A 144179-nucleotide genomic window follows, 5' to 3' on the forward strand; every position below is an offset into this window, starting at 1 on the left:
CCCCTTTTGCCAGTGTCACTAAGCAATCGTTTTTCTGATCGTTGCATTAGTGTCACTGGTGTCGCTAGGTAGCTAGTTATTTTTTTTAGGTTCACCGCCAGGTTTTTATAGCGTTAGGTACCCCCATATACTACCTAATACAGATTTTAACCCCCTGATTGCCCCTAGAGTTAACCCTTTCACCAGCGATCACCGTATAAGTTTCACTGGTGACGCTGGTTAGCCAGTTAGTTATTTAGGTTCCCCGTCAGGTTTTTATATAGCGCCAGGAATCCCCATATTCTACCTAATAAAGATTTTAACCCCCTGAGTGCCCCTAGTTAACCCTTTCACCAGTGATCACCGTATAAGTGTTATGGGTGACTCTGGTTAGTTAGTTTGCTTTTTATAGCATCAGGGCACCCACCATTTATTACCCATTAAAGGTTTAACCCCCTGATCACCCGGTGGGTGATATCAATTAGGTTTTAGGATCAGGGTCTGCGTCGCCCCAGGCAGCGCTAGGTTAGTGCCAGTACCGTTAACACCCACGTGCAAAGCATACACCTCCCGTAGGGGTATAGTATCCGAACAGATCAATATCTGATCTGATCAGATCTATACTAGCGTCCCCAGCAGTTTAGGGTTCCAAAAAACGCATTGTTAGCGGGATCAGCCCAGATTCCTGCTAGCACCTGCGTTTTGCCCCTCCCCCAAGCCCACCCAAGTGCAGTATCGATCGATCACTGTCACTTACAAAACACTAAACACATAACTGCAGCGTTCGCAGAGTCAGGCCTGATCCCTGCGATCGCTAACAGGTTTTTTTTGGTAGCGTTTTATATTTAAATCCTTAAGGAGGTGCTTGGTTTTCGGGGTCCCGTACGCGGCTAGGCTTCAAAAAAGTCCCCCATATGTGGTATCCCCGTACTCGGGAGAAGCAGCAGAATTTATTTTGGGGTGTAATTTCACTTATGCCCATAGCATGTGTGAGCAATATATCATTTACTGACAACTTTGTGCAAAAAAAAAAGTTTGTAATATTCCCGCAACTTGTGGCAAAATATAAAATATTTCATGGACTCAACATGCCTCTCAGTAAATAGCTTGGGGTGCCTAATTTCCAAAATGGGGTCATTTGGGGGGGTTTTGTGCTATTTTGGCATTTATGGCCTTTGAAACTGTGATAGGTAGTGAGGAGTGAAATCAAAAATTTGCACCCTTATGCCGCGTACACACGATCGAATTGTATGCATACAATCCGGCGGACAATCCGGCGGACTTTCTACCGAACGGACTTGGCCACACACGGATACACAAACAGTCCGACGAAAGCTTGCGCGATGATGTACAGCACGTACGACGGGACTAGAAATAGGAAGTCCAAGACACAGCAAAGCACCCTTTGGGCTCCTTCTGCTGACTTTGCGTTAGTGGAAGTTTGGTTAGAGACGATTCGCGCTTTTCAGACTTCAGCTTAATTCGTCCGTTTTCTGCGGCGCAGTCTGCCTGTGAGGTTTGTATCTGTCTTTCGGTACGCGTGGATCAGTTGGTACCTGTTTCGAATTGGAATATTAATCATAGGATGAGGATGAATAAAGACATTTGTGATAACTCTGTGTGAATATAAGCAGCAAAGCAACTTCACTTTTCTCGCATTATGAAGTAGAAAAGAATGTGCTATATTAAAAAATCACAAAATTAGCAGCATGACGAATATGCTAGCTTCAATACGAACACTAGTTTTACAAGACAGAGCGCTTACGCCCTGTAAATCCTTTCTGGGCATGCGCCATTCTTAGTCCGTCGGACTAGCATACTGACGAACGTATTGTCCACTGAAACCAAAGTACGACGGGAAGATTGGTGTGCAAACCGACCTTCTTAGTACTCTGGACTTCACGCTGAAAAAGTCCGCTGAAGCCCACACACGAGCGGATTGTCCGGTGAAATGCGTTTCAACGGACTAAGTATGTCATACAATTCGATCGTGTGTATGCGGTATTAGAAATCCTGAAGGCAGTGATTGGTTTTCAGGGGTGCGTACGCAGCTAGACTCCCAAAAAGTCCCACATATGTGGTATCCCCGTACTCAGGAGAAGCAGCAGAATATATTTTGGGGTGCAATTCCACATATAACTATGGCATGTGTGAGCAATATATCATTTAGTGACAACTGTTTGTAAACTTTTTTTTTTTGTGTCATTATTCAATCACTTGGGACAAAAAAAAAAATTCAATGGGCTCAACATGCCCCTCGGCAATTTCCTTAGGGTGTCTACTTTCCAAAATGGGGTCATTTGTGGGGGGTTTGTACTGCCCTGCCATTTTAGCACCTCAAGAAATTAGATAGGCAGTCATAAATTAAAAGCTGTGTAAATTCCAGAAAATGTACTCTAGTTTGTAGACGCTATAACTTTTGCGCAAACCAATAAATATACGCTTATTGACATTTTTTTTACTAAAGACATGTGGCTGAATACATTTTGGCCTAAATGTATGACTAAAATTTAGTTTATTCGATTTTTCTTATAACAAAAAGTAGAAAATATTTTTTTTTTCAAAATTTGCTGTCTTTTTCCTTTTATATCATAAAAAATAAAAATCGCAGAGGCAATCAAATACCATCAAAAGAAAGCTCTATTTGTGGGAAGAAAAGGACGCAAATTTTGTTTGGGTACAACATTGCATGACCACGCAATTACCAGTTAAAGCAGTGCAGTGCGAAATTGTAAAAAGACCTCTGGTCCTTAGGCTGACAATTGGTCCGGGGCTTAAGTGGTTAAACCATGAATATGAATATATTGCTGCCAATGTAGCTGCCTTGCAGATTGTTTCAGACACTCAGCCTGCTGCCCCTCTCAAGGTTGAGGCCCTTCTAGCGAAGAGTGTCATGATTCTCCTGGCACAGCCAATCCTTTCAACTTGTAGGTCAAGGAGATGAGCTTCACCAACCAAGAGGCAATAATCTTGCTGGAACCCATAAAATCATTATTTGTTTCACCTGGAATGACAAACAGATGCTCCGACTTCCTGATGGCAGAAGTCACCTTGATTAAACACTTTAAAGCTTGGCCCACATCTGATGGGCTAATTTCTTGAGTACTCCCCAAAAGGAACGTAGGAAGGACAACCTCTTGTGTGATTTGGACTCTGAAGGTCAGTTCAGGCACAAAATTTGAGCATTGGCATGAGTACCACCCTGTCTGTGAGTACGCAAAAATGGGTTCTTTAAACCCCAAGGCCACCAATGCTGACTCTCTTCTGGCTGAAGTAATTGCCCCCAGTAAAGCAGTGAGAGGTACCACGGGGTGATTGAAGGCCTCTGATGCAATAACATCCAACAGCAATGGGAGATCCCATTTTGGAAACAATTCATGGGTTTCAACCAGCTTGTTGAAAAACAGTATAATTACATGTTGGATGCCCACTGTATGCCTGTGAAGGCAGAGATATCCGAAATGTGTGCCTATAGCATACTCGCGCATAAACCCAAATCAAGCCACGCCTGCAGACATTTCAGAACAGACTTCTGAAGAGTCTGGCGTAAAATCTTGATCAGTAATACTTCTGGGAATTTATGCCATATTCTACTATAGGCATGGTTAGCGCTGTCTTTTCTTTTTTTCGCAAGAGTATTCACAGTCTTCACAGTCTTCACAGAGCATTCAATTAGCCTCTGACTCTCTAGACCCAGACTATCAGCCTGAGCCAGTCGGATGCTGGATGAATGGGACTTGAGAGAAGATTTGATGGCCAGAGTGGGTCACATAAGGATGAGCAGAGGGATTATCACCAGAACTGTCACCTTCCCCCGCAACAGCCTCAGCTGGAAGCTGAGAATCAGAGGGAGCAGCAGAAAGGCATAAGCCATTTTGGAGATCCACTCTGTGGTCAGAACCTCCACCCTGATTTCTTGCAGGTTCTGGGCCCTGGAATAGAATTTCAGCAACTTGGTGTTGACTGGGAATGTGAGCTGGTCTACCTCTGGAAGAAACATACCAAGCTCTGTTAGTTCTCAAAAGACTCACAGTAGTCTGGACCATTCATTGTCATTCAGACTTGTCCTGGACAAAGAGTTTGCGTGAAGATTCTTCTGACCAGGCACATAGGCCAGATAGCTGTAGAAGATTGACTTGGGCAGATTCTAGAATCAGCGAAACCTCCTTCAGGAGGGAGAGACTAAGCCTTGTTTCCAGATGTAGGCCACATTCTTTGCGCTGTCCAACTTTACCAGGACAGGCTTACCCCAGATGAGGTGACTGATGGCTAAGAGCCTGAAATGCTGCTCTCAACTCCAGGACGTTGGACACCATCTTGGACCCTTGAAAAAGACCATTGACCCTGAGCCCATTGCTCTTGAAGTAGGGCTCCCCTACTACTTTTCTGGTGTCTGACTGCACCAACAGCCACTAGTTCATCGGAAGGGAATTTCATTGCAGATGCTTTTGTTTTTTCAACCACAAGTTTAGGCCACTGGTCCAGAAACCTGACTTGAATGAGAGCGAGAGTTAAACTGAGCCTACCAGAACTGCTGGAAAGAGGCAATTTTCTATGGCTCAATCTGAGACATGAAGGAAGAAATATCTCCAAATATGGCCTAAAATGCTTGCCTTAAGGGACCATGTGTGAATAACCAAAGCTGTACCTATGTCCACAGAGGAGCCACAAAGTGCCCATAAGGCATGTATGAGCAGCACATTCCAGTGGCAGCTGGTGAAGTTTTAGGATGGGGGGACGCCAGACCCCACCCTTCCTTTTTGACCCCTCCCACTTGGCGAAAACAGGTGTGGTTTCAGTGAAATAGTGGGCATGACTTAAAGGGGTGTAGCTCTAAGGGCCGTGGTTAGCACCTGAGATGAACGAGGGATTGAGGGAGAGGGAGGGAGAGAGAGAGAGATGGAGGGACAGTAGGCCCAGATCCAATACAACAATAGAAATATGTGTATTCCAGAAAGTTTAACACTAAATAAGATAATCCAAACACCTAGTGTTAATGCTTCAATCATCCCAGCACAATGGGTGTTATGGTGCCAGGATGATTGAAGCGCATTATTTCTGTTATAACATTGTAATACAAATTATAAAATATATTTACATATATATATATATATATATAGAATGTAAGCTCTACGAGCAGGGCCCTTCTGTACCTTTTGTATTGTACTGTAATTTTGTTTTCCCCCTTATACATTGTAAAGCGCTGCATAAACTGTTGACGCTATAGAAATCGATAATAATAATAATATAATAATAGCATTGACATCCTGCTGTGACAACATACTCCAATCTTTTAGAATGAGCACTTGATCCATCCAACATAAGGGAATTGTCAAGCTGTCCTCTGGAGGTACTTAAAATACTTCCAAAGCTTCACTTCTATTTAAAGGCATTTCACCAACCTTACCAATCTGGACAAAGGTCATCCCTATCTTCCTGTTCAGAAGAGACTGAAGAAGATTGATTGGCTTGAGAAGGCCCTGAATAGAAGACTGGATATTGCCAGAATAAATGGCCCTTGCAGAAGATGAATTTGGCAATTCCTTTAGAGTGTCTTGACCATATGCTTAATTGTGACAGCTTGGTCACCATCATCTTAATCACAGTCTGCCTGAACAAAGTAGGAATCACATGTTCATTCACGTCTTCTTGGGAAGAAGTGGACAAGGGTTCATTTGCCTGAGAAGGTTCTGAGCACTGGCATGAAGGGGTGCGGGAGTTGCCATAGCGACCCCATATTTAGCTCCAGGGGGTCCGTGGCTCCCTTTTCTCATTGTACACGCTGGATTTTTCAATTACAAAATCCTGGAAACATAATCCATGTCTGTTTCCACCTTGTGTCTCCCATGGCCCCAGTTGAGCTCTGTAATCCAGTCCAGAGCTTCTAGCTTGCCTTCTTCCCAGACTCCAGACCACACCCCTACCCTGCTCTCATTGGCTGAAGACGAGAAGCCTGAGTTAATTAGCAGCCCGAGAGAGGAGCTTCTGTAACCCAGGTAAGAGACACGCTGCTGTGCAGGAGAGTTCTCGCATCTAGGCACAGATTAGAACATGCACATTGACACTGCATCTGGCCTTCCAGCACAAACACAAAACAGACTCACAGACAGAAAAGTTTTATAATGTAAACGATCCTAACACCTCCTGAGAAGCCCCTCCCTCCACCAACCTGAAATGGGGACTGATGTTGAGAGGTACCCTTATGTGATAATGGGGGCTCTGATGTGAAATCTGGGCTCTGATGTGATGATGGGGACTCTAATGTGAAATGGGGACTCTGTCCATTGTTCTACTGACTGACAATATCTACTAAGGTGGGCTAAGTTTAGATTTTTGCAGCATCATTTGTTTTATTCTTTCTCTCAGACCCCTTTCACACTGAAGACAGTTTTCAGGCATTTTAGCTCTAAAAACTGAGTCTGTAAAGCTCCTTAAAACTGCCTCTCATGCCTCCCCAATGTGAAAGCCAGGGCTTTCACACTAAGGCGGTGTGCTTGTGGGATGGTGAAACAAAGCCCTACAGGCAGCATCTGTGGGGAAGTTTGGGAGCGCTGTATACATTGCTCCCAAACCGTGCACCTTGCTTTCAATGGGCAGTGCTTCTGAAGTGCCTGAAAAGCAATTTGAATGCGCCACAACACAGGCATTTGTAACTCCTTCTTGGGGATTAAAAATGTCCTGTTAGTGGCCAAAAAGCGCTGCTAAAACAGCAGTAAATAATGCTAAAACTAGCGGTGCTTTACCGCTAACGTGGAGCGGCCCCAGTGTGAAAGTAGCCTAAGTTTTCCTAATATTAAGTTTGACCTTGCTGGTTACTTTCTTCATAAGGATGCTGAACCCCCGGAGATCTTTGATAACTTTCATATTATTCAGCAGACATGTGCATTTCTTTTCGTTCCGAATCGAAATTCGGACGAATTTTCATTATTCGCACATTCGGATGCATCCGAATTACCGAATTACAATGTTACAAATTTGGTATGCAAACACAGTATAACTAGCACTACAACATATCCAAATTTGGGGTTGCTAGCACCAAGTGACCCCGAGTTACAGGGCCCCAAAGTCGGGTCGCAAAATGTCATTCTCTGCTGCAGAAAAGTGCTTGATATTTTGCGACCCGACTTTGGGGCCCCGTAACTCGGGGTCACTTGGAGCTAGAAACCCCAATTTGGATATGTTGTAGTGCTAGTTATACTGTGTGTGCATACCAAATTTGGGGTTCCTAGCTATAAGTGGCCCCGAGATACATGGCCCCAAAATCGGGTCGCAAAATGTCATTTTCTTCTGCAGAAAAGTAATATAAATGAAATAAGATGTGTGTGTTGCACTGGTACACTGCAAGTATGAGAAGTTGATGTGACAGATGTATATAAGTAACTAACCATCTTCTAAAATTTCTAATTCAAATAGAAAAGATTAGAAAAAAATATAATTTAATAGAATAAAATAGAATATACAACCATCTTCTGAAATTCAAATTTCAAATAGAATAAATTTTAATTTCGAATAGTATGAAGTCAACATTTTTAATTAATTAATTTTAAATTTGGATAGAAAATATTATAATAAAATAGAAAATAGACTAGAAAAATGATAGAACAGAACAGTATAGAATATATTATATTTTATTCTGTTCTGTTCTATTGTTTTTCTAGTCTATTCTTTTATATTCTTTTAAAATCTTTTCTATTAAAATCGAAATCATTATATACTTAATTAGAATTTCGGAAGATGGGGGTTTTATAATATATATATATATATATATATATATATATATATATATATATATATATATATATATATATATATATATATATATATATATATATTATATATATATATATATATATATTTTTTTTTTTTTTTTTCTTTCCGACATTCGAATTTTGTGTAGAATGAATTTGAATTTGAATAGAAAAGATTAGAACGGAAATAGAGAATAGACTAGAAAAACAATAGAACAGAATAGACTATAGATACTATCTATTTCATTTTTAATTTCTTTTGCAGATTACTATTTGTTTCCATAAGATCTCCTGCAGACTATTAGCATCTATTTACATGTTTTGCAGATCTCCTGCAGACTATTAGTATATATTTTGTTTTCTAACCAGATCTCCTGCAGACTATTAGCATCTATTTTTTTTAGCAGATCTCCTGTAGACTATTAACAGCCATTTAACTTCTTTTATTTTTGCAGATATCCTGCAGACTGTTAGAATCAATTTAATTTTTTTTTTTGGAGATTACTATTTATTTCCATCAGATTTCTTGCAGTATAATAACATATATTTCATTGTTTGCAGATCTCCTGCAGACTATTAGCATCTATATCTAAAGGAAATGGCTGTTCTAATGCAAAAAAATAAAAATAAAAATGAAATAGATGCTGATAGTCTGCAGGAGATCTGCAAAAAAATGAAATAGATGTTAATATACTGCAGGAGATCTGATGGAAATAAATAGTAATCTGCAAAAAAAGAAAAATGAAATTGATTCTAACAGTCTGATCTAGTGAAAAAACAAAATAGATACTAATAGTCTGCAGGAGATCTGCAAAAAATGAAATAGATACTAATAGTCGAACGTATGTTTGACTCGAACATTGGCTGTTCGATCGTTCAAAGATCAAACATTATAGGGCGTTCGTGACAAATTAGAACGGCGTGTCACGCCCTGCATTGCTGGCTGATGATTGGCCAAGCATGCACTATGACCCGCATGCTTCGGCCAATCACAGCGCCCTAAGCAAAGAGAGCCATTGGCCTTTGGCCAATTATGGCTCAGGGGGGTTAAGTCTACACCCCACACTATATAAGGCCGCCTGCACGTCGTAGTGTAGTATGTTGCTGCCGGAGAGAGAGATAGAGAGAGAGTGTAATTGAATTTACTTTGAGCAGGCAGTTTATTCAGTTAGCTAGATCTCACTGCAGACCATTTCTGCTGTACTGTTTCTAATCTACTTCAGGCAGGCAGTTGATTCAGTTAGCTGCACTGTATTTTGTGTGTGTGTGTGTGTGTGTGTGTGTGTGTGTGTGTATATATATCCCTGATTTGTGTGTGTGTGCGTGTATATATATATATATATATATATATATATATATATATATATACTGTATCTTGTGTAGCTAGATCTCACTGCAGGCCATTCCTGGTGTAAGTATTCAAATACACTTGCAGGCAGGCGATTCAGTGATCTGCAGTGCATTAAATATATATATACAGTTTCCAACATATATATATATCCACTGCATTGTATTCTAGCCAAGCCTATATGTGACTGCAGGTAGTTCCTGGTGTACGTTTTCAAATACACTTTCAGGCAGGCAAATGATTCAGTGATCTGCAGTGAATAAAATATATATTCTGTCTCCTGCATATATATCCACTGCATTCTATTCTAGCCAAGTCTATACCTGACTGCAGGTCATTCCTGATGTAATTTTTCTAGTAAACTTCAGGCGGCGTTTTGTTAATCCCATTATACAGCATGTCTGGAAGGCCACCAAGCAAAGGCAGAAACTCACAGGCCACTAAAAGAGGGCAAGCAGGTTCTGTGTCTACAGAAAACATTGCTGGTTGTGAATACGGTGCATCCTTAGCACGTGGCCGTGGAACATGCTTGTCCTTTTTTTCGGCAGCTGGCCGCGTTGAGCCACAACATGCAGAAGAGATGGTAGAGTGGATTACAAAGCCGTCCTTATCCTCAGTCACCCAGACTAAGAGAAGTTTGGCTGCCAATGCAGCTGCCAAAGTGGCCTATTCCATCAGCTCAATGGCATCAGTCACTCCTTCCCTAGCCTCACCATCATGTCCTGAGGAGTTCTCTGAACTGTTCGACCACAGTGTAGGGTACATGCTGCAGGAGGACGCGCAGCATTTTGAAGGCTCCGATGATGGTACCCAGGTTGAGCACGAAGGCAGTAACATGAGCCCAGAAAGAGGGGGTGCCCAAGAAGGACAAGAAACTGGCAGTCATGTTCCCCCAGCTGCAGCATACTGCCATTTTTTCTCCAGTGGCGAGGAGGGAGGGGATGATGAGATCACTGACTCTACGTGGGTGCCTGATAGAAGAGAGAAGGAGGAGGAGGCACATCTCCAATGAGACAGGATGCCCTTCAGGGGTCAGCTTAAGGACAGCCAACCAACTGTATCACGCTGCAGAGCTCTGCATGTGCAGGGCGCTTGTGACTCCATGCGTTTTTTCAAAAGTTCTTTGGTGTGGGATTTTTTTGAGACGTGTGCAGCAGATTTCACCATTGCGGTTTGCAACATATGCCTGAAGCATATCAAGTGTGGCCAAAACGGCAGCCACTTGGGCACCATATGCTTGACCAGACATATGTAAAGCTCCCATGCAGTCCATTGGCAACAGTACTTAAAAGACACACACCAAAGAACAAGGCAGACCTCTCCTTGCTCCTGATCACCTGCGATCTCCAACCCCACTATACCCTCAGTCCTCTCAGAGACCTGCACTGAGAGGAATGAATATGTCGAATTAGGTGTCCCAAGAATTTGCAGGCAATCTGCTAGCGGTACACCTAAATCCGATTGTAGCAGACAAATTTCCCTACCCCAGTTGCTAAACCGTCAAAAGAAATTCTGTCCCAGCCATCCACATACTCATCGGCTAGTTTGGCTAAATTGCTAGCAGTCCAACTGCTGCCTTTTCAGCTGGTAGACTCTGTCCCCTTTCAAGACTTTGTGGAATGTGCGGTACCTCAGTGGTAGGTTCCCAAACACCATTTTTTTTCTCGGAAGGCCTTCCGGCTCTCTACCGACATGTGGAAGGCAATGTCTTGGCTTCATTGGATAGGGCAGTCAGCGGTAAGGTGCATATTACTGCTGACTCATGGTCCAGCAGGCATGGACCTGGACGTTACATTTCTTTCACGGCACACAGGGTAACCCTGTTGGCAGCTGGGAAGGATGCAGGACAGGGTGCAGTAATGTTGGAGCTTGTTCCACTACCACGCCTCCAAAATTATGGTAGTGGTGATTCTGCCACACCTCTCTCCACCCAGGGGAGAGGGTTGTAAAAAAGAGGGGAGAAGAAGGACGGGAAAGTGGAGACAGAATGGGGGGTAAAGAAGAAGGCTATTATCACAATGCGGAGAACCTGTTAGACTAAGTTCACAATGAAACTCAAAGTACATATATCGCAGGGAAAAATGCAGGTGAAGTAGTCACAGCAATTACATAGTAATCCCTAAATAAATTGCCATGGGTTCGTTATCGGATCTTTGCCAAGATAGACAGAAAGAAAGAAAAAAAGAAGAAAAAGGGAACTCTGTGGTCAAAGGAGAATAGTTCAATGATCATTCAAGTCAAGAACACAGGTCTATTATCTCTCATTGAACAAGTCCTCCAGGATGCACCGTCCCCAGGGTGTGGATCCAATAGGCTTCATGTTGTAGCAGTTGACGGTCATGGTCACCACCTCTAATGGTCTGTTGGACATGTTCTATGACCATACCCCTTAGTTCATATGTTTGATGTCTGTGTTTGAAAAATGCGCAGCCACTGGTTTGTTATGGTCGATCTGTATATCCTCCTCTGTTTTAGACAGGACGAGTCTAATGTCACTCCTGTGTTTCTGAAACCTCCTTTTAAAAGGGCCGGTTGTTTTGCCAACATAGATGAGTGCACATGGGCATTTGAGGATGTAGACGCAGTAGTCGGTGTTACAGTTCAGGTACTCTTTTAATGCGATATCGGTTACCCCTATGTGGGTGCATAAAGTGTTGGCCATATATTAGGGAATTGCACACATTGCAATTGTGGCATTTGTAGCAGCCAGTCTTCTGGGAAATTCTCAGTATGGTTTTGGCATATTTATGTCTAGGATCAGCTTGTACGAGAAAGTCACAAAGTGTTTTGTTGCATCCATGTGCAATTGGGGCACCGTTTTAGGTTCATATGCGTTGCCAATGCGTTGTCAGCTTGTAGAATGTGAAGGTTTTTAGTCATGGTCTGTTTAATATGATCATACACACATTCAACCGCAAATCTGAACAGCGGTCAATCCAAAGGCCCGGAGGGCTTGGTGCAGTAGTCTTAATCGTGGTTAATGCATGGTCAAGAACTTCTGCAGGATACCCCCTTTCCTGAAACTTGTCATACATCTTGTTGAGCTTCTGTAGTTTGTCATCTTCGTCAGAACAGATCTGTGACACTCTCATGAACTGAGATATCGGCAGACTATTCAAAAGATTTTTGAGATATGTGCTTTGATAGTGTAGGAGTGTGTTTCTGTCAGTAGGTTTTGTAAAGAGAGATGTAACCAGAGAGCCTTGAGAGTTAAGCCCCATACACACTATCAGATTTTCTGCTGATTTTTTCCTTCAGGTTTACCAAAACCATGTAGTAGAAGGGCCTGCCCGATTGCATACACATTGAAACTCCTAAGGTTTGACCTCATATTATATGGTTTTGGTAAATCTGAAGGAAAAACTCAGCAGAAAAACTGATAGTGTGTATGGGGTTTTAGTGATCATTACATCCAAGAATGAAATGTTACATGGTGAAATTTCCGGTGTGAACACAACCCCTGTAAAGTTGCTATTCAGAAAGTCAACAAAGTCAAAGAATCAAGCGTCCTTATTGGGCCAGATAAGAGAAATGTCATCAATATACCTAAACCAACATTTGATGTGGTTTGTAAAGGCATCGGATGAATAAATGTAACATTCCTCAAGTAGGCTTGCAAAGAGGTTGGCAAAAGATGGGCCACTGAGCTCCCCATGGCTTTTCTCTCGGATCTGTGCCTACTTGGTGCCCTCAAATGTAAAATAGTTATTTGAGAGTACAAAATCGAGACATTCAATGATAAACTCTTTGGATATTGGTGTTGATTCCATATCAGTCAGAAAATGTCTAACAGCCTGCAATCCAGCATCATTGAGTATGCATGGGTACAGGGATCCTATATCCTAGTTGCAAGCTTCCATCCTTCACCAAAGTCTGTAAATGCATTAAGTTTCTCGAAAAAGTAATTTGTATTTCTTATATAGGCTGGTAACTTTTTTACCAAAGGTTGTAGGAGATGGTTGAGGAGTTGGGCCAGAGGTTGAGTGATCGACCCTGTACTAGATACAATGGGTCTAAATTTCAAAGGGTTTGTGCCTTTGTGAATTTTTGGTAGGCCATAAATGACTGGGCAGTGAGGGTGTTCATTGCATAGAAATTCTGCAGTATTGTTAGATAACCAACCGTTCAGTCTCCCAAGATTAATCAAGGAGTTTAATGCATTCCTAATACTAGGTACAGGGTTTTGTTTGAGTACAGCATAACTTGCTGTATCTGACAGCAAGGCAGAGGTACCTTTTTTGTAGTCAACGTAGTTCATGACCACTATAGCACCGTCTTTATCGGCGGGTTTGATGATTATGCTTTTATCATCTTTAAGTGTCCTTAGTGCGATAAACTCATCCGGGCTTAGGTTGGTGTTTGTTTTGTGGGAGACATTGTTGCGCACATCATGTTTAATTGTCTGTATAAAGCTATCAATAGAGTGGAAGTGTCCAGGAGGAAAAAAAATTCTTTTAAGTTTAAATGGTGTCACTGTTTTTGTAGGATCTTGTTGAAGCACCCAAATTTGAGAGCTCATCCAGGAATGTGTGCGATGGGAATATGAAGTATTACTAGGGGCTACGCAAGCAAAAAGATGTGCTTGAGTTGGTCTTCTTAGGGGACAGGAGTCACACTGGGGCAGAGATTCTGGCAGTTCTGCAGGGGCAGGTTCAGAGGTGATTGACGCCATGCCAGCTTCAGGCAGGAATGTTGGTTTGTGACAATGGCACCAACCTCCTCTCCGCCCTCCAACAGGGACACTTGACCCATGTTCCCTATTTGGCTCACATCCTTAATTTGGTGGTGCAGCAGTTCTTGTACAGGTACCCGGGCTTACAGGATCTCCTGAGGCAGGCCAGGAAAGTCTGCGGACATTTCCACTGGTTTATATAATGCTAGTGCTCTGCTGGCTGACCTTCAAAAAGAATGCAACCTGCTCTAGAACCGTCTCATCTGTGATATGCCCACCAGGTGGAACTGAACATTGGCAATGCTGCAGAGGCTGTGCATGCAGCAGAGAGCAATCAATGAGTAACTTTGCGAGTATAGCACCAGGACAGGGTCAGGGGAGCTTGGCTTTTTTTTGCCACGCCAGTGGCTAATGATCAAGGATGCATGCACTGTCTTGTCACCATTTGAGGAGGCCACAAGGAGGGTGAGCAGTGACAGTGTATGCATCAGTGATACTGTCCCTCTTGTCTTCCTGCTGGAGCACAGGCTGCATGGAATAATGGACAGGCCACTTGAGGCAGAACATAGGGAAGAAGAGGAGGACTTCCTTACCTCTCAAGGCCCCCTTTATCCAGACAGTATTCCTGCAGGCCCACCTATCTCACAGGAAGAGGAGGAGGAGGATTTGTGTCAGCGTGGAGGTGGAGCCTGGCACTTAGCATCCACAGCAGTCTTCAAGGGATTGTTTTCAGTCCCCAGAAATCCATGGACTTGTACCTGGCTGGGAGGAGGTGACTGCGGGTCATGTAGTCCTTAGTGACCCAGAGGACTCCAGACTGAATGCCTCAGCAAACCTACTCTGCATGGCCTCCCTGATCCTGCAAAGCCTGCAAACGGACCCTCAGATTTGTGGTATCAAGGAGAGAGATCAGTACTGGCTGGCAACCCTTCTTAATCCACGATACAAGGGTAAGGTTGTGGAACTTATCCAGCTTTCGCAGAGGGAGCAGAGGATGAAACATCTTCGGGAGGCCTTGTAGAAAGGTTTGTGCAATGCGTTTCCAGAGCCTGGGAGGTTACAATTTCCTGGTCATCCTGGATAACGTGTTGCTGAGGCTTCGGTCAGTCACAGAAGGAACAGTGGAGAAGGTGGCCATCTGACCGATGCATTCAGACAATTTTTTAGTCCACAGCCCCAAGGTCTGATCGGTTCCAGCAACCATCGCCAGTGTCTGATTTACATGGTGCAGGAATACCTTGGGGCAAGATCAAACTTGGAGACCTTTCCAATTGAAAATCCACTGGTCTTGAGGATGCATCACTGGCCAGAATTTGCACAGTATGCAATTGAGCTACTGGCCTGTCCTGCATCCAGTGTTCTATCTGAACGCACATTCAGTGCTGCTGGAGGATTTGTAACCAATCAGAGTGTGCCTGTCCACAGACTTGGTTGATCGGCTCACCTTCATAAAAATGAATTAGTCTTGGATCACCAGCTACCAAGCACCTGATGCTCATGTAACCGATTAATTTTTTTTATGAATGTGAGATCCCTTTAAGAGTGCATATGCTGATGCTGAGTGACTATCCTATTCTTCACCAATGTTCATGTTGATAGCTCCTAAGAACATTTTTGGTTCTAAACACCAGCGCCTAAAGCCCAATTTTTCTTCCCCGGTTTAACAGGGGCGTGTAATTACAATTTTTGATCTAATATTTCACAGTAGGGCCCATGTAACCCACCAAGAGTAACTGTGAAGGATTACAGTGTCGTGGCACCACCAAAGGCCCAATTTTTCTGCCCCTGTTCAACAGGGGCATGTAATTACAAGTCTTGATATAGTATTTCACAGCAGAGCCCGTTCCAGCGCCCACCAAGAGTAACTGTGAGGGTTTACAGTGTTGTGGCACCACCAACACCTAAGGCCCAAATTTCTGCAGCGTATATAGGGCAGGCCATATAGTATATACAGGCGGTCCCCTACTTTCAAACATCTGACTTATAAACGACTCCTACTTACAAACGGAGGGAGACAACAGGAAGTGAGAGGAAATCTACCCCTAGGAAGGGAAATTCTCGAATTCTCTCCTGTAATGTGGTGTACACTTGAGCGGAATATCCGACAGAAAAAGTCAGACGGGAGCTTTTCATCATATATTCTGATCATGTGTATGCCCCATCTGACATTTTATGTCGGAAATTCTGACAGACCTAGAAATAGAACATGTTCTAAATATTTCCGACGGAACCAATTCCTATCGGGAAAACAGCTTGTCTGTATGCTGTTCCGACATACCAAAAACGACGCATGCTCTGAGGCAAGAATGTGACGGAAGCGTTCATAATGTTCGTAATGGAGCTAGCACATTCCTCACGCAGCAAATTCTGTGATCTTTTAATGCAGCACATTCTTTTCTTCTTTTAATGTTAGAATAATTAAGTTGTTTTGCTGCTCATATTCACACAAACTTCTCACAAACTTAAGAGTTCTCACAAACTTATTTCTTGATTATTTGTCCTGATCTCATGAATAATCTTTTAGTTTTAGTTTTAGTTTTTTTAAAAGCCCAATCTCCATAATAATGTTTAGAATTAATTGTTATACTCTTCTTTTTTATTTTTTTTATTTCATCAAGATCTCCTTTTTTTGGATTATTGAAAAATAATTTTCTAGTGATCTCCATATATAATTTTATTTTTTTGTGTGTCAAGCTACCACAATAAGATAATTATCTTGTATTTTTTATTAACCTCAAGGAGGTTAGTGTCCCTTGTTAATTTGACATTGTCTTTTAGAAATGAACCTGCATACTTTTTTTGTATAAAAACACATATGCAAGTATTTTCAGAAAATAAAATCTCCATTTATTCTGGCTGATAACAAAATAAAGAGGAAGGGAACCCTGGAGAAAATTTTGGAATTTGCAAAGCCTTTTGGCCCCCAGGGCACACATCAAGTCTGTGGAAAATAAAATTGTTAGCTTGAGGAGTCCATATAATTTGGAGCACAATCTGGTCCAGGAATCCCAGAGATTGGGCCCAGCAGCAGACGACATATCTGTCCCCAGGCTGTGGTACTACACCAGCCTGCGTCTTCTGTCAGACCAGACTGAAGCCAGGTAATCACTTTCTTCTCTTCGCTGCAGCCTTCCCTCCACACTTCCCTACAGCCTTCCCTGCAGCCTTCTCTGCAGCCTTCTTTGGAGGTTGTGCCTCTGGTGGTAGACTTGTGACAGGAGGAGGTAGAGGAGGATGGGCAAGCTCATATATGTGGCTGTTCTCAGTCAGCTGGCCCCTCAACCCCTTCTAAAGGGCTTCACCAATAATTCCCTCACAGAGGAGGCATTGGCCCTCCTCTAATTTTAGCAATCTTGTGGCTAGATAGCAGCCATAGGCCTCTTCAGTATTGGGGGGCTTCTGAGGACATCACTTGCTTCCCTAATGAGGCCCAGTGCTGCCTGCTCCATCATCGTCCCCTTCCTGGGCCATTTTGTTGTAAGGCGGAGGGGAGGCACCTGGGATTGGATGAGGCTCCTACTGGGCATTGCCTCCACTTGGCTGACACTGGGTACGGTCTCCACCTGGCTGATACAGGGCAGGGCCTCCACCTGGCTGACACTGGGCACGGCCTCCTCCTGGCTGCCGCTTTCCAGACCCTCCTCCTGGCTGAGCTCATCCTGTGTATAAAAAAGGGATATAGTTTTAGTTTTTGCTTCATCAATTACACGCAATTTTCAGCTCATGACTTGCAAATTTAATGTTAATAAATAGAAATGACTATCATTCTGACCCCAGCACATTTCATTCTTGTCACAAACATTTCTGGCCACTACTGTCTATTGATATGTAAATCTCTTAATGTTCTGTTATATCTCTGTTTTAAATCATTAATTTGTTATCAATTATAAGATCTAGTTACCATCATTAATATTAGAACACTAAAAAAGGGGGGGAATTGGGGAACTTGGGACTTTGAGTGAAGCCATGGCTGGGTAAAGTCATGTGCCTACATCCCTATCATCTGGAAATAAAAGCTTCACCGTGGCAGGGGGCAGTGGTGGGGCAAAAAGGAAGAAAGTGGGACTTTAAATGAAGCTCAGGATGACAAAAATGAGTAAAATGGTGGAAAATAAGGATTTAATAATGCGTAAAAACAAGTTTACATACAGTTCATTCCATGTATACAAAAATGCACCCATAACATGGTGTCAATCTGCAACCTGGCAATAATTGATAATAACATATTTACAACCATTGATATTCAAAGTAAAATCAAAGGGACCATCATACTCATAGTTGGATACAAATGTTGGGATAATAGCATCTGCACTGTCAATAGGCTCAAAAACCCAAATATGTTAGAAGAAGTATAAATACATATCATGATGGTTGTGTAGCTCATACACCAGTAGCTTGACGCGTTTCGCAGCTTAAAACCGCTCTTCAGGAGCAGACATGTAAGATATCTGCAATAGGAAAATATTTGTAGGTAAGTATATTAAATCAGGGTGGGGGATGGATAAAGCCCCCCAAAAGCCGTATAAAACAAAAATGGCTTACAAATATGTGTGTGCTGGAAGGCAGGGCGCCAAGGACCTCAAGCCACCCCAGAGCATCAGTGTCGGGAGCCGAGAGGGCATGTATAGGGCGGCGATCATCACAGGCAGACGTCCGGGCGAGCTCCGAGCACCCCTAGTCTGAATGTGGGAATTGGTGAAGTGTAGTGAAAACAATAATTGAAAACCAAGAACAAAAAACAAACCACGACAAAAGAACGAAAACAATGTTGAAGGGTGAGTGTATGGGGTGTGAAACCAGTGAATAAGGGATAAATAAGTAAGAAAAGTGATGAATGAGAAAATGAGGAAATGAAGTCCAAACAGAAGTGACGGTGGGAGACCATGGTAAGAGGTCATCACGGAAACATTCAATGGATAAAGAATTGAGTGGAGATAGGGTGTAAGATGTACCTGTATTAGAGAGGAAAGGAATCAGTCCATAATTAATGTGAAACCAATGTGGTGTAGGGCTCAAAGGAACTCAGAGCACACCCGGACCACCGCCCATAAATACACGCCACCACAGCCATGCCCCCTACGCCACAACCACAGACAGGAAGGGGGCCGCGGGGACGCCGACGCCTGGACGTACATACGCCAGGCAGTCAGTGCCACCTCAGCCCCACCTACAGTCGGGAGAATGGATAGCGCTGAGCCGGAAGGACCATGCAATAAAGGCGCCGTACAACCGGCGCGCACATGTGACGTCGACACACAATGGCGGCAGACCCGCCCCCCCGAGCGTCAAATGCGGGCCGGCGGGGGGGGAAAAGCCCCAGTGTGCATCACGGCTCCCGCACCAATTGAACACGAGCAGCAAAAAAGCAGTGACTCCCAGACAACCAGTGCACACAATATTGGAAGTAACAGTATACAATGTTATACCATAAGGTAACAGCAGTAGTAATCGGTAAAGAAATTATACACTTAAAACAATTATGCAGATAGTCAGGGGAAAGCCAATATTGAGCCAGTAAGGCTGGGTGCAGAAATGACAGTTACAACGATAAAACCTTAGATGTCATCGAGAGCTTCTATCCCTGAATGAATACTAAAAAAGGGGGGGAATTGGGGAACTTGGGACTTTGAGTGAAGCCATGGCTGGGTAAAGTCATGTGCCTCCATCCCTATCATCTGGAAATAAAAGCTTCACCGCGGCAGAGGGCAGCGGTGGCACAAAAAGGAAGAAAGTGGGACTTTAAATGAAGCTCAGGATGACAAAAATGAGTAAAATGGTGGAAAATAAGGATTTAATAATGCATAAAAACAAGTTTACATACAGTTCATTCCATGTATACAAAAATTCACCCATAACATGGTATCAATCTGCAACCTGGCAATAATTGATAATAACATATTTACAACCATTGATATTCAAAGTAAAATCAAAGGGACCACCATAGTCATAGTTGGATACAAATGTTGGGATAATAGCATCTGCACTGTCAATAGGCTCAAAAACCCAAATATGTTAGAAGAAGTATAAATACATATCATGATGGTTGTGTAGCTCATACACCAGTAGCTCGATGTGTTTCGCAGCTTAAAACCGCTCTTCAGGAGCAGACATGTAAGATATCTGCAATAGGAAAATATTTGTAGGTAAGTATACTAAATCAGGGTGGGGGGATGGATAAAGCCCCCCAAAAGCCGTATAAAACAAAAATGGCTTACAAATATGTGTGGGCTGGAAGGCAGGGTGCCAAGGACCTCAAGCCACCCCAGAGCATCAGTGTCGGGAGCCGAGAGGGCATGTATAGGGCGGCGATCATCACAGGCAGACGTCCGGGCGAGCTCCGAGCACCCCTAGTGTGAATGTGGGAATTGGTGAAGTGTAGTGAAAACAATAATTGAAAACCAAGAACAAAAAACAAACCACGACAAAAGAACGAAAACAATGTTGAAGGGTGAGTGTATGGGGTGTGAAACCAGTGAATAAGGGATAAATGAGTAAGAAAAGTGATGAATGTGAAAGTGAGGAATTGAAGTCCAAACAGAAGTGACGGTGGGAGACCATGGTAAGAGGTCATCACCGAAACATTCAATGGATAAAGAATTGAGTGAAGATAGGGTGTAAGATGTACCTGTATTAGAGAGGAAAGGAATCAGTCCATAATTAATGTGAAACCAATGTGGTGTAGGGCTCAGAGGAACTCAGAACACACCCGGACCACCGCCCATAAATACACGCCGCCACAGCCACGCCCCCTATGCCACAACCACAGACATGAAGGGGGCTGCGGGGACGCCGACGCCTGGACGTACATACGCCAGGCAGTCGGCACCACCCCAGCCCCACCTACAGTCGGGAGAATGGATAGTGCTGAGCCGGAAGGACCACGCAATAAAGGCGCCGTACAACCGGCGCGCACATGTGACGTCGACACACGGTGGCGGCAGACCCGCCCCCCCGAGCGTCAAATGCGGGCGGGCGGGGGGAAAAGCCGCAGTTTGCGTCACGGCTCCCGCACCAATTGAACACGAGCAGCAAAAAAGCCGAGACTCCCAGACAACCAGTGCACACAATATTGGAAGTAACAGTATACAATGTTATACCATAAGGTAACCGCAGTAGTAATCGGTAAAGAAATTATACACTTAAAACAATTATGCAGATAGTCAGGGGAAAGCCAATATTGAGCCAGTAAGGCTGGGTGCAGAAATGACAGTTACAACGATAAAACCATAAATGTCATCGAGAGCTTCCATAACTGAATGAATACTAAAAAAGGAGGGGAATTGGGGAACTTGGGACTTTGAGTGAAGCCATGGCTGGGTAAAGTCATGTGCCTCCATCCCTATCATCTGGAAATAAAAGCTTCACCGCGGCAGAGGGCAGCAGTGGCGCAAAAAGGAAGAAAGTGGGACTTTAAATGAAGCTCAGGATGACAAAAATGAGTAAAATGGTGGAAAATAAGGATTTAATAATGCGTAAAAACAAGTTTACATACAGTTCATTCCATGTATACAAAAATGCACCCATAACATGGTGTCAATCTGCAACCTGGCAATAATTGATAATAACATATTTACAACCATTGATATTCAAAGTAAAATCAAAGGGACCACCATACTCATAGTTGGATACAAATGTTGGGATAATAGCATCTGCACTGTAGGTAAGTATACTAAATCAGGGTGGGGGGGATGGATACTTAATTACTCATTTATCCCTCATTCACTGGTTTCACACCCCATACACTCACCCTTCAACATTGTTTTCGTTCTTTTGTCGTGGTTTGTTTTTTGTTCTTGGTTTTCAATTATTGTTTTCACTACACTTCACCAATTCCCACATTCACACTAGGGGTGCTCGGAGCTCGCCCGGACATCTGCCTGTGATGATCGCCGCCCTATACATGCCCTCTCGGCTCCCGACACTGATGCTCTGGGGTGGCTTGAGGTCCTTGGCACCCTGCCTTCCAGCCCACACATATTTGTAAGCCATTTTTGTTTTATACGGCTTTTGGGGGGCTTTATCCATCCCCCCACCCTGATTTAGTATACTTACCTACAAATATTTTCCTATTGCAGATATCTTACATGTCTGCTCCTGAAGAGCGGTTTTAAGCCGCGAAACGCGTCGAGCTACTGGTGTATGAGCTACACAACCATCATGATATGTATTTATACTTCTTCTAACATATTTGGGTTTTTGAGCCTATTGACAGTGCAGATGCTATTATCCCACCATTTGTATCCAACTATGAGTATGGTGGTCCCTTTGATTTTACTTTGAATATCAATGGTTGTAAATAGGGATGAGCTTCGTTGTTTCGAGTCGAACGTACGTTCCACTCGAACATTGGCTGTTCGTCCGTTCGGCGAAATCCGAACACTTGGTCCGTTCGCGTCAAAATTCGCATGGCGCTCACGGCCCACAATGCACTGCGATGGTGCAGTGCATTGCTGGCTCATGATTGGCCAAGCATGCACTGTGACCCCGCATGCTTGGCCAATCGCAGCGCCAGCAGCGAGGAGAGCCATGATTGGCCACAGGCAGGATGCCTGTGGCCAATCATAGCTCAGGCTGTGTAGTGCACGCCCCACACTATATAAGGCCGCCATTAAGGCGGCCTCGTGTAGTGTGTTGGCATCTGAAGCAGTGGGTGTTCTGTGTACCTTCAACACAGTACACACCGATCGTTTTTGCCTGATTTCCTATCTTGCTGTTGTGTAGTGGTTATTGTCTGTGCCCTGACCGCAGTATACACCACTATATTCACCTCACCTATATAGCTAGTGATCTATCTTTAATAATAGAGCTTGCAGTCAGTAGTGTTAGGAGATAGTGCGTGCTGTCTGCGTGCTCTGTACCCAGTACATACCGCTATAATCCACCTACATAGCTGTTCTCTATTTGAGCCCAATTGCCATCTGCAGGAGTTATTGGAAGTTGTGTGTGCCTCCAGCACAGCACAGTATACATCTGTATATACCCCTTTATCTCTGCTGTTCTATAAAAAAGGCATCTGCAGCACAATATAAACTACCCAACTGCTGTTTTACCCAACTCCCTTCAGGCCATTACCATGTCTGGAAGGCCAGCAAGGAGACGCAGACAGGCGCGAGCCGATAAAAGAGGGCAAGCAGGCTCTGTGTCTAGAGACAACAGTGCTGGTCGTGGACGCGGTACATTGTCATCAGCACGTGGCCATGGGACATGCTTGTCCTTCTTTTCGGCAGCGGGACATGTTGAACCGCAACATGCCAACGACTTGGTAGAGTGGATGACCAAGCTCTCTTCATCCTCCTCATCCTCTCTCACCCAGTCTCAGGGTAGTCGCAAAGCAGCTGCCAACGCATCGTCTTCCCTCCTCTCAATGTCATCATCAGTGACTCCTTCCCTAGACCCACCACGTCCTCCTGAGGAGTCTCCTGAACTCTTTGAGCACAGTGTTGGGTACATGCTCCAGGAGGATGCCCAGTGTTTGGTGGGCTCTGATGATGACACTCAGCTAGAGGAAGGCAGTAGCGTGAGCGCAGAGAGAGGGGATGCTCAAGAAGGACAGCAATCTGGCAGTCATGTTCCACAAGCTGCAGCATACTGCCAGGTTTGCTACAGCGATGAAGAGGGAGGGGAGGATGAGGGCACTGACTCCACGTGGGTGCCTGGAAGGAGGGAGGAGGAGGAGGAGGAGGCACATGTCCAACGAGGCAGGATGCCCTCCGGGGGCCAGCTTAGGGGCAGCACACCGACTGAATCACACCGCAGAGCTCCGCCTGTGCAGAGCGCTGCCTCTGCGCGTTATTCTAAAAGTTCTTTGGTGTGGGCCTTTTTTGAGACGAGTGCATCAGATCGCACCGCTGCTATTTGCAACATATGTCTCAAGCGTATCTCACGTGGCCAAAACATCAGCCGCTTGGGCACCACATGCTTGACCAGACATATGTTTACCTGCCATGCAGCTCGTTGGCAAGCGTACCTCAAAGACCCACACCAAATAACAAAGCGGACCTCTCCTTGCTCCTCATCAGCTGGCATCTCCAACCCCACTAGACCTTCAGTCCTCTCTGAAACCTGCTCTGAGAGGAATGAAGGTGTAGAATTAGGTGTGTCACAGCCAAGTGCTTCCGGGAACTCTGCTAGCTGTACACCCACGTCCGATTATAGCAGGCAAATGTCCCTGCCCCAGCTGCTGGACCGGCGGAAGAAGTTTACTCCCAGCCATCCACATGCCCAGCGGTTGAACGCTAGCTTGGCTAAATTGCTAGCACTTCAACTGCTGCCTTTTCAGTTGGTAGACTCGGCCCCCTTCCGTGAGTTTGTACAATGTGCGGTTCCTCAGTGGCAGGTCCCCAAACGCCACTTTTTCTCACGGAAGGCGATTCCGGCTCTCTACCGGCATGTGGAAGGCAATGTCCTTGCCTCGCTGGACAGGGTGGTCAGCGGTAAGGTGCATATTACCGCTGACTCATGGTCCAGCAGGCATGGACAGGGACGTTACCTGTCTTTCACGGCCCATTGGGTCACTCTTCTGGCTGCTGGGAAGGATGCAGGACAAGGTGCAGTAGTGTTGGAGGTTGTTCCGCCACCACGCCTCCAAAATGCTACTATTGGTTGTGACACACCTCTCTCCTCCACCCCCTCCTCTTCTTCTTCCTCCATGACCTCTTCCAGTGCTCTGTCCTCAGAACCACGGAAGGCGATTCCGGCTCTCTACCGGCATGTGGAAGGCAATGTCCTTGCCTCGCTGGACAGGGTGGTCAGCGGTAAGGTGCATATTACCGCTGACTCATGGTCCAGCAGGCATTGACAGGGACGTTACCTGTCTTTCACGGCCCATTGGGTCACTCTTCTGGCTGCTGGGAAGGATGCAGGACAAGGTGCAGTAGTGTTGGAGGTTGTTCCGCCACCACGCCTCCAAAATGCTACTATTGGTTGTGACACACCTCTCTCCTCCACCCCCTCCTCTTCTTCTTCCTCCATGACCTCTTCCAGTGCTCTGTCCTCAGAACCAGCGGTGCTCCGTAGGCGTTCCAGGGGCTACGCAAGTACGCAGGCAAAACGATGCCATGCCGTGCTTGCGCTGGTTTGTTTGGGGGACAGGAGCCACACTGGGGAGGATGTTTTGTCAGCTCTGCAGGGGCAGGCCGAGAGGTGGTTGACGCCACGCCAGCTTAAGCCAGGAATGGTGGTTTGCGACAATGGCACCAACCTCCTCTCCACCCTCCGACAGGGACAACTGACCCATGTGCCCTGTGTAGCTCACGTCCTTAACCTGGTGGTGCAGCGGTTCTTGGGCAGGTACCCCGGCTTACAGGATGTCCTGAAGCAGGCCAGGAAAGTCTGTGTGCGTTTCCGCCGATCATTTAATGCCTGTTCTCGGCTGGCTGAGCTCCAAAAGGAGTTGAACCTGCCCAAGAACCGCCTTATATGTGACATGCCCACCAGATGGAACTCAACATTGGCCATGCTGCAGCGGCTGCACACGCAGCAGAGGGCCATCAATGAGTACCTGTGCGACTACGGCACCAGGACAGGGTCAGGGGAGCTTGGTTTTTTCTCACCACGCCAGTGGGGCATGATCAGGGATGCATGCACTGTCCTGTCACCGTTTGAGCAGGCCACAAGGATGATGAGCAGTGACAGTGCATGCATCAGTGACACTGTACCTCTTGTCCACCTCTTGGAGCATACGCTGCGTGGAATAATGGACAGGGCACTTGAGGCAGAACAGAGGCAGGAAGAGGAGGACTTCCTTGGCTCTCAAGGCCCCCTTTATCCAGACAGTGTTCCTGCTGTGCCACCCATCACACAGGAAGAGGATGAGGAGGAGGAAGAGGAGGAGGAGGATGATTGTGTCAGCATGGAGGTGGAGGCTGGCACTCAGCATCAGCAGCAGCAGTCTTGTAGGGACGATTTACAATCCCAAGAAACACGTGGACTTGTACGTGGCTGGGAGGAGGTAGCTGCGGATCATGTTGTCCTTAGTGACCCAGAGGACTCCGGACCGAATGCCTCAGCTAACCTACGCTGCATGGCCTCCCTGATCCTGCAAAGCCTGCGGAAGGATCCTCGTATTATTCGGATCAAGGAGAGGGACCATTACTGGCTGGCCACTCTCCTTGATCCACGGTACAAGGGTAAGGTTGCCGACCTTATCTTGCCATCGCAGAGGGAGCAGAGGATGAGACATCTCCGGGAGGCCTTGCAGAAAGGTCTGTGCAACGCGTTCCCAGAGATTGGGAGGTTACAAACTCCTGGTCCTGGACAACGTGTTGCTGAGGCATCGGTCAGAAGGAGCGGTGGAGAAGGTGGCCGTCTGACTGATGCTTTCAGACAATTTTTTAGTCCGCAGCCCCAAGGTATGATTGGTTCCAGCACCCATCGCCAGCGTCTGATTTACATGGTGCAGGAATACCTATGGGCAAGGTCAGACTTGGACACCTTTCCCACCGAAAATCCTCTGGCTTACTGGGTCTTGAGGATGGATCACTGGCCAGAGCTTGCACAGTATGCAATTGAGCTACTGGCCTGTCCTGCATCCAGCTTTCTTTCGGAACGCACCTTCAGTGCTGCTGGTGGCTTTGTTACCGATCCCAGGGTGCGCCTGTCCACCGAATCAGTTGATCGACTGACCTTCATCAAGATGAATCAGTCTTGGATCACCCACAGCTACCAAGCACCTGAAGCTGATGTAACCGAATAATTTTTTTTGAAATACCACATCCCTTCAAGACTGCCTATGCTGATGCTGAGTGACTGTCCTGTGAAAGCCCGGTATAAATCCAAGGGTGATCGGAGATTCGCTGTCCAAGGGCCTCGGCTATGGAATGCTCTACCAATCAACATCCGCCTGGAAGAAAATCACCTGGCTTTTAGGAAAAAACTCAAGACCTTCCTCTTTTAGCAGATGATCAAAGCTCGCCACAGCGCCTAGAGGCGATTCAGTTCGCATTGTGCGCTATATAAGTATTTCATTCATTCATTCATTCATTGTCTATCCTCTTCCTCCTCCGCTGATATGTTGGAAGAACATTTTTGGTTCTGGGTGATGCCAGCAGCCCAATTTTTCTGCCCCTGTTTAACAGGGGCGTTTAATTACAATTTTTGATGCAATGCTTTGCAGCAGGGCTAATTCCTGCAATAAAACTAGAGTATATGGCAGAGGTTGCAGTGTGGTGGCACCAGCACCAGTGCCTAAGGCCCAATTTTTCTGCCCCTGTTTAACAGGGGCGTTTAAGTACAATTTTTGATGCAATGCTTTGCAGCAGGGCTACCGTATATACTCGAGTATAAGCCGAGATTTTCAGCCTCTTTTTTGAGGCTGAAAGTGCCCCCCTCGGCTTATACTCGAGTCATCGCTGTCTGCCCGCTCGATCAGCGTGTCGAGCAGACAGACAGCGGTGATTCTATGATTCAAAAGCCGCGCCTCCGGCTCCGCCTTCGCCTGTGATAGGCGGAACACTGAATTTCCCAGCAGCCTGTGTTCCGCCTATCACGGGCATCGTCTCATCCTCGTACTACGGACGAGGATGATACGACGTCCGTGATAGGCGGAACACAGGCTGCTGGGAAATTCAGTGTTCCGCCTATCACAGGCGAAGGAGGAGGCGCGGCTTTTGAATTTTACAATGGCCGCCGACGAAGAGGGCACGGGACGGAGGCAAGGCAAGGCACGGCACGGGACGGGACGGGACGGGACGGGACGAAGGCAAGGCACGACACGGGACGGAGGCTCGGGACAAAGGCTCGGGACACAGGTAGGCTGGACACACACACACACACACACACACACACACACACACACACACACACGGATGGAGACACACACACACGGATGGATGGATGGATGGAGACACACACACACACAGGGATGGATGGATACACACACACACAGGGATGGATGGATGGATGGAGACACACACACACAGGGATGGATGGATGGATGGATGGAGACACACACACACAGGGATGGATGGATGGATGGATGGAGACACACACAGGGATGGATGGATGGATGGATGGAGACACACACACACAGGGATGGATGGATGGATGGACACACACACACACAGGGATGGATGGACGGACACACAGGGATGGACGGACACACAGGGATGGACGGACACACAGGGATGGACGGACACACACACAGGGATGGACAGGCATGTCTCACCCTCGGCTTATACACGAGTCAATAAGTTTGCCAGTTTTTTTGGGGGTAAATTGGGGGCCTCGGCTTATATTCGGGTCGGCCTATACTCGAGTATATACGGTAATTCCTGCAATAAAACTAGAGTATATGGCAGAGGTTGCAGTGTGGTGGCACCAGCACCAGTGCCTAAGGCCCAATTTTTCTGCCCCTGTTTAACAGGGGCGTTTAAGTACAATTTTTGATGCAATGCTTTGCAGCAGGGCTAATTCCAGCAAAAAAACTAGAGTATATGGAAGAGGTTGCAGTGTGGTGGCACCAGCAGCAGTGCCTAAGGCCAAATTTTTCTGCCCCTGTTTAACAGGGACATGTAATTACAATTCTTGATATAATATTTCACAGGAGGGCCCCTTCCTGTGCCCACCCAGAGTAACGGTGAGGACTTATAGTGTTGTGGCACCAGCACCACAACCACCAAAGGTCAATTTTTCTACCACTGTTCAACAATGGCATGTAATTACAATTCTTGATATACTCGTTCACAGCAGGGCGCTCCAGCGCCCACCAAGAGTCACTTTGAGGGCTTACAATGTTGTGGCAAAACCAACACCTTGTTCCGCCATTTCTGCAGAGCATATAGGGCAGGCCCCTACTTTCAAACATCCAACTTACAAACATCTCCTACTTGCAAACGGAAGGAGACAACAGCAAGTGAGATGAAAAAAGATGGACGACAAAACAAATTATACAGGGGTGATAACCCTTCCCATGTTTTCCAAAAAGCTTAAAAATCGTTTTTTTGACTGGAGCTACACTTTCAAAATGTACCAGTTGAAAATTACAAACAGATTCAACTTAACACAACAAACCTACACAGTCCCTGTCTTGTTTGCACCGCCTGTATACTGCTGTTCTGAGTACATAGGGCCTGGGGGCCACACACATTTCCTTTTTTTAATATGGGTACAGGGTTCCCCTTAATATGCATACAAGACCCAAATAGGCTGGTAATGGGCAGGGAGGGCTACCCATGCCATTTTTCTGAATGATTTTCAACCATATTGCAGGAACCAGATATAACATTAAAACCGCAAGCAGTTTTAAATGGTGTTATTTCCGTTAAATGTCATTTTGTGCAGGGACTGTTCTAAACACGGGAAACACGTGGCACTTCACAGGCATACTACAGACACCCCCCATGCACCATATTTACAGGAATATTTCACTTTTTTTTTCACTTTAATCGTCATTAAAATCAGTGCTCCCACCAAAACGGCCATTTTTAAAAACATTTTAGGCATTGACCCATGTCCCCTGGAGCAGGAGCCAGGTCCCCAAACCCTTTTTAGGACAGTATCTTGCATATTAGCCGTTAAAATTAGCACTTTTCATTTCGAACGTTCGAGTCCCATAGACTTCAATGGGGTTCTAACGTTCATAACGAACGTGGGGTCCGTTCGAAAGTTCTGGTACGAACCGAACCGGGGGGGTGTTCGGCTCATCCCTAGTTGTAAATATGTTATTATCAATTATTGCCAGGTTGCAGATTGACACCATGTTATGGGTGCATTTTTGTATACATGGAATGAACTGTATGTAAACTTGTTTTTACGCATTATTAAATCCTTATTTTCCACCATTTTACTCATTTTTGTCATCCTGAGCTTCATTTAAAGTCCCACTTTCTTCCTTTTTGCGCCACCGCTGCCCCCTGCCGCGGTGAAGCTTTTATTAATATTAGAGCAATACATTTGTCTAAAAATAATATACCTGGCTCCAGCTGGGCACATCCACTTCTTCCAGGATGGTAGGTCCAGGTTGTTCCTTGTCAGCCTCTGCTGGGGTTGAGGGAAGGGTGGAGGGAAGGCTGCACAGAAGGGTAGATAGTGATTCCCTGGGTTCAGTCTGGTTGTCCAGAAACCACAGCCTGGGTACATACACTTGCGCTGCTGATGCTCCTGATCTGAGTGATTTCTGGATCTTATTATGCTCCTTCTTATGCATGTTCCTCAAGATCTCAATTTTCTTTCCAAGAACACAATGGTTGCATTGGGGACCCAGGTCTTCACAAATTCCAAAAGTTTCTCCAGCATTGACCTCCTAGCTTGTTTATTATAATATAAGCTGTGTTTCACCTCCCACAAAAATCTCCCTGTATTTATCTGGTCATGAAACTGGCCATAAATTCTGGGTCTTTAAAGTGACTCATATTTGCTGTAAGGCCACGTACACACGCGCGGACTGTTCGCCCAACTTTGTCCGCTGAACAGTGTTTTGGCGGACAGTCCGCTCGTGTGTGGGCTTTCAGCGGACAGTTTCAGCGGACAGTTTGACGAACAAGGTTTTACGGAATTTCCGAAAAACTGTCCGCTGAAACCTTGTTTCAGCGAACAGTCCGCTCGTGTGTAGGCTTGTTCGTCAAACTAAGTTCCGCGCATGCTCAGAAAGGATTTACACGCCGAAAGTTATAATGCAGTGTATAGGACGTCGTATTTTTCGTCCCGTCGTACGTGCCGTTCACGTCATCGCGCACGGTTTCAGCAAACTGTTTGTCCGTCGTGTGTGGCCATGTCCGTCCATGCTAATTTTGAGCGGACTGTTTGCCGAAACTGTTTGACGGACAAAGTTGGGCGAACAGTCCGCGCGTGTGTACGCGGCCTAAGACAATACACAAGACAAAAACACTAATGTCAGCCTAAACTCTCATAATGGTATCCCAATATAGGCCTCAATCTTGAATCAGTATAGGCCACTGATGTCCCAAGTTAAAATGTTAACTTCGTTAGAACGTTCGTCCTCCTTCCTCCGCACACAGAACGTACATACGACACATGCATGTTAACTCTATATACACTGCGCATTCGTGAAAATCTGCTCACGTCACCCACCCCTGATGTTCTTTCTATAATGTTCCCCACCCCTTCTCTTTGGTGCGCAGTAGGAGTGACATGGTGGAGACAGAGCAGGCGTGCGAGAAGAGCAGTAACCAGGAGGAGGAAAGCTCTGAGGCTGAAACATCCCGAAGGCGAAGATTTAAGGCTTCAAATATGGCATTTCTTGAGATGGTAAAGATGGTGGACATCTTGACGAGGAATGACTATGATGGCAAGAATGGACCGTACACCAACTCGAATGTGAGAAAGGACAAAATCATGATGATATTTGTGAAGAGTCTGCACACAACTTTTGGGGTACGACGGTCAAAGGAGCAAATAAGGAAACACTGGCCAAACCTGAAACTAAGTAATTGTCATGTGTTCCGATTTATTATTATTACTTGCATGCTGCACCCTGTTATTTTCATTACTGTTGTACAGTCTAAAATGGCGACTTTCATGTTCATGGGCACATTAATCGGTTGTAGGAAACATTGTTCGCTCATTAAATACAATGTTTTGGGCAGATATAGGTTAAATACATTTGGTCATGCCTATTTGTCTAAAAATAAGTTTGGGACATTGACGTCTAGATGTGTTTTTAACTAGAATGAAATGCAAGTTTGATTCAGTGTAATGTAAGGAGAGGACACTCAGCAGCAGTTTACACATCTGGACTCGGGAGCACTAGTCTGGGACACAAGAACAAACTTTTGAAGGTGCCCCACACAGGTGCTCCAGTGGATACTTGGGGTGTCTCCATCTGTGAAAATTGACAGAAAGGGGTAAGTATTCCAATTTGGGTAAGGTAAAAAAAAATCAGGTCTTCAGCTTGGAACTCTGCTCAAAACAGACAATTGTACCCCATTTCCCAGCAATGTTTCATATTCATATTTCTGGACTCGAAAATCTGTGTGCTAAGTCTACCTTTTGTTTCATTCTCATAGGGGAGAAAAGACTCGGAGGACACCACTCAGAGGACACCAGGAACCCTCCACATGAGAAAGAAGGGGAACACACCCGAGGATCTGGAGGAATGGGAGGTGGAGGAAGTCAGTGAGATTGTCACCACAACAGGTGAGTGTCTGACACCCCAGCTTGAGGTACTACAATATGTATGCCTGCATATTTATAAATACATGTTTTTACTAAAATTTTTAGGTGATGTGCTGGTTGTTGAAGAGCAAGCTGAACATTTCAAAAGTGCAAGTGCACAAAGGCAAAGGCTAAGGAACAAACTCAATGTTATGGAACAACAAATGAATAACATGATTGATTTTTTGGGTAGAATCTGAATTTCTTCCAAAAGTCACCATTTTCACTATTTGTTGACTTTCCTAAAACTTTTTTTGACATTTTAAAAGCTAAATTTTGAAGATGCACACAGTGTGTTAACATGTGCTATCAGCCATCGGGGATATCAATGTACGTGTTTTGTGGGTGCAACCACTTTCTAGTAAGAGGAAGGGGTTGCACCCCCAAAAAACCTACATTTATCCCCCCCATAATGGGAGAGAGCACATGTTGACATTAGGCATGGATGGGATCAGGGTGGAAATACCCATTTTCACTCCCAAATTGTGTGCATCTTCAAAATGTGGCTTTTACAGGGGTGACATCACCCCAGCTAAAGAAGGCAATATTAAGATATTTTTGACACTATAATGTCTGATATTGTCTTCTGTTTTTCTACGTTGAACTTTGTAAGTTCCAGAGTAAGGATGAGCCGAACACCACCCGGTTCTGTTCGCACCAGAACCTGCAAACAGACCTAAACTTCGTGTGAACTTTAGAACCCTATTAAAGTCTATGGGACTCGAATGTTCAAAATCAAAAGTGCTAATTTTAAAGGCTAATATGCAAGTTATTGTCCTAAAAAGTGTCCTAAAAAGTGTTTGGGGACCTGTGTCCTGCCCTAGGGGACATGTATCAATGCAAAAAAAAGTTTTAAAAATTGCAATTTTTTCGGGAGCAGTGATTTTAATAATGCTTAAAGTGAAACAATAAAAGTGTAATATTCCTTTAAATTTCTTACCTGGGGGTGTCTATAGTATGCCTGTAAAGGGACGCATGTTTCCCGTGCTTAGAACTGTCCCTGCACAAAGTGTCATTTCTGTAGAAAAAAAAAATAATAATTTAAAAGCACTCGTGGCTATAATGAATTGTCGGCTCCCCGTAATACAGATAACAGTCATTGAAAGTCATTGATTAAAAAAAAAGCGTGGGAACCCCGCATCAAATTTTAAAAAAATGACGTGGGGTTCCCCCCAAATATCCATACCAGACCCTTCAGGTCTGGTATGGATTTTAAGGGGAACTCCACGCCAAATGTAAAAAAAAGATGGCGTGGAGTTCCCCCCAAAAATCCATACCAGACCCTTTATCCGAGCGCGCAACCTGGCAGGCCACAGGAAAAGAAGGGGAGTAATTTTTTGTTTACAATGACAATGGGGCTTATTACTAAAGGAAAATCCACTATAAGTGCACTAGGAGAACCTAGGAGACAGCCAAAAACAAACACAAGCAATAAAGAAAATTCAAGATTTTATCAGAAATCTTCTTTTTTTTTTTTATATTTACACATTGTCTGGCATAGCTATGGCCCCCTACCCGTAAAATAATTGACATATTTCTGCTGAACTTCATGGGCACTTTTGGGCAATATGCAGCAGGATAAGATGATGTGGTTGATTTTGTACTCCGCCATATGGATTGCTGTCAGAAACAGGCGGAACCAGATGGCCATTATCCTGAAAGTATTCTCAATGACTCTTCTTGCTCTGGCCAGCCGGTAGTTAAAAAACCCTCCTCTCCAGGGTGAGGGTCCTTTGGGGGAATGGCCTCATCAGGTGCTTGCTTAGACCGAATGCTTCATCAGCAATAAAGACGAACGGGAGTCCTTCCACGTTGTCTGCAACAGGTGGCAATGCTAGGCCACCAGTCTGGTGACGTTGTTAAAACTCCATCTGGGCAAAGACTCCTCCACCCGACATCCGGCCATTCTTCCCCACGTCCACATAAAGGAACTCATATTGTGCCAACAACACCGCCATTAACATTATGCTATTAAAGAAGAAGTAAACCCTGATGGGTGTTACTTCCTCTTTGTTTCCCTGCAAAGGTAAAGCATAATGGGCTACTATGCATCCCATAATAGCCCATTATGTGACACTTACCTGCAGGAGAAGCCCCCAATGTCCCCATCTTCCTCGCTAGTAGCGAGTGTCGATTCTTCACCCCACTTCCTTCCGGGGCCGTGAACTACAGCTCTGTCACTGGCCGGAGTCAGTAAAGTAATTAAAGCTCAACAAGAAAAGAGCCCATCGTGCCCTTCTGGGAGAGATTCGCTTAGTCTCAGACAAGAATGTAAGATTCTTATGACCAGTAAGAATAAGAACAGGCACAGTGGTACCTTCAAGGAGATGTCTCCATTCTTTCAGGGCTAAAAGGATCACCAACAGCTCTCTGTCACCAATCTCATAATTGCACTCAGCAGGTGACAATTTTTTGGAAAAGTAGCCACACTGATGCATAGCGCTCTCAGAGTTAGAACGTTGAGACAGAAGGGTGCCAACTGCAGTCTCTGAAGCATCAACTTTTAGGATAAAAGGCAACATAGGATCATCATGTGCCAACACAGGAGCAGAAACAAATGCCACCTTGAGAGTCTCAAAGGCCTTAATGGACTCCGGAGACCAACTCTGGTCATATCAGTCAGGGGCTTGACAAGAGATGAGAAGTTACAAACTTCCAATAGTAGTTGGCAAAGTCCAGGAAACGCTGCAGAGGATGTAAACCCATGGATCGAGGCCACTGTAGGACTGACGAAAGTTTCTCTGGGTCCATGGAAAAACCAGAAGTGGAAATAACATAGCCCAGGAATGTAACCTGTTCACGATGGAACTCGCACTTCTCCAGTTTACAATAGAGATTGTTCTCTCTTAGTTTCTGATGCACACGACAGACATCTGTGTGGTGGCTCTCCAGGGACTTGGAAAATATGAGGATATCATCGAGATAAACCACCACACACAACTGCAACAAATCTCGGAGGACATCGTTAATAAATTCCTGGAAAACTGCCGGGGAGTTACAAAGGCCAAAAGGCATTACCAGGTATTCATAATGGCCTGTTCTGGTATTAAACGCAGTTTTCCACTCGTCACACTCCTTAATGCGCACGAGATTGTATGCCCCTCTCAAGTCACGTTTCGTGAAAACCGTTGCTCCCTTGAGGCGGTCAAATAACTCTGTAATCAATGGAATCGGGTAGGCATTCTTAATCGTGACGCGATTTAGACCCCTATAATCTATTCAAGGTCTCAGTTCACCTCTCTTCTTTTTCACAAAGAAGAAACCAGCACCAGCAGGAGACGAGGATTTGCGGATGAAACCTCGAGAAAGTGCGTCAGCAACATACTCCTCCATGGCCTTATCCTCCAAGACCGACAAAGGGTAAACCCGGCCACAAGGATGTATGGCACTAGGTTGAAGGTAAATTGTGCAATCATAAGACTGGTGTCGAGGCAAACTACCGGCTTGACCTTTTTCAAAGACATCGCTAAAATCACGGTACTCCTCCGGCAGGGAGGGGAGTGAAGAGGTGCACAGGACCTTGGATACCTTCAGGAAGCATGTCTCACAGCATTGCGGTGACCAGGAGAGAACCTCAGCATGGAGCCAATCAGAAGAGGGGTTGTGCCTCTGTAACCAAGGATAACCAATAACCAGCGGAAACCTGGGTGAGGAAATAACTTGGAATTGGATTATCTCATGGTGAAGAGCCCCTACGGCTGTAAAGCTCTCCCATCAAGAGCCTCTATGGCAAGCGGAGTGTCACGCAGCTGCAGCGGAATCGAGTGCTGCAAAACAAATGCAGCATTAATGAACAGGCCTGCAGCCCAGAGTCGATTAGAGCCTGTATATCGATGGACGACTCAGCCCAAGAAAGGGTGACCGAAACCGTCCCCAGTTATCCTTTTGGATAACTGGGGACGAAACAACGCCACCTAAGGTCTATCCATGACAGGACCTCAAGATTCGGGCGTTCCCTGGAACTCAACTTTGTCAATGCTGCAGCAGTTAGGCCGCGTACACACGCGGGGACTGTTCGGCCAACTTTGTCCGCTGAACAGTGTCCGCCCGTGTGTGGGCTTTCAGCGGACAGTTTCAGCGAACAGTCCGCTGAACAAGGTTTTTCGGAAATTCTGAAAAACTGTCCGCTGAAACTTTGTTTCAGCGAACAGTCCCCTCGTGTGTAGGCTTGTTCGTCAAACTAAGTTCCGCGCATGCTCAGAAAGGATTTACACGCCGAAAGTTATAATGCAGTGTATAGGACGTCGTATTTTTCGTCCCGTCGTACGTGCCGTTCACGTCATCGCGCACGGTTTCAGCAAACTGTTCGTTCGTCGTGTGTGGCCATGTCCGTCCATGCTAATTTTGAGCGGACTGTTTGCTGAAACTGTTTGACGGACAAAGTTGGGCGAACAGTCCCCGCGTGTGTACGCGGCCTTACACATGCAAATGGCTGTCAACGAGTACCTGTGTGAGTATGGCACAACAGGCTCAGGCCAGTTCGGCTTTTTTTTCCACACAAATTGCTGCTCATAAAGGATGCATGCACTGTACTGTCACCATTTGAGGAGGCCACAAGGATGTGACAATGAGCCGTGACAATGCATGCATCAGTGACACAATCTCTGTTGTGGTCCTGCTGAAGTAGACTCTGCATGGCATTATGGACAGGGCACTCAAGGCAGAGCAGTGGTAGGAAGAGGATGACTTCCTTTCCTCTCAAGTCCCACTTTATGCAGACACCACTGTTTTTATGCAGATGTTATGCAGACCACCACCTACACCACAGAACACACAAGAGGAGAGGAGGGAGGAGGACCAGGAGGAGAAGAAGGAGGAGGAGGATTATGGCAGTTTTGGAGGCATTGAAGCAGAGGAAGACATATACGTCAAACCTTAAGAGATGGTTTTCCATCCTCAGCACCACGGGGCTGGGAGGAGGCAATTCCACATACTGAAATCCTCAGTGACCCCAAGGACTTTGCATGGTCTCCCTCAATCTTCAAATCCTGCAAAAAGACCAGAGAATTTGTGGCGTCAAGGAGAAGTAACACTATTGGTTGGTAACCTTCCTTTACCACCATTACAAGGGGAAAGTCTCAGAACTCATCTCATCCTCAGAGAGGGAGCAGAGAATGAAAAATCTTGAGGACACCTTGAAGAGGAGTTTATATAATGCCTTTCCAGACTCTATTAGGTTACAGTCTCATGAAAAGGCTAGTTTTGAGGCCTCTGTTGGTCAAAAGAGGAGCGGTGGAGAAGGAGGCTGCCTCAGTGATGCATTCCAATTTTTTTTAGTCCTCTGCACCAAGAGCTGTCAGTTTCCAAATCCTATCAGCAGCGACTAGATCATATGGTGGGAGATCATCTAGGGGCGTAAACAGACATGGTGAGCATTCTAGTTAATGATCCACTTGGTTACTAGGTCATGAGAATAGACCACTGGCTGAAAACCTGTGCAATTGAGCTCCTGGGCTGCCCTGCATCCAGCGTGTTTTCAGAAAAGGCATTAAGTGCTGCTGGAGGTCGTGTCTGTCCACAGGCTCTGTTGAGCGGCTGACATTTATCAAAGTGAATCAGTCCTGGATTAGCAGCAGTTATCAAGCCCCTGATGCCAATGTCACAGATTAAGTGTTTTTCTGGATCTGAAATCTCTGCAAGACTTTCTACGCTTCCTAGTTTTGTGGGTTTTCGATTTCATCTGGAATACATTTTTTGGTATAGGTTTCATGGGCATCATTAACACTCAAGGACTTATTTTTCTGCACCTGTTTAACAGGTTTATATCATTTCAGTTTTTTACAGCTATGCCAATTCTTGCTTGGATCAAGAGTACCTCTATAGGGTTACGGTGTGAAGGCACCACCAACATCCAAAGCCCAATTTTTCTGCTACTCTTTAACCAGGGCATATCATTTTATTTTTGACAGCAAAGCCCATTCTTGCTTTCATCAAGAGTACCTTTATAGGGTTAAGGTATGAAGGCACCACAAATACCCAAAGCCCAGTTTTTCCACACCTGTTACTTCTATCCAAAGTCTGAAAAACAGACACAAGAACTTATCCCAAAAAAAGCCCTAATCTTGTTCTAAAACCCCTAATCTTTTTCTGAGTGCACTAAAGTGTGGCCTCATCATACAGACTGGCTCCCCAAGCCGCTATTTATAAAACAAATTAAGCTTGCAAGGAAAATTTCTTTTTTTTGCCTTTATAAATGTAGTTCTGAGGTAGGTTCCATACACGGTACAAATGTGCCACTTTACAGGCAGACTAGGGGGACCCCCCCCCCCGGCACTTTTTTTTTGTTTCACTTTAAGCATCAGTAAAACCCTGCTCATTTTAAAAATAGTTTTCTACTATTTTTTATTATTGATACATGTCCTCCAGGGCAGTACCCGGACAGGGAGACAGAGCTTCCTTTGCTGTTATTTTATTACTATATAAAGTAAAAAAACACCAATCATTTGGGTTTTCCTTAGGGCTGTTACTGATTACAATTTTCGTGTTTGATTAATCAATTTTTTTTTAAATCGATTAATCAACGAATTTTGATTAATTATAATGCACATACAGATCCAACTACTTTTAGCTGATCTCCTTGCATTGCAACTCTGCATTAGTCAGTGGTAAATGTGGTATACACTATATCCAATCACCCGACACTAGTTCGTTTCCACAATCCATGGCTTAACTTCACAGTTCACACAAATACGTTTTAAATTCAAACTGTAGCACTGACGTAAGTATTTATTTTTTATTAAACTTTAAGAAAAATGTAGAAAGTTAGTTTAACTTTAATTATAAAACGTATCTAGTATATTGACTGTCAGTCACTTTATAGTAGGCAAGTAGGCATCACTTTAGCCAGTCACGCAGAGTGTTTACATTTTGTTGTTAAAAACGGAGGTTATCTAATTTGCCTACACTTAGCTCACTGAATGATCCCAGTTAACCACATCCATATTTACTATCAATGCCCAGGCTGTCCGGTGACGTCACGGCCATCAACGTTACCGGACTCCTCCCCCCTTCGATAGCAGTTTCTCTTGGGGAAGGGGAAGGCATGCGGTGACGTTGATGTCCATGACGTCACCGGATCTCCGACGGAACTCCCTGAAGAACCGGAAGCTGGCAGAGAGGTGAGTACTGATCAAAAGAATTTTGATCGATCAAAAAAATTGAGGAATTCATCTTTAATTTTCCCAGCCCTAGTTTTCCTAATTTAACATTCTTTTATAATATATTTCCATCTACAATATATTTAAAAAATAGTTGTTCAGGCAAAGATGGGCTTGGCTTAGTTACCCTGAATCCTCAAATGCATTAAATTAGTAGTAATTAGGGATGAGCTTCGTGTTCGAGTCGAATGTACGTTCGACTCGAACATTGGCTGTTCATCCGTTCGGCGAAATCCGAACACTTGGTCCGTTCGCGTCAAAATTCGCGTGGCGCTCACGGCCCACAATGCACTGCGATGGCGCAGTGCATTGCTGGCTCATGATTGGCCAAGCATGCACTGTGACCCTGCATGCTTGGCCAATCGCAGCGCCAGCAACGAGGAGAGCCATGATTGGCCACAGGCAGGATGCCTGTGGCCAATCATAGCTCAGGCTGTGTAGTGCACGCCCCACACTATATAAGGCCGCCATTGAGGCGGCCTCGTGTAGTATGTTGGCATCTGAAGCAGTGGGTGTTCTGTGTACCTTCAACACAGTACACACCGATTGTTTTTGGCTGATTTCCTATCTTGCTGTTGTGTAGTGGTTATTGTCTGTGCCCTGACCGCAGTATACACCAATATATTCACCTCACCTATATAGCTAGTGATCTATCTTTAATAATAGAGCTTGCAGTCAGTAGTGTTAGGAGATAGTGCGTGCTGTCTGCGTGCTCTGTACCCAGTACATACCGCTATAATCCACCTACATAGCTGTTCTCTATTTGAGCCCAATTGCCATCTGCAGGAGTTATTGGAAGTTGTGTGTGCCTCCAGCACAGCACAGTATACATCTGTATATACCCCTTTATCTCTGCTGTTTTCTGGTTATTGTCTGCGTGCCCTGACCGCAGTATACACCGCAATATTCACCTCACCTATATAGCTAGTGATCTATCTTTAATAATAGAGCTTGCAGTCAGTAGTGTTAGGAGATAGTGCGTGCTGTCTGCGTGCTCTGTACCCAGTACATACCACTATAATCCACCTACATAGCTGTTCTCTATTTGAGCCCAATTGCCATCTGCAGGAGTTATTGGAAGTTGTGTGTGCCTCCAGCACAGCACAGTATACATCTGTATATACCCCTTTATCTCTGGTGTTCTATAAAAAAAGGCATCTGCAGGAGTTAGTGGGTGTTGTGTGCCTCCAGCACAATATAAACTACCCAACTGCTGTTTTACCCAACTCCCTTCAGGCCATTACCATGTCTGGAAGGCCAGCAAGGAGAGGCAGACAGGCGCGAGCCGATAAAAGAGGGCAAGCAGGCTCTGTGTCTAGAGACAACAGTGCTGGTCGTGGATGCGGTGCATTGTCATCAGCACGTGGCCATGGGACATGCTTGTCCTTCTTTTCGGCAGCTGGACATGTTGAACCGCAACATGCCAACGACTTGGTAGAGTGGATGACCAAGCCCTCTTCATCCTCCTCATCCTCTCTCACCCAGTCTCAGGGTAGTAGCAAAGCAGCTGCCAACGCATCGTCTTCCCTCCTCTCAATGTCATCATCAGTGACTCCTTCCCTAGACCCACCACGTCCTCCTGACGAGTCTCCTGAACTCTTTGAGCACAGTGTTGGGTACATGCTCCAGGAGGATTCCCAGTGTTTGGTGGGCTCTGATGATGACACTCAGCTAGAGGAAGGCAGTAGCGTGAGCGCAGAGAGAGGGGATGCTCAAGAAGGACAGCAATCTGGCAGTCATGTTCCACAAGCTGCAGCATACTGCCAGGTTTGCTACAGCGATGAAGAGGGAGGGGATGATGAGGGCACTGACTCCACGTGGGTGCCTGGAAGGAGGGAGGAGGAGGAGGAGGAGGAGGCACATGTCCAACGAGGCAGGATGCCCTCCGGGGGCCAGCTTAGGGGCAGCACACCGACTGAATCACACCGCAGAGCTCCGCCTGTGCAGGGCGCTGCCTCTGCGCGTTATTCTAAAAGTTCTTTGGTGTGGGCCTTTTTTGAGATGAGTGCATCAGATCGCACCGCTGCTATTTGCAACATATGTCTCAAGCGTATCTCACGTGGCCAAAACATCAGCCGCTTGGGCACCACATGCTTGACCAGACATATGTTGACCTGCCATGCAGCTCGTTGGCAAGCGTACCTCAAAGACCCACACCAAAGAACAAAGCGGACCTCTCCTTGCTCCTCATCAGCTGGCATCTCCAACCCCACTAGACCTTCAGTCCTCTCTGAAACCTGCTCTGAGAGGAATGAAGGTGTAGAATTAGGTGTGTCACAGCCAAGTGCTTCCGGGAACTCTGCTAGTGGTACACCCACGTCCGATTATAGCAGGCAAATGTCCCTGCCCCAGCTGCTGGACCGGCGGAAGAAGTTTACTCCCAGCCATCCACATGCCCAGCGGTTGAATGCTAGCTTGGCTAAATTGCTAGCACTTCAACTGCTGCCTTTTCAGTTAGTAGACTCGGCCCCCTTCCGTGAGTTTGTACAATGTGCGGTTCCTCAGTGGCAGGTCCCCAAACGCCACTTTTTCTCACGGAAGGCGATTCCGGCTCTCTACCGGCATGTGGAAGGCAATGTCCTTGCCTCGCTGGACTGGGCGGTCAGCGGTAAGGTGCATATTACCGCTGACTCATGGTCCAGCAGGCATGGACAGGGACATTACCTGTCTTTCACGGCCCATTGGGTCACTCTTCTGGCTGCTGGGAAGGATGCAGGACAAGGTGCAGTAGTGTTGGAGGTTGTTCCGCCACCACGCCTCCAAAATGCTACTATTGGTTGTGACACACCTCTCTCCTCCACCCCCTCCTCTTCTTCTTCCTCCATGGCCTCTTCCAGTGCTCTGTCCTCAGAACCAGCGGTGCTCCGTAGGCGTTCCAGGGGCTACGCAAGTACGCAGGCAAAACGATGCCATGCCGTGCTTGCTCTGGTTTGTTTGGGGGACAGGAGCCACACTGGGGCGGATGTTTTGTCAGCTCTGCAGGGGCAGGCCGAGAGGTGGTTGACGCCACGCCAGCTTAAGCCAGGAATGGTGGTTTGCGACAATGGCACCAACCTCCTCTCCACCCTCCGACAGGGACAACTGACCCATGTGCCCTGTGTAGCTCACGTCCTTAACCTGGTGGTGCAGCGGTTCTTGGGCAGGTACCCCGGCTTACAGGATGTCCTGAAGCAGGCCAGGAAAGTCTGTGTGCATTTCCGCCGATCATTTAATGCCTGTGCTCGGCTGGCTGAGCTCCAAAAGGAGTTGAACCTGCCCAAGAACCGCCTTATATGTGACATGCCCACCAGATGGAACTCAACATTGGCCATGCTGCAGCGGCTGCACATGCAGCAGAGGGCCATCAATGAGTACCTGTGCGACTACGGCACCAGGACAGGGTCAGGGGAGCTTGGTTTTTTCTCACCACGCCAGTGGGGCATGATCAGGGATGCATGCACTGTCCTGTCACTGTTTGAGGAGGCCACAAGGATGGTGAGCAGTGACAGTGCATGCATCAGTGACACTGTACCTCTTGTCCACCTCTTGGAGCATACGCTGCGTGGAATAATGGACAGGGCACTTGAGGCAGAACAGAGGCAGGAAGAGGAGGACTTCCTTGCCTCTCAAGGCCCCCTTTATCCAGACAGTGTTCCTGCTGTGCCACCCATCACACAGGAAGAGGATGAGGAGGAGGAAGAGGAGGAGGAGGATGATTGTGTCAGCATGGAGGTGGAGGCTGGCACTCAGCATCAGTAGCAGCAGCAGCAGCAGTCTTGTAGGGATGATTTACAGTCCCAAGAAACACGTGGACTTGTACGTGGCTGGGAGGAGGTAGCTGCGGATCATGTTGTCCTTAGTGACCCAGAGGACTCCGGACCGAATGCCTCAGCTAACCTACGCTGCATGGCCTCCCTGATCCTGCAAAGCCTGCGGAAGGATCCTCGTATTCTTCGGATCAAGGAGAGGGACCATTACTGGCTGGCCACTCTCCTTGATCCACGGTACAAGGGTAAGGTTGCCGACCTTATCTTGCCATCGCAGAGGGAGCAGAGGATGAGACATCTCCGGGAGGCCTTGCAGAAAGGTCTGTGCAACGCGTTCCCAGAGACTGGGAGGTTACAAACTCCTGGTCCTGGACAACGTGTTGCTGAGGCATCGGTCAGAAGGAGCGGTGGAGAAGGTGGCCGTCTGACTGATGCTTTCAGACAATTTTTTAGTCCGCAGTCCGAAGGTATGATTGGTTCCAGCACCCATCGCCAGCGTCTGATTTACATGGTGCAGGAATACCTAGGGATAAGGTCAGACTTGGACACCTTTCCCACCGAAAATCCTCTAGCTTACTGGGTCTTGAGGATGGATCACTGGCCAGAGCTTGCACAGTATGCAATTGAGCTACTGGCCTGTCCTGCATCCAGCGTTCTTTCGGAACGCACCTTCAGTGCTGCTGGTGGCTTTGTTACCGATCACAGGGTGCGCCTGTCCACCGAATCAGTTGATCGACTGACCTTCATCAAGATGAATCAGTCTTGGATCACCCACAGCTACCAAGCACCTGAAGCTGATGTAACCGAATAATTTTTTTTGAAATACCACATCCCTTCAAGACTGCCTATGCTGATGCTGAGTGACTGTCCTGTGAAAGCCCGGTATAAATCCAAGGGTGATCGGAGATTCGCTGTCCAAGGGCCTCGGCTATGGAATGCTCTACCAATCAACATCCGCCTGGAAGAAAATCACCTGGCTTTTAGCAAAAAACTCAAGACCTTCCTCTTTTAGCAGATGATCAAAGCTCGCCACAGCGCCTAGAGGCAATTCAGTTCGCATTGTGCGCTATATAAGTATTTCATTCATTCATTCATTCATTTTCTATCCTCTTCCTCCTCCGCTGATATGTTGGAAGAACATTTTTGGTTCTGGGTGATGCCAGCAGCCCAATTTTTCTGCCCATGTTTAACAGGGGCGTTTAATTACAATTTTTGATGCAATGCTTTGCAGCAGGGCTAAGTCCTGCAATAAAACTAGAGTATATGGCAGAGGTTGCAGTGTGGTGGCACCAGCACCAGTGCCTAAGGCCCAATTTTTCTGCCCCTGTTTAACAGGGGCGTTTAATTACAATTTTTGATGCAATGCTTTGCAGCAGGGCTAATTCCTGCAATAAAACTAGAGTATATGGCAGAGGTTGCAGTGTGGTGGCACCAGCACCAGTGCCTAAGGCCCAATTTTTCTGCCCCTGTTTAACAGGGGCGTTTAACCACTTGCTTACTGGGCACTTAAACCCCCCTCAGTCCCAGACCAATTTTCAGCTTTCAGCGCTGATGCACTTTGAGTGACAATTACGCGGTCATACAACACTGTACCCAAATGAAATTTTTATCATTTTTTTCCCACAAATAGAGCTTTCTTTTGGTGGTATTTAGTTACAGCTCGGAGTTTTATTTTTTGCTAAGCAAACAAAAAAAGATGCAAAAAAAAAAAAAAAAAATCATGTTTTAATAGTTTGTTATAAAATTTTGCAAACGGGTCATTTTTCTCCTTCATTGAAGTGCGCTGATTAGGCGGCACTGATAGGCTGCATTGGTGGGCACTGATGGGCTGCATTGGTGGGCACTGATGGGCTGCATTGGTGGGCACTGATAGGCTGCACTGGTGGGCACTGATAGGCATAGTTAAGGCGGCACTAATAGGCACAGATAAGGCGGCACCGATGGGCACAGATAAGGCGGCACTGATGGGCAAAGATGGGCACAGATAAGATGGCACGGATGGGTGGCACGGATAAGTGGCACGGATGGGTGGCACGGATGGGCACTGATAGGTACCACAGATAGATGGGACTGATGGGCACTGATAGGTGGCACTGATAGGTGGCTCTGATAGGTGGCACTGCTGGGCACTGATGGGCGGCACTGCTGGACACTGATGGGCGGCACTGCTGGGCACTGATGGGCGGCACTGGGGTGCAGCACCTTTGAGGCAGATTTTGGGTGGCACTGTGGGTGGCACTGCTGGGTGGCACTGTGGGTGGCACTGTGGGCACTGCTGGGTGGCACTGTGGGCACTGCTGGGTGGCACTGTGGGCACTATGGGCACTGCTGGGGGGCACTTACTTTATTTTAGGATGGCACTGCGGGTGGCAGGTGGGCACTGGCAGGGGGCAGGTGTCCGCTTGAATTGCTGGCCGTGATCGGGACTGATGTCCCGAACACGGCCGCCGGCGATCGGCTTTTTTTTTTTCTCCTCGCGCTGTCAGCGCGAGGAGGAATACTAGCCGATTACCGGCTCCGTTTTATCACATGATCAGCTGTCATTGGCTGACAGCTGATCACGTGATAAGGGGTCGGGATCTACCCCTTACACGGATCGGTGATCAGGCGAGTCTCACGGACTCGCCGATCACAGAGTGCGCCGCGCGCGCCCCTCAGGGGGCGCGCAGGCCGCTCGTAACCGGGACGACGTCAATAGACGTAGTCCCGGCAATCTAGGTCCGCGCTAATGCCGTCATTCGGCAATAGCGCGGTACCCAAGTGGTTAAGTACAATTTTTGATGCAATGCTTTGCAGCAGGGCTAATTCCTGCAATAAAACTAGAGTATATGGCAGAGGTTGCAGTGTGGTGGCACCAGTGCCTAAGGCCCAATTTTTCTGCCCCTGTTTAACAGGGGCGTTTAAGTACAATTTTTGATGCAATGCTTTGCAGCAGGGCTAATTCCAGCAAAAAAACTAGAGTATATGGAAGAGGTTGCAGTGTGGTGGCACCAGCAGCAGTGCCTAAGGCCAAATTTTTCTGCCCCTGTTTAACAGGGACATGTAATTACAATTCTTGATATAATATTTCACAGGAGTGCCCCTTCCTGTGCCCACCCAGAGTAACGGTGAGGACTTATAGTGTTGTGGCACCAGCACCACAACCACCAAAGGTCAATTTTTCTACCACTGTTCAACAATGGCATGTAATTACAATTCTTGATATAATCGTTCACAGCAGGGCGCTCCAGCGCCCACCAAGAGTCACTTTCAGGGCTTACAACGTTGTGGCAAAACCAACACCTTGTTCCGCCATTTCTGCAGAGCATATAGGGCAGGCCCCTACTTTCAAACATCCAACTTACAAACATCTCCTACTTGCAAACGGAAGGAGACAACAGCAAGTGAGATGAAAAAAGATGGACGAGAAAACAAATTATACAGGGGTGATAACCCTTCCCTATATTTTCCAAAAAGCTTAAAAATCGTTTTTTTGACTGGAGCTACACTTTCAAAATGTACCAGTTGAAAATTACAAACAGATTCAACTTAACACAACAAACCTACACAGTCCCTGTCTTGTTTGCACCGCCTGTATACTGCTGTTCTGAGTATATAGGGCCTGGGGGCCACACGCATTTCCTTTTTTTAATATGGGTACAGGGTTCCCCTTAATATGCGTACAAGACCCAAATAGGCTGGTAATGGGCAGGGAGGGCTACCCATGCCATTTTTCTCAATGATTTTCAACCATATTGCAGGAACCAGATATAACATTAAAACCGCAAGCAGTTTTAAATGGTGTTATTTCCGTTAAATACTACAGACACCCCACAGGCACCATATTTAAAGGAATATTTCACTTTTTTTTTTTCACTTTAATCGCCATTAAAATCAGTGCTCCCACCAAAACGGCCGTTTTTAAAACTTTTTTTTGCATTGACCCATGTCCCCTGGGGCAGGAGCCAGGTCGCCAAACCCTTTTTAGGACAGTATCTTGCATATTAGCCGTTAAAATTAGCACTTTCCATTTCGAACGTTCGAGTCCCATAGACTTCAATGGGGTTCTAACGTTCGTAACGAACGTGGGGGTCCGTTCGAAAGTTGTGGTACGAACCGAACCGGGGGGTGTTCGGCTCATCCATAGTAGTAATTAGGGATGAGCCGAACACCCCCCGGTTCGGTTCGTACCAGAACTTTCGAACGGACCCCACGTTCGTTACGAACGTTAGAACCCCATTGAAGTCTATGGGACTCGAACGTTCGAAATGAAAAGTGCTAATTTTAACGGCTAATATGCAAGATACTGTCCTAAAAAGGGTTTGGGGACCTGGCTCCTGCTCCAGGGGACATGGGTCAATGCCTAAAATGTTTTTAAAAATGGCCGTTTTGGCGGGAGCACTGATTTTACTGACAATTAAAGTGAAAAAAAAAAGTGAAATATTCCTGTAAATATGGTGCCTGGGGGGTGTCTGTAGTATGCCTGTGAAGTGCCACGTGTTTCCCGTGTTTAGAACAGTCCCTGCACAAAATGACATTTAACAGAAATAACACCATTTAAAACTGCTTGCGGTTTTAATGTTATATCTGGTTCCTGCAATATGGTTGAAAATCATTGAGAAAAATGGCATGGGTAGCCCTCCCTGCCCATTACCAGCCTATTTGGGTCTTGTACGCATATTAAGGGGAACCCTGTACCCATATTAAAAAAAGGAAATGCGTGTGGCCCCCAGGCCCTATATACTCAGAACAGCAGTATACAGGCGGTGCAAACAAGACAGGGACTGTGTAGGTTTGTTGTGTTAAGTTGAATCTGTTTGTAATTTTCAACTGGTACATTTTTAAAGTGTAGCTCCAGTCAAAAAAACTATTTTTAAGCTTTTTGGAAAACATAGGGAAGGGTTATCACCCCTGTATAATTTGTTTTCTCGTCCATCTTTTTTCATCTCACTTGCTGCTGTCTCCTTGCGTTTGCAAGTAGGAGATGTTTGTAAGTTGGATGTTTGAAAGTAGGGGCCTGCCCTATATGCTCTGCAGAAATGGCGGAACAAGGTGTTGGTTTTGCCACAACATTGTAAGCCCTGAAAGTGACTCTTGGTGGGCGCTAGAGCGCCCTGCTGTGAACGATTATATCAAGAATTGTAAGTACATGCCATTGTTGAACAGTGGTAGAAAAATTGACCTTTGGTGGTTGTGGTGCTGGTGCCACAACACTATAAGTCCTCACCGTTACTCTGGGTGGGCACAGGAAGGGGCCCTCCTGTGAAATATTATATCAAGAATTGTAATTACATGTCCCTGTTAAACAGGGGCAGAAAAATTTGGCCTTAGGCACTGCTTCTGGTGCCACCACACTGCAACCTCTTCCATATACTCTAGTTTTTTTGCTGGAATTAGCCCTGCTGCAAAGCATTGCATCAAAAATTGTACTTAAACGCCCCTGTTAAACAGGGGCAGAAAAATTGGGCCTTAGGCACTGGTGCTGGTGCCCCCACACTGCAACCTCTGCCATATACTCTAGTTTTATTGCAGGAATTAGCCCTGCTGCAAAGCATTGCATCAAAAATTGTACTTAAACGCCCCTGTTAAACAGGGGCAGAAAAATTGGGCCTTAGGCACTGGTGCTGGTGCCACCACACTGCAACCTCTGCCATATACTCTAGTTTTATTTCAGGAATTAGCCCTGCTGCAAAGCATTGCATCAAAAATTGTAATTAAACGCCCCTGTTAAACAGGGGCAGAAAAATTGGGCTGCTGGCATCACCCAGAACCAAAAATGTTCTTCCAACATATCAGCGGAGGAGGAAGAGGATAGACAATCAACATAACAGAACAGTCACTCAGCATCAGCATAGGCAGTCTTGAAGGGATGTGGTATTTCAAAAAAAATTATTCGGTTACATCAGCTTCAGGTGCTTGGTAGCTGTGGGTGATCCAAGACTGATTCATCTTGATGAAGGTCAGTCGATCAACTGATTCGGTGGACAGGCGCACCCTGTGATCGGTAACAAAGCCACCAGCAGCACTGAAGGTGCGTTCCGAAAGAACGCTGGATGCAGGACAGGCCAGTAGCTCAATTGCATACTGTGCAAGCTCTGGCCAGTGATCCATCCTCAAGACCCAGTAAGCTAGAGGATTTTCGGTGGGAAAGGTGTCCAAGTCTGACCTTGCCCCTAGGTATTCCTGCACCATGTAAATCAGACGCTGGCGATGGGTGCTGGAACCAATCATACCTTGGGGCTGCGGACTAAAAAATTGTCTGAAAGCATCAGTCAGACGGCCACCTTCTCCACCGCTCCTTCTGACCGATGCCTCAGCAACACGTTGTCCAGGACCAGGAGTTTGTAACCTCCCAGTCTCTGGGAACGCGTTGCACAGACCTTTCTGCAAGGCCTCCCGGAGATGCCTCATCCTCTGCTCCCTCTGCGATGGCAAGATAAGGTCGGCAACCTTACCCTTTTCCCGTGGATCAAGGAGAGTGGCCAGCCAGTAATGGTCACTCTCCTTGATCCGAAGAATACGAGGATCCTTCTGCAGGCTTTGCAGGATCAAGGAGGCCATGCAGCGTAGGTTAGCTGAGGCATTCGGGCCGGAGTCCTCTGGGTCACTAAGGGCAACATGATCCGCAGCTACCTCCTCCCAGCCACGTACAAGTCCACGTGTTTCTTGGGACTGTAAATCATCCCTACAAGACTGCTGCTGCTGATGCTGAGTGCCAGCCTCCACCTCCATGCTGACACAATCATCCTCCTCCTCCTCTTCCTCCTCCTCATCCTCTTCCTCCTCCTCATCCTCTTCCTGTGTGATGGGTGGCACAGCAGGAACACAGCAGGAACACACTTTTGCCTGCGTACTTGCGTAGCCCCTGGAACGCCTACGGAGCACCGCTGGTTCTGAGGACAGAGCACTGGAAGAGGCCATGGAGGAAGAAGAAGAGGAGGGGGTGGAGGAGAGAGGTGTGTCACAACCAATAGTAGCATTTTGGAGGCGTGGTGGCGGAACAACCTTCAACACTACTGCACCTTGTCCTGCATCCTTCCCAGCAGCCAGAAGAGTGACCCAATGGGCCGTGAAAGACAGGTAACGTCCCTGTCCATGCCTGCTGGACCATGAGTCAGCGGTAATATGCACCTTACCGCTGACCACCCTGTCCAGCGAGGCAAGGACATTGTCTTCCACATGCCGGTAGAGAGCCGGAATCGCCTTCCGTGAGAAAAAGTGGCGTTTGGGGACCTGCCACTGAGGAACCGCACATTGTACAAACTCACGGAAGGGGGCCGAGTCTACCAACTGAAAAGGCAGCAGTTGAAGTGCTAGCAATTTAGCCAAGCTAGCATTCAACCGCTGGGCATGTGGATGGCTGGGAGTGAACTTCTTCCGCCGGTCCAGCAGCTGGGGCAGGGACATTTGCCTGCTATAATCGGATGTGGGTGTACCACTAGCAGAGTTCCCGGAAGCACTTGACTGTGACACACCTAATTCTACACCTTCATTCCTCTCAGAGCAGGTTTCAGAGAGGACTGAAGGTCTAGTGGGGTTGGAGATGCCAGCTGATGAGGAGCAAGGAGAGGTCCGCTTTGTTCTTTGGTGTGGGTCTTTGAGGTACGCTTGCCAACGAGCTGCATGGCAGGTCAACATATGTCTGGTCAAGCATGTGGTGCCCAAGCGGCTGATGTTTTGGCCACGTGAGATACGCTTGAGACATATGTTGCAAATAGCAGCGGTGCGATCTGATGCACTCGTCTCAAAAAAGGCCCACACCAAAGAACTTTTAGAATAACGCGCAGAGGCAGCGCTCTGCACATGTGGAGCTCTGCAGTGTGATTCAGTCGGTGTGCTGCCCCTAAGCTGGCCCCCGGAGGGCATCCTGCCTCGTTGGACATGTGCCTCCTCCTCCTCCTCCTCCTCCTCCTCCTCCCTCCTTCCAGGCACCCACGTGGAGTCAGTGCCCTCATCATCCCCTCCCTCTTCATCGCTGTAGCAAACCTGGCAGTATGCTGCAGCTTGTGGAACATGACTGCCAGATTGCTATCCTTCTTGAGCATCCCCTCTCTCTGCGCTCACGCAACTGCCTTCCTCTAGCTGAGTGTCATCATCAGAGCCCACCAAACACTGGGCATCCTCCTGGAGCATGTACCCAACACTGTGCTCAAAGAGTTCAGGAGACTCCTCAGGAGGACGTGGTGGGTCTAGGGAAGGAGTCACTGATGATGACATTGAGAGGAGGGAAGACGATGCGTTGGCAGCTGCTTTGCTACTACCCTGAGACTGGGTGAGAGAGGATGAGGAGGATGAAGAGGGCTTGGTCATCCACTCTACCAAGTCGTTGGCATGTTGCGGTTCAACATGTCCAGCTGCCGAAAAGAAGGACAAGCATGTCCCATGGCCACGTGCTGATGACAATGCACCGCGTCCACGACCAGCACTGTTGTCTCTAGACACAGAGCCTGCTTGACCTCTTTTATCGGCTCGCGCCTGTCTGCCTCTCCTTGCTGGCCTTCCAGACATGGTAATGGCCTGAAGGGAGTTGGGTAAAACAGCAGTTGGGTAGTTTATATTGTGCTGCAGATGCCTTTTTTATAGAACAGCAGAGATAAAGGGGTATATACAGATGTATACTGTGCTGTGCTGGAGGCACACACAACTTCCAATAACTCCTGCAGATGGCAATTGGGCTCAAATAGAGAACAGCTATGTAGGTGGATTATAGCGGTATGTACTGGGTACAGAGCACGCAGACAGCACGCACTATCTCCTAACACTACTGACTGCAAGCTCTATTATTAAAGATAGATCACTAGCTATATAGGTGAGGTGAATATAGTGGTGTATACTGCGGTCAGGGCACAGACAATAACCACTACACAACAGCAAGATAGGAAATCAGCCAAAAACGATCGGTGTGTACTGTGTTGAAGGTACACAGAACACCCACTGCTTCAGATGCCAACACACTACACGAGGCCGCCTCAAAGGCGGCCTTATATAGTGTGGGGCGTGCACTACACAGCCTGAGCTATGATTGGCCACAGGCAGGATGCCTGTGGCCAATCCTGGCTCTCCTCGCTGCTGGCGCTGCGATTGGCCAAGCATGCACTGTGACTCGAACACGAAGCTCATCCCTATTGGTTTGCGCAAAAGTTGTCACATCTACAAACTAAGGTACGTTTTCTGGAATTTACGCAGCTTTTAGTTTACGACTGCCTATCTCATTTCTTGAGGTGCTAAAATGGCAGGGCAGTACAAAACCCCCCCAAATGACCCCATTTTGGAAAGTAGACCCCCTAAGGAAATTGATAAGTGGCATGTTGAGCCCATTGAATATTTTATTTTTTTGCCTCAAGCGATTGAATAATGACAAAAAAAAAATGTTTTTTTTTTTTTACACAAAGTTGTCACTAAATGATATATTGCTCACACATGCTATGGGCATATGTGAAATGACACCCCAAAATAAATTCTGCTGCTTCTCCTGAGTATGGGGATACCACATATGTGGGACTTTTTGGGAGCCTAGCCGCGTACGGGGCCCCGAAAACCAAGCACCGCCTTCAGGCTTTCTAAGGGCGTAAATTTTTGATTTCACTTCTCACTACCTATTACAGTTTTGAAGGCCATAAAATGCCAAGATGCCACAAAACCCCCACAAATGACCCCATTTTAGAAAGTAGACACCCCAAGCTATTTGCTGAGAGGCATATTGAGTCCATGGAATATTTTATATTTTGCCACAAGTTGCGGGAAAATTACAAACTTTAATTTTTTTTTATTTTTTTTTCACAAAGTTGTCACTAAATGATATATTGCTCACACATGCCATGGGCATATGTGAAATGACACCCCAAAATAAATTCTGCTGCTTCTCCTGAGTACGGGGGTACCACATGTGTGGGATTTTTTGGGAGCCTAGCCACGTACGGGACCCCGAAAACCAAGAACCGCCTTCAGGTTTTCTAAGGGCGTAAATATTTGACTTCACTCCTCACTACCTATTACAGTTTTGAAGGCCATAAAATGCCAAGATGGCACAAAACCCCCACAAATGACCCCATTTTAGAAAGTAGACACCCCAAGCTATTTGCTGAGAGGCATGTTGAGTCCATGGAATATTTTATATTTTGCCACAAGTTGCGGGAAAATTACAAACTTTTTTTTAAATTTTTTTTTCACAAAGTTGTCACTAAATGATATATTGCTCACGCATGCCATGGGCATATGTGAAATGACACCCCAAAATAAATTCTGCTGCTTCTCCTGAGTACGGGGATACCACATATGTGGGACTTTTTGTGAGCCTAGCCGCGTACGGGGCCCAGAAAACCAAGCACCGCCTTCAGGCTTTCTAAGGGCGTTACAGTTTTGAAGGCCATAAAATGCCAAGATGGCACAAACCCCCCCAAATGACCCCATTTTGGAAAGTAGACACCCCTAAATTTAGGGGTACACTAGTGAGACTAGGTAATAAATGGCGGGTGCCCTGAAACTATAAAAAAATAACTAACCAACCAGCGTCACCTGTAACAGTTATATGGTGATCACTGGTGAAAGGGTTAACTAGGGGGCAATCAGGGGGCTTTATGCGGTAGTATATGGGGGTCCCTGGCGCTATAAAAAGCTGCGGCGAACCTAAATACCTACCTGCCTAACTAGCGTCACCTGTGACACTAATACAGCGATCAGAAAAACGATCGCTTATTAGGCTGGGTTCACACTGGAGCGATGCGGGAACGCCACGAATCCGCGGCGGGTTCCCGCATCGCATGCCTCCCGGCGGCAGTTCACACTGCCCTATGCGAACTGCTGGGAGTGTCAGTGAAATGTTAATGACACCCCCAGATCAGTTCGCATATCGCAGTGCGATCTGCAAACTCGGATCGCATGGTGTGAACACCCATGCGATCCGATTCTGCTGCGGACCAAAAAAAGGGTCCTGTGCGAGTTTGCGGCGGGTGCGGCGGGTGCGACGCGAATTCAGCCATACTATCTGTATGGCTGAACTCGAATCGCACAGAGATCAGATGTGATTTGCACTGCAGTGCGGTGCGAATCACATCCGTTCTCATAAACCGCTGCAATGTGAACCCAGCCTTAGTGACACTGGCGACGGGGGGTGATCACGGGGTTAAACCTTTATTGGGGGGGTTAGGGGGGTACCTTAGAACTAAAGGGGGCTAACCCTAACTGCCCTAACAGTTATTACAGTCACAAATGACACCCGCCGGGTGATCAGGGGGTTAAACCTTTATTAGGTAATAAATGGCGGGTGCCCTGAAACTATAAAAAAATAACTAACCAACCAGCGTCACCTGTAACAGTTATATGGTGATCACTGGTGAAAGGGTTAACTAGGGGGCAATCAGGGGGCTTTATGCGGTAGTATATGGGGGTCCCTGGCGCTATAAAAAGCTGCGGCGAACCTAAATACCTACCTGCCTAACTAGCGTCACCTGTGACACTAATACAGCGATCAGAAAAACGATCGCTTATTAGGCTGGGTTCACACTGGAGCGATGCGGGAACGCCACGAATCCGCGGCGGGTTCCCGCATCGCATGCCTCCCGGCGGCAGTTCACACTGCCCTATGCGAACTGCTGGGAGTGTCAGTGAAATGTTAATGACACCCCCAGATCAGTTCGCATATCGCAGTGCGATCTGCAAACTCGTATCGCATGGTGTGAACACCCATGCGATCCGATTCTGCTGCGGACCAAAAAAAGGGTCCCGTGCGAATTTGCGGCGGGTGCGGCGCGAATTCAGTATGGCTGAACTCGAATCGCACAGAGATCGGATGTGATTTGCACTGCAGTGCGGTGCGAATCACATCCGTTCTCATAAACCGCTGCAATGTGAACCCAGCCTTAGTGACACTGGCGACGGGGGGTGATCACGGGGTTAAACCTTTATTGGGGGGGTTAGGGGGGTACCCTAGAGCTAAAGGGGGCTAACCCTAACTGCCCTAACAGTTATTACAGTCACAAATGACACCAATGCAAAAAAAAAAATATGCTATTGGTGTCACTGTGACTGGGGGGGCAGGGGTGATTGGGGGGGTGATCGGGGGGTGAAGGGGGGGTGTGAGTGTGCCTGGCATGTTCTACTGTAAAGTGTCGTGTTGGTGCAACTCACAGATCCTCTCTCCTCTGTGCCGGAACAAAAAATACCGACACGGAGGAGAGATTACATCACTTCCTCTCCTGTGTTTACATTACAGGAGAGGAAGTGATGTCACGCCTCACTTCCATTCGTCAGGAGTGATCGAGAGGGGGTGGCCATGAATGAATGGCCGCCCCCTCATCCCGGATCGCTTCTGAACGAAAACCGACCACCGCTGGCACCGGGGGGGGGGGGGGGCGATCGGGCCCCCCACCTGCGGGAAGGCAGGGACGTACATGTACGCCCATATGCCTGCCCGTGCCATTCTGTCGACGTACATCGTCGTGCGGCGGTCGGCAAGTGGTTAAACATGCTGATAAAGGAGAGGATTAGCAGCAAGGATGGGAAGTGTCATCATAACAGGGGATTTTAGGAAACAGTGATCACAGGTCAATTAGCTTCAGTATAAATCACACAAATAGGAAACATAAGGGGAATACAAAGATACTGAATTTCAAAAGAGCCAACTTCCCTAAACCACAAACCTTGCTAGAAGGAACAAAGAACTCAGAGGAAAGATGGGTTTGCTTTAAGAGCATAATAAATAAGGGGATTAGCCAGTGCATCCCATTGGGAAATACATTTAAAAGAGCAAACAAAAGTCCTGGATGGCTTAACTCCAATATAAAAGTGCATATAAAAGCAAAGGAAAAGGCTTTCAAGAAATACAAGGTTGAGGGATCATCATCAGCATTCAGATTTTACAAAGAATGTAACAAGAAATGTAAAGCCCCGTACACACGAGAGGACTTATGTCCGACAGACTTCCGAAGGAGTTCCGTCGGAGTTCTGCCGGAGTTCCGACGGAGTTCTGACGGACTTTTCGGCAGAGCGGACTTGGCCACACACAATCACACTAAACTCCGACGGATTCTAACGTGATGACGTACGACTGGATTCGAATACGGAAGTTCATAGCCAGTAGCCAATAGCTGCCCTAGCGTCGGTTTTAGTCCGTCGGAATAGCATACACACGAGCGGAGTTTTCGAAGGGACCGGGTCCGGCGGAGTTCCGTCGGGAAAATTTGAAGCATGTTCCATATTCTAAAGTCCTTCGGACTTTGGCGAGCCAAAAGTCCGTTGCAGCCCACACACGATCGAATAGTCTGACGGACTCAGTCCGTCGGACTTTGGATGTTGAAAAGTCCGCTCGTGTGTACGCGGCATAAGGGTGCAATTAGGGTGTCTAAGATAGAACACGAAAGACACAGCAGATGAGAGCAAAAAAAAATCCCCAAAAAATATTTACATATATAAACAGTAAAAGAGGGAAGACAGATCATGTTGGCCCCATAAAGAATAATGAAGAAAATCTGTTTACTAAGGATGGAGAGATGGTGAAGGATGGTAAAGGTATTGAATTTATCCTTCTCCTCAGTCTTCATAAGGGAATCGGGGGGGGGGGGGGGGCTTCAGTAACCAAAACTGCAGTGTTTATCCTCATGACACATCTCAGAAAGCACCCTCATGGCTAACAGAGGACAGAATTAGAAATAGACTTGGAAAACGTAACATTAATAAGTCACCGGGACCAGGTGGCTTGCACCCGAGGGTCCTTAGGGAACTCAGTCAAGTAATTGGAAGACCATTGTTCCTAATTTTTACTGACAGCCTACAGACTGGAATGGTACCAGCTGATTGGAGAAAAGCCAATGTAGCACCAAGTGCCAAAAATATTTTCCATCTCTTTATTGATTTTCCTTATATCATATTTTACAAAAACCAAGATGCAATTCTCACCAGCACTTAATACAATAAACAATGATACAAAAATGCTAAAATAATTTTCCTCCCCCACCCCATTTTCTCCCCCCTCCCTTCCATCCTCTATCCCTCCTTTTGAACCTATTCTCTACTGACCTCCCTCTTCCCTACTTCTACTCCAAACCTTTCATCCACTATAATCCCGTTAATTCAGCATATCTAATTGCCTGTTTAAACCCAGACCACACTCTCCATTTGTATCAAAACCTTCCATTCCGTCCTCACCACTGAACCTTAGATGTTCCAAGTTATAGATTTTGCTTATTTTACTGCACCAAGGCCTTATTGTGAGGCTTTCGAGCTCCTGCCACTGTCAGAGGATTAAACGTTTAGCTAAGTTTAATAACTGGGGAACCAGAGTTCTCATATATTTTTTAGTTGGCATACAAACCCCATGAAAAACACTCCCACGGACCCTCTGTTATTTCTATGCCTGTTATTTCCTTTATTATCTACAGCACCTCTCTCCAGTATTTTTTTATTTTAGGGCATGTCCATCATATGTGGGCCATGGTTCCAAGTGCCTTTACATCCTCACCAGCAAAACTGTGAGATCTCCTTTTGGCTTTTGTGAGCCTTGTCGGGTGTTATATACCAACGTGCTAGTTAATTTCTTATTGGTTGTGGTAGGGTGGCAACAAAGTGTTTCAACTTGGAGTACCACTAGTCATCTATTATCAATAAGTCTTTTTTTGTATATTTTAGATCATATAATGTACAAATTTTACCTTTTTCCATAATATCCTTAAGATGTGCATTTTCTTTTTTTATCCAATTACCAAGCAGTCTCCCTTTCCCTGGTGGGAAATAATTTGTGTCACTTAGTGGTATCAAAGGTGAATTATATTCCCATTTTTCCCTTTTGTGCATTGTGTCCCATATGGCTAGTGTTTTCTGTGTGATATCGTGTATGTTGGGGCTCATTTCTCTTAACTGTGCTGGTAACCATATTATTTTCCTACTGTGGTGTTACTAATCATGTTTTCCGTTTTAACCCATCTATTTTCTTTATTGTTTTTTACACATTTTAACACCCATGACAACAAAATAGCATTATAATAGTTCTGAAGGTCTGGAACTCCCAGTCCCCCCACCCCTTCTCCTTGGTTAGTACTGTCAGGCTTATACGTGGCTTCTTTTTTTGCCAAATTAATCTTAAAAGTATTGTTTTTAATGCACAAAGTTAAAAACAGGAGCTGAGGGGGACTTTAAATGAAGTACGGGGTTAAAAAAGACAAATTGGTTATTGAAAAAAAGGAAAAATTTTATTATTCGTTTTTCTAACAAGACATAATAACATGTATATTGGAGAGGTGCGTGGACAGACACATTATTGACATCAACATTTTGCTTTATACTATCATCATGACCGATACAGAATAAGTTAAAAAAGTGCACCTCCATTATATACATGGAATAACCAAATATAGTAATAGATTAGACAAATAATACAGTATAGGCAACAACTTTGAATCTATGACTTCTTGGTTGTTGCAATAAATTAGTAAAAAGAACATAATTAATGCAGTATTTCAAAAAATTAATGCTGGTTAGAGTTGGGGTACCAAAATGCACGGCAACTATTAGCTCTACGCGTTTCACGGCTTACTGCCGCTCATCAGGAGCAAACTCGTGATTGGTCTGAAAATACAGAATAGTAGTAAATGAATTTTTGAAAAGTGATGGAACATAGGGAGGTTGAAAAACCCACCTAGTGGTCACTTACAAATAGCCATGCAGTCAGAGGAGCAGTCTCGAAAGCCACCAGGCACCCAAAGCGATGGTACGGGAGCTGAGGAGGCCCATCCGGCGGCAAAGAGGCCCGCAGAATGCACACACAGGCAATCACTGGGACAACAAGGGCGTTTGATAAGTGAGAACAAAATCAGCGTGTAAGTATGAACCTAGTGGGTGAAAAAATACATGATAAGAGATACAGGTGTTATGTAAATTATATGGGGGAAAAGTGCAATAAAAGAAAGTGGGATGGGTATATGTGAGTGTAAGAGGGGTTGGCTGAGGGAAGGGAAGGGGGGGGGGGGGAAGGAGTGGCCAATATATACCATGACCCAATCTGAATTCCAAGTGACAGAGTGATAGTGAAAGGAAAATGAAAAGAAAAAGGGACACTGAGGGCCGGTTCACACAGGGGACGATGCGAGGCGACACCGACTTGCCTCGCCGCGACCTGCCGCGACCTCAGCGGCGACTTGCAAATGACTTCTGTATAGAAGTCAATGCAAGTCGCCCCGAGGTCGCCCAAAAGTAGTACAGGAACCTTTTTTCTGAGTCGGAGCGACTCGAGTCGCTCCTCTCAGAACGGTTCCATTGTACAGAACGGGGGCGACTTGTCAGGTCGCGGCACGGCAAGTCGTGTCGCCTCGTGTCGCCCCCTGTGTGAACCGGCCCTGAAACTATTAGTGCAAAGATACCTTGTGTGTGGAGAAAACACGGAAACAAGAGGTAGCAATATATGGTAAGTGATTAGCCCCGGTCGTTCCGGTCCTAATCACTTACCATATATTGCTACCTCTTGTTTCCGTGTTTTCTCCACACACAAGGTATCTTTGCACTAATAGTTTCAGTGTCCCTTTTTCTTTTCACTTTCCTTTCACTATCACTCTGTCACTTGGAATTCAGATTGGGTCATGGTATATATTGGCCACTCCTTTCCCCCCCCTTCCCTTCCCTCAGCCAACCCCTCTTACACTCACATATACCCATCCCACTTTCTTTTATTGCACTTTTCCCCCATATAATTTACATAACATAACATACGTATCTCTTATCATGTATTTTTTCACCCACTAGGTTCATACTTACACGCTGATTTTGTTCTCACTTATCAAACGCCCTTGTTGTCCCGGTGATTGCCTGTGTGTGCATTCTGCGGGCCTCTTTGCCGCCGGATGGGCCTCCTCAGCTCCCGTACCATCGCTTTGGGTGCCTGGTGGCTTTCGAGACTGCTCCTCTGACTGCATGGCTATGTGTAAGTGACCACTAGGTGGGTTTTTCAACCTCCCTATGTTCCATCACTGCAAAAATTCATTTACTACTATTCTGTATTTTCAGACCAATCACGAGTTTGCTCCTGATGAGCGGCATTAAGTCGCGAAACGCGTAGAGCTAATAGTTGCCGTGCATTTTGGTACCCCAACTCTAACCAGCATTAACTTTTTGAAATACTGCATTAATTATGTTCTTTTTACTAATTTATTGCAACAACCAAGAAGTCATAGATTCAAAGTTGTTGCCTATACTGTATTATTTGTCTAATCTATTACTATATTTGGTTATTCCATGTATATAATGGAGGTGCGCTTTTTTAACTTATTCTGTATCGGTCATGATGATTGTATAAAGCAAAATGTTGATGTCAATAATGTGTCTGTCCGCGCACCTCTCCAATATACATGTTATTATGTCTTGTTAGAAAAACGAATAATAAAATTTTTCCTTTTTTTCAATAACCAATTTGTCTTTTTTAACCCCGTACTTCATTTAAAGTCCCGCTCAGCTCCTGTTTTTAACTTTGTGCCTTACAATGGATAGGGATGGAGGCTATGACCTCATTTAAAGTCCCAAATTTTCCCCTTTCCCCCTTCCCCACTATGTGATTATTGTTTTTAATGTTTTAAAATATACTTGTGGAAGGGGGATCAGTAGCATCTGCATCAACATAATCGTTGGTAAAATCACCGTTTTGAAAGTATTCATTCTATCAGTCCAAGAAAGATGTCTTGTTGTAATTTTATTTAGATATATTTTTATTTCGTTCAAAAGCGGAGTGAAATATAAATGGAAACTCAGGTTGATAGATCTGCTCCTCCCGGTTCCTCATATTAATGTTTAAAATTTCATATTTCGAGAGATTCATTTTGAAGTTTGATACCTTTCTGTATGCTTTTAAAGCTTCCATTAAGTTGGGCAGGGTTATCATAGGTAGATGAACAACAGGGGGGACAGAGGCACCCCTCTCTCATCCTGTTGTACACCTCAAAGGATTCAGAGACTGTCCCGTTTACATTTATCCTTGCTGTAGGCTGATTGTATAATGCTTTGATCCGTTGTGCCATCAGTGAGCCCATACCCATTTCCTCTAATGTGTTCTGCATATATCTCCAGTCTACTCTGTCAAAAGCTTTTTCAGCGTCTATTGAGAGCAACAATCCTGGGGATTTACTGTCTTTCATTTTCTGCACTGCTAAGAGAGTTCTAATTCCATTGTCTCTACTTTCTCTTCCTGGGGTGAATCCCACCTGATCTGCATGTACTAAGTCTCTCATTACAGTTTTCATTCTATTTGCCAATATCTTGGCGAATAGTTTCGTGTCGGCATTAAGCAGTGAGATAGGTCTATAGCTAGAACATATTGAGGGATCTTTTCCTGCCTTTGGGATAACTGTAATTAAGGTCTCCAGAGCCTCCCTCCTCATCCCTCAGTTTATTCCTATCCCATTCATATATGCGCACATATTGGGTATCAGAATGTCCTTGAATTTTTTATAGTAAAGTGTCCATCTGGTCCTGGGCTTTTCCTAGCGGGTGAATCTTTTAAGGTCCTATTAATTTCTTCTTCAATGATTGGGTCCTGTAGAGCACTCAGTTTTGCTCTCAAGATTTTGCTTAGGCTTATTTCTTGTAGATATACTTTTATTTTTTCTGACCTCTCTTTTTCCCTTTCTGGAGACTAATTTTGGTTAATTGAGTACAGTTCTCTGTAATAATTCTGGAAAACCTTTGCTATTTCTGCTGTTCTATATACCATTTCCCCCATACTGGTTTGTATTTTCTCTATGTAGTTAACTATATGTTCTCTTTTTTAATATTTTGGGAAGAAGCTTCACAGTTTTATTGCTCCATTGATACCTTTCTTTCTTAATTATATTATAGACTGTTCGAGTGTCCTGTTCTATTAGATCTTTTAATGCCTCCCTTTTTAAGATGACTGTAATATTTCGGGTTGTCCCTTTTTTTTTTTTTTTTTTATGTTGTTGTTCTAATTTCTAAATTTCTTTGTATAGTACTTCCCTGTTCCTTGCTCTCTCCTTTTTTCTTTCCGCTCCTAACCCAATCATAATGCCTCTTATATAAGCCTTATGGGCTTCCCACAAGGTAACTTGTATAATTTCTTCGTTATTGTTTATTTTGAAATATTGCTCTAGCATTGTTTTTTTATTATTGTATGTTTTATCGAAAGATTTCAAAGATACATCGAAAAAAGTAACATCAAATAATTGCCAGTATCATAAGATGTAAAAAAAAGAACAGGAGAATATAATCAGAGGAAATAGAAATAGAGGCCAAGGCCAGTAAAGTTCAGGTTACAGTGTCATCGGTTGTACAAAAATTACACTTTAATACTTGTAGAAATCGAGGAGAGGGGGTTACGAGGGAAAGGATTAGTGGGAAAGGACCCCAAGAGTGGGCAGACTGACTGTATTAATATATCACACCGTGAGAGTAGTCACTCATTAGGTCTAGGGTCAATGGGGTCTCAGGAGCGCCTATACCAGACAGAGGCACTCCATGGGATTCCCACAAGAAGGGGGGAGAAGGGGGGGTGGGGGCACCATGGAATCTTTAATAAGTAGTGTTAGCAGAGTGAGGGGGATTAAATCTGCCACGTATCTATTTAATAAGGCATTGTACTGCCGGAGGGCACTGGAGGGATCCCAGGATGAAGGTTTCAGTGGTCCCACAAGTCCCAAATCCTGGAAAACCGAGGCAAAGTTTTGGGATGCCGGGGAGTGGCAAACCTAGTAGGAAGTGAGTTTGAGTTAGAGGAAAGTTGCTGTCAAAAAGATTTTGTAAGTATGCATGAATAGTGGACCAAAAAGGTTGAATAATGGAACATTCCCAAAAGATGTGAAAAAGGGAGCCAATATTGCCCCGGCATCTCCAGCACATCGTGAAGACCCCGAGGTCATATTCATGTAGAACCTCTGGGGTTCTATACCAGAACATTAAAATCTTGTATATGGTCTCCCTCTGCTCTACGCACAGTAAGGATTTGGAAGCAACTTCCCATATTTTCTGCCACTGGGGAATAGGAATAGTTTCCTTGATGATCAGAGACCATTTTTGCATATATGAGTGGCTTGTAGTGGTGAGAGGAAGGGTTTCATGCAGGTATTTATAGATTTCGGAGATAAAATGAGTTTCGTATGGACCCTGGGCACATAGGAGTTCAAAAGGAGTAGGTTTGTCCAAGGTAAAGGTGGATGTTTTGGAGCTGAAATAGTGTTTAATTTGGAGGTAGGAATAAAATAAGCTCTTGGGGACCTGGAATTTCCATTGAATATCCTCGAAAGGTAGGAGTGTGTGAGTGAGAGGGCGTACGATGTGTCGGAGCTGGAAAATTCAGGCTTGTGTCCAGGGGAGCATACGGGTGTATGATAAGCTATCTGGAATGTCAGGGTTAAACAGTATATTTAATAGGGGTGGACATGAGGATGAAAGGGAGAAACGCTGAGAGCATTTCTTCGATATGGAAAGAGTAAACATCATTGGATGTAGGCATAAATTCCTGAGTTGAGCTATAGATGTGTCTAGATTTGTCCAAACCATAGAGCAAGGGTGGACCAGGGTAATAATACCCATCTGAATTTCCGACCAAATACTGGATGTCATTCTGTGTGACCAAACAATAATCGGTTTTACATGGGTAGCAAAGTAGTACTTAAGGAGGTCAGGGGCACCCAGTCCACCCCTGGATCTAGGGGCAAGCACGACCGAACCAGCTATCCTATGGGCTTTGTAAGGCCAAATAAAATTGAGAAAAGACCTTTGGGTAGCCTTGAGTTGGGACATTGGAACAGGGATCGGAAGTGTTCGAACAGGTAGAGGAGTCTTGGCATGACAGACATCTTCAAGACATTGATGCGGCCCAAGAGAGAAATGGGATATAAGTCCCATTGTCGCAAGAGTCGGTCAATGTCTCGGAAGAGTGGGGGAAAATTGGCCTGATATAGGCTTGAATATGAGGCTGTTAGTTTAATTCCCAGGTATTTGAGGGAGTCAGTGCGCCAGTGATAAGAGTAATTTTGCTGTAAGGTTATAAGATCGGAGGGCGAGATGCGTATAGGGAGAGCTTCTGTTTTGCTAGTGTTGATCCTATATCCTGAGAGGAAGCTGAATTGCTGAAGTATGGCATGTAGATTGGGAAGGGAGATGTGGGGTTTGGTCAGGGTCAGCATAATGTCGTCAGCAAATAGGGATAGCTTATATTAATTTTGAGGTAGGGTAACCCCCGGATATCAGGGTGAATGCGAATGGCAGCAGCTAAGGGTTCCAGACAGAGGATAAAAAGTAGGGGGGGGCAATGAGCAACCCTGTCTGGTACCATTGCTTAAAGAGAAAGAAGGTGATAAGTAGGAGGATAATTGAACCTGTGAGGAGGGTCGCTAAGCCTGTCAAACGCTTTTTGAGCATCTAGGCTCAATATCAGAGCTGGGCGTGTTGTTTTGTTTAGTAAGTTGATTAGATCTATGGTGCGTCTGGTATTATCACCTGCATGTCTGGCCGTTACAAAACCTACTTGGTCTTTATGTATGAGCTGGAGTATTAAGTGGGATAATCTTCGTGAAGATTTTGTAGTCACAATTTATGATAGAATTCGCCGAAGACTTTTGACATTGTAAGGGGGCAGTAAGTGGGGGTACCATCAGGTTGTCTGAGAAAATCTGGAAATGTGTGGGAGGGTCAAGGTTTGAGTTTGTTAACCAAAATCTTATGGGGTTTGTTAGAATACTCGTAGAATTTCTGTTTGGACCATAAGAGGGACTTATCTATTTTTTTTCATATCTAGTGATCTAAGTTGGTTGCGTAGATAGATAATGGCTCTGAGCCCAGCCACTGTGGGGGAAGAAAACAAAAGTCTCTCAGCTTTGTGGAGTTGGAAAGAATAGAGGATCGTTGATGTGCTGCGTCTCTTTTCAGGTGAGAGACTGTGGCAATACAGTGTCCTCTAAAGACAGTTTTTGTGTGCTTCCCACAGGGTGGAGGGCCCAGAAACCATATTAGTGTTAAGCTGAAAATATTCAGTAAGACTCTCGGATAGAAGTTCTATGGTTTCAGGGATTCGGAGAAGAGTTTCATTGAGGCACCAATGACAAGTTCTAGGTGATGCAGAGGAGAGAGATAATTCTAATGCCGCGTACACACGAGCGGACTTTTCAACGTCCAAAGTCCGACGGACTGAGTCCGTCAGACTATTCGATCGTGTGTGGGCTGCAACGGACTTTTGACTCGCCAAAGTCCGAAGGACTTTAGAATATGGAACATGCTTCAAATTTTCCCGACGGAACTCCGCCGGACCCGGGTCCCTTCGAAAACTCCGCTCGTGTGTGTGCTATTCCGACGGACTAAAACCGACGCTAGGGCAGCTATTGGCTACTGGCTATGAACTTCCGTATTCGAATCCAGTCGTACGTCATCACGTTCGAATCCGTCTGAGTTTAGTGTGATTGTGTGTGGCCAAGTCCGCTCCGCCGAAAAGTCCGTCAGAACTCCGTCGGAACTCCGGCAGAACTCCGACGGAACTCCTTCGGAAGTCTGTCGGACATAAGTCCTCTCGTGTGTACGGGGCTTAAGTGTACAGAGGAGTGGTCTGACCAAGAGACCGGGTTTATTTCCGATGAGATCGCAGATGTCAAGAGGGGTGTGGAGATAAAAAAATTATCCAATCTACAGAAAAGTTTATGGGGGTGGGAATAGAATGTGTATTGTTTTTGTGTGGGATGTTTAATCCTCCAGATGTCTAATAGGTGTTTAGCTCTGATCAGTGTACAAAATGATTTGGAGAGGGATTCTGGGTTAGAAAGGGTCTTAGATGGGAACAGAACATGTCTGTCTCTACTGGGGGACATATTGAAATCTCCCCCAATCACAATGAAGGGCTGAGAGAACCTGTATAAAGTGTCAAATACGGTGGTAAGGAAGTGGACCTGACCGGAGTTAGGAGCAAAAACATTAAAGCGGAGGTCCACCCTAAAGTGGACCTTCCGCTCATTGGAATCCTCCCCCCCTCCGGCGCCACAATTGGCACCTTTCAGGGGGGAGGGGGTGCAGGTACCTGTACAGTACAGGTATCTGCACCCACTTCCGGCATAGCTATCTGCGGAAAGGGGCGTAGATTCTGCAGAATCTACGCCCCTTTCTGAAAGTCCCCCGCTGCCTGCTGGGAAACACATGGATCCCAGAGACAACGGGACCATCCTTATTGCGCAGCGCGACTCGCGCATGCGCAGTAGGGAACCGGGAAATGAAGCCAAAAGGCTCCACTTCCTGATTCCAATACCAAAGATGGCGGTGGCAGCACCCGAGAGACGATCGAGAGATCGGCTTCGGGTGCCGACATCGCGGGCGCGCTGGGCGGGTAAGTGTCCTTATTTTAAAAGTCAGCAGCTGCAAAAAACGGCGGGACTCCCGGCGGACTCCCACTTTAAGTATCATAAGGGATTGAGAATGGTACATGCAGTCCAGGATAATAAATCTGCCATGGGGGTCCAAGTAAGAGGATTTAATTTGTAAGGGGCATGAACGGTTAATTAGAATCGCCACGCCTGCCTTACCCGACGGCTCGGAGGCCATAAAAGATATCAGGAAATGTTTACTGGCAAATTTAAGGGAACCCCCAGGACAGAAGTGAGTCTCCTGGACTAGGATAACATCAGCTTTGGAAACTTTAAACTCTTTCAGGGCTAGCCCTCTCTTCCGAACAGAGTTTAAACCTTTTACATTACAGGTAAAAAATTTCAGCACCATAACATGTTAACCTGATAATTAAGCATATGAAAAATAGCGTAGCATATATTGGTGGAAAGATTCCATGATGCAAGGAACATGGGGTAGGTACAAAGTAACCTGACAGTATATAGAACAATAGTAGATTTGCGACAAACATTTATATTCATTAAGGTGTAGCGGCCACTGATTAAAAAAAAAGGACCGGGGGAAAAAACTGTGAAAAATAACACAGGTGTGGTAGCCATCAAAAGGGGGCTGCTGAGCAAAAACAAAAAACAAAAAAGCAGCCAATAAAAAAACAGTGAAGAAGAAAAAATAAACAAGAGTCCAAGTGACATACGAAGAGAAACCTGGAGGATTAAAGGCCTCCAGGAAGCCCAGGTCCAGGCCTGGGGCTGGTGAGGGGGTCATGTAGACCACCTACCACGGGGGGAGCTGGGGGCCTCCCTCCACCTTCCGAAGCAGAAGGCCTGGTTCGTCAAGATCTTGTAAGGTAGGAGTTCGTTGAACCAGGACGATGTGAAGGAAAAAAGAGAAAAAAATAAATAAAAAATAAAAGTTAAGGTAGTAACAATGAACGGTGCATTCCATGGGTGTTGGGGGGGAGTGGGGGCATCCACTAAGGCATAATCAACCAAACAAGAGCAGTAGAAGGCCCAACAGGAGGAAGAAACAGAACCATGTCCAAGTGCGAAGCACTTCAGGTTGGGGGTCTGAAAGATGATCTCCTTTGATAAGTGAGGTTGGTCTTGAGTGGTTTCTGTCTCACTGGGGTCCAAATGCAACCCGTGATTGCAGACGGTTTAGGGGTGGCGGGAAGTGGTGTAGGATCTTCGTCAGGAAGAGGTGGCAGGCCCAGGTTACGTAAGAAGGCATCACTTTCCTGAAGATCTCGAAGAGAATATTGTGTGCCATCTCAAGATGCAGATAGGCGGAAGGGGAAGCCCCAGCGGTACAGGACCTTGTGGGTCTGGAGGCGTAGTGTCAATGGTCGGAGGTTCCTCCTTCTCGCCAGGGTAATGGGTGAGAGATCGTTAAAGATTTGGATCTTAGATCCTCGAAAGCCCAGCCTGGATTGATTATGGGTGGTGAGTGTTAACGCCTCTTTGCTATCGAAGTAGCAGAATCGAACCACCACATCTCTTGGGTTTGCTCCAGCTAGAGGTTTGGGAACTAAGGAATCTTGGGGGCCACCACATTAAACAGGCTCAGGAGATAAGAGCGGAGGTCCCTATCTTCCACTGTTTCAGGGATGCCTCTAATCCGCAAGTTCTGCCTGCGTTCCCAGTTTTCAAGGTCTTCCTGTTGTGCTTGGAGTTGGGTGACAGAGTGTTTAACCCCCCTAGCGGTAATCCCGAGTCTGGCTCGGGTTAGGAATTTACTGATAGGAGCGGTAACCCCGAGCCAGACTCGGGATCGTATCGCATTACAGATTACAGTGCCGTATTACAAAATTACACACCCCCTTTGTCCCTAGTGGTCTGTACAGTGCGCTGCATGCACTTTTATATTATAAATGCTGTTTTTTCTGCCTGGAATTTGGAGATTGTCCATAGCAACCAAAAAGTGTCCCCTTTTTCAGTGTTTTAGGATTTGATTACAGTATTGAATATTTTTTATTATTCTTTATTATATTATAAACTTTATCATACCCGGGATGTCTGCTAGACTCTGGTTTGAACATATTTAAGAGAGTTATTCCTAAGAATTACAGGACTACAATATAAGACGCCAAATTTCCATATAAAATAATTTTACCGCTTTCAGCACCTAAATCCAGACTGAATCATACCGCCAGGGAGGTTAATGGCGGCGTTGTCTTCCTCCAAAACTTGGACATATTGCACCAGCTCATCAAACTTAGTCTCGAGGGTGTCTGTGCGGCCTCCTAGTTGATCAATCTCTCCTCTCAGCTCTTTGGCAAGTTTCCCTACTTCTTGAGCTATATTGTGAGCAATGGTTTTGAGTAGGGATTGTAGTTTAGTGTCCAGGACGTCCGCTGTCAACGGGGCAAACGATCCCTGCTCTGGGGTGAACGGAAGGTCGGTGGAAGTACCGGTATCCTGTTCATGATGACCCTGTGGGTCTTGCGTAAAGTCTCCTCCATTTTGGGTTGAGGCAGCGGGTCTGTGTAGGTAGCGATCCATAGTAGAGGAAGTCTGGGGAAGGAGCAATGTGGCGTAGGTCTTTCTTTGGTCTCCAATTTTTCCTATGGGGTGGACGGCTGTTGTAAGTGGCTAAGGATGCAACTCCTCGCAGTAATAAGGCTTAGAGATGTTCAGCAGGAGTCCTGGGAAGGTGGGGGGAAGGACAAATCCCAGAGTTTACATGCTTGCCATGTCAAGGGGCCTCACAACTCCTCAAAGGCTATGCCTGTCATGGTACAGCGGGTCTTGAGAGGGAGGGGGGGTGGACCATACAGAGTTCTGATTAGATGAAGAGCTGTGTTTACGGCAGCAGGGAAGCAGGTACTGGGGTCAGTAAGCAGGCCAAGAAAGAGGGTCCAGAATAACTAAATAAGAGTTGCCCCTGGGTGTAGGTTTGGGGAAGGGAGGAGGTACAGGGGAAGGCAGATCAATGTTATCAGGACATAGTACCAGTTAGGAGGGGGTACCCTTTGCACTGTGATGTGGAGGCCGGCAACTGGCAGTAAGTGGCTGCAGAGACTTCTCCAGGGCCTCTCGGCAGTCTAGCCAATCATCTGTAGTCCCCGGCAGACGTCCTTCATTGCGCCGGACCCCACAATCCCCACCGTTTGTATTGCAGGCCACACAGGCCTAGCAGGCCTGAAGATGGTGGCCGGCCGCGGGTGTGTGGAGGCCGCCGCCGCCGCAGGTCTCTGCTCAGCGTCAGGGGAATGCACACTCTCCGGGGACCCCTCGGGGGCAGGCCACCTCAGCACCAATAGGATGTCCCCCCTGTGTTGTCCGGCAGACTCAGGGAGGCTAGCGCGGCAGGGCCGGAGTGTAGGCCCCAAGATGGCGCAGGTGTTCTGCCGCGAGGAGCCAAGCTCCAGAATAACCCCGCAGATACACTCGGCTCTTGTTAAGCACCAGATGGGGAGAGTTTGAAGGCTCCCTCCCCGTTCTAGGTAGTCGGATGGCTGTGGATTGAGAGAGTGGACGGCGGAGCACTGCAGTGACGCGTCCGCTCTCGCCCCAGCTCTTTTTTTATCCTGTCTTCCGCTACTTTATCTTGAATTAATTCTTTATTTAGTCTCCATGTATTGGTCTTATTTTGAGTCCCCTCCATCTTAATTTTCATTGTCACTGGGGTGTGATCTGAGAAGGTTGTAATTCCAATGTTCGTACTACTCACTGTTTCCAGCGGCATGTGTTCATCAGGAAATAATAGATTCTTGAGTATGTCCCGTGTACAGAGGAGTGGAATGTGTAGTCTCTTATTTTAGCATGTTGTATTATCCATACATCCATCAGTTGCTTTTTGTGTAACTTCTTCTTTTTTAACATCTTCCACTGTAAATTTACAGTCCACTGTACCCATATGTCTCCAGCAATAATCACTCCTCCTTTCTTAAACTGCATTAAAATCTCTATAATACCTTTTAAATATTTCATTGGATTTTTATTAGGGCAATAGACATTAGCCAAGGTGCAGTCTACCTCCCTAATTCTCCCCATCAGGAAAAGAAAGCGCCCTTCCGGGTCCGTCAATCTCTCCTCCAGGGAAAAACTTACCTCTCTGGCAAAGTTATCCATAGTGTTTGTTCATAAATGACCTGGAGGGTGGGTTAAACAGTTCAATCTCTGTATTTGCGGATGATACTGAGCTAAGCAGGGTAATAACTTCTCCGCAGGATGTGGAAACCTTGCAAAAAGATCTGTACAAATTAATGGGGTGGGCAACTACATGAAAAATTAGGTTTAATGTAGAAAAATGTAAAATAATGCATTTGGGTGGCAAAAATATGAATGCAATCTATACACTGAGGGAGGAACCTCTGGGGGAATCTAGGATGGAAAAGGACCTGGGGGTCCTAGTAGATAGGCTCAGTAATGGCATGCAATGCCAAACTGCTGCTAACAAAGTAAACAGAATATTGGCATGCATTAAAAGGGGATCAATTCTAGAGATAAAACGATAATTCTCCCGCTCTACAAGACTCTGGTCCGGCCACACCTGGAGTATGCTGTCCAGTTCTGGGCACCAGTCCTCAGTAAGGATGTACTGGAAATGGAGCGAGTACAAAGAAGGGCAACAAAGCTAATAAAGAGTCTGGAGGATATTAGTTATGAGGAAAGGTTGCGAGCACTGAACTTATTCTTTCTGGAGAAGAGACGCTAGAGAGGGGATATGATTTCAATATACAAGTACCATATTGGTGACCCCACAATAGGGATAAAACTTTTTCGCAAAAGGGAGTTTTACAAGACTCATGGCCACTCATTAAAATTAGAAGAAAAGAGGTTTAACCTTAAACTATGTAGAGGGTTCTTTACTGTAGGAATGGCAAGGATGTGGAATTCCCTTCCACAAGCGGTGGTCTCAGCGGGGGGCATTTATAGTTTCAAGAAACTATTAGATAAGCACCTGAATGACCACAACATACAGGGATATACAATGTAATACTGATATATAATCACACACATAGGTTGGACTTGATGGATTGGTGTCTTTTTTCGACCTCACCTACTATGTAACTATATAAGGTAGACACAGCCCTCCACATGCATATATCTTAATATGAGTATGCCTCATGTGAAAGAGGCCTAATTCTAGCTTGCTACCATATCAACTTTAATCAGTTGTGGACCAAACACAAGCTTAATTACTACATGTAAATTCTTTGGACATGTGTAATACCCTGCCTTTCCTCCTCCCCCCCCAAGCTCACTGGGCAGCAAATCCCAGATTTGAAATGACAGCTGAGACTGTAAAGTCACACATACAGAATGGTGTCTGCAGTGTCAATATAGGTTATGGTCTAGTAATGTTATTATTGCCATATTGTAGCTACTCTGGTTTATTCAGAGAAGATCCAAGGGTGACACATGAAATAAAGGATTTTTTTTTGTATATTTTTGCCATGGTTGCCAACAGAAACATATTTTTAGTCTATTATAAGCAACAAGATTTATATAATAAAATGTGAACTTGGACACTAGTTGCAGGAGAAAGAAGTCCCAACCGTTAGTTGTATGTGGCATTTAGGACTTCTTTGTCCTGCATTTAAAGCATTGAACCGGGACAGGGTCTTCCCAGCCAGAACCCTTAGCATGTTTAACCACTTCCCACCCGGCCAATGTACATATATGGCCAGGTGGGAGCTCTCTACTTCTGAGAGGACGTTCAGGAACGTCCTTCAGAAGGAGGGGGATCGCGCTATCCCGTTGTGCTCGTGTCACCCGGACACGGCGCATCTCGGATCGGCAGGAGGGCTCTGTGATTGGCCCTCCTGATCACATTACGGCCGTGTCCAATCACGGCCGTCATGTGATGTAAACAAACAGCCGGTTGCTAGGCAATCGGCTCTCCTCTCCTCACACGGAAGTCGTCACTGAGGAGAGGAGAGCAGATCGCTGCAGCCGGATTGTGATCAGTGAGTATGAGCTGTTTATACAGCTTTTTACTAACTGATCACCAGTCTCGTATAAACCTACAGTGTAAACACACATGTCACCACAATACACATGTCACCACACATGTCCCCAAAACACACATGTCCCCAAATAATAAAAAGACATGTCCCCAAATAAAAAAACACATGTATCCCACATATGTCCCACTAAAATCACATGTTCCAATGATTATCTGCACACATATGTACGTGATCACCTGCCCACATATGTACATGATCATTTGCATACATATGTCTGTGATCACACAAACCAATTATTATACACTAAATGGATTTTTTTTTACCAAAAACATGTAGCAGAATAAATTTTGACTTTAATTTATGACAAAATTTGATTTTATTGGATTTCTTTTAAAATAGAAAAAAGAAAATATAGTTTTTTTTCCAAATTTCCGCTTTTTTTGCACTTATATCACAAAAAATAAAAAATGGAGTCGTGAATAAATACCACCAAAATAAAGCTCTATTTGTGCGAACAAAATGATAAAAATTTAATTTGGGTACAGTGTAGCATGACCGCGCAATTGTCATTGAAAGTTCGAGAGCGATGAAAGCTGAAAATTGGGCTTGGAAGGAAGGGGGCGAAAGTGCCCTGTATTGTATCGGTTAACTACATTGGGATACAGGGCCCTGGAGTGGCACCAGTCAAACTAGAAAAGAAGCTCATTATTGTTTTGTTTCATCTTTTGTCTCTAGATTGCAGAGTAATGAAAATCATTTTTGGGAGAAAATATTGCAAAGAAAGGGCCTTGTTTGTAAAAAAAAAATAAACAATACTGTATATATTCTAAGGCTCGGTTCACACCTATGCATTATTTAATGCTTTTTGCTTTTTTTACAGAAATGCACTACAGTCAATTTGGCATGGTTTCCTATGGGACATGTTCACATCCATGCTTTTTTTCAGCCGCTCTGTTTTTGGAAAGGGTCAGGGATTTTTTAAAAGCAAATTGGTGCATTTTTGGTTCAATAGACTTCAATTGAAAAACTGCAAAAAGGCATGCAGTGCCGCGCTTTGCGCTCTGTGTTTTTTAATCCACCCAACACCAAATTGGCCAAAAAAAAGCATAAATAAAATGCAAAATGCATCAAAATATGCACAAAAAAATACATCAAAAACTTGTGTGAACCAAGCCTTAGGACAAAGTTATCCATGAATCAATAAGCCAACAAGCTATAAAATAAAACAATTGCTCTGGTCCATAAGGGGTATACAGGTGCCATATCTGAAGCGATTAAGGAACAATTCATGGAGTTCTTACTACCAAAATCTCAATGGAAATGACTGCAGTAAGTGAGAGAGAAAGAGACTGTAATGTGTGAGTAACAATTCCCCATAAATCCATAATCTAGTGCTTAAATATCCTGATTTATTGAAATTCTTTCCTCCAACTTCATGTATATGGTATATGATTCAAACACCTGCAAAAAATAAATAAATAAAAGCAGTTCAGGAAAATGCAGGACTCGCACAGATCATGATTTTCAAATAACAGATTGGTGGTACAGGGTCATGACTAGTGTAGTCTGAATGTTCCCCTTATACTATTCCTTATCTATTAGAAACGAGACCACACCATAGGTTGGAGTAAACTGGCCACAACAGCCTTTATTAAACATAACTCAAAATTACTCCAATAACTTGTAAATATGAAAATATATAAATATATAAATATATATATAAATATATAAATATAAATAACTTTATTAACATTAAACCACATTTAAATTAACATTAACTGCCCATTCTGGTGATCTCTGACGGTGACCACACTTAAGCCAATACCCAATCACTGCGGTACACCTGACCAACTTCCCAAAGGCCTCCACCTGTGACCGGTCGGAGACAACTTCCGCCAGTGAACATAACCGTATTCCCTCCAACGTTCAGGAATACCCAGAGGGGCCGATCGTTAGATGAGCCCCCCACACCCTCAGATCCCTTCTGAGTACCTGTCTACCGTCAGAAACCACCAGAAAACACACCGCCAACACGAAAAACTTTCAGCTGCCGTGACAACCGATGAAACCTGCAAAAGAAGAAAAAGACCAGCAACAAAACACCACAAAACAAACACATAACAATAGGGCGGGAGGGTGGGAAAACTGCCTCCTCTGTGTCACACTGGGCTCCGAATGATTCCTTAAAGCCACACCTCTCCCTTTTATGTGACCCCTCCCCTACACTGAACTTGTTTCCTGCAAACCCTGAACTCCACCCATAAAGCTTAACCCTCTGTGTCCCTCATCCACACTGTCATGTCCAGCACTCCTTATATCATTGCATTCATAATCCGTGCTTCTCTTGACTAGTGTAGTCTGAATGTTCCCCTTATACTATTCCTTATCTATTAGAAACGAGACCACACCATAGGTTGGAGTAAACTGGCCACAACAGCCTTTATTAAACATAACTCAAAATTACTCCAATAACTTGTAAATATGAAAATATATAAATATATAAATATATATATAAATATATAAATATAAATAACTTTATTAACATTAAACCACATTTAAATTAACATTAACTGCCCATTCTGGTGATCTCTGACGGTGACCACACTTAAGCCAATACCCAATCACTGCGGTACACCTGACCAACTTCCCAAAGGCCTCCACCTGTGACCGGTCGGAGACAACTTCCGCCAGTGAACATAACCGTATTCCCTCCAACGTTCAGGAATACCCAGAGGGGCCGATCGTTAGATGAGCCCCCCACACCCTCAGATCCCTTCTGAGTACCTGTCTACCGTCAGAAACCACCAGAAAACACACCGCCACAGCCCGAAAGGGTGACCCCCTCAACCTTGAGGGCCGCCCCACACCCGAAGAGCTTTCTGTATGCCCTCCTGTAAGCCAAAGGACCAGAGGTCAATCCCCACATCAGATAGATGAACGCCATCCCGCCTAAGATAAAGCCCTACATTCACCTCCATTTCCCTGTGTCTTACCACAATGCCCCCGTTCTGCACTACAAACCGCCCAACAACCTTATTAACCCTAATCCTGGTTTTCTCAAGGCTGGCTAAAGACCTGGCCCCCCGCCACACCGTTCTGGCCACAATGTCTGACCACACCAAAATGGTGCCCGGGAAAAGGACTCGCATGCGCAACACATCAGCCTTGATATCCGCCAAAATGTCCTTCACTTTTCGAACTCCCAGGTCATTGCCCCCCGCATGAACGACCAGCACATCCGGGGGCCTATCCCTCAAAGCGAAACGCTCCACCTCCCTCATGACACGCTCCCACCTCATGCCCGGGAAACCCAACCACATCACCCTAGCTACCTCCCTGGGGATACCTAATTGCCTGCCTGCTGGTAGAGAATCACCTCTCCTGGCCCCCCAGCAGACGTACGAATGCCCCAGGATCCAAACGAGGCGTTGAGAACCTCCATCTGGAATGAAAACAAGAGAAATAACACAACAACCAAAGGAATGTTACAAGCACAGTCCTCCCCCCCATAAATCCCACAGCAAACAACCCCCAGCCGCACCATCCTTACCCCAGTAGCAACTGCGGCCGGACATAGGACCGGAACCTCCGGGACTCCCATCTACCAATCCGGCGAACCACCGCCTCCTCCAGCCCACATCGAGCCGCCTCCGTGGCCGCCCCAATCCGAAAAGAGTGGGACGCGTAGTCCCGCTCATCCAAACCCACCGCCCTCAGGCATTGCCGAAAGACCGACACAAACTGAAAACGGGATAGAAAAGAGCCCTCCTCGTGCACCAAAAAGGGGCCCGCCCTCCCAGGCCGTACCGCCCGGAAAGCCCGTACCGCCGCCACCGGGCACACTACCGAGCCCGGCAGGGCGAGCAGCGTAATCGCCACTCCCTTGCCCCGTTGATCAGTCTTAGACCTACGCAACCGTATACTCACCCGATCCGCAACCACCTGCACGTCCTGATCCAACAGACCCCCAGCCACCCGTTTTGAGCGACACACCAACTCCCCAATCCTAAAAGCCCCATAAAACGCCAGCGAAAACGCTGCCGTAAACAGGACGGTCTCGTAAGCAGACGAGCAAACGTCCACCAGCCGAGAACAAATTGCCACCAGATTGTCAAATGACACCGGCCGGCGCGCATCCCTACCCTTCCAATCCCTCCTGTACCCCTTCAACGTTTGCCTCACCCAAAAATCCTTCGTCCCGTCCGGCTCCCCCCACAGTTTGAACAAAAAGGCCAACCCCGCCAGCTTCCGCTCAATAGATGCGGGAGACAGGCCCGTCTCAATGTTCCGGGCAACCCAGTACAATACCACCCAGCGCCGGTCGGAGCCCCGACCAGCCACTCCAACCTCCCGCAGGAACGCCCACCATTCCGCCCACACTCTAGAATAAGCGGACCATGTAGCCTCACTCAACGACCTTTTTAACCAACCTGCGGCGATTCCAAGGGAAGTTCCCACATCCACCCGGGGCATGGCGCCCCCGACTCCTCCGCTCCCGGCGCCAGCTGCCGGAACTTGTCCCACTGAAAACGAGAGAGCGAGTCAGCCAAAGAATTCTCCACCCCAGGTATGTGCACAGCATAAACGTAAACATTGAGCCGCAAACATCGAAAGACCAGGTGTCGCAGCAGCCGGATGACCGGGGGGGAAGAAGCAGTCATCCGATTGAGGACCTGGACCACCCCCATGTTATCGCAATTGATGCGCAACTTCAAATTACGAAACTCCGCCCCCCATAACTCCAATGCCACCACTATCGGGAACAATTCTAGCAAAACCAAATTGCCCAACAACCCCGCAACCTCCCATGAGCGTGGCCAAGGTTCCGCACTCCACCGACCCCGGAAAAAAGCCCCATAACCCGTTGAGCCAGCCGCGTCAGTAACCAACTCCACATCGAAGTTGCTCACTGGCCCCGACATCCACATAGCCCGCCCATTATACGACTCCAAAAATTCATGCCAAGCCCGCAGGTCCTCCCGGTGTTCCCTTCGCAAACGTACGAAGTGGGTAGGGGCGGTTACCCCGGCAGTGGCCCCCGACAGCCGTCGGCAGAACACACGGCCCATAGGGATGATCCGGCAAGCGAAATTCAGCTTGCCCAACAGGGACTGCAGGGCCCGAAGCTGAACCTTCGGCCGGCCCTGCATGCCTGCCAACTCCGCCTGCAGATCCCGTAATTTATTCTCTGGCAATCGACACTCCATTGCCACAGAATCAATCACGATTCCCAGAAAACTCAATTCCGTCACCGGGCCCTCCGTCTTATCCCCCGCCAACGGCACCCCGAACCTGCCCGCAATGTGCTGCAACGTGGACAGAAGAATCGCACACACACTGGAGGCAGGCGGGCCCACGCACAGAAAATCATCCAAATAGTGGATGACCGACTCCAGGCCCGAAACATCTCTCACCACCCATTCCAAGAATGAACTAAAAGCTTCAAAATAGGCGCATGAAATGGAACAACCCATGGGCAGGCACAAGTCCACATAAAACTTGCCCCGCCAATGGCATCCCAACAGCCGGAAGCTGTCCGGGTGGACCGGCAGAAGGCGAAACGCCGATTCCACATCCGCCTTGGCCATGAGAGCCCCACGACCATACCGCCTGACCCACCGTACCGCCGCGTCAAAAGAAGTGTAGGAAACCGTACACGCCTCCGGGTCAATGAAATCATTGACCGACCCCCCTTTCGGAAAAGACAGGTGATGAATCAAGCGAAACTTCCCCGGCTCCTTCTTAGGAACTACACCCAACGGGGAGACCACCAGGTCCCCCCACGGCTGCACTTCGAAAGGACCACCCATCCGGCCCAGCGCCACCTCTTTACCCAATTTTTCATCCACAACCCCCGGGTGATCTAAAGCCGATCGCAAATTCCTGGCCAACGGCGGCACCCCTCCCAAAGAACAGGGAATCCTAAAACCGTCCCGAAAACCCAGAATTAACCCACGCGCCGCCGCACCATCCGGATACCTATTTAGGAAAGGAAGCATCCTTCCCAGGTTCACCGGCGTCATCCCTTTTGTGACCGGCGGCACCGGCACGCTGACCTTTTTTGAAACAGCGAGACAGGGGGTGGGTGCCGCCGCACCCGGAGCACTCATGCTTGAAGCGGCACGCGCCTCCGAATTTACAAGCCCCTTCATTAAAGGGCCAGCACACCCCCCACTTCTTTCCGGCCGGCAGTCCCGAGGAAGACGCACTCCCGGCCCCCCCCTGAAGAAACGGAGTGGGGGCCCGCGGAGCCGACATAAGCCTCATCCAGAGGCTTATGTCCTTGTGATCCCACCGCAGGTCAGCCCGCACTGCCTTACGCTGACGAAACTGCTCATCATAGCGCAGCCAAGCCAGCCCTCCATACACTCGGTGAGCCTCCCCAATCGCGTCCAGGTAACAAAATAACGCCGAGCAATGCTCGGGGTTCTTTTCCCCTATCACGCTAGCCAATATAGCGAACGCCTGAAGCCAATTTGCAAATGTGCGCGGGATCAGCCGATACCTACGTTTTTCCTCGTCGTCCTTCTTGGAACTGTCCGGCTTAACCCTGTCCAAATTAAATTTCTCGAGGGGGAGCAAGGAGAAAATCTCCACATACTCACCCTTGCCGATCTTGTCCCGCACCTCCTGCTTCAAATGCGCCCCCAATGGGCCTTCGAAACAAACATAGACTTCGCACCGGGCAGCATCCGCGATCCTAACCAGGTCAGACCGCGCCCCCGGGTCCGCGGGCACCGGGGGGACCCCCGGGCCCACAGCCCCCGCATCCGTGCTCCCCGACACCGCGGCAGGCGGTGCATCCCGCGCAGGAATGACCTCCGCCCCCCCGGCCCCCCCCACAGTACCCATCCAGGGGGCCACCTGAGGCGACCCGGAGCCCCCAGCAAACTTACCCACCAGGGCCTGCAGCCCCCCCAACAGCTCCTGCAACTGACCTGACGGCCCCCCCGGGGCCACAGGCCCCGCCCCCTGCGCTGAACCTGCCACAACCCCCCCCAATACATCCCGGGATCCCGTGGGCACCGCACCCCCCTGCGCCACCCCCATCAGATCCCGCAAGGCATCCGCCAGCAATGTAGACTCCCGCAACTTACCCGGGCCCCCAGGGGCCTCGGCGACCGGTACCGGTCCGGGTGTAGAAAAGGACCCCTCCTCCTCCTGGGACAGCTCGCTCTCCGAACCGACCTCTCCAACGCGCACCGGGGACGTGGCAATCCCCCTGTGCTCCGCGCGGTCCATCCGGTCCCTGCGATCCGGGACTGCAGGCAATGTCCTCCTCCCCCCGCCGCCCCCGGCATGCCGGCGTCTAAAACCAGCCCTGCCAGGCACCTTGGCAGCCTTCTGCGACCCACCCTCCCCCCCCTCCGGCATGCGACCCCCCCGGAGCGCCCCCCTCCCCCCCACCGCGCGGATGCTGGCCCCAGACCCAGCCTGCCGCAGATCCCCCGCCACGTGCACCCCCCCCCCTTGGCCTGCCGACCCAGAGCCATCCACACTCCCCCCCACCTCCACCGGGCCCCGTGCGGTCCCTGTGCCATTTTCATGCGGCCGTGAAGCCCCGCCCCCCTCCGTTCGGCGGCGTAACGACCGCCCGGACCGGGGGGAGCCGATAACCTGTCGTTTTGCCGGGGGGACCGATCGGTCCACCCCCGGGCTCCGGGAGTCACGAGGCGGCCGAGGAGTAGGCCCAGGAGAAAAACGCGCCGGAGGCCGAGACCTCCGCGCGCGCAGTGGAACCTCACCTGTCCCGCCGCCGTCCACATCGCCGTCCGTCAGGTCACCCACACGTTCCCGCAGCCAGTCCGCACCGTGCACCTCCGCCGCCCGTCGCAGCCGCGCGAAGAGTCCCTCGAGGTCCGCCATAGCAGAGGAGCAGCGAAAAAACTGCCTCCTCTGTGTCACACTGGGCTCCGAATGATTCCTTAAAGCCACACCTCTCCCTTTTATGTGACCCCTCCCCTACACTGAACTTGTTTCCTGCAAACCCTGAACTCCACCCATAAAGCTTAACCCTCTGTGTCCCTCATCCACACTGTCATGTCCAGCACTCCTTATATCATTGCATTCATAATCCGTGCTTCTCTTTTAAGTGAATATAATTTGCAACTATAATCTCTGTCCTAGTCTCCCAGGCACTTGTGATCCCTGCTTCATGGAATCAAGTCATCCTTAAAATTACCACTGACGTAACACAAGCTATAAAGGTATACTAACAGTGGGTGAAGATATATTTGTTAGGATAAAAACCAATCCATATAATTTGCTAATTTCCACCTACCACCTATTGTAAAACAAATGTGATATGTGGGAGTTTGTTCTTTTGAGCCTGGTAACCAATGAGTCATTTTCAAACCTTTGTTTCTGTGGCCTATAATAACAACAGCAATTTGTTACTCATTGCTGGAAGAAATTGTAGCTCACTTGGGTTTTACAATCTAAAATAACATTTGATGTAATAAGTGTCACAGACAAGACTAAACAGTGCAGCTCAGAAGACAGTCATCAAACAGGAACCCTTTTATAGCAATAATTGCTTTGCCAGACTGGTAAAACGAGGCAGATTCTGGAAAGCACAATGAGGAAATACTGCATTTACTCAGTCAGAACTGAAACAACATATTTTGCAAGCTCGGTGGAATACCATATGCTACTACAAGTCGCCTCGTGGGAATAAAATAATCGGGCATAAACAATTTGCAAAATTATCCAAAGGGCGATTTTGCTGCACAGGGAAAAAATCCATAATAAACAGACTGTCAATGCTCTGCACTTGCTGCAATGGCAGATGTCATATTGAAGACATTTATGCAGGCACAGCAAGCCGCTCTCAGCGCATTTTTACAGCAAATATATTATGCAACTGGTATTCTCGGTTTGTGAGCTGTTCTGTTCCCACTTAGCTAGGTGTATAACGGAGGTGGCAGAGGGTGATAATTCTAGCTCATTTGACTGTTTTACTGCTTTTTAAACATTTCCTTAGATTTGTGTCCTAGATTTCTAATGAAGCTGTACCACATATTTTCATAGATTCCTAAGATTTTTAGGGCTAAGTACTGTACAAATTCTCTGCAGAGCTGTAATGCATTGTATAAAAAAAAAAAAAAATTACATTTAGACACTCTGAAAATGGATAGTAAAAAAAAAAGCAGATCAAAGAGTGTATTCAAAGACAGGAAGATCACAGGGCAAGACAAACTTTAAAAAGCCAGCTTTCATTGAATATTTCTTATGGCAAAGGAGCTCTGGTAAAAACGTACAGTAGGTTATAAACTATGCAAGCATCAATAAGTAATGTATCCTACATTTCTTTCTCACAAAGCTTATATTTTTGTGCACATTATAAATGTAAACGTGAACCTAGATTGTTTTAGTATTTTACAAAATCTTTATATTATATATTTTCAACATTTTTAAAATGTACAAGCTTAGCTGAAAATCCCCGCAGAATGTCTAAAGTAGGCAAAAAGAGTGGTGCTTTTTAAATCAAATAAACAAAATTAACTTTAGGCTAATTTGTTGATTTGCTAGCTATATATAGTTTTGTTGTTTTTTCTTCTTCAAAATTTTTATTAATTTTAGCATAGAAAAAAACATCAACATGGTGACAATGTCACATTGTCGGAAGCAATACATGTAATAAAAATCCAGAACACAGGAGTATAACTTCAAAATTACAGTTATGGCATAAGAATCCTGAGTTTAACCAGTTCCCGACCAGCGCACGCCGATGTACGGCATAATGGCATTGGCAGGAATATTGGCGTACAGGTACGTCCAATCTTTAATGCCGCCCTGCCATCGCGAGCGCGCCGGCGGCGGCGCGCTCGCATGCTGGTCGGGACCCCCGTGAGTCCGCAATCATCTCACGAGGCGGCTGAACAGAGAGATGCCGTTGTAAACAGCATCACCCTGTTCTGCCTAGCAACTAGTGACGCTGATCTCTGCACCGTGTGATTGGAGCAGAGATCAGTGTTCACTAAATGAAAGCCCAGCCCCCAACAGTTAGTAACACACCCCTAGGAACACTTAACTCCTACACTGCCACCCACTGGTTAACCCCTTCACTGCCAGTGTCATTTACACAGGAATCACTGCATTTATATAGCAGTGATTGCTGTATAAATGACAATGGTCCCAAAAATGTGTCAAAAATATCTGATGTGTCTACCATAATGTCGCAGTCACAATAAAAATCGCTGATCAGTAAAAAAAAATTATTAATAAAAATGCCATAAAACTATCCCCTATTTTGTAAACGCTATAACTTTTGTATAAACCAATCAATAATCGCTTATTGCGATTTTTTTTTGCCAAAAATATGTAGAAGAATACGTATCGGCCTAAACTGTGGGGAAAAAATGTTTTTTTATATATTTTTGGGGATATTTATTATAACAAAAAGTAAAAAATAATGTGTTTTTTTCAAAATTGTCGCTCTATTTTTGTTTATAGCGCAAAAAATAAAAACCACAGGGGTGATCAAATACTACCAAAAGAAAGCTCTATTTGTGGGAAAAAAAGGACGTCAATTTTGTTTGGGAGCTACGTCGCATGACCGCGCAATTGTCATAATAAATATAATCATTTTACAATGTCATTCCTGACCCAGCCCTTCCAATGTGCTTCTCTCTCACTTACCTTATCCACATGATATTTAGAATCTTGTCAGTCTTGTATCTTTGATGGATTTTCAGATTACATCTCTTTCTGTAGCTTGTATCAGCATCCACTTGCTATTTTGTCATCTCTCAGAAGCCATCACTTCCTTGATGCATCACAGAAGAGGGCGTGATAGGTAGGGATGGGCGAACTGTTCGGCCCGAGTATAAGTTTGGGCCGAACTTTGGTTGTTCGGACGTTCAGCGAATACCGAACAATATGTGGTGTTCGGGGGGCAAATTCGAAAGCCACGGAACACCGTTAAAGTCTATGGGACACTATCATGAAAAATCAAAAGTGCTCATTTTAAAGACTTGTATGCAAGTTTCGTCAGGGAATGGATCAGGGGTGGGTAGTGGGGTCCCCCAGGGTTCTGTGCTGGGACCAATCCTATTTAATGTGTTCATAAATGACCTGGAGGGTGGGGTAAACAGTTCAATCTCTGTATTTGCGGACAATACTAAGCTAAGCAGGGCAATAACTTCTCCGCAGGATGTGGAAACCCTGCAAAAAGATCTGAACAAATTAATGGGGTGGGCAACTACATGACAAATGAGGTTTAATGTAGAAAAAGGTAAAATAATGCATTTGGGTGGCAAAAATATGAATGCAATCTATACACTGGGGGGAGGAACCTCTGGGGGAATCTAGGATGGAAAAGGACCTGGGGGTCCTAGTAGATGATAGGCTCAGTAATGGCATGCAATGCCAAACTGCTGCTAACAAAGCAAACAGAATATTGGCATGCATTAAAAAGGGGATCAACTCCAGAGATAAAATGATAATTCTCCCGCTCTACAAGACTCTGGTCCGAGCCGCACCTGGAGTATGCTGTCCAGTTCTGGGCACCAGTCCTCAGGAAGGATGTACTTGAAATGGAGCGAGTACAAAGAAGGGCATCAAAGCTAATAAAGAGTCTTGAGGATATTAGTTATGAGGAAAGGTTGCGAGAACTGAACTTATTCTCTCTGGAGAAGAGACGCTTGAGAGGGGATATGCTTTCAATATACAAGTACCATACGTGTGTAGAGGGTTCTTTACTGTAAGAGCGGCAAGGATATGGAATTCTCTTCCAAGGTGTGGTCTCAGCGGGGGGCATTGATAGTTTCAAGAAACTATTAGATAAGCACCTGAATGACCACAACATACAGGGATATACAATGTAATACTGACATATAATCACACACATAGGTTGGACTTGATGGACTTGTGTCTTTTTTCAACCTCACCTACTATGTAACTATGATGAGCCAAACACCCACCAGTTCGGTTCGCACCAGAACATCCAAACAGGCAAAAAATTTGGACACTGCTAAAGTCTATGGGACATGAACATGAAATCAAAAGTGCTCATTTTAAAGGCTTATATGCAAGTTATTGTGATAAAAAGTGTTTGGGGACCCGGGTCCTGCCCAAGGGGACATGTATCAATGCAAAAAAAAGTTTTAAAAACAGACTTTTTTTCTGGAGCAATGATTTTAATAATGCTTAAAGTGATACAATAAAAATGAAATATTCATTTAAATATTGTGCCTGGGGGTGTCTATAGTATGCCTGTAAAGTGGTGCATTTTTCCCGTATTTAGAACAGTACCACAGCAAAATTACATTTCTAAAGGAAAATTTGTCAATGTCATTTGCCGCTGTAATGAATTGTAGGGTCTCAGCAATATAGATAAAACTCATCGAAAAAAAGAGCATGGGATCCCCCCCCCCCCAGTCCATTACCAGGCCCTTTGTGTCTAGTATGAATATTAAGGGAAACCACAAATAATTGCACGCAGGTCCTCCTAAAATCCGTACCAGGCCCTTCGTTTCTGATATGGAAATTAAGGGGAATCTGCGCCTTTTTTTTTTAATGGCGCAGAGGTCCCCCCCAAAAGCCATACCAGACCCTTATCTGAGCATTCAACCTGGCAGGCTGCAGGAAAAGGGGGGCGAGAGAGTGCCCCCCCTCCTGAACTGTACCAGACCACATGCCCTCAACATGGGGAGGATGCTTTGGATGCAAGGGCCTCATCCCCACAAAACCTTGCCAGGTGGTTGTGGGGGTCGGCGGGCGGGGGGCTTACCTTCTGGTTCATTTTAGTCACAGTGGGGCCCTTGTCTTTTCGCTAACCTGTGCAGTATGTATTTTTTCTTTTTTAGGGTTTTCCTTGCTATTCTGGTTTTGATCATATGCTGTGTATTTAATACTCTGCATGTATTTTCAGATTGTGTAATGCATTGTACTGTTGGCATATAATTGTATATGATTATTATGTTCTTCTTGTGTTAATCTATCCTGGCATCCTTGGAATCGGTCTGTTTCAGCTGCGGACAGACCAGGAACTTCACAGGTGGGTTGGATTGTTTCTTACTATATATCCAATCCCCTCCGTCACCGCAGCTTCCACTTAGTATAGGGAGGGGGGGGCATGGGATGTCTTTATTGACATGGCCGGTGTTCTGGCAGATAGTGTCCTGCCATCATATAGTGTCTGCCCCATACTGCGCATGCAGAAGAAGCTTAGGAAAATCTCTGAAGATGAACGGCGTGAGTGGAGGTGGTAGCCCCACCATCCAAGCGGACATAGGGTTGGGAAAATTAGAGGAGCTTCGCTCGCCACCCTTCGGGCTCCACCTCGTGGCGCTCGGCTCTTTTATATTCTAACTCTATGTCGACTTGGATGGTGGGGATAGAACCTGGACTCACGGCGCAGGCGCCGTTCATCCTCGGCTATTTTCGGAATCTGTGTGTGCTGTGTACTGCAATGCGCAGTACACAGAGGACACTATCCGATGGGGGACCATATATGATAGGACACCGGCCTCCCTTACTTCCAGCAGTTTGTTGCCCTGGTCTCCATGGTGACGGACATGCCGGGTCTGTGTCGTGAGACCTTGGCGCAGGGTGGCATCACCGATGCGTTGTGCAGGCTCTCCCCTGCATTGAGCGGTGTGACGCACTCACGCCAAGTGACGCACTCACGCCAAGTGACGCCCCTGTCACAACGCCACTCCTTCCTCTTTCTATCAAGTGGCGTTTTGGGGGTGGCACCATGTGCCTCTGCACTTGGGGGGGCGCTCATCTATTGGTAATGCACTCTGTTTGGCACCTCCCTTTCAGATCAATCGATCTGATCTAGGCATGCCCCATATATTTAAACAGGTGTCTTCCATTACCTCTTCCTGCTTGCAGCATACCACAGATATCCTGGGGCATTAGATGCAGTCTGGTAAGCTACTCCCTGATCAGTTGTTGTTACTATTATGTCTACTTTCATGGGCTCATTATGGGATCTGAAAACCAACAATTTGTATTTTCTTTGTGTTTGATTTTCTCAGATCCAAAGACTTACTTGATACATCAGAAGGAGGTTTTAATTTAACCTTAACGGGATCTCTGACTGACTGATTTAAATTGCCCCCGATCTGTGGAAATACATCTGAGAGCTAGGATTCTGGGTAGGTATGCTCTCACCTGTAGACATTGCCTTTTAGATTTGTGCATTTCTTTGAATGCATCCATAGAGATCACCAGTTTATCAAAATTATCACAGGCTTCTTTACATTGCAATTGATTTTTGTATTTTTTCTAGTGACAATAATGTCATAATTGAATTGGTCCTGTCCTACCCCTCTATGGAGTGGGGACATGCGCCATTGGAGGTGCCCTTTGTGGAACTGCTGTGACAGCTGGGGACTCCTTCCACTTTTTGAAGCTCCTTTGTGCCTTTCCTAGTCCTCTTTTTTTTTTTTTTTCCATTTTCCCTTCTCTTCCTGTCCCAGCTCTCCTTCTGCCCCCTTCCTGGCCTCTGTGGAGCTGCAGCTGACCAGTCCTCCATTGGATGCTGTGGATGTTCATGAAAACCTTTATGCAACACATATGGTGAGTACCTATACAACTTCTTCATATATATTTTTGTATTATCTGATTACTACACACGATCACTAAGGTGCTGATGTTGAAAATATAGCAATCATTAAATACATTGTATATGTTTACAAATCCTGTTCTTTATTTTTTCCAAACTTAGATAACCATAGAAGACATTTTTATTTTTTAATAAAGGACTTGTCCCACAATGTCTCTTGTCTTTTTTAACATTTGACACTTTTTTGTGTGAAATGGTAGGGTTACAATGTACCCATTACCAATTCACACTGGGGGAAGGCCAGGATCTGGGGGTTCAGTTGTTAAAGGGGACTTCCAGATTACTATAAGCCCCCGCCTGCAGACCCCCACAACCACTGGGCAAGGGTTGTGGGGATAAGGCCCTTGTCCCCATCAAAATGGGGACAAGGTGCTTTGGGGGGGCACCCCAAAGCACTCTCCCCATGTTGAGGTCATGTGGCCTGGTATTTTTCAGAAGGGGGGGGGTGCTCTCTCATCACCCCATCTTTTCCTGCGGCCTGCCAGGTTGTTTGCTCGGATAAGGGTCTGGTAAGGATTTTAGGGGGACCCCTACACCATTTTTTTTCATTTTGGTGCAGGGTTCCCCTAAAAATCCATACCAAACCTAAAGCGTCTAGTATGGATTTTGTGGGGGACCCTATGCCATTTTTTTTGACGCAGGGTTCCCCTTAATTTCCATATCAGACCCAAAGGATGCAATAATTTTTTTAAATTTTGGTTCGGGGTTTCCCTTAATATTCATACCAGATCCAAAGGGCCTGGTAATGGACTGGGGGGATCCCATGTTCTCTTTTTCAATTAGTTTTATCTATATGGCTGAGACCCGACAATTCATTACAGCCGTGATCAGTTTTAAATGACAATTTTTCTTTTTGAAGTAGAATATTAAAGTATCAAGCCAGGCAGAATTTCAGCAATGCAGGTTTATTAACAACTGGTAACATACAGGGTTATGTTCAAAATATTACAAGATCCAGGTCTAATCTATACAGTTTCTTACAATGCAAGCATATTAGCTATAGGTATTCTTATTCTCTAACCAAATTGAAACAATTGTGAATTGTTCTCACCTTGAACCAGAATGGGTCTTTTCTGACAATTCTTTGGAACCTGTCACCTGATAGGGACCAGACGATCAACCGGTGGTCCGGTCCCCTCACAGAGTTCTGGGTTCCAGCTTGACCAAGTTTGTGAGGGAAATTCAGCGGAGACCACACTCTGGAACAAGTTAAGAAGTCTTCTCTATTTGACTCGTACGAGGAGACAAGTTACGGACAGATATTTGCCTATTGGTTCTGACCGTCTGCCACCCTTGCAATAGGGCTGCATAGACAAACAGTCAGCCTGATAGAAGCCTATCTGACTTGTCTGTCTAAAAATTCTAGAGCTTGCATTTATATACCCTTTTTCAAGCCTTATCTTAACCATCTCTCTTAGATATGATTGGTCGCTAAGATCTAAGTCAATGTAACTAACTATAAATATGACACCTGTTCTACAGCCAGACAAACGTATTCACTCCCAGAATTCCTATATGTTCATTAACGTGATTTATAACTGGTTGTGTCCAATTAAAAACACCTGTGTAGAGACAGTCTGGCACCCAGCTGTGTTAAATTGGACCCTCCTCACCTTGATAAGGTTTAACTAACTTCAAAAATACAGATCTATGACTTTGAGATAATGAACTTTCAATAACCCCACCAGATGTGTTATATGTGTTACTACATACTCCTATGTGTAAAAGTACTGTATCAGTTTTAATGAGGGCAAAAGCAGACCTTTGTTTGACCGTGTCAAACTTAATTTAATGTTCTGTACATAATTTCCCATATTCCCCCTAATTATTTCTAAACCCCCTGTATAAGATGTTCTTATCTTATCTCTTGTAATTTATCTGCTGTCAAGTGTTTTCTTTTCTAATTAGCGCTTACTTAAAAACTAAAACGATGAACTATCCCAATGAACTTTCACCTAGTAAACTATCTTATAAAAAGTATGAGAAAGAAGCAGAGAGTGTCAGGGTTGGATTAGCCCTTCCTTCTCTGGGTGGGCTGTTCAGCTGTCGGCTAATTGCCAGCTCTCATCTCTCTCCACAGTTACCAGCTGTTCCTGATCATGCTTGTCTGACCTGCCTACTTAAAGCTGTCCTGCTCACTTCACTTCTGCCTTCGCTTTGGTCACATCACAAGAAACCATCTCCTGCGGTTCTGTTTAAAGACTGGCTTGCTGACAACCCTTCTGGCTCCTTATCCTGATTGCTGTTGCTCTACTTGGATCCCTGACTTTTGGCCTGGCTGATTACCCGATCTGGTTATTGAACTCTGGCCTGGCTGACTACTCAGTTCCGGTTACTGGACTCTGGCTATGCTTTGACTACGCTTTCTCTATTTACCTTTTTATTTTTATTCAATAAACAAGTGTGATTTAATTGTACTTCTGTCTCGGTCTGATTCATGATTTCTGATAGAGAGGTCATCTAAAGTTCAACATTTAAAATGAAATCTTTCTACATCTATGGAAAACACAGTATACATTATTAAAGAAGAAGAATTGTTTTACTTATTGAATAATAATATTGATAAAACCACTACTATATAATAATAATAAAAATAATAATAATAATATGAATATGAATATGAATAACATAAAATATGTATTGGATAAAGCGGGAGTCCGCCGGGAGTTCCGCCGTTTTTTTTTTTTTAAAAGCCAGCAGCTACAAATACAGCAGCTGCTGACTTTTAAAATAAGGACACCTTTCGGCTTCATTTCCTGGTTCCTTACTGCACATGCGTGAGTCGCGCTGCGCAATAAGGATGGACCCGCTGCCTCTGGGATCTGTGCGTTTCCCAGCAGGCAGCGGGGGAATTTCGGAAAAGGGGCTTACATCTACGCCCCTTTCCGCAGAGAGCTATCCCGGAAGTGGGTGCAGATACCTGTACTGTACAGGTACCTGCACCCCCTCCCCCCTGAAAGGTGCCAATTGTGGCGCCGGAGGGGGGGAGGATTCCAATGAGCGGAAGGTCCACTTTAGGGTGGACCTCCGCTTTAATATGAAATTCTACTACACTTTAGAAATGTCATTTCGCCGTGGTACTGTTCTAAACAAAGGAAAAATGCGCCACTTTACAGGCATACTATAGACACCCCCCAGGCACAATATTTAAAGGAATATTTAATTTTTATTCATTAAAAAAAGCACTGATCCCGAAAAAACTTTGACGGTGTTCCGGCAGCTTTTGAATTTGCCATGAACACTGCATGTTGTTCGCTGTTTGGCGAACAGGCGAACACCCGATGTTTGATTCAAACTTACATTCAACTCGAACATCTTGCTCATCATCCCTACTCATAACTAATATCCTCCAGAAGCTTTATTGGCTTTGTTGCCCTTCTTTGTACTTGCTCCATTTCCAGTACATCCTTCCTGAGGACTGGTGCCCAGAACTGGACAGCATACTCTAGGTGCAGCCACACCAGAGTCTTGTAGAGTGGGAGAATTATCATTTTATCTCTGGAATGAATCCCATTTTTAATGAATGCCAATATTCTGTTTGTTTTGTTAGCAGCAGCTTGGCATTGCATGCCATTGCTGAGCCTATCATCTACTAGGACCCCCAGGTAATTTTCCATCCTAGATTCCCCAAGGTCTCCCCCCAGTATATAGATTGCATTCATATTTTTGCCACCCAAATGCATTATTTTACATTTTTCTACAATGAACCGCATTTGCCATGTAGTTGCCCACCCCATTAATTTGTTCAGAGCTTTTTGCAAGGTTTCCACATCCTGTGGAGAAGTTATTGCCCTGCTTAGCTTAGTATCGTCCACAAATACAGGGATTGAACTGCTTAACCCATCCTCCAGGTCATTTATGAACAAATTAAACAGGATTGGTCCAAGCACAGAACCGTGGGGGACCCCACTACCCACCCCTGACCATTCCGAGTATTGCCCATTTATTACCACCCTCTGAACTCGGCCTTGTAACCAGTTTTCAATGTACTCACCCTATGGTCCATGCCAACATACCTTATTTTCTACAGTAAACGTTTATGGGGAACTGTGTCAAATGCTTTTGCAAAATCCATATACACCACGTCTACAGACCTTCTTTTATCTAGATGGCAACTCACCTCCTCATAGAAGGTTTGGTAAGAATGATTCTTCATGAAGCCATGCTGATTACTACTAATGATACCGTTCTCATTACTAAAATCTTGTATATAGTCCCTTATCATACCCTCCAAGAGTTTACATACTATTGATGTTAGGCTAACTGGTCTGTAATTCCCAGGGATGTATTTTGGGCCCTATTTAAATATTGTTGCTATGTTGGCTTTTCTCCAATCAGCTGGTACCATTCCAGTCAGTAGACTGTCAGTAAAAATTAGGAACAAAGGTCTGGCAATTACTTGACTGAGTTCCCTAAGTACTCTCCGATGCAAGCCATCTGGTCCCGGTGATTTATTAATGTTAAGTTTCCCAAGTCTAATTTTAATTCTGTCCTCTGTTAACCATGGAAGTGCTTCCTGTGATGTGTCATGAGGATAAACACTGCAGTTTTGGTTACTGAAGCCCCCCAATTCCCTCGTGAAGGCTGAGGAGAAGAATAAATTCAATACCGTCTCCATCTCCACATCCTTTGTAACCAGATCTCCTTCCTCATTCTTTATGGGGCCAATATGGTCTGTCCTCCCTTTTTTACTGTTTACATTCCTAAAGAAGTTCTTGGGATTTTTTTTTTATCCCCTCTGCTATGTATCTTTCATGTTCTATCTTAGCCGTCCTTATTGCACCCTTACATTTCTTGTTGCATTCTTTATAAAGTCTGAATGATGATGATGATCGCTCAACCTTGTATTTTTTGAAGGCCTTCTCCTTTGCTTTTATATGCATTTCTACATTGGAGTTAAGCCATCCAGGACTTTTGTCATTCCGTTCTTTTAAATTTATTACTCAATGGGATGCATTGGCTAATGCCTTTATTTATTATGCTCTTAAAGCAAACCCATCCCTCCTCCCTCCTCCCTCCTCCGTGTTCTTTGTTCCTAAGATTTTATCGCAATTTATGCCTTCTAGCAAGGTTTGTAGTTTAGGGAAGTTGGCTCTTTTGAAATTCAGTGTCTTTGTATTCCCCTTATGTTTCCTATTTGTGTGATTTATACTGAAGCCAATTGACCTGTGATCGTTGTTGCCTAAATTGCCCCGTATTTCCACATTCGTGATCAGGTCTGTATTGTTGATAACCAGTAAATCCAGTAACACTTTTTTTTCTAGTTGGTGCATTTACCATCTGACCCATGAAATTGTCCTGCAAGACATGTAGGAACTGGCGAGTCTTAGATGAATGTGTGGTTCCCTCCGCCCAGTCTATGTCTGGATAACTAAAATGCCCCATTATGATAACAGTTCCTATTCTTGCTGCTAATCCAATTTGTGATAGGAGATCTGTTTCCCCTTATTCCCTCAGGTTAGGGGGCCTACTCCCAGTATTATTTTCCCCTTAGCTTCATCCCTTTGGAGCTCTAGCCATAAGGTTCCTCCCCTCCTCCCTAGCTCCCTTAGTGATGTCATCTCTCACATTCACTTCTACATTTTTCTTGATATATAGGCACACCCCTCCCCCTTTTTTTACCCTCTCTATCCTTGCGATAAATGGTATACCCTTGAATGGTTGCCAGCCAATCATAAGAGCTGTTGAACCAGTTCTCTAAAATTCCCACAAAATTGAAATCCTCGTTGCACCTTGTCTGCCAGGCTCCTGGCATTGGTGAACATGCCACGTGGTTTAGACCGGTCACATATTATCCTCTTATTGGGTGTTCCGAGATTACAGCTAGGACTTGCTACTATACTTACCTTGGGCTTATCTGCTTTGGTCAACCAAACACTAATGACCCAATACTACCCTGTGGAATATGTTCCACACTGACTATCTCTACCTCTGGACCCTCCCCCCCATCGCCTAGTTTAAAAACTCCTCTAACTTTTTGGCCATCTTCATTCCCAGTTGATCTGCACCCTCCTCATTTAGGTGTGGTCCATCCCTTCTATAGTACTGGTTATCGAATGAGAAGTCGACCCAGTCCTCCATGAACCCAAACCCCTCCTTACTACACCAGCTCTTCAGCCACTTGTTTACTATCCTAATCTCCCTATGCCTTTCTGATGTGGCTCGATGTACCCGTAGTATTCCTGAGAGTCCCTAAAATCGTTCTTTTGAACACTTTATCTGCCTCTGACTTTGTCATTGGTGCCAACGTGCACCATGACATCCGGGTCTTCCCCAGCCCCTCCCAGTAATCTGTCCACAAGATCCATGATTTGCCGAACCCGAGCACCTGGTAGACATCATACAGTTTGGCGCTTCAGGTCTTTGCTACAGATTGCCCTCTCTGTCATAGTTACATAATTACATAGTTAGTCAGGTTGAAAAAAGACACAAGTCCATCCAGTTCAACCTTAAAAACAAATAAATAAAATAAGAACTGAGTCCCCTACCACCAAAATCTGTCTTTCCTTTCCCTTTGCTTCCCCCGCCCACTCTCACTGGAGGAGTTCTGCCCCCAGCAGCTGGGAGAGTCCCTGTCACTCAATGGTGGGTACTTATTGGGATGCTCCAACCCAGGATCAGCCTCCATGGCATTTCCCCCTCTACCCTTCCTGACTGTCACCCATCTACTCTTTCCTAGTGCCTGCACCTCTCTATCTCCACCCGCCTCTGTGCTGGCCCCTGCCGTGTATGTTCCTGGCTCTCCTTTACTATGGCGGGACTTCTCAGTGCTGACAGTTGCTTCCCCAGATTCAGAACCTGGGCTTCCAGGGAAACAATGTGCTTACATTTTGCACAACAGTATTCACTCTCGATCGGATGATCAAGGAATGCATACATGCCGCAAGATGTACAACAAATCACCTCTCCACACCCGCCGGGCATCATATCTATTGATCTAATAAGGATTGGGGATTATATCTTGTCCAAATTACTTAACAACTGTGAGGGGTTAGCTCGGCAGCGGGTGTGTGTGACCCCCTGGATGGGTTCACAACACAAAATCAGGCACAGCAGACAGCGTTGTAGGTGCAAAAAAACAAAAGATGCGGTTTATTAATGCTATATGCAGTGAAACATATAACAGCCAAACAAAAATAAAACATGAAAATAAATCCTGGTCAGCTTGACCTCTAATTACACATTTAGATTCCCTGTCTAACAACTGAGTGCAGCCTTGTGCTGCACCAGTCCCTGTCTCTGTTGTAGAGGTTTGCCACACAGGCGTTAACTCACCGCACAGAACAGGTATCACACTCCCCAGTCTATACACACAAAACTGGTTCCAGGATGGAGCATCTCCCTAAGCATGCTGGGGATTTTTGTAGAGGTCTTAATGAGCCCACTTACTTCAGCTGGGCTCATTAACTCTTCCCCTCTAGTTGTACAAGTCTGCATAAAGCCTGAATCTAGGGCACACATATTTCCCATCCTGGATACAACCAGGTGATTTTACCTGCGTGCTGCCACATACCCCCCCCTCTTGTTTCAACCTTGGGGTTGTAACACAAGCAGTCAGACACGAATGTATCCGAGACAAAGCATCCACATTCCCCATTTTAACACCAGGGCGATGCTTAACTGTAAAGTTAAATTCCTGTAGGGCCAGGAACCACCTATTTACCCTTCTATTGGTCTCCTTGTTTTGAGCCATCCACTTTAAAGGAGCGTGATCAGTCACCAGGTGAAAGTGCCTACCTAGCAGATAGTACCTAAGGGAATCTAGAGCCCACTTCACTGCTAAACATTCCTTCTCAATCGTGGCGTAATTTACCTCATGGGACTTCAACTTCCTGCTGAGGTAAATGACTGGGTGCTCTTCCCCGTTCCAGACCTGGGATAACACTGCTCCTAACCCAACGTCTGATGCATCAGTTTGTACCACAAAGTCCTTAGAGAAGTCTGGTGAGTACAACACTGGCTGGCTACATAAGGCTGTTTTTAAGGACTGAAATGCTTCTTCAGCCTCTGGGGACCATTTAACCATGACCGACTCTTTCCCTTTTGTCAGGTTGGTGAGGGGCACAGCCTGAGAAGCAAAATGGGGAATGAATCGTCGATAATAGCCAGCGATTCCCAGAAAGGCTCGTACCTGTTTCTTGCTGTTGGGACGTGGCCAACTCTGTATGGCCTCGACTTTATTGACTTGGGGTTTTATCACCCCCCTCCCAATAGTGTACCCAAGATATTTGGCCTCCTCCTGTCCAATGGTACACTTCTTTGGATTGGCCGTAAACCTAGCTTCCCGGATAGAGTCTAGGACTGCTTGTACTTTTGGCAAATGTGAGACCCAGTCTGTGCTATGGATAATCACATCATCCAGGTAAGCTGCAGCATATTTCTGATGGGGCCTCAGAATCTTATCCATTTTTCGCTGGAATGTTGCCGGTGCATTCTGTAACCCAAACGGCATTCTCTTATATTGGAATGCCCCATCTGGGGTTACAAACGCAGTTTTCTCCTTGGCCGACTCGGCCAGGGGAATTTGCCAATACCCTTTGGTGAGATCAAGAGTTGTCATATATCGGGCTGTTCCCAGCCGGTCAATCAACTCATCTATACGCGGCATGGGGTAGGTGTCAAATTTTGTAACTTTATTCAATTGTCGAAAATCGTTACAAAACCGCCAGCTCCCATCAGGTTTGGGCACTAGTACGATAGGACTGGACCAGTCACTCTGGGACTCCTCTATCACACCCAATTCCAGCATCCTTTGAACCTCCCCACGTATTGCCTCCCGTCGGGCCTCTGGTATTCTATAAGGTTTTAGTTTTACCCTTTCTCCTGGCGGGGTGATAATGTCATGCTCTACGCCAGATGTTTGTCCCAGCAGCTCAGAGAAAATCTCTTTGTTACGAAGTACAAACTCTTTAACCTCCTGTTGTTGGGCTTTCGATAAGGTGTCTGCTATTCCAACCTCAGGAACTAAGCAATTAGGCCGTGCTTGTGACAAAGTCTCTGCGACTAAGGATTCCCTATCCCTCCAGGCTTTCAGCAGATTGACGTGATAGATCTGCTCCGGCTTTCGCCTTCCTGGCTGTCTAACCCTGTAGTTCACCTCACTAATTTTTTCAATTACTTCGTATGGACCTTGCCATTTGGCCAGAAATTTGCTTTCAACCGTAGGGACTAGCACCAAGACCCTATCCCCCGGGGAAAAAGTACGGGTCTTGGCCCCACGGTTGTACACTCTCTGCTGTGCTAACTGCGCTTGGGTCAAATGTTCCTTTACGATTGGCATTACCTGTGCAATTCTATCTTGCATCAGGGCGACATGCTCAATCACGCTCCTGTGAGGAGAACTCTCATTTTCCCAAGTTTCCTTGGCGATATCCAGCAGCCCTCTTGGGTGTCTCCCATAGAGCAACTCGAAGGGTGAGAAACCCGTAGAGGATTGGGGTACCTCCCTAATGGCAAACATCAGGTAGGGTATTAGACAGTCCCAATTCTTTCCATCTCTATCCACCACCTTTTTTAACATTTGTTTTAGGGTTTTGTTGAATCTTTCAACCAACCCATCTGTTTGGGGGTGATACACAGATGTACGCAATTGTGTCACTTTGTACAACTTGCATAGTTCTTTCATAACCCTGGACATAAAGGGTGTACCTTGGTCCATAAGCAGTTCCTTACAAATACCCACGCGGCTAAAAACAAGAGATAGCTCTTTGGCTATGGTTTTGGCCGAGGTATTTCGAAGAGGAATTGCTTCCGGATAACGGGTGGCATAGTCCAATATAACCAAAATGTACTGATGCCCCCTGGCGGACGTCATTATCGGACCTACCAAATCCATTGCGATCCTTTCAAAGGGGACCTCAATGATAGGAAGAGGTACCAGTGGGTTACGGAAATGTGGCATAGATGCCGACTTCTGACACACAGGGCAGGAGGAACAATAATTTTCTATTTCCTTCATGACCCCAGGCCAATAGAATCTCTGCAATATCCTCTCTCTGGTTTTCTCTGTCCCCAGATGACCTCCCAGAATGTGCCCATGGGCCAATTCTAACACCAACTTCCTGTAAGGTTTGGGCACCACAAGTTGCTCAATGGTTTCTTCTGCCCTTTGAGCCACTCGATACAGCAGGTCCCTTTCCATAGTGAAGTACGGATAAGTGCAGTTCTTATCTGGGTTCACTAACTCGCCATCTATTTTCACCACATTTTCCCGTGCCTTTATTAGGGTGGGATCTTTTAACTGTTCTGTGGCAAAATTTTGCCTGTGAACCTCAAGATCTGAAAACTCCACAGACGGCATGTTTTCATCTGAGGATGTTGGCTCCTCCCCAGTTTCTCGAGTTTCCCCCGCCAATACCGACAAGGGAAATTCAGGAGAGTCCTCACCACTCCCAGAGGAATTCTGGTCATCTTCCTAGTCTATAGGGGCACCAGTGGGGGGCTCAGGACAATCCCAGAGTTCCCAGAATTTTGGAAAATCCCTTCCCACAATAGCATCATGTGGTAAGTGAGACACTAACCCCACCTGATGAGAGAGGTTACCTTTGGGGGTCTCAAAAAACACTGAAGTTACAGGATACTCTCGGGTGTCCCCATGCACACAAATAACAGCCACCTTGTTCTTCCCAGAGACCTCTGTAGTAACTAATTCAGCTTTTATCAATGTTACCAGGCTACCTGAATCCAGCAACACATCAACATTTCTACCATTAATACACATTTTACATAAATGTTTCTCAGGTCCCCGAATGGCAGTGCATGCAACTGTCGCAAACAGCGACTGACGTCTCTCCCTTATAAAGTCACATTGCATAGGCTCATCCACAACTGGGCAATTGGCTGCAATATGTCCCTCTTGTCGGCAGCGGTAGCAAATAATCTTTTTTGCTGCCTCTTGCAGCCTGGGCTTCCCGGGATGCTCCCGCCAGACCTTAGGTAGAACTCCCATCCTCTCACTCTCTCCACTCTCACCCCTTGGAGTCATCTTACCCGCCACTGGGGATGATCTGGTCTTAGGATGGAAAGTCTGTGAGTCCCTGGAAGAGGTGGTCAAGTTCTCTGTAGCCAAGTACCTCTCAACCAGATCCACAAGTTTATCTGCATTTTCTGGGTCTCCATGGCTTACCCATTTTTGGATGGCAGTAGGAAGAGCTCTCAGGAAACGATCCATAACCACACGTTCCACAATGTTTGGTGCGGTCAAAATCTCTGGCTGCAGCCACTTCCTGCTCAGGTGAATGAGATCATACATTTGAGACCTGGGGGGTTTTCCAACCTGAAAAGTCCAATTATGAACACGCTGAGCCCGGACGGCCAGGGTGACACCCAGCCGTGCCAATATTTCTGTTTTTAGTACCACATAGTCTTTTTCTTGGTCAGGCTCTAGGTCATAATAAGCTTTCTGCGATTCCCCAGTTAACAGAGGGGCCACCAGTCCAGCCCATTGCTCCTTAGGCCACTTTTCCCTTTCAGCAGTCCTTTCAAATGTGGTCAAAAACACCTCCGGATCATCCTCTCCAGTCATTTTTGTCAGTAAACGGCTCACACCAAAGGATGCGGTATTATTGTAACCACTTGCTTCATTGGTCTGCGGACGTTGCTGTATCAATGTCTCTATTTGCTGTTGAAAACTCTGCTCTTGCTTCTGCAACAGGTCTATAGCCCCGTACACACGAGCGGACTTTTCAACATCCAAAGTCCGTCAGACCGAGTCCGTCAGACTATCCGATCGTGTGTGGGCTGCAACGGACTTTAGCTCCGCAAAAGTCTGACGGACTTTAGAAATGAAGCATGCTTCAAATTTTCCCGACGGAACTCCGCCGGACCCGGTCCCCTTCGAAAAATCAGCTCGTGTGTATGCTACTCCGACGGACTAAAACCGACGCTAGGGCAGCTATTGGCTACTGGCTATGAACTTCCTTATTCGAGTCGGGTCGTACGTCATCACGTTCGAATCCGTCTGAGTTTAGTGTGATCGTGTGTGGCCAAGTCCGTTCGGCCGAAAAGTCTGTCAGAACTCCGGCGGAACTCCGGCGGAACTCCTTTGGAAGTCTGTCGGACATAAGTCCTCTCGTGTGTACGGGGCTTAAGAAGCGGGCTTCAGATTGCTGCTGGGCTTGTTGCTGAGCTTCCAGACTCTGCTACAAAGTTGCATTTGTCTGCTGCTGGGCTTGTTGCTGAGCTTCCAAGCTCTGCTGGTGAGCCTTCTGCTGAGCTTCCAGACTCTGCTGCAAAGTTGCATTTGTCTGCTGCTGGGCTGCAAGGCTCTGTTGTTGAGCTGCAAGGCTCCTTTGTAAACCCGCATTTGTTTGCTGCTGATTTGCATTTGCTAGAGCCAGCTGTCTCAGTATCTCCTCCATGCTGGCCTTAAAAAAAAAAAAAAAATAAGCTGCCAAAATTCTCCACCAACTGTGAGGGGTTAGCTCGGCAGCGGGTGTGTGTGACCCCCTGGATGGGTTCACAACACAAAATCAGGCACAGCAGACGGCGTTGTAGGTGCAAAAAAACAAAAGATGCGGTTTATTTATGCTATATGCAGTGAAACATATAACAGCCAAACAAAAATAAAACATGAAAATAAATCCTGGTCAGCTTGACCTCTAATTACACACTTAGATTCCCTGTCTAACAACTGAGTGCAGCCTTGTGCTGCACCAGTCCCTGTCTCTGTTGTAGAGGTTTGCCACACAGGCGTTAACTCACCGCACAGAACAGGTATCACACTCCCCAGTCTATACACACAAAGCTGGTTCCAGGATGGAGCATCTCCCTAAGCATGCTGGGGATTTTTGTAGAGGTCTTAAAGAGGAAGTAAACCCTTCCAAACAACTTGGACCTATAGGTAAGCCTAGATTAAGGCTTACCTGTAGGTCCAAGCAATACCTCCTAAACCTATATGGTTTAGGAGATATTTGCCCGAAAATGGGCACCGCTGTCTACGGCGCATGCGCCGTAGACAGCGGCGCGCAGGCGCACTAAATGCGGCAAATCCAAGAATGGATTTGCTAAATTTGTCGACTCCCGTGCGCATGCGTGGGAGTGACGTCATCGCGGCTTCGCCGTATGACAGCGGCGGAGCTGCGAGGCGCGACTCCCGTGCGCATGCGCGGGAGTGACGTCATCGCGGTTGCGCCGCTGTGATTCGTCGGAGCTGCGAGACGCCACAAGCAACATGGATGCGGCGGACTACAGGGGACAGCGGCGACTTCGCTGGCTCCTGTGTCAGGTAAGTGACACATAATGAGCTACTATGCGATGCATAGTAGTCCATTATGCTTTACCTTTGCAGGGAAAAAAAGAGGAAGTAAACCCATCAGGGTTTACTTCCTCTTTAATGAGCCCACTTACTTCAGCTGGGCTCATTAACTCTTCCCCTCTAGTTGTACAAGTCTGCATAAAGCCTGAATCTAGGGCACACATATTTCCCATCCTGGATACAACCAGGTGATTTTACCTGCGTGCTGCCACACAACTATCTTCCTGACATTAATACTCAACAAGACAATATACAGGCAATTGCAGACCTATGTTCACTCACAATACACAAGTACACAATACATAAGTACTAACGATCCACACACACTACTCAGACAACACTCAGGTACTCACACTACACAGGTACCCCTGTTATAACCTCCTGTTTTAAACTCTAGTTTTTAATTTACCACTTAGGCCGCGTACACACGGGCGGACTGTTCGCCCAACCTTGTCCGCTGAACAGTGTTTGGGCGGACAGTCCGCTCGTGTGTGGGCTTTCAGCGGACAGTTTCAGCGGACAGTTGGACGGACAAAGTCTTTCGGAAATTCCGAAAAACTGTCCGCTGAAACTGTGTTTGAGCGAACAGTCCGCCCGTGTGTGGGCTTGTCCGCTGTACTTTCGAAATGAGCGGACTGTTCCCGCTCGGAAAGTCCGCCCATTTCGAGCGCGTGTACAGGTAGGCGGGGCCCGCGAAGGAGACGTCGCGGGCTCCGCCGCCTGGAATGGGCTTAAAGGGGAACCCCAACGCCGAAAAAAATCGGCGTGGGGGTTCCCCCCAAGTCCACACCAGACCCTTGTCCGAGCACGCTACCCGGCCGGCCAGGAAAGGGGGGCGAGCGAGCGCGCCCCCCCTCCTGAGCCGTACCAGGCCGCGTGCCCTCAACATGGGGGGTGCCTTGGGGAAGGGGGGGCCGCGCGGCCCCCCCACCCCAAAGCACCTTGTCCCCATGTTGATGAGGACAAGGGCCTCTTCCCGACAACCCTGGCCGTTGGTTGTCGGGGTCTGCGGGCGGGGGCTTATCGGAATCCGGGAGCCCCCTTTAAGAAGGGGGCCCCCGGATACCGGCCCCCCACCCTATGTGAATGAGTATGGGGTACAATGTACCCCTACCCATTCACCTGTGAACTAAAGTACAATAAAAAACACAACACAGAGAAAAAATATTTTATTGCACAGCTCCGGGGGTCTTCGGGGGTCTTCTCGCCGGACTCCTCCGCTATGTGTGTGTAGCTCTTTTGCTAGCGGAGGAGTCCGGCTTTCTTCCTCCCCGCCGCCGGCCTCTTCTCCCGACTTCGGGGGTCTTGTCCCCCTCTTCGGTTCTTCTGCCGGGCCACCGCGCCTGGTCCGGTGGCCCAGTCTTCTGTCGCCGTCTTCCGTTCTTCTGTCGCCGCCTTCGGTTCTTCTACCGGGCCACCGCGCCTTCTTGTAGCTCTTTTACAGGCGGTGGCCCGGTCTTCTGTCGCCGCCGCCGCCGCCTTCCGTTCTTGTTCTTCTTCTTGTTCTTCTTCTTCTTCTCCTGGAGATGTTGACTCGACGATCTCTCCGGCCGGAATGCCAGAGCCGCGCTGTGCGGTCACTTATATAGTGACAATGGGGCGGTGTCACATGGTATATGTCACATGGGTTGGTCACATGGTGACCCCGCCCCCTTACGATGTCATAGTCCCCATGTGACATCAACCCATGTGACCAACCCATGTGACATATACCATGTGACACCGCCCCATTGTCACTATATAAGTGGCAGCGGAGCGTGTCCCTGGCATTCCGGCCGGAGAGATCGTCGAGTCAACATCTCCAGGAGAAGAAGAAGAAGAACAAGAAGAAGAACAAGAACGGAAGGCGGCGGCGGCGGCGACGACAGCGGCGACAGAAGACCGGGCCACCGCCTGTAAAAGAGCTACAAGAAGGCGCGGTGGCCCGGCAGAAGAACCGAAGGCGGCGACAGAAGAACGGAAGACGGCGACAGAACCGAAGAGGGGGACAAGACCCCCGAAGTCGGGAGAAGAGGCCGGCGGCGGGGAGGAAGAAAGCCGGACTCCTCCGCTAGCAAAAGAGCTACACACACATAGCGGAGGAGTCCGGCGAGAAGACCCCCGGAGCTGTGCAATAAAATATTTTTTCTCTGTGTTGTGTTTTTTATTGTACTTTAGTTCACAGGTGAATGGGTAGGGGTACATTGTACCCCATACTCATTCACATAGGGTGGGGGGCCGGTATCCGGGGGCCCCCTTCTTAAAGGGGGCTCCCGGATTCCGATAAGCCCCCCGCCCGCAGACCCCGACAACCAACGGCCAGGGTTGTCGGGAAGAGGCCCTTGTCCTCATCAACATGGGGACAAGGTGCTTTGGGGTGGGGGGGCCGCGCGGCCCCCCCTTCCCCAAGGCACCCCCCATGTTGAGGGCACGCGGCCTGGTACGGCTCAGGAGGGGGGGCGCGCTCGCTCGCCCCCCTTTCCTGGCCGGCCGGGTAGCGTGTTCGGACAAGGGTCTGGTGTGGACTTGGGGGGAACCCCCACGCCGATTTTTTTCGGCGTTGGGGTTCCCCTTTAAGCCCATTCCAGGCGGCGGAGCCCGCGACTCTCCTTCGCGGGCCCCGCCTACCTGTACACGCGCTCGAAATGGGCGGATTTGCGTCCGCCTTACGTGGGCGAGTCCGTTCATTTCAAAAGTTGAGCGAACTGTTTGCCCAACCTTGTTCGTCAAACAGTCCGCTCGTGTGTGGGCAAGTCCGCTCATGCAAATTTTGAGCGGACTGTTTGATGAAACTGTTTGCCGAACAAGGTTGGGCGAACAGTCCGCCCGTGTGTACGCGGCCTTAGTCCAGTTCCACTAACTCTGGTTTTTACTCATCACTTAGTCCAGTTCCACTTGGTCTAAGTTTCAGCAAGCTGAAAGATGAGCAAGCTCGCAATGAGTTCTACACAAGGTTATATAGGTCTCAGGCACCTGTGATCAATTAACCACTCCCCTTAATAAGTAGGCCGAAGGAAGCAAAGAAAAAAAAATATGTTTAAAAAGTGGCAGAAAAAGGTGTTAAAAAGCTACAAGGAAAAGCCCCAAAAAGAACCTAAAAATGCAACCCAGCAATCACCAGCAGTCAAAAAGCAAAACTTGTTCACTCTCCACTGAAGGTCCCCACTGTTTAGCTTCCAACCAGCAGTCTGGCAATTTCAGATGTGATCTACACTAGGTTGTATAGGCCTCAAGCACCTGTGACCAATTAACCACTCCCCTTAATTAGTAAATTAGTCCTTAAGGCCGGGTTCACACCACAGCGATGCGGGAACGCCGCGAATCCGCAGAGTTTTCCCGCATCGCACACCTCCCGCCGGCAGTTCACACTGCCCTATGCGGACGGCTGGGAGTGTCAATGATATGTTAATGACACCCCCAGATCCGTCCGCATATCGCAGTGCGATCTGCAGACTCGCACAGGAATCGGATCGCATGGTGTGAACCCCCATGTGATCCGATTCTGTTGCGGACCAAAAAAAGGGTCCCGTGCGAGTTTGCTGCGGGAGCGATGCGAATTCAGCCATACTATCTGTATGGCTGAACTCGCATCGCTACGGAGATCGGATGTGATTTGCACTGCAGTGCGGTGCGAATCACATCCGGATCTCCCCCCGCAGCAGTGTGAACCCGGCCTAAATCATCCTTAGTGATAGCGTGTGTTCACCACTCTGGACCCCACCTCCCTCATTACAATACCACCGTCTACTCACTTCCTATACAATTTGATTGTACAATCTCCTTTAGATCTCCCATCAGCTATGTAGCACAAGGGCCTGTCTGATTTGCTACAAATTGAATGGATTGTTCAGGTGTGTCCTCTATTCCATAGTTCTGGTAAATCTAAAGAAACTTGTACAGAGATTGTACAATCAGATTGCATAGTGCATGGCCATCTTTAATCAAGTACATGGGAGGGAGTGGAGAGAAACACTCAGTCATGACTCATGAGGCCTCATTCACATCTCCACCTAACAAAAACTCCCATTCCCGCATGCGTTTGTTTTGGAGTGTTTTCACTCGTCACGCATAGACAGCCCATTCACTTGAATGGGTTGCCCTAAGTGCAACAATCTCCCCAGAGAAGCTCCAAAACTATTTTTGGAGCGGTGCGTTACTGCAGTTTTCAGTGTGTTTGCCGCACTTGAGGAGCCTTTAACATGTCATGACAACACAAACACAATGCACATTTGCAGCATTTATGAAAAGCATGGCAAAACCCATTTTATGTACAATTTGCCATTGAAGCACACAGATGTCAGTGGAGCCTCATTGTTTTTCTGTAAACTGACCAATTTAACTTTCAGGCCCCATTCACAGCTGTGGGAGTGCATGTTTTTTTGCTTGTTTTCCCAGTGACACACATAGGACATCAAGTTGATTTTAATGGGCTGTGCTCTACCAAGCAAAGTAGCTCATAGATCATTTTTGTCCATTTGTTACTGCATTTATCACCTGTTTTTTTATGTGGCAAAATGTGTGTTTTCTTCTGTGTTTGGTGTGTCAACAATTGATGGCACTGAAAACGCAAATATGTCATTTTAGGTGTATAAATGAGGCTATACACTATACAATCTGATTGTACAATCTCCTTTAGATTTACCAAAACTATATAATAGGTGGAGATACCATCAATCCCATGAACATACCGTGAGCTGCATGTGGCCCCAGGGAATTTAGCATGCACCCTGAGACAGTTTTATTTTTGTGCAAGAAAGGTACATTACTGGTATATTGGTATATAAGGGAGCTGGATTTTAGAAACAAAAAAAAAGAAGTGAACTTTAATACAAAGAACCATAAACTGGAAGCAAAAAATGCATGGTGGGTGATTATTAAAGCCTCTGGTACTGCCACTGAGCCTGCTACAAAACAAATCATTCTTAAGGTACTCCTGATCATTAAAAAATACAATTTGTCACCATGAATGTCATAGAAATGAAGATAAGGTGATGGATTTCAAAGGGGGACAAGAGATCCAAGAAACAGAAGAATGAAAAGGGAGAAGGAAGATGAAAATCAGAAGAATCTCAAGGACACAAGGAGACCTAGGCTGGAGACGAGGTTAGGATAGAGGGAGATGGGTCCTGTGTTTGTACTGCACCGGGTGTCAAGGACAGGGGCACATGTATATAAGTAGGAGTGGCCTCGCGGTTCGCCCGGCGGTCGGTTTGCGGCAAATTTTGCGTGTTCGCGATTTGCCAAACCGGCGGACTATTGTCGCTGTTTGCCTGATGGACATATGCGTTTACAGTGTGAAAGAACTTTGATGCATGATGACACATCCATCCTGGGGTACAGGACAGCCAATTGAGACATTTCAGCACATGGACATCGACTGAGGGACAGTCTGCAAATCACTAGCTACTAGGTCCACAAAGGTCCTTTTAAGGACTGGTATAGGTGTACAATATATAGGGTTGTGGTGCACTGCTGTGCTGCAGATTAATGCTTGTTTCTGCAGCAGTCTTTTATCAGTGTAGGGACTGAGGGACAGTCTGCAAATCACTAGCTACTAGGTCCACAAAGGTCCTTTTAAGGACTGGTATAGGTGTACAGTATATAGGGTGCTGGTGCACTGCTGCTGACTGCTGCCCGATTCTGCAGCTGTCTTTTATCAGTGTAGGGACTGAGGGACAGTCTGCAAATCACTAGCTACTAGGTCCACAAAGGTCCTTTTAAGGATTGGTATAGGTGTACAATATACAGGGTTGTGGTGCACTGCTGTGCTGCAGATTATTGCTCGTTTCTGCAGCAGTCTTTTATCAGTGTAGGGACTGAGGGACAGTCTGCAAATCACTAGCTACTAGGTCCACAAAGGTCCTTTTAAGGACTGGTATAGGTGTACAGTATATAGGGTGCTTGTGCACTGCTGCTGACTGCTGCCCGATTCTGCAGCTGTCTTTTATCAGTGTAGGGACTGAGGGACAGTCTGCAAATCACTAGCTACTAGGTCCACAAAGGTCCTTTTAAGGATCGGTATAGGTGTACAATATATAGGGTTGTGGTGCGCTGCTGTGCTGCAGATTATTGCTCGTTTCTGCAGCAGTCTTTTATCAGTGTAGGGACTGAGGGACAGTCTGCAAATCACTAGCTACTAGGTCCACAAAGGTCCTTTTAAGGACTGGTATAGGTGTACAGTAAATAGGGTGCTGGTGCACTGCTACTGACTGCTGCCCGATTCTGCAGCTGTCTTTTATCAGTGTAGGGACTGAGGGAAAGTCTGCAAATCACTAGCTACTAGGTCCACAAAGGTCCTTTTAAGGATTGGTATAGGTGTACAATATATAGGGTTGTGGTGCGCTGCTGTGCTGCAGATTACTGCTCGTTTCTGCAGCAGTCTTTTATCAGTGTAGGGACTGAGGGACAGTCTGCAAATCACTAGCTACTACGTCCACAAAGGTCCCTTTAAGGACTGGTATAGGTGTACAATATATAGGGTTGTGGTGCACTGCTGTGCTGCAAATTACTGCTCGTTTCTGCAGCAGTCTTTTATCAGTGTAGGGACTGAGGGACAGTTGGGAAATCACTAGCTACTAGGTCCACAAAGGTCCTTTTAAGGACTGGTATAGGTGTACAGTATATAGGGTGCTGGTGCACTGCTGCCGACTGCTGCCCGATTCTGCAGCTGTCTTTTATCAGTGTAGGGACTGAGGGACAGTCTGCAAATCACTAGCTACTAGGTCCACAAAGGTCCTTTTAAGGATTGGTATAGGTGTACAATATACAGGGTTGTGGTGCACTGCTGTGCTGCAGATTACTGCTCGTTTCTAAAGTTGTCCTTTATCAGTGTAAGAACTGAGGGACAGTCTGCAAATCACTAGCTACTAGGTCCACAAAGGTCCTTTTAAGGACTGGTATAGGTGTACTATTTGGCGTGCAGTATATAGGTGTGTAATACACATATAAAATACTTGAACATATAGAAAGCATAGTAAAGTGCATTTCCACTGTGCAGCATTGTGACTGCTGAGTGGTTCTGCAGCGATACTACAAAGAGTGACAAACGCAATAAAAAAAATTATTATAACTGGTGTGATAGACCAGTGGCCCCCAAAAACGACAGATTGAAGCGGGTGTTATTTACCTTCTTCCACATACATACTGCACTTCTCTAGAGACTTTTGTCACAGGGTCATTTAAAAAATGACAGGCAGAGGAAGAGGCAGGCCCTTCCCCAGGGGTGGTAGGGGTAGGGCAGGAGCAACAGGCTTGAGCCAAAGTGACAAATTGCAGAAGGTGCGTGCGATTACGTCAAAGGAGGCACCAGACTTGGTTGAGTGGCTCACTCAGCCTTACTCTTCTGCACCCTCTTCTTCACTCTCTGCTGTGTGCACCCCCAAAGACACTACTACCAACACCACCACCATATACCTTCCGCTTGAGTCACAGGAACTATTTTCCGATCCATATCAAGACATTGCCGATGCGCAGCCACTCTTGGCATTGGTTCAGGAAGAGGAGGTAGCAACAACCGCCACTCAGCAGTCTGACGACAGTACCCAGATCAGCCCAAGGTGGAGGTTGGTCCCTGGTGTTGCTGCCTACTCCGAGATCTCTAATTATAGCGGTGGGGAAGGTGAGGTCGATGATGACGTGTCTAGTGATGTCACATGGGTGCCCACAAGAGAGGAAGAGGAGGGGAGTTCAGAGGGAGATATGGACCAGCAGATAGGAAGGAGAAGCAGGCGGAACTTACATTGCACAGGAGGGACAAACCAGACTGCTAATGTATCAGGAGTGAGGCATCAACCATGTACGGTCACATCTGGCGCTCCCAGGACGCCAGCACATGGCTCCGCAGTGTGAGCTTTTTTTAACGTGTCCGCTGCTGACAATAGTGTTGCCATCTTTGCAGTCAACGCATAAGTCGCGGTAAGCCCAACACTCACCTAGGGACGACCGCCTTAAGAAGGCACATGAGCTGCCATCACTGAGCCCAGTGGGAGCAATGGAACACACAAAGCCACACTCCAGGTTCTCACCGTACAGCCTCGTCTTCTACTTCTCCTTCTCCTCTCTCCTCACAATTGTCCTCCACTCCACCTTCCATCATGCCAAGCTCACGTTTTTCTGGAAAAGGGCAGGCTTCCGTGGGCCAAATGTTTGAGCATAAAAAAATGATGACGCCGGATAACCCTCTTGCCCAACGGTTGACGGCTGGCTTTTCAGAACTGATAGCCCGCCAACTACTGCCATATAAACTGGTGGACTCGGAGGCCTTTCGAAAATTTGTGGCCATTGGAACACCCCAATGGAAGGTCCCAGGAAGGAAGTATTTCTCACAGAAGGGCATCCCAGAGCTATATGGCCATGTTAAGCGGCAAGTGAATGTATCTCTGGCACAGTGTCAGTGCCAAGATACATCTGACCACAGACATGTGGTCTAGCAAACACGGGCAGGGAAGGTATATAACTTTAACTGCCCACTGGGTGAACCTTCTGACGGCCGTCAAGCATGTAACCCGTGGCACCCATGTAGATTTGGTTTTACCGCCATGGATTGCATGCAGGCTCTTCTTCTCCTCCTCCTACTCCATCCCCCTCCCTCTCCTCCTCAGCTGACTCCTCCTTTTCTGCTGCCAGCATCTCTTCCGCTGCGCCGCCCAAGCTCCCCAGAACCTATTCGACATGCCAGATGAGACGTTGCCATGCTGTGCTGCGTCTGTTGTGCCTGGAAGTCAAGAGCCACACTGGCCCTGCACTCCTTTCAGCTTTGCGTTCACAGGCAGATCAGTGGCTAACACCGCTCAATTTGACAGTTGGTAAAGTGGTGTGTGACAACGGTGCCAATCTGCTTAGCGCATTAAAACAGGGCAAAATTATGCACCTGCCATGCATGGCACACGTCTTAAACTTGATCGTGTAGCGATTCGTTGTCAAATACCCTGGGGCCAGGACATCTTGCGGCAGGCAAGGAAAATCTCGGCCATTTCAGAAGATCTTACACGGCCATGGCTTGCCTTGCTGACATTCAGCAGTGACACAATCTGGCGGTCAGATGTCTTATTTGCGATTGCCCGACGCGATGGAACTCAACCTTCTATATGCTTAATAGGCTGCTCCAGCAGAAACGTGCAGTTAACGTCTACCTGTACGAACTCTGCGGCAGAACAGGTTCTGGGGAGCTTGTTTTTTTTTTACTGTGCCAGTGGCTGCTCATGCGCGATGCATGCAGACTTCTGCGGCCATTTGATGAGATCACCAAACTGTTCAGTTGCAGCCATGGCGCCATCAGTGACATGGTACCTTATGCCTTCTTTATGGAGCGTGCATTGCATCGTGTCATTGATCAAGTCGTGGAGGAGCAGGAGCAGGAAGATGCAGTGGTCACAATGCTGGATGAATTCCCAGGGGGGCTACTCTATCTCAACAACAGGAGTCTGAAGAGGAGTCAGAGAAGGATGGTGCCGGGGCAGATGAGGATGACCAAGAAGAGCATGCTTTAAACCTTTCTGCGATCCCTGTTGTTGTGCGTGGATGGGGAGAGGAGAACGAGGAGGACGACATTATCCTGGATGATGAGCAGGAGCCAGGCCACCACACCGCTTCCAGTTAAGGGCAAATGGGGGGCCTTCATGCTCCAGTGTTTTAACAGGGACCCCGTATAAAAAGCATAAGGGTCAAGGACCAGTACTGGGTGGCAACGTACTTAGACCCCCAGTACAAATACAAAATGGCAGAAATGTTACCACCGTCACAGAGGGCTGTCAGAATGAAGTACTTCCAGGCCTTGCTTCGAGAAATGCTGCATTCTGCTTTTGCGTGCGCTGGCAGAGGAGGAATTCCCACTCCCAGAGAAAGAGTTGCGGGTACCAATTTGCAATGGAACTGTTGGCTTGCCCCTCGTCCAGTGTCCTGTCGTTCAGCGCAGCAGGGGGATCGTGACCAATAAGCGCACTCGCCTAACTCACGACAGTGTTGACTACCTCACATTTCTAAAAATGAATGAGGCATGGATCTCGGAGGAATTCAATACATGTGACCAGTAGACCATGTATATGCATAACTCTATAAACAATTTATTTCATCGAGCACACAGACCTTTTTTCTACCTTTGGCTCACTTCATTGTACAAAAAAAGCACACCGTACTAAATGCCCGTACCCTCCTGTTTGAAGAGGTTTAACGGTGTCATATTTTTGGGTCCCGCAACCTGGTATCAGTGCTGCTGTCAGTGCTCTCTATCTCGGTGCTGGTGTCATGGCTATCTCTCTATCTTGGTGCTGGTGTCAGTGCTCTCTATCATGGTGCTGGTGTGGTGTCAATGCTCTCTATCTCGGTGCTGGTGTGGTGTCAGTGCTCTCTATTACAGTGCTGGTGTCAATGCTCTCTCTCTATCTTGGTGCTGGTGTCAATGCTCTCTATCTCGGTGCTGGTGTGGTGTCAGTGCTCTCTATCGGACAGCAGTCAGCAGTAGTGTACCAGCACCCTATATACTGTACACCTATACCAGTCCTTAAAAGGAACTTTGTGGACCTAGTAGCTAGTGATTTGCAGACTGTCCCTCAGTCCCTACACTGATAAAAGACTGCTTCAGAAACGAGCAGTAATCTGCAGCACAGCAGTGCACCACAACCCTATATATTGTACACCTATACCAGTCCTTAAAAGGACCTTTGTGGACCTAGTAGCTAGTGATTTGCAGACTGTCCTTCAGTCCCTACACTGATAAAAGACAGCTGCAGAATCGGGCAGCAGTCAGCAGCAGTGCACCAGCACCCTATATACTGTACACCTATACCAGTCCTTAAAAGGACCTTTGTGGACCTAGTAGTAATAGCTAGCTAGTGATTAAACTGACTGTCCCTGCTCCACACAGCGTCCTGTCCCTACACTGACAAAAGACAGCTGCAATCACCAGCACATCAGTGCACTGAACCCTATATACTGTACTACACCTATACCAGTCCTTAAAAGGACTTTTGTGGACCTAATAGCTAGTGATTTGTGTCACTACAGTCTCTCCCTGCTCCACACAGCTTCCTGTCCCTACACTGACATAAGACAGAATGTAAAATGGCTGCCAGATCAGGTCTATTTATAAGGTAGGGGGAATGTCCAATTGTCCATGTGCTGAAATGTCTCAATTGGCTGTCCTGTACCCCATGATGGATGTGTCATCATGGATCAAAGTTCTTTCACACTGTAAACGCATATGTCCGCCGGGCGAACAGCGACAATAGTCCGCCGGTTTGGCAAATCGCGAACACGCAAAATTCGCCGCAAACCGACCGCCGGGCCAACTGTGAGGCCACCCCTACTTATATACATGTGCCCCTGTCCTTGACACCCGGTGCGGTACAAACACAGGACCCATCTCCTTCTAGCCTAACCTCATCTCCAGCCTAGGTCTCCTTGTGTCCTTGAGATTCTTCTGATTTTTATCTTCCTTCTCCCTTTTCATTCTTCTGTTTCTTGGATCTCTTGTTGTCCCCCTTTGAAATCCATCACCTTATCTTAATTTCTATGACATTCATGGTGACAAATTGTATTTTTTAATGATCAGGAGTACCATAAGAATTATTTGTCAGTGCTCTCTATCTCGGTGCTGGTGTCAGTGCTCTCTATCTCAGTGCTGGTGTGGTGTCAGTGCTCTCTATCTCGGTGCTGGTGTGGTGTCAGTGCTCTCTATCTCGGTGCTGGTGTCAGTGCTCTCTCTCTCTATCTCGGTGCTGGTGTTAGTGCTTATCTCGGTGCTGGTGTCAGTGCTCTCTCTCTATCTCGGTGCTGGTGTCAAAGCTCTCTATCACGGTGCTGGTGTCAGTGCTCTCTATCACGGTGCTGGTGATCATCTCCTGCACCCTCTTCATAGCCTACCCTGACCTTTCCTCTCCTCCATTGCCTTCATGCGCTCCTGAGTCCTGAATTGTCAAAATTTCACACATAATAAAAGAATGCTTGTCGTTGTTGATCCCAGATTCACTTCATATTTTTGTTATGTCAGTGGCCATGTGGTGGGACTATGTGTGCACAGCTAGTAAGTATTTTGTGGCTGAAAATATGACCTGTAGGTTTTTAAGGTTCGCCTGCCATTGAAATCAATGGGGCCCGTCGCAAACTTTGCGGTTAGCAAACATTTTTGGCCGCGTTCGCAGTTCACGAAACGTCCCATCAGAAGTTTGTCCATCTCTATATATAAGTTGCTCAAGGTTCCCTTGTCTGGTCAAACAGCTTACTTCTATCATTAGTGAGGATGAGCCGAACACCCCCCTTAATCGTCATTAAAATCAGTGCTCCCGCCAAAACGGCCATTTTTAAAAACATTTTAGGCATTGATCCATGTCCCCTGGGGCAGGAGCCAGGTCCCCAAACCCTTTTTAGGACAGTATCTTGCATATTAGCCGTTAAAATTAGCACTTTTAATTTCGAACGTTCGAGTCCCATAGACTTCAAGGGGGTTCTAAAGTTCGTACGAATTTGGGGTCCGTTCGAAAGTTCTGGTGCAAACCGAACCAGGGGGTGTTCGGCTCATCCCTAGTTAGCACATATAGCTTTTCTTTCTGTATAATTTACCATTTACCCTTATTGGTTACGGGTCATATCGTCCATCAGCATGTGGTATGGCAAAGCGAAGAACAAACTAATAAACAATTTATAAACCAAAACCATGGAGGTTAATTCCCCCACATCTATCTGTGCTGTGCGCTGTCATCTCACCCCCCCCCCCCCCAGATATGCCCTCACCAATAGCATCTCTCATTGAATATTATTCAACAGTGGTATATAGTCATGTCCTTTAGATGTCGTATGGTGTAGTTTCCTTAGCATTTATCCATCTACCCCATATTTTATTAAATTTTTTCTTACTACCTCTTGCTTCATAAGTCATTCTGTACAGGGTAATATTTTCATTAACCAGTCCTTTCCATGCGGATAAGGTAAGAACCTCACTCTTTATCCAGTTCAAGACTATAAATTTTCTGGCATAGTAATACAGTAATCGTAAGAACTGTCTCATATTGTTATTCATCACCTCATCCTCTATTACCCCCAGGAGTCCCAAGAGTGGGCTACATATATTCGGGAGATCAAAAGTGTCTGCAATAAACTGGGACACCTGTGACCACAACAGTCTTACTTTACCACTCTATAATACATTTGGTGAAGGTATCGTAACTGTATAAGTTTGTCCCGAGCTGAAATGACTGTGGGCCCATAGGAGGTTAGAACTTCCTCCCACTGGGCCTCAGTCATCTCCGGAATCACCTCCATCACCTCCAACCTCCGCAATCTAAACTGTCTAGTCAGGTCTTGCCATGCTTTATAAGTGTCAGGGGATGGGTCCTGTATGTATGTCTGTTCTGCCAGAGCAATGTCACATTCTAGCTGTTTCACCTCACAGTCCAGGGCCTTTGCAAAGTCTTTCGTCTCTTTAGCAAAAATTCCCCTCATGGTAGCTTTAAAGGCCTTCCATTGTGTGTGTATCATAGTCACAGCACCATTCTCCCTCCAATAGTGACCCATAGCCTCCTTGTATTTCAGCGTCACATATTCCTCCTGCAGCCACTGTGTTTGCAGTCGCCATTGTAGTCTCCCAGTAAGGATATTTAGGTCCAACGTGACCTCCAAAGGCGAGTGGTCCGACAGCGCCCTGGGAAGGTACCTAACCCCGGAGATAATGGGGAGACCATCTATTGAGGATAAGAGCATATCAATTCTAGTCAACGTCTTATGGGTCTCCAAGTGGCACGAGTATGCACTGACCCCCGGGTTTTTGTAGCGCCACACGTCCGTGAGAGCATAACTGTCCAGCCATGATGCAAGGGTATTACGTGAGCCAGATGCACACCCGTGCCTGTCCAGAACCCCATCCGACACCACATTAAAATCTCCCATCAAGAGCAGTGGGCCTTGTGCTATCAGTACAGCTTCATGTAGAATACTGTCCAATATTTGGAAGGAGAATGGCGGTGGAACACACACACATACCAGAGTCAAACACACATTAAACATTTGATAAACCAATATAGCATATGTGCCGTTAGGGTCTGATTTAACCAGCACAATATGAGCTGCTGCTTTTTTTGTGACTAATATAGCCACCCCTCGGGAGTACGTAGAATATTCAGCATGTATGACTCTCATAATGTTGGCTTTTTTTAAAGCCATAACCTTAGAACCTTGGAGATGTGTTTCCTGAAGCAGGATTATATGTGGTTTATAGCGTCGTATAAAATCAAAGACAAGTTAGCGTTTTACCTTTGAGTTCATACCACGGACATTCCATGATAATATACTTATTTCACGTACCATGTATAAGACAGTTATAATATAATGTATGCATTGGGAGAGCATTACCTATCCAGGGCTCAGCCAGCATTTCCAACCTGAAGGGATACAGAGAGAGACAACAGCACACAGCACCAACCAGCACAACAGAACTACCCAACCCATCCCACCCTGCACACAACCCAAACATGTTGTGCGACTATACCCTATAACCATAGCTATATCGACCTCAGGGGGTCCTAGGTCGTATTCAACTAAATAGAGCACAAAACATAAAAAAAAATAATAATAAGGAAAAAAAAGGGGGAGGGGGGGAAGAAAAGGAGGGGGAGAAAGGGAGGAGGGGAGGCTCCCGAGATGAGGGAGAGATAGAAAGGGGGAAAGGGGCAACAAGAAAATGTCCCCCTTCTGTTCAGGGTGAAAGTTCCGCTATCTTCTTCGCTCACTGTCCCCTACCAGGAGAACCCCACAAAGGGAACAAATCCTAGCGTAGTATAGTTCAGGGCACAGTCAAAAAGGCGACCTTTACTATCTCAAACCAAAAAAATGTATAAAAAGGTCAGACAAGAGAAAAAAAACAGTCCAAATGAGGGGGAAATATAGGGGGAGAAAAACATACCCCAACTTATCTTGGAGGAGCGGTAGAGGTGGTTCGTCTGGATATCAGATAGAACCGCAGAGGACTAGTTACTTTATAATTGCAGTGTCACAACATAACAAGGGAAATAATCTTCAGCCTCCTGGCTAATCTCAGGAATAGATGTCACGCTGTTGCAGGTTTGGTCAAAGAATGTAGACTATGCAGTCAGCTGCCAGCTTCAAGGTTCAGGCGTCCCCTAACATCCAGCCATCGCGATGCTTCAGTAGGGGAGTTAAAGAAGGAGACTTTACCCCTGTCTACCACTCTCAGCTTCGCCAGGTAGAGCATGCTATAAGCCAATTGTAGATCTCTAAGCCTCTTCTTAACATGCACAAAGCTGGTTCTTTGCTTCTGTGTAGCCGCAGAGAAGTCAGGCTATATAGAGATTCTGTTTCCGTTGTATTGCAGATTTCCTATTGTGCGCGCAGCACACAGTATGCGTTTACGGTCTCTAAAGTGCAGGATACGGGCTATCATCGGGCGTGGATGGGCACCAGGAGGGGGGGGTTTCGATGGCACCCTATGAGCCCTCTCTATGGCAAACAAGCGCGAAAAAGGTAGTTTCCGCCATATTATCCTTAAGCCATAGCTCAAGAAAGTCCTCAGGTTGTTTGCCCTCAGCCTTTTCAGGGAAACCTACAAGGTGGATATTGTTCCTCCTCTGGCGGTCTTCCATGTCCCCCAGCTTATCAGTATGAGCAGTCACTTCATATTGAACATCCTGCACCTTATGTTCCAGTGGGCGCACTACAGGTCACTAATTCGCCGTTCAGCTTCGGTGGCCCTTTCTCTAATGTTCTGCACATCATTCTTTAGGAAAGACATTTCAGCTCTTATGCCATCTATATGTTCAGTTACAGCGGCCTGACATGTGCATATAGCCTCCATAATCTGCTTCAAGGAGGGCTCACCCTCCCCCTGTGTATGGGCCATCCTGTCTAGTTCTTCCCTCAGTAGCCTGTCTTTGGAGGGACCCCTGCGTGGTCCCTCGGCTCTAGGGGGTAGCGGGCTCACCTTATCAGGATGTGAGGAGGATCTCCCAGCGCCGCTCTGCTGCGTGTTACTCGGGCCTTGTTCGTCTGCCTCATGGCCGCCGCCAACTTGAGAGCCCCATGCAAACTGAGAGAGGCGCTCCGCAGGAGATTCCAGAGGTGTGCACCCGTATTTTACCATGCCGCTGCGTTCCGCCGGGTTACGGTAGTGTAATGGAGGCTGTGTGGAGCAGGATCAGTGTCAGTGACACCCAGGATGGCCGAAGGATTTGTTGTCCTGCACGGAGCTCTGACATGCTGCTCACATGCCGGCTGCTAGCTCCGCACACCTCACTGTGTACTTAAAAGGGGGGTATGCCTGTAGTTTTTTTTTCAATTTACTACTTCATACCACTTGGTGTTCACAGATATAAAATAACTTTCATCTGAAAGGATGGTCATTACGGCGGGTTGATCGGTGGCGGTGTGTGGGGGGGGAGTTTGGTCCGTCAGCGGAGCGAGAGAAGAAGATGAATAGACTTCGTGGGACATTTTAATTTTTTTACTTTTTAATAAAGGACTTGTCCCAAATTGTGTCTTGTGATTTTTAACAATTTGACACTTTTTTTGTGAAATGGTATGGGTACAATGTACCCGTTACCATTTCAAACAAAGGGGGCTTCCAGATTCCGATAAGCCCCCCGCCCACAGACCCCCACAACCACCGGGAAAGGGTTGTGGGGATGAGGCTCTTGTCCCCATCAACATGGGGACAAGATGCTTTGGGGGGCCACCCCAAAGCATCCTCTCCATGTTGGCGGTGTGTGGGGGGGGAGTTTGGTCCGTCAGCGGAGCGAGAGAAGAAGATGAATAGATTTCGTGGGACATTTTAATTTTTTTACTTTTTAATAAAGGACTTGTCCCAAATTGTGTCTTGTGATTTTTAACAATTTGACACTTTTTTTGTGAAATGGTATGGGTACAATGTCCCCGTTACCATTTCAAACAAAGGGGGCTTCCAGATTCCGATAAGCCCCCCGCCCACAGACCCCCACAACCACTGGGCAAGGGTTGTGGGGATGAGGCTCTTGTCCCCATCAACATGGGGACAAGATGCTTTGGGGGGCTACCCCAAAGCATCCTCTCCATGTTGATGGCATATGGCCTGGTATGGTTCAGGAGGGGGGAGTTCTCCCATCCCCCCTCTTTTCCTGCGCCTGCCAGGTTGCGTGCCCAGATAAGGGTCTGGTATCGATTTTTAAGGGGACCCCCACGCCAATTATTTTTTTTTTAAATGGCGTGGAGGTCCCCCCAAATTCCATACCAAGCCCTTCAGGTTTAACCTGTCTAACCGTCTGTTAACTAAACAGACGGTTATAGTGATCAATTTCTTCTAAACTAAGAAAAAACACTGCGCTATCCAAATGTGCAGGATAAAGCTGCTACCACACTAAAAATTTATATTTTAGCAAAAAAGTGTAAATATTAACGGAAGGAAGTAGTGCTAAACCCTTATATTGAAACAAAATTATAAACAATTAAGCATCCATGTATAAAACCACATAGACTTAACAAAAAATATTTTGGTGAATAAGTGAACACCAAATCAATGTGCTTGTGTATAAAAAACAAATAATAAGAAAGTGCAAATATAATATCTCTTAGTATCCAGAAGAATATTCGAGTCCCACATGTAAATGACACTTCAAATATGCCGTCTGGTCCCCAAAAGGATAAACATGCGAACACCCATGTGATGATACCGCCACCTTAACAGATGTAGGCTTACCAGATGGTTATGACCCAAAAAGAATATATATTCTGAGGGTCTTGCAAGCTTTCTATTGATCGTGGACACTCGGATTTTCCGGTATTGGAATACCCAATGACGTGAATTGGCAAGGGCTAAACTGACAAACAGTCCTCCAAAAATTCTTCACAACGATAGTAGATTCTCTCCTCACATATAAAGGCCCCGTTCAAGACAAAGGATATGTGAAAGGAAAACATAGGGCCATAAAGTGTAATTCCATTAAAATAAAATGTATTAAAAATATAGTAGCAAACTCACATTTCTGTAGTTTTAAACAAGCGCTTCTTACAAAACAGGCGGCAGTGGAGTCCTCCCAACGCGTTTCGTCCTCATAGACATCGTCTGGGGTGCCCATCCACTGCTGCCAGACTCAATTTTATAATCTAAATAGCCCAACCCTCCCTCGCATCATTCCAATAATATATTGTGGGAATACGTGGGGCATTAGGAACCAAAAAAGATTTCTCTTTATTGTTCAAAATCTTTAACTCATGGCCTTTAGTGATAAGATCCTTAAGTTGTCTCTTAAATATATTTGTAGGATTGTTTAAAAGTTTCTTATAAGTACCTGGTTCTGCCAGGATTCTATACATTTCTGTCTCGTAGTACACCTTATCTAAGATAACAATACCACCGCCCTTGTCAGACGGACGTATAACTACATCTTTTAGATCACATAAAGATTTGAATCTGGTTTCTGAAAAGGGTGGTCGATACCTTTGTTTTACAGGAAGTTTGGCGAGATCATTAAGTACCAAATCTTTAAAGATTTTGACCGCCGAAACGGTGGGTACGGGGGGTGAGAAAAGGGATAGGTTTGATAACCCGGAATGAACCGTTCCTGATGTAGCAGCAAAGTAGTCCGTTCTAAACGGATTTGTAATTAAATACCATTGGATGTTGATCTTACGAATGTATTTATGTATATCAATGAAGGTTCCAAATTTGTCCAACCTTTTCGGAGGTGCAAATTTTAGCCCTTTGTCCAATACAGACATTTCATCTTGAGTGAATGTTTTGGAACTAAGATTGAACACACCCTGCCCTATTAAACTGTTCTTCTCTTTCCTCCTCTGTAATCTCCTTCCCCCTCTGCACCCTCTCTTGGGTCTTGGCCTCGCTTTTGTGTGTACGGATCCTCCTGAAAACCCTGATTCTCATAACTATTATTGGATTGATTGTATATATGTGGAGGTGGTACATAACCATGTAGAAGATACATGGAGTGGTTATAGTTAATATATATTTATATATTTAATATCCAGACCAGACCTGAAGGGACCCCCACGCAATTTATTTATTTTTTTCAATTTTGGTTCAGGGGTTCCCCTTAATATTCATACCAGACCCAAAGGACCTGGTATTGGGGGGACCCCATGCCGTTTTTTTCAATGACTTTTATCTGTATTGCCGAGACCCGACAATTCATTATAGCCACGAGTAGTTTTAAATTACTTTTTTTCCTTTAGAAATTTCACTTTGTGCAGGGACTGTTCTAAACAGAGGAAAAAAGTGCCACTTTACAGGCACACTATAGACACCCCCCAGGTACGAAATTTAAAGGAATATTTAACTTTTATTGTTTCACTTTAATCATTATTAAAATCACTGCTCCATAAAAAATGGCAGTTTTAAAACTTTTTTTTGCATTGATACATGTCCCCTGGGGCAGGACCCATGTCCCCAAAACAATTTTTATGATAATACCATGCATATAAGCCTTTAAAATAAGCACTTTTGATTTCTCCCATAGACAATTCATTATAGCCGCAAGTAGTTTTAAATTACTTGCTTTAGAAATGTCATTTTGTGCAGGGACTGTTCTTAAACACAGGAAAAATGCACAACTTTACAGGCATACTATAGACACCCCCCAGGTACAAAATTTAAAGGAATATTTCACTTTTATTGTTTCACTTTAAGCATTATTCACCGCCTAAGCCCCGGACCATTTGGCTGGCCAAAGACCAGACCACTTTTTGCGATTCGGCACTGCGTCACTTTAACTGACAATAGCATGGTCCTGAGACGTGGCTCCCAAACAAAATTGACGTCCTTTTTTCCCCACAAAAAAAGTGACAATTTTGAAAAAAAATCATTATTTTTAACTTTTTGCTATAATAAATATACCCAAAAAATATATTAAAAAAAAAGTTATAGCATTTATAAAATAGGGGATAGTTTTATGGCATTTTTATTATTTTTTTTTTACTAGTAATGGCAGCAAGCTGCGATTTTTATCATGACTGCGACATTATGGCGGACAATTTTGATACATTTTTGGGACCATTGGCATTAATACAGCAATCATTGCGATTAAAATTGCATTGATTACTGTAAAAATGTCACTGGCAGTGAAGGGGTTAACACTAGGGGCAGTAAAGGGGTTAATATGTATCCTAGGGAGTGTTTTAACTGATGGTGGGATGGAACAGTGCAGGGAAACTAACAGATCGCTGTTCATACTCTGTATGAACAGACGATCTGTCAGTTCACTGCTCAGAGAACCTGAAACTGTGTGTTTACACACACAGCTCCTAGCCTGGTCGGCTAGAGGTTAAAATCACTACTCTCGAAAAAACTTCAGTTTTGAAAACTTTTTTTTTTGCATTGATACATGTCCCCTGGGGCAAGACCCAGGTCCCCAAACACTTTTTTATGACAATACCAAGCATATAAACCTTTAAAATTATCACTTTTGATTTTTCCCATAGACTTTTAAAGGATGTTCTGTGGCTTTCGAATTTGTCACGAACACCCCAAATTATTTGCTATTCAGTGAACAGGCTCGACTTGAACATCGGGCTCATCCCTAAATGCCAACATGCACTGTGACATACTGAAGCAGAGCATGAGCCCCTCCCTTCAGAGACTAGGCCGCAGGGTTTGGGGTCGTTATTTCAACATAACGACCCCAAACACACCTCCAAGATGACCACTACCTTTTTAAAGAAGCTGAGGATAGAGGTGCTAGCTAGTGAAGGTAATTGTTGGGATAGCAGTAAATCATCTAGAGTTTGTTCAATCAAAGACTCTGTGAAAGCAGGAGAGGTACTGACCTGGGGTGGGATGCAGGCAGGTGACTGAGAGTCCTAAGGTGCAGCCTTAGGGTTTGTGCTTCTAGTGGGCCTGGATGAGTAGGCTTCATGTGCTTTGGAGGAACATCATCTTGGCTGATAAAACAAGCAGCAAAAATTCCTAAAAGTGCTTTGATCCACAAAGTTGTCTCAAAAAGGCATGAAGTCATTACTGAAACCACTACTTATATGAGACCAATACTTATGTACGAGAAGGAGGAGAGCAAAGGGGCGGGACTTTATATAAAGTAAAAGGTAATTGTAAAGTTAGTTGGTGAGTGTATAAGAATTTAATTGATTGTAACAGTAATACATACATAAAAAGCAGATACAAGAATGTAGCATAAATAACAAAAGATAAGGGTTTTTAGGGACTTTAATGAAATCATGTCTTGGTAAAGGTACATGTAATTCCATCCCTAGGGACTTTGAGTGAAACCATGACCTGGTAAGGTCCTGCGTTTCCATCCCAATTCATTGAGAAGAAGAAGAGCAAGGGGGTGGGACTTAATATGAAGTAAAAGGTAGCTGTAAAGTTGGTTGGTGAGTATATAGGAATTTAATTGATTGTAACAGTAAAACATACATAAAAAGCAGATACAAGGATGTAACATTAATATCATAAAATCAATATTTAAGCTTGTTGATAACATCAATTACTCATAATAAATTAACAATCAAATTCCAAAATTCACCAGGAAAAGATTAAGTAGAATGTTTAACACAATAAAACCTGCAAGACCTATTGCCTCCCTGGGTCAATAATTGGAGATAATACAATAATAACTTGAGACTCAAATAAATGATGGTAGGAATACGGCAGTTTGTAGCTCTACGCGTTTCGTGGCTTTTGAGCCACTCATCAGGAGAAAGGCGTGATGAATATATGATAGAATAATAATAAATAAATAATCTGATAAGAATAATAAGCGACATGAGTGTGGAAAGGATAAATAAGCCTTACCCCAAGTACATGTCTACTTGCTCAGATACACAAATTGGTAATAGGATGACCGGGTGACGCAAACCGTCCAGGGGCACCCCTGGCCGGGAGCTGTGGCAGGCAACCCCGGAAACATAACCCACACAGGCTTCACCCAGGGTGGGCATGGAAATAGCGAGGCACTCCTGAGAGGGAACAAATAAGTGATAGATTGAATAAAAATGTGAAAATTAGCAAAAAAGTGCCCAAAGGGAAAGGTGAAGAGAAAGAGTAATGGGCAAAGAGCCCGTGCTGATACGAGGTAAACAGGGTGGGATGGTGAAAGTATCCAAAAAGAAAAAAAAAAAAAGTGACAGAGTAAAGTAACATGCATGAAGAAGATGGATAGGAGACTTGTTATCCATGGAAGACCATACAATAATGGATGTATGAACCGTGTAAAGAAAGTGAAGAGTGCACCAATACCTGTATTCAGAAAGATGTATAGGAGAAAAGACAAGAAGATGCCCCGACTGCGTGTGAACCCAAGTGCAGGCAGCCTCGAATGCCAGCCACTTCCCAGGGAAATACCTGCAAGCGCGTCACCAGGGATAGCCCACCAACGCCACGACGCATGGCGGAAAACAGGGAGGATGGGTCAGCAGCCGGGCTAACTAAGTCACCGGCCGAATGGCTACACATCCCCCAGTCCGCCCGCGGATGTAGGCTCCACGTGCAGGGACACAGCGGCGTCAGACTGACGTTGCACGTTCAGCGTGGGGCCGTGACGTCGACGCGCTGTGCGGAATCTCCACCCCCCGGGCATAGGCTGACGCGGGGGCAGGGGGAGGTCCGCAGAGCGCGACGCAACTCCCGGAAGTAAGGACAAAACTGGGTGGCGCGGCAACCCGATCACACCACACACCAACGGTGTAAATAGACCAAGACCACATGTCCACAAGGGACTTAATTATATATAAATAATTATATAAAATATAAGTTATAGAAATTTTGAGAGGTTGCTAAAGATAAAATGATATAATTGGATAGGAAAAGGGAGGCTAAACCAAAGGTCAATAGATTGCAAGAATATATTGAAGGTAAGCAAATAAAGCGTAACTAAATAATTCCTGATTAGTTAAATAACAAAAGATAAGGGTTTTTAGGGACTTTAACGAAATCATGTCCTGGTAAAGGTCATGTAATTCTATCCCTAGGGACTTTGAGTGAAACCATGACCTGGTAAGGTCATGCGTTTCCATCCCAATTCATTGAGAAGGAGGAGAGCAAAGGGGCGGGACTTTATATAAAGTAAAAGGTAATTGTAAAGTTAGTTGGTGAGTGTATAAGAATTTAATTGATTGTAACAGTAATACATACATAAAAAGCAGATACAAGAATGTAGCATAAATAACAAAAGATAAGGGTTTTTAGGGACTTTAATGAAATCATGTCTTGGTAAAGGTACATGTAATTCCATCCCTAGGGACTTTGAGTGAAACCATGACCTGGTAAGGTCCTGCGTTTCCATCCCAATTCATTGAGAAGAAGAAGAGCAAGGGGGCGGGACTTAATATGAAGTAAAAGGTAGCTATAAAGTTGGTTGGTGAGTATATAGGAATTTAATTGATTGTAACAGTAAAACATACATAAAAAGCAGATACAAGGATGTAACATTAATATCATAAAATCAATATTTAAGCTTGTTGATAACATCAATTACTCATAATAAATTAACAATCAAATTCCAAAATTCACCAGGAAAAGATTAAGTAGAATGTTTAACACAATAAAACCTGCAAGACCTATTGCCTCCCTGGGTCAATAATTGGAGATAATACAATAATAACTTGAGACTCAAATAAATGATGGTAGGAATACGGCAGTTTGTAGCTCTACGCGTTTCGTGGCTTTTGAGCCACTCATCAGGAGCAAGGCGTGATGAATCTATGATAGAATAATAATAAATAAATAATCTGATAAGAATAATAAGCGACATGAGTGTGGAAAGGATAAATAAGCCTTACCCCAAGTACATGTCTACTTGCTCAGATACACAAATTGGTAATAGGATGACCGGGTGACGCAAACCGTCCAGGGGCACCCCTGGCCGGGAGCTGTGGCAGGCAACCCCGGAAACATAACCCACACAGGCTTCACCCAGGGCGGGCATGGAAATAGCGAGGCACTCCTGAGAGGGTCATCCTATTACCAATTTGTGTATCTGAGCAAGTAGACATGTACTTGGGGTAAGGCTTATTTATCCTTTCCACACTCATGTCGCTTATTATTCTTATCAGATTATTTATTTATTATTATTCTATCATAGATTCATCACGCCTTGCTCCTGATGAGTGTCTCAAAAGCCACGAAACGCGTAGAGCTACAAACTGCCGTATTCCTACCATCATTTATTTGAGTCTCAAGTTATTATTGTATTATCTCCAATTATTGACCCAGGGAGACAATAGGTCTTGCAGGTTTTATTGTGTTAAACATTCTACTTAATCTTTTCCTGGTGAATTTTGGAATTTGATTGTTAATTTATTATGAGTAATTGATGTTATCAACAAGCTTAAATATTGATTTTATGATATTAATGTTACATCCTTGTATCTGCTTTTTATGTATGTTTTACTGTTACAATCAATTAAATTCCTATATACTCACCAACCAACTTTACAGCTACCTTTTACTTCATATTAAGTCCCGCCCCCTTGCTCTTCTTCTTCTCAATGAATTGGGATGGAAACGCAGGACCTTACCAGGTCATGGTTTCACTCAAAGTCCCTAGGGATGGAATTACATGTACCTTTACCAAGACATGATTTCATTAAAGTCCCTAAAAACCCTTATCTTTTGTTATTTATGCTACATTCTTGTATCTGCTTTTTATGTATGTATTACTGTTACAATCAATTAAATTCTTATACACTCACCAACTAACTTTACAATTACCTTTTACTTTATATAAAGTCCCGCCCCCTTGCTCTCCTCCTTCTCAATGAATTGGGATGGAAACGCATGACCTTACCAGGTCATGGTTTCACTCAAAGTCCCTAGGGATAGAATTACATGACCTTTACCAGGACATGATTTCGTTAAAGTCCCTAAAAACCCTTATCTTTTGTTATTTAACTAATCAGGAATTATTTAGTTACGCTTTATTTGCTTACCTTTAATATATTCTTGCAATCTATTGACCTTTGGTTTAGCCTCCCTTCTCCTATCCAATTATATCATTTTATCTTTAGCAACCTCTCAAAATTTCTATAACTTATATTTTATATAATTATTTATATATAATTAAGTCCCTTGTGGACATGTGGTCTTGGTCTATTTACACCGTTGGTGTGTGGTGTGATCGGGTTGCCGCGCCGCCCGGTTTTGTCCTTACTTCCGGGAGTTGCGTCGCGCTCTGCGGACCTCCCCCTGCCCCCGCGTCAGCCTATGCCTGGGGGGGTGGAGATTCCGCACAGCGCGTCAACGTCACGGTCCCACGCTGAACGTGCGACGTCAGTCTGACGCCGCTGCGTCCCTGCACATGGAGCCTACATCCGCGGGCGGACTGGGGGATGTGTAGCCATTCGGCCGGTGACTTAGTTAGGTGGCTGCTGACCCATCCTCCCTGTTTTCCGCCATGCGTCGTGGCGTTGGTGGGCTATCCCTGGTGACGCGCTTGCATGTATTTCCTTGGGAAGTGGCTGGCATTCGAGGCTGCCTGCACTTGGGTTCACACGCAGTCAGGGCTTCTTCTTGTCTTTTCTCCTATACATCTTTCTGAATACAGGTATTGGTGCACTCTTTACTTTCTTTACACGGTTCATACATCCATTATTGTATGGTCTTCCATGGATAACAAGTCTCCTATCCATCTTCTTCATGCATGTTACTTTACTCTGTCACTTTTTATTTATTTTTTATTTTTTTTGGGATACTTTCACCGTCCCACCCTGTTTACCTCGTATCAGCACGGGCTCTTTGCCCATTACTCTTTCTCTTCACCTTTCCCTTTGGGCACTTTTTTGCTCATTTTCACATTTTTATTCAATCTATCACTTATTTGTTCCCTCTCAGGAGTGCCTCGCTATTTCCATGCCCGCCCTGGGTGAAGCCTGTGTGGGTTATGTTTCTGGGGTTGCCTGCCACAGCTCCCGGCCAGGGGTGCCCCTGGACGGTTTGCGTCACCCGGTCATCCTATTACCAATTTGGGTATCTGAGCAATTAGACATGTACTTGGGGTAAGGCTTATTTATTCTTTCCACACTCATGTCGCTTATTATTCTTATCAGATTATTTATTTATTATTATTCTATCATAGATTCATCATGCCTTGCTCCTGATGAGTGGTTCAAAAGCCACGAAACGCGTAGAGCTACAAACTGCCGTATTCCTACCATCATTTATTTGAGTCTCAAGTTATTATTGTATTATCTCCAATTATTGACCCAGGGAGGCAATAGGTCTTGCAGGTTTTATTGTGTTAAACATTCTACTTAATCTTTTCCTGGTGAATTTTGGAATTTGATTGTTAATTTATTATGAGTAATTGATGTTATCAACAAGCTTAAATATTGATTTTATGATATTAATGTTACATCCTTGTATCTGCTTTTTATGTATGTTTTACTGTTACAATCAATTAAATTCCTATATACTCACCAACCAACTTTACAGCTACCTTTTACTTCATATTAAGTCCCGCCCCCTTGCTCTTCTTCTTCTCAATACTTATGTACACCACACATAGTTATTGTGTTAGCTCAATGTTTATTGATAAAGGATAAATATTTTAAGCAATGCCAGTGCCAGAGGTGTGTGTAAACAGAAGCTAAACTGCAGTCCATTGAGAAAGGTCTGTGGTGTGTCTCACTGGGGATTAATGGCAACCATGGTAACCAGCTAACCGGATGGTGACTGCCTGGCAACCCGAGAAGTTTATCTGCCATGTTGTGGGGACACACAAGAAACCAGGAGAAAGGCTGTCGCAAGCTGCAACTCTGGGGGAGGAAGGTGTCCGTGTCTGGCCTCTAGCGATGATGTCACTCGCTAAGCCATAAATGCCCTGGGACGAAGCCACTGGTGAACCACACGCCTGGAGCGCCTGAATAGCAAGCTAATGCCAATGATCCTGTCACAATGGTGACATGTTTTGCACACCTGTGCCTTGTCAAGTTATGTGACAGGATGGACCAAAGGGAATTTAAAAGGCCTGGGAATCAAGGGTGGGAGGAACCAAACAATTATTGACACATATTGGATCATTCCCCCTGAAATCAATCTTATAATTAGTAAACAACTCAGAGTGCACAATTGATTTGAGATATAATTCTGAGTTGTTTACTAATTATAAGATTTATTTATTTATTTTAGATGGAGAAATGTAGACAGAATAAATTACAGTGCTATTTTTAATAAAGCTAGCATGTTCAACAATTTTGCCACACAAGGAGGCCGAATGGAATCTAGCACTGTATCTATCCAAAAAGCAATCCCACCTCATTCAGAGGAATTTGAAAAAATAAGAGGAAATTATTCCTCAAATTACAGCATGCTAGAAAACAGGGAAACACACAGTGGTGGGATCTTTCCTTTTTATCACAATACCTATGTAGCACTAACCCCCGAAGGAGCTGCTGGTTATTTTTGGGCTTACCGTTACCTTTCGTTCCTCCTTGTTTCACGTCTAGGGGATGTCCCGTGGTAGATGGCCCAGTAACTTGATACTGACAATAGATCCACTTGAATGGATTTTATTTGCAAAAACTCAAACCATTGAACAGTCTTTCAACTTGGGATCAGAGGGTTGGGAAGGAATTCAGGTACTCTCAATGTCAAAGTCTCTAAACGTTAAGGAACTTGCTTACTTTGACTGCATCCAGAGAATAGCCATTCGCAGCTGGACGAACACTCAGATTGGACAGTCCCTCTTTCACCTAGCAGCCAACCAGGTATTTACTCAGGAACAAAGTCTTTACTGACGTTGTTGCAGAACACATAGGGAAACTAAGTTGTAGAACACTTGTAGGATACCTGGATCTTTCAGCCTGCTTGGCGATATCCACAAGAACGTATTCTCTCGGTTACTTCAGCCCTTCCAGGCTCTTGTTAAGAAAACCAACCCATACATGGTGTTCTTCTAAAGAGTCCTCCCCTGGAATGCTCAACGTTCAATGGGTCTTTCCCTAACCGGAGACAGCACCCATCCACCTTGGAATCCTTTCTTAATTCCCTTGGGCTAGCCAGCCCCGAGGCATTAAAGTCGGGTGGATCCGCACCCCAGGCCATAGCCTTCCTGGGGGCTGGTCAGAAGGACCAGGACCATGTAATCAGCACTTCATACTGGACCGGAACCCCAAACCATGTGACGTCTGCATCTTAATTACCCTCTCCCAGAAGGCACAGCGAGAGGACCACTCCCACTGACCTGACTCCGAGAGAGGGTAAATTAAACACCCAACCAAACCATAGTTCCACGCCTGCCACCAGAGACAGCGCCCCCCTGTGGCCAGGCTGAACATCTCACAGCCCAGTCAGACTCACACAGAAGTCAAATTTAGGCAAATAGACCCAAACCAAACTGTAGTTTGGGCAAAGTACAATTTTGAAAAACATATAGCCCGCCGCTACACCTAAACTTAGGAATTTATCCTAGAGGTCTACATTAGGGTGTTTCATTTTCTAATGGAAAAAAATAAACTGTAAAATTTTTGCAGGCTTTGCTTATGCCCCGATAAAACTAGAAACACAAACTTGAAATACTATTAAAACTATACACTAAGGCCGTGTACACACGGGCGGACTGTTCGCCCAACCTTGTCCGCTGAACAGTGTTTGGGCGGACAGTCCCCTCGTGTGTGGGCTTTCAGCGGACAGTTTCAGCGGACAGTTGGACGGACAAAGTCTTTCGGAAATTCCGAAAAACTGTCCGCTGAAACTGTGTTTGAGCGAACAGTCCGCCCGTGTGTGGGCTTGTCCGCTGTACTTTCGAAATGAGCGGACTGTTCCCGCTCGGAAAGTCCGCCCATTTCGAGCGCGTGTACAGGTAGGCGGGGCCCGCGAAGGAGACGTCGCGGGCTCCGCCGCCTGGAATGGGCTTAAAGGGGAACCCCAACGCCGAAAAAAATCGGCGTGGGGGTTCCCCCAAAGTCCACACCAGACCCTTGTCCGAGCACGCTACCCGGCCGGCCAGGAAAGGGGGGCGAGCGAGCGCGCCCCCCCTCCTGAGCCGTACCAGGCCGCGTGCCCTCAACATGGGGGGTGCCTTGGGGAAGGGGGGCCGCGCGGCCCCCCCACCCCAAAGCACCTTGTCCCCATGTTGATGAGGACAAGGGCCTCTTCCCGACAACCCTGGCCGTTGGTTGTCGGGGTCTGCGGGCGGGGGGCTTATCGGAATCCGGGAGCCCCCTTTAAGAAGGGGGCCCCCGGATACCGGCCCCCCACCCTATGTGAATGAGTATGGGGTACAATGTACCCCTACCCATTCACCTGTGAAATAAAGTACAAAAAAAAACACAACACAGGGAAAAAATATTTTATTGCACAGCTCCGGGGGTCTTCCGTCTTCGGGGGTCTTCTCGCCGGACTCCTCCGCTATCTGTGTGTAGCTCTTTTACTAGCGGAGGAGTCCGGCTTTCTTCCTCCCCGCCGCCGGCCTCTTCTCCCGACTTCGGGGGTCTTGTCCCCCTCTTCGGTTCTTCTGCCGGGCCACCGCGCCTTCTTGTAGCTCTTTTACAGGCGGTGGCCCGGTCTTCTGTCGCCGCTGCCTTCCGTTCTTCTGTCGCCGCCTTCGGTTCTTCTGCCGGGCCACCGCGCCTTCTTGTAGCTCTTTTACAGGCGGTGGCCCGGTCTTCTGTCGCCGCTGTCGTCGCCGCCGCCGCCTTCCGTTCTTGTTCTTCTTCTTGTTGTTCTTCTTCTTCTCCTGGAGATGTTGACTCGACGAGCTCTCCGGCCGGAATGCCAGAGCCGCGCTGTGCGGTCACTTATATAGTGACAATGGGGCGGTGTCACATGGTATATGTCACATGGGTTGGTCACATGGGTTGATGTCACATGGGGACTATGACATCGTAAGGGGGCGGGGTCACCATGTGACCAACCCATGTGACATATACCATGTGACACCGCCCCATTGTCACTATATAAGTGGCAGCGGAGCGTGTCCCTGGCATTCCGGCCGGAGAGCTCGTCGAGTCAACATCTCCAGGAGAAGAAGAAGAAGAACAAGAAGAAGAACAAGAACGGAAGGCGGCGGCGGCGACGACAGCGGCGACAGAAGACCGGGCCACCGCCTGTAAAAGAGCTACAAGAAGGCGCGGTGGCCCGGCAGAAGAACCGAAGGCGGCGACAGAAGAACGGAAGGCAGCGGCGACAGAAGACCGGGCCACCGCCTGTAAAAGAGCTACAAGAAGGCGCGGTGGCCCGGCAGAAGAACCGAAGAGGGGGACAAGACCCCCGAAGTCGGGAGAAGAGGCCGGCGGCGGGGAGGAAGAAAGCCGGACTCCTCCGCTAGTAAAAGAGCTACACACAGATAGCGGAGGAGTCCGGCGAGAAGACCCCCGAAGACGGAAGACCCCCGGAGCTGTGCAATAAAATATTTTTTCCCTGTGTTGTGTTTTTTTTTGTACTTTATTTCACAGGTGAATGGGTAGGGGTACATTGTACCCCATACTCATTCACATAGGGTGGGGGGCCGGTATCCGGGGGCCCCCTTCTTAAAGGGGGCTCCCGGATTCCGATAAGCCCCCCGCCCGCAGACCCCGACAACCAACGGCCAGGGTTGTCGGGAAGAGGCCCTTGTCCTCATCAACATGGGGACAAGGTGCTTTGGGGTGGGGGGGCCGCGCGGCCCCCCCTTTCCCAAGGCACCCCCCCATGTTGAGGGCACGCGGCCTGGTACGGCTCAGGAGGGGGGGCGCGCTCGCCCCCCTTTCCTGGCCGGCCGGGTAGCGTGCTCGGACAAGGGTCTGGTGTGGACTTTGGGGGAACCCCCACGCCGATTTTTTTCGGCGTTGGGGTTCCCCTTTAAGCCCATTCCAGGCGGCGGAGCCCGCGACGTCTCCTTTGCGGGCCCCGCCTACCTGTACACGCGCTCGAAATGGGCGAATTTGCCTCCTCCTTACGTGGGCGAGTCCGTTCATTTCAAAAGTTGAGCGAACTGTTTGCCCAACCTTGTTCGTCAAACAGTCCGCTCGTGTGTGGGCAAGTCCGCTCATGCAAATTTTGAGCGGACTGTTTGACGAAACTGTTTGACGAACAAGGTTGGGCAAACAGTCCGTGCGTGTGTACGCGGCCTAAGATTAATAGGTAATATGATAGGCAAAATGTGTTATATTAATCAACTCTGAATGATGCAGTCCCTTGTATTCTGTTACGTCGTGGATCCCAAACAATTCAAAGAACAAGTCTTTGTTTTATTAGTAATGAAATGGCTCAGGTCTTTTTCTTCAAAAACCATGTTTTTACCCTCTAATCGTTTCACTTCCTTTTTTTTTTGCAGGTTTGGTATCTATATTTTAGTCAAATTTTCCCTAACAGCCTGAGTAATATGTTGGTCCAAAAAAAACAATCCTATGTTTATTTCTGACAGATACCAAAGGTGTCTCTTAGCAACTTTGAGAGCACATTTTTTGACGTCTGCATCTGGGTAAGTGCTCAAAGCTGTAGCATATCCAAATCATTCTTTGGAGCCCATCAACTTATGGCCTCATGCCAAAAGCGAACATATATGAGGTTGACAAAATGTGCAACCCTTTTCATTGCTTGCAATTGTCATTGAGGAATATTCAACTGTTTAGTAAAGAGGACAATTTTAAGTGCATATATTTCCTTTGCCATCCACCTTGCTTGATGCAGTGCCCCGGCATCCTCAAACTGAAGTAGTTTTTTTAGACTAACATGTACAGGAGTGAGAGTTGTAATAACTCTTTGTAGTCTTCTCTTGGATGACTTTTGTCTTTTAGGACATTTTGGATATAGTTAACCATTTTCACTGGTTGTTCTTCAAGAAAGCCTTGAATGGGACTTTCTTCATCCAGCATTTTTGTAATGACTTCTTATCAAGTGAAGCCCACAGACTTTGCTTTGATAAAAGTGATCAATGTGTGTACCCCTAAATATTATCCAATCTTATTGAAATTTGGAATACCGTATATACTCGAGTATAAGCCGAGATTTTCAGCCTCTTTTTTGAGGCTGAAAGTGCCCCCCTCGGCTTATACTCGAGTCATCGCTGTCTGCCCGCTCGATCAGCGTGTCGAGCAGACAGACAGCGGCCATTCTAGGATTCAAAAGCCGCGCCTCCGGCTCCGCCTTCGCCTGTGATAGGCGGAACACTGAATTTCCCAGCAGCCTGTGTTCCGCCTATCACGGACATCGTATCATCCTCGTACTACGGACGAGGATGATACGATGTCCGTGATAGGCGGAACACAGGCTGCTGGGAAATTCAGTGTTCCGCCTATCACAGGCGAAGGCGGCGGCGCAGCTTTTGAATTTTACAATGGCCGCCGAGGCGCCGACGAAGAGGGCACGGGACGGAGGCAAGGCAAGGCACGGCACGGCACGGGACGGGACGGAGGCAAGGCACGGCGGCAAGGCACGGCACGGGACGGAGGCAAGGAGGCAAGGCACGGGACGGAGGCTCGGGACAAAGGCTCGGGACACAGGTAGGCTGGACACACACACACACACACACACACACACACACACACACACACACGGATGGAGACACACACACACAGGGATGGATGGATGGATGGAGACACACACACACAGGGATGGATGGATGGAGACACACACACACAGGGATGGATGGATGGATGGATGGAGACACACACACACAGGGATGGATGGATGGATGGACACACACACACACAGGGATGGATGGACGGACACACAGGGATGGACGGACACACAGGGATGGACGGACACACAGGGATGGACGGACACACACACAGGGATGGACAGGCATGTCTCACCCTCGGCTTATACACGAGTCAATAAGTTTGCCAGTTTTTTTGGGGGTAAATTGGGGGCCTCGGCTTATATTCGGGTCGGCCTATACTCGAGTATATACGGTATATATCTTTTACATCACTGACACTCGGGGGGTATGCAAAGTCATATGAAAATCACATCTTTGGAAAAATGAAACGTATAGTCTACATATTAAAAAGCAATGTAATTTTTTAGACCCCCAGACCTTAAAAAAGAGTGGGAATTGCTAGCTGAATTTTGGACTACAAAGTGGATTAAATGAATCATACAACAAAGAAAAAGGAATAGACCAAACAAGGGTCCAAAAAGTGAACTAGAGGTAAACAAATTGAATGCTTTCTGTCTTTATGGCAAATGGCACAAAGTGTTAAATAAAAATGCACTAACTATCAAGGATAAAAAATTTGAGAGGGCAATTGAGGATCATAAAAGAGTTAGGGTTTTTAAACAGAAATGTATTGACAATAATTTGTCTAAGAAATCTGATATCAAAGGGCCCCTTAAGAAACCTCATCATAATACTAATCCTAACAACAATTATAATAAAAGATTGACCCAATCTGCTACTCCTTCAACATCACATAGTCATTCCACACAAAATAATCAAGGAGATACCCTAATCAATGTTTTGGATGATAAGTCATTGCAAATCAAGGTAAAAACCGTAACCTCTAAAAGGAATAGTCCAGGAAAATACATCTTCTATTAATTCCAAAATGGTCCCAAAAATATACCTTTTAATTATAGCTTTCAAAATTCCCAGGAATCCTCCATAAATAAGCCCCAGTCACCTTCTTTCAAGATTAGTGATATTCTTCCCACAAAAATTAGTTTAGTCCTCTCACCATCGTTTCACATAGCCTCTTGTGTGCGAGACTCAGAAACCAAAGGCTCCTCCAATACTATTCCATTCACATTTGGTGAGGTACAATTCTCCAACATGCCTACCTCTGAAAATATTCTGGGGATTTTTTCTTTTTTAGTACAGTCCCCAAAAAGTACAGTAAAGGAAAAAATAAAACTATCAGAGGCAGAAGAGGAGAAAGATTTGTTGAGATTAAACAACAAAAAAAGAAAGGAAAGAGAGCAACTAAAAATTACAGAGAACATGATCAAAATGTATAACTTGTCAGTCTATAGTCTAAGTAGCAGAAATATCCTTGCTTAGGAAAGAACTAAGCTTTGCTCCTTCCAGGAATCCTCATCAATTTGGCCTGTTTAAAGATCTACATAATATAATTTGGTTACTGACACTCAAACGGTATTTTGCCAAAAGATCAAACAATAATGATACCAGAAACACCCAGCCAGGAGTAGCTAGTCTAGTAGATACTTCTACTGGCACATCGGATATGCTAGAAGCCTCAGTTCATATTCCCTATTTGGTCTAAATATTGGGTGATTTGTGGGAGGAACCTTACACTGATACTCAACCAACAGATTGGTATGTTGATCCTGATATCAAATATACTGGTCTAAAATCACAAGAGCAGATTGCGGGCAGGAGGATGGCCTTTTATATACACTTCTCATTAAAGCCAGAACCACATCTCTCCTTCTCCTATGGCTGAATTAGCAGAAAAGAATGAAACAACTTCTATGCACCCTTAACAAAAAGGGGGAGAAAAGGGGAAAATTAGCACTTTAATTTGGGCTCTGGGGGTCCTACTAGATCACAAACACAGCAATAGCATGCAATTTCAAGCTAGAGCAAGAAAAGCTAGCAGACTGCTACCATACATTAAAAATACATTAAAAAGCATATTTATACTCAAGGGATAAAACTATATTTCCACCACATTGCAATCTCTGGTCACATCTTGAGTATGCCATCCAGTTTTGGTCACTGGTCCTCAGGAAAGATGTGCTTGAACTGGAGAGAGTCCAAAGAAGAGCAACAAAGGAGGCTAGTGAACCTTAGTTATGAGAAACGACTACAAACATTAAACTTATTCTCTCTGGAGAAGAGACGCTTAAGAGGGGATATGATTGCAATATACAAATCTTTAAATGGGGATTCTAGCATTGGGAGGAGGGAGTTTAAAGGAGTTATAAAGTTTCAAGGTTTTTCACTTTAATGCATTCTATGCATTAAGGTGAAAAAACCTTCTGTGCTGCACAGAGCCCCCCTTTTTCTTACCTGAACCTGATTGTTCCAGCTTCAAGGATGAGCCCAGCAGCTCCAGCCACTGTCTCAGGTTCTCATTGGATATATTGATAGCAGCAGGAGCCACTGGCTCCTGCTGCTGTCAATCAAATCCAGTGACATAGGAGCCGGCGGTCTGGGCTGAGCCCTGTTGTCTGTGTCAATGGGCGCAGCAGCAGGACTCTGGAGTGCATCTGCACAAGTGCCCCCATGGAAAGCCGCTCTCCATGGGGGCACTCAATGAAGAGGAGGGGCCAGGAGCGCCGTCAGGGGGACCTCAGAAAAGGAAGATCAGGGCCGCTCTGTGAAAAGCCCTTGCACAGAGCAGGTAGGTATAACATGTTTGTTATTTTTTTTAAAAAAACCTTCATAATCACTTCAAAATTAAACTGGGTAAGAGACCTTGTACTGTTAAAGCAGTAAGGATGTGGAACTCCTTTCTACAGTTGGTGGTGTCAGCGGGAAATGTTACGTACACACACACACACACACACACACACACACACACACAGCTTGAACTTGATTGTCTGATGTCTTTATTCAACCTTACCAATTATGTAATTATATGTAAATGTACTCCCTTCAGGAGCAGGAGGCACAAAATTGTGTATTAGCAGCACCAAAAAGTGGTTGATATGCATTTTTAAAGAGGAGGTCCACCCAAAAATGGAACTTCTGCTTTAAGTGCAGGTGACCCACTGATATTCCACATTTGGCATGTTATTTTTATGGGGGAGGAGCGGGTAACCTGTTTTTATGGGCTCCCACTTCCCCCATGGTTCCGCAGCGCCAGAAGGAAGTTCACCTCTCCCCCTCCCTCCCTGCAATCTTCTGGGACACGTTACAGGTCACAAAAGATTGTCCGGCCATTCACAGTGTGGCAGGCGCCCACAGTTAGAATGCCGGCATTTCAGAGAAGAGGGGGAGAGGAGCGAGGCTTCATATGCCCGTATCGCTGGACCGTGTGACAGGTGAGTGTCTGATTTTTAAAAGTCAGCGGCTACACTTTTTGGCGACTTTTACTGCTGTTGCATACCTAAGCCTCTGAGGTGCAGAATCTTGTGTTTCTTTTTGCATTTGTTACCCAAATGGCTATTACTTTTTTTTTGGTATAATGTTTGTTTATTTTAAAAAAGAATATATAAGACAGAATATAGATCATGAGTAGTAAGCACAAGTTATTGAATATCAAATGTCTGTTACTTCTACTATGCCGGATACAATGCATGCAGAGGCTCCAGACCACATTACTGCTGTAAAAACTGCATGTAAAAAAAGGTCCCACACTTTTGGCTGCAACTAGATGCCATAATCCCGGTATTGAAATTTCCCTCCGGCATCTATCTGTCTTTCTGTTAAAAGTGATCCGAGAAGCCCACCCTCCTGCCACTTTCCCGTAGTTCTTGGGCTTTCCTTGATGATCAGTAGCCCCAGGAACTGGTCCAGTGCTGGCAGTGGCTGGTGACAGAGATAATCTATCTCTATGGCCTAGTAGACCGTATCGATGTCATGACCTTACTTCTGATTTCGGCCCAATGTAAACAAGGCCGTAGATAAATGTTTTTATTTTTTAATTCTAAGGCCGCGTACACACGAGAGGATTGTCCGTCCAACTTAGTCTGCTGAAACGTGTTTCAGCGGACAGTCCGCTCGTGTGTGGGCTTCAGCGGACTTTTTCAGCGGACAGTCTGGCGGACTGAGGCCGCGTACACACGGGCGGACTGTTCGCCCAACCTTGTCCGCTGAACAGTGTTTGGGCGGACAGTCCGCTCGTGTGTGGGCTTTCAGCGGACAGTTTCAGCGGACAGTTGGACGGACAAAGTCTTTCGGAAATTCCGAAAAACTGTCCGCTGAAACTGTGTTTGAGCGAACAGTCCGCCCGTGTGTGGGCCTGTCCGCTGTACTTTCGAAATGAGCGGACTGTTCCCGCTCGGAAAGTCCGCCCATTTCGAGCGCGTGTACAGGTAGGCGGGGCCCGCGAAGGAGACGTCGCGGGCTCCGCCGCCTGGAATGGGCTTAAAGGGGAACCCCAACGCCGAAAAAAATCGGCGTGGGGGTTCCCCCCAAGTCCACACCAGACCCTTGTCCGAGCACGCTACCCGGCCGGCCAGGAAAGGGGGGCGAGCGAGCGCGCCCCCCCTCCTGAGCCGTACCAGGCCGCGTGCCCTCAACATGGGGGGTGCCTTGGGGAAGGGGGGGGCCGCGCGGCCCCCCCACCCCAAAGCACCTTGTCCCCATGTTGATGAGGACAAGGGCCTCTTCCCGACAACCCTGGCCGTTGGTTGTCGGGGTCTGCGGGCGGGGGGCTTATCGGAATCCGGGAGCCCCCTTTAAGAAGGGGGCCCCCGGATACCGGCCCCCCACCCTATGTGAATGAGTATGGGGTACAATGTACCCCTACCCATTCACCTGTGAAATAAAGTACAAATAAAAACACAACACAGGGGGAAAAAATATTTTATTGCACAGCCGGGGGTCTTCCGTCTTCGGGGGTCTTCTCGCCGGACTCCTCCGCTATGTGTGTGTAGCTCTTTTGCCAGCGGAGGAGTCCGGCTTTCTTCCTCCCCGCCGCCGGCCTCTTCTCCCGACTTCGGGGGTCTTGTCCCCCTCTTCGGTTCTTCTGCCGGGCCACCGCGCCTGGTCCGGTGGCCCGGTCTTCTGTCGCCGTCTTCCGTTCTTCTGTCGCCGCCTTCGGTTCTTCTGCCGGGCCACCGCGCCTTCTTGTAGCTCTTTTACAGGCGGTGGCCCGGTCTTCTGTCGCCGTCGCCGCCTTCCGTTCGTGTTCTTCTTCTTGTTCTTCTTGTTCTTCTCCTGGAGATGTTGACTCGACGAGCTCTCCGGCCGGAATGCCGGGGACGCGCTGTGCGGTCACTTATATAGTGACAATGGGGCGGTGTCACATGGTATATGTCACATGGGTTGGTCACATGGGTTGATGTCACATGGGGACTATGACATCGTAAGGGGGCGGGGTCACCACGTGACATCAACCCATGTGACATATACCATGTGACCCCGCCCCATTGTCACTATATAAGTCACAGCGCAGGGCGGCTCTGGCATTCCGGCCGGAGGGAGCGACGTGTCAACATCGCCTGGAGAAGAACAAGAAGAACAAGAAGAAGAACACGAACGGAAGGCTGCGACGGCGACAGAAGACCGGGCCACCGCCTGTAAAAGAGCTACAAGAAGGCGCGGTGGCCCGGCAGAAGAACCGAAGGCGGCGACAGAAGAACGGAAGACGGCGACAGAAGACCGGGCCACCGGACCAGGCGCGGTGGCCCGGCAGAAGAACCGAAGAGGGGGACAAGACCCCCGAAGTCGGGAGAAGAGGCCGGCGGCGGGGAGGAAGAAAGCCGGACTCCTCCGCTGGCAAAAGAGCTACACACACATAGCGGAGGAGTCCGGCGAGAAGACCCCCGAAGACGGAAGACCCCCGGCTGTGCAATAAAATATTTTTTCCCCCTGTGTTGTGTTTTTATTTGTACTTTATTTCACAGGTGAATGGGTAGGGGTACATTGTACCCCATACTCATTCACATAGGGTGGGGGGCCGGTATCCGGGGGCCCCCTTCTTAAAGGGGGCTCCCGGATTCCGATAAGCCCCCCGCCCGCAGACCCCGACAACCAACGGCCAGGGTTGTCGGGAAGAGGCCCTTGTCCTCATCAACATGGGGACAAGGTGCTTTGGGGTGGGGGGGCCGCGCGGCCCCCCCCTTCCCCAAGGCACCCCCCATGTTGAGGGCACGCGGCCTGGTACGGCTCAGGAGGGGGGGCGCGCTCGCTCGCCCCCCTTTCCTGGCCGGCCGGGTAGCGTGCTCGGACAAGGGTCTGGTGTGGACTTGGGGGGAACCCCCACGCCGATTTTTTTCGGCGTTGGGGTTCCCCTTTAAGCCCATTCCAGGCGGCGGAGCCCGCGACGTCTCCTTCGCGGGCCCCGCCTACCTGTACACGCGCTCGAAATGGGCGGATTTGCCTCCTCCTTACGTGGGCGAGTCCGCTCATTTCAAAAGTTGAGCGAACTGTTTGCCCAACCTTGTTCGTCAAACAGTCCGCTCGTGTGTGGGCAAGTCCGCTCATGCAAATTTTGAGCGGACTGTTTGACAAACTGTTTGCCGAACAAGGTTGGGCGAACAGTCCGCGCGTGTGTACGCGGCCTGAGTCTTTCGGAATTTCCGTAATACAGTCCGTCCAACTTTGGTTTCAGCGGACAGTCTGCTCGTGAGTAGGCTAGTTGGACGGACTAAGTATGGCGCATGCTCAGAAAGGATTTACACGGCCGAAGGTTGCATTGCAGTGTATTGGACGTTGTATTTCTAGTCCCGTCGTACGTGCTGTACACGTCATCGCGCAAGCTTTCAGCGGACTGTCTGTTCATCGTGTGTGGTCAAGTCCGTTCATTCAAAAGTAGGACGGACTGTCTGTCGGATTGTCTGACGGACTTAGTTGGCCAGACAGTCCGCCCGTGTGTACGCGGCCTAATACTTTCCATTGTAGAGGAGAGATCTCTCCGTAAAGAGGACCTGTCATGCTGTATTATTATTGCTAGGGATGTTTCCATTTCTTGCGATAGCAATAAAAGGACAGTGTAAAAAAAAAAAAAATTATTAAAGTGCCCTGTCCCCCCGTGTTTGCGTGCAGTGGTGAACTCATGCGTAGGTCACACACACATATGTAAACTGTGTTCACACCACACATGTGAGGTATTGCTGCAAACATCAGAGTGAGAGCAACAAAGTTAACACTAGATCTCCTCTGTAACTTTAAAATGGTAACCTGTAGAAATGTTTAAAGTGTCATCTATGGACATTTTTAAGTACTGTCGTTTTACCGCCATTCCACAAGCTAATGCAATTTTAATACATGACATGTTAGGTATCTATTTACTCGGCGTAACATAATTTTTCATATTTTACCAAAAAGGGGTACATATTGTGTTTTTATTTTTATTTTATTTTGTCTGAAGCGTATGGACCAGTGATGGTGGAAAGAAGCAGTGGCATTACTCACCCTCACTCCAAACGTGCACTGGAAGCCATGACAGGTGAAAAGGAGGTGGTCCACAATGCGTTTCCAAGTTTCTAGGCCACACACTTCCTAGGCCCCTGCAACTGATCACTGGTCTATCCAGATTGCTCTTCCCTGCTGTTCTCCCATGCTTCTTCCAACCTGGTCACTAGAGCTGTTGTTACAAGTCCTTTGCATATTAGTGTGCTACACATTAAAATCACCATTTTTATTTGGTTATAATCTGGCACCCTGCTGTTTTGTTTTCCTTTGCGTGTCCTTGAGGGATCCATCCCAGATTTTCCAAGAGCTGCCATGGTTTTACATTCACCTTCCTTCTAATGTTCCCTAGTCACCACATGAACATTATGGACCCTTTTCCTTAATTTTTGTGACTTTGAGCGCTGACTGTTTGTATGCTCACAAGCCATGATTTTGTTAAAGAACGAATAATGCAATAAAAGCAAAAAAAGTAGCATATAACAATAGCATCTCTGTTCTATTCTCTGTACACAGAACAATTTGCAAAAAAATAATATATATATATATATATATATATATATATATATATATATATATATATACTGTGTGTGTATGTTTGTGTGTATATATATATATATATATATATATATATATATATATATATATGTATATATATACATATAGTATCTCATAAAAGTGAGTACACCCCTCACATTTTTGTAAATATTTTATTATATCTTTTCACTTGACAACATTAAAGAAATGACACTTTGTTACAATGTAAAGTGGTGAGAGTACAGCTTGTATAACACTCCAAATGTGCTGTCCCCTCAAAATAACTCAAAACATCCACCTTTTTGGCATGGAGTTAACCAGAGCTTCACAGGTTGCCACTGCAGTCATCTTGCACTCCTCCATTACAACATCACAGAGCTGGTGGATGTTAGAGACCACTTTCCATTTGTGGATGCCACACAGATGCTCAATGGGGTTTAGGTCTGGAGACATGCTTGGCCAATCCATCACCTCTACTCTATGCTTCTTTAGCAAGGCAGCAAAGCAGTGGTTGTCTTGGAGATGTGTTTGAGGTCGTTTTCATGTTGGAATACTGTCCTGTGGTCCAGTCTCCAAAGGGAGGGAATCATGTTCTGCTTCAGTATGTCACAGCAAATCATGGTTCTCTCAATGAACTGTAGCTCCCCAGTGTCAGCAGCACCCATACAGCCCCAGACCATGACACTCCCACCACTACGCTTGATTGTAGGCAAGACACACTTGTCTTTGTACTCCTTACCTGGTTGCCGCCACACATGCTTGACCCCCACCTGAACCAAATAAGTTTAGCTTGGTTTCATCAGACCACAGGACATGGTTCCAGTAATCCATGTCCTGTGGTCTGCTTGTCTTCAGCAAACTTTCTTGTGCATCATTTTTAGAAGAGGCTTCCTTCTGGGATGACAGCTATGCAGACCCATTTGATGCAGTGTGCAGCGTATGGTCTGAGCACTGACAGTGTGACCCCCCCACCCTTTCAACCTCTGCAGCAATGCTGACAGCACTCTTACATCTATTTCCCAAAGACAACCTCTGGATATAACTCTGAGCATGTACACGCAACTTCTTTGGTCGACCATGGCGAGGCCTGTTCTGAGTGAAACCTGTCCTATTAAACTGCTGTATGGTCTTGGCCACTGTGCTGCAGCTTAGTTTCAGGGTCTTGGCAATCTTCTTATAGAATAGGCCATCTTTTTGTAGAGCAACAATTCTTTTTCAGATCCTCAGAGAGTTCTTTGACATAAGGTGCCATGTTGAATCTCCAGTGACCAGTATAAAAGAGTGAGAGCAATAACACCAAATTTAACACACCTGCTCCCCATTCACACCTGAGACCTTGTAATACCAACGAGTCACATGACACCGGGGAGGAAAAATGGCTAATTTGGACATTTTCACTTAGGGGTGTACACACATTTGTTGCCAACGGTTTAGACATTAATGGCTGTGTGTTGAGGGGACAGCAAATTAACACTGTTATACAAGCTGTACACTCACTACTTTACATTGTAGCAAAGTGTAATTTCTTCAGTTTTGTCACATGAAAAGATATAAAATATTTACAAAAATGTGAGGGGTGTACTCACTTTTGTGAGATACTGTATGTATGAATATACTGTGTATATAAAATTTCTTATATCTCAAAGAAATAAAGCTAAATTTAAATCAACATTAAACCTGCTGGCTGCATGTGGCCAAGTTCCCCTAGGCACTTAACCTCTCTGTGTTTCATCTATAGTTTCCTGTTGCCACTTCTGTGAAATTTAGGTACATAATTGCTGACCATAAAGCTGCATTGTGAAATAAAATGTTTGTTGATTAAAATGCTTGGCAACAGTGAATTCAAGGTGAGTGGCACAAATACAGGATTTATGTTGTGACTATCTATCTATCTATCTATCTATCTATCTATCTATCTATCTATCTATCTATCTATCTCCCTAATATAAGTCACAGGGGCAATTCAACTTATAAATGACAAAGGGGCCCTGACATGTATAGTAACCTTTTATGTCAATTTTTCCTATGTGTGGATGTGTAAAATATGAACCTTTAATCATATTTAAACAATGTACACATTATTAACAGTGAAAATTACTATTTAGTTTGGGGCCCAAGGAAAGTGAGAGGCTAGAGTACAGGCGAGACAAAATCTAGGACAACCCCCCCCCCCCCCCCCCATATGATTTAAAGGAGGATTTTGAAATTCCTGTACTCCAGGATACTTTATAAATCTAGTAAGAAAACTGATGCATTTTAATACAATGCCCTTCTGCCTTCCAATAAATCTGCACGTTTAGATAACACTCTCTCCTGTTCATGCTTTAATGGCAAACAGACAAACCCCAACTTGCAGATTTTCTTTTTATGCCTGTCCATCTGGCTCCAGGATATAGATCAAACAACTGTGTTTGTATGAAAGCTTGAATACAGTAACAACTGGTTACAATCAGTAGGTTTGATATATAAATGTAATTGTCTAAGTCACCATATTTTATATAAACATATATCCAGGAAACTTGCTCTGTTACCCTGTGTACTGTATAACTTACAGGGATCTCTTAAAAATTAATTTTAAGCAAATAATTTGGTCTCTTTCATGTCTTCCTAAAAGTCACAGTAAATGAAGGCCCTCTTCCCTCCAAACAGTACGTATTTGTTTTTTGTTTTTTTTTGCATTGGTACTTATCCACCCAGTCAATGCCCATCTCCCCATTCCCTTTTGTCACAGTCAGGGGTCAGGCTCGGAGACCAGTAGCTATAGCAGTTGAGAGGCTTCCACCGACCAGCAGGATAAATACATGAACAGAGTACCCTGGCAGCTAATGCAGGCTCATCTGAGATGCAGAGTCTAAGTTCTAACTGGTATTCACCAGAGCCCCTAATGGTGGAGATGAGTTTTGCTGTGTGTTAGTACCAGGTCATAATCCTCAGGTTCACTTCACCAGGAGGAAAGTAAGCCAGGGTCCAGTAACAGATAAGCAGAAGCATAGTCAGTAGCCAAGTCAGTGACAAGTGGTTGCAGGTTGGATAAAGCAAAAGTGTAGTCGAGGAACAAGCCAAGTTGGTAACAAGTGGTAACAAAAATATAAAATATTGTCAGCAGCAGGAGTGAGAAGAGCAAGATATTAGTTGTAGAGAGCACAATAATCTGGCAAACGGGAAGGGAAAAGGCATGGCTAAAATAGGAAGTTCATGGGAGGAACATTTTTTATTTTTTTTTGAAAAGGAACGTTTATTGAGTATATAACATACATAGGATAACAGTAACACATGTGGGGTGCAACATGCACCAAATATACAGATAAAACAGCTGTTAACAATAGCATGGGCTGAGAAAACAGTCCTTTGTCTACAAGTTTTAACAGTGCATTAACAAGAGTGGTGCGGTGAGTTCAGGGAGGGGGGGAAGAGAGGACCTCAGTGATTGGGAGTCACAGGCAAATCCACAGCATGGGAAGAACATTTAAAGTTCAAGAGTAGGGATGAGCTGAACACCCTCCGGTTCGGTTAGCACCAGAACTTTCGACCGGACTGAAAATTCGTACGAACTTTAGAACCCCATTGAAGTCTATGGGACTCGAACGTTCGAAATAAAAGTGCTAATTTTAATGGCTAATATGCAAGATATTATCCTAAAAAGGGTTTGGGGACCCGGCTCCTGCCCCAGGGGACATGGGTCAATGGCAAAAAAAATGTAACAATAATTTAACAATAATTTTTATTGAGATTTTTTGAAACAGAGTTACAAGGCATACAGTATAACAACCTCTATGTGGAGGGTATTGTCTAACAAACCAATAATCTATGGGCATCGATATAACAGTGCAAATGGAATATATATATTTGACATCCCATCCTATTAACTGAGGATAAAGAGAGATTATTGCCTTTAATAGATTTCACTAAGGAGACACATTCATACCATCTGTATATAAAACCCCTGTCAGGGGAATAAAGTAAGGATATAGCTGTATAGAGTAGAGATTCAGCCAAATATGGAGAGGTTATTGGAATA

General features: G+C 46.1%; 1 long non-coding RNA gene across 1 annotated transcript; it reads left to right on the forward strand.

Moving 5' to 3' along the window:
• Positions 1-30832: 30832 nt before the first annotated feature.
• Positions 30833-88913, forward strand: LOC143925495 (uncharacterized). Its single transcript, XR_013262010.1, has 3 exons — positions 30833-31130; positions 31711-31840; positions 88626-88913. It is a non-coding gene; the product is annotated as an uncharacterized LOC143925495 (long non-coding RNA).
• Positions 88914-144179: the final 55266 nt, after the last annotated feature.

The sequence above is a fragment of the Lithobates pipiens genome, unplaced genomic scaffold, assembly GCF_037356315.1.
Source record: "Lithobates pipiens isolate NorthernLeopardFrog02 unplaced genomic scaffold, aLitPip1_a1.2 Scaffold_22, whole genome shotgun sequence".
In the NCBI taxonomy this organism is placed as follows: domain Eukaryota; kingdom Metazoa; phylum Chordata; class Amphibia; order Anura; family Ranidae; genus Lithobates; species Lithobates pipiens.